The 122897-nt window shown below is 47.6% G+C and overlaps 2 protein-coding genes and 1 pseudogene across 8 annotated transcripts; 2 read left to right on the top strand and 1 right to left on the bottom strand.

The window, feature by feature from the left end:
- Positions 1-37155: 37155 nt before the first annotated feature.
- Positions 37156-47831, top strand: SNN (stannin). 3 transcript variants are annotated; one of them, XM_033236515.1, is made up of 2 exons: positions 37156-37296; positions 44646-47831. In XM_033236515.1, exon 2 carries the CDS (start codon positions 44731-44733, stop codon positions 44995-44997), a length of 267 nt encoding a protein of 88 aa, XP_033092406.1. In that variant the 5' UTR covers positions 37156-37296; positions 44646-44730; the 3' UTR covers positions 44998-47831. The 3 variants fall into 3 exon arrangements, with proteins under 3 accessions (XP_033092406.1, XP_033092407.1, XP_033092408.1); XM_033236516.1 differs by lacking the exon at positions 37156-37296 and adding an exon at positions 42914-43012; XM_033236517.1 differs by lacking the exon at positions 37156-37296 and adding an exon at positions 44141-44555.
- Positions 47754-117475, bottom strand: TXNDC11 (thioredoxin domain containing 11). Of its 5 annotated transcripts, none has more exons than XM_033236477.1 (12): positions 117457-117475; positions 107012-107228; positions 104396-104493; positions 100625-100754; positions 91332-91425; positions 69932-70044; positions 67606-67806; positions 60863-61655; positions 58159-58301; positions 57425-57534; positions 52773-52853; positions 47754-48512 (listed from the first exon to the last, which is right to left on the bottom strand). In XM_033236477.1, exons 4-12 carry the CDS (start codon positions 100724-100726, stop codon positions 47870-47872), a joined length of 2280 nt encoding a protein of 759 aa, XP_033092368.1. In that variant the 5' UTR covers positions 100727-100754; positions 104396-104493; positions 107012-107228; positions 117457-117475; the 3' UTR covers positions 47754-47869. The 5 variants fall into 5 exon arrangements, with proteins under 5 accessions (XP_033092368.1, XP_033092367.1, XP_033092372.1 ...); XM_033236476.1 differs by lacking the exon at positions 117457-117475 and adding an exon at positions 115565-115970; XM_033236481.1 differs by lacking the exon at positions 117457-117475 and adding an exon at positions 111371-111392.
- On the top strand, positions 117158-117985 carry LOC117097944 (annotated as a pseudogene).
- The last annotated feature ends 4912 nt before the right edge of the window (positions 117986-122897 follow it).

The following is a 122897-nucleotide window of genomic DNA, read 5'->3' as shown; positions in this document are numbered from 1 at the left end:
GTAGCATGTGGTGGACTTGGGATTTGGACTCAGGGCTGCAGAAAATAAATAACCAGGTTGCTATGGGGTAAGTGCACTGCAGGAGAAGTTGCTTACAGGTGAGGTATCAATGTCCTGTGGCTGCAGTTATCACATTGCCACAAACTGAGGCGCTTAAAACGACAGCAATATATTCTCTGTTCTAGAGTCTAAAAGCTTGAAATCAAAATGTCATCAGGACCACCTCCCCCTGGAGGATCTGAGGAGGGTCCTTTCTTGCTTCTTTCTGCTTCTAATGGCTCCAGGCATCCTGGGGCAGGGGGCTGCATCACTCTGCACATGGCCTTTTTTTTTTTTTTTTTTTTTTTGAGACAGGCTCTCACTCTGTTGCCCAGGCTGGAGTGCAGTGGCGTGAACATAGCTCACTACAGCCACAACCGCCTGAGCTTAGGTGATCCTCAGCCTTCTAAGTAGCCAGGACTACAGGCACACGCAACCACAGCTGGCTAATTTTTTTGTATTTTTGGTAGAGAGGGGGTTTCACTACATTGCCCAGTCTGGTCGCAAATTCTTGGACTCAAAGGATTCACCCTCCTCAGCCTCCCAAAGTGCTGGGATTACAGGTGTGAGCCATGGTGCCCGGTCACCACATGGCCGCCTTCTCTCCCGTGTGTCTGTGGCTTAAAGCTCCTTCTGCATTTTTCTTAGGCGGACACCTGTCATTGGGTTTAGAGCCCACCCTAAATCCAGGATGATCTCATCTCGAGATTCTTAACTTGATGACATCTGCAAAGATCATTTTCTCTTTCTTTTCTTTTTGTTTTTTTGAGACAGAGTCTCGCTCTGTCGCCAGGCTGGAGTGCAGTGGCATAGTCTCGGCTCACTGCAACCTTCACCTCCTGGGTTCAAGCTATTCTCCTGCCTCAGCCTCCTGAGTAGCTGGGATTACAGGTGCGCGCCACAATGCCCGGCTAATTTTTTTGTATTTTTAGTGGAGACAGGGTTTCACCATGTTAACCAGGATGGTCTCGATCTCCTGACCTCGTGATCCGCCCGCCTCGGCCTCCCAAAGTGCTGGGATTACAGGCGTGAGCCACTGCGCCCGGCCTGGCAAAGACCCTATTTCCAAATAAGATCAGCTTCACAAGTGCTGGGCGCTAGGACGCGGATGTGTCTTTCGGAGGAAGCGTCATTATCAAGTCACTACAGCTGTGGTGGGGAACAGGCTTAGGCAATCTGCTGCCCCCACCCCCCCCACCGCCCGCCCATGCACTGAGAAAGGTGAGGACGATTGGCTCAATCCTGGAGAGAAGGTGAAGGAGGCACCGAGATGATAGGGACACAGAGAGCTACTGTACTCCACTCTCTGCTGGAAACCCTGTTGACAAAGGAGGAGGCAGCCCAGGGAAGCTCTCGCAGGTCCCAGCTCAGAACAAAACAGCTACGCTTGACTCTGTGGGCCCAGAGCAGATCACTGCCTGCTGGCCCCTGCAGGCTCTCTGGCCTGGGCTTCCTGACACGTGGGATCCCTTGGCCCCATGTGGAGGAAGCCCCACCAAGCCAGAGCCAGGGGAAGAGCTGCTGGCTGGACCCCAGGCCCAAGGCAGACACCACCCAGGCCCTTCTTTCAATTCTGCAAACGCCACTGGCTCTACTGGCTCTGAGAACAAAGAGTCCAGTCCCCGTGCACATGACTATGCAGTGCCCTCAGCCCTCGCATGGGTCAGAGTTTTCCGTGTGCCGCCTCCTCGTCCTTCTTCTGCCGAATGCCTGGAATTCCACAGGAATTTCCACAGAGGCCCACCCCGCTCTGAGCCCCCTAGTGAAGGAAACAAAGGCCAGCTCTGAGGCCCGGGGCTGGGAGGGCTGTGCTGGCGGCCACTCCAGAGATTCGCTGTCTTAGATAGGAAAGGACGGCCTGGGATCCTGCACCCAAGAGACCCTCTTGGAGGTCCTGCTTTGGGGCCTGGAAAAGGAGGTCTCTCCAGCCCCATCACCCCTGCATACACATGAGTGCATCCCCCAACACACGTGCACACAGGAACCAGAGACATGCCTGGCCACACAGGCACACATCACGCTGGAGGCAAGATGGGTAGGCATGTTCTCAGGTGTGCACCCATCCACATGGACCTGGGGCAGCCCAGGGCCACCTGAACAGGGAAGTTGCACAGCCTGAGTATTGCCTTGGAGTAAGCCAGCCAGGGCTCTAAACTCAGCTCTGCAACCTCAGGCAAGTTACTCAACCTCTCTGTGCCTCCCTCACCTCATTTGCAAATAGTAATGTCAGAGGGGTTTGAACCAGAGCAACTCCATCTTGAATAGGGGCTGGGTAAAATGACGCTGAAACCTACTGGGCTGCATTCCCAGACTTAAGTATTCTAAGTCACAGGATGAGATAGGAGGTCGGCACAAGATACAGATCTAAAGACCTTGCTGATAAAACAGGTTGCAGTAAAGAAGCTGGCTAAATCCCACCAAAACCAAGATGGCGACGAGGGTGAGCTCTGGTCTTCCTCACTGCTACACTCCCACCAGTGCCATGACAGTTTACAGATGCCATGGCAACGTCAGGAAGTTACCCTATATGGTCTAAAAAGGGGAGGCATGAATAATGCACCCCTCGTGCAGCATATAGTCAAGAAATAACCTTAAAAATGGGCAACCAGCAACCCATGCATGGGGCTTCTCTGTCTATGGAATGGCCATTCTTTATTCCTTTTCTTTCCTAATAAACTTGCTTTCACTTTACAGACTTGCCCTGAATTCTTTCTTGCACGAGACCCAAGAACCCTCTCTTGGAGTCTGGATTGGGACCCCTTTCTGGTAACAGTAGGACCCACCTGAAAGGGTTGTTGTGAGGATTAACTGAGTTGATGCATGGATAGCACCGAAACCCTGGAACACAGGAAGTGCCACATATGTGTTTGCTGTGATTAGCGGCACCACACACACAGACATGTGTAAGGCCACTTAGCGGTACACAGACACATGCAGAGGGACATGCGGAACCTCAACAACTCACACACAAATAGACACACAGACATGTGGGACATACGGAGCATTTCTGAGCCATGCTCCCAGTACCTGCGTGCAGAGACACAGGCACTTATATGCACATGCACACAGATGAGACCATCTTTGCAAAAATTATAACAGTGGGAAAATTGTGACAGTGAAGGGGATCTGATCTAACCGATCCCCATCTTGCCTTTCACCCCCAAACTGCTCTTCATCATTCCTGGGCTTGGGCCACACTAACTCTGGGAAACAGCTTATAGTTTAAGTGATAACTTTTGTTTTTGGTGCATAGTTTAATGATAATGATTCCCTTCCTCCAAACACAACCGCCTTTGTGAAGCTAACAAAAGGTCACCGGGTTGTGAAGCAAAGGAATAAGAGAAAGCTAAATTCTGCTAAGGTGTAGACATACATGATTACCAGCAATTATTCCAGAGGCCACAAGATTTGCAACTTTCCCTATTGCCCCTGCAGATAACATCACTATTGTAGAATCTAAGGTCAGCCTTTTGAAACGTCTTCTCAGGTTTTTGCATTTCTGACGATCCGCTGAGGACTCAGTGCACATGAGGACCGTTTTCCACAACCCTATGATTGCATCCCCTGCCAATCAGCAGCACCCATTCCCTGGCCAGCCAAACCATCCTTGAAAAACCCTAGCCTCTGAATTTTCAGGGAGACTAACTCGAGTCATAAAACTCCAGTCTCAGTCAGGCACAGTGGCTCATGCCTGTAATCCCAGCAATTTGGGAGGCCAAGGTGGTGGATCACTTGAGGTCAGGAGTTCAGGACCAGCTTGGCCAACATGATGAAACCCCATCTCTACTAAAAATGCCAAAATTAGCCAGGCATGGTGGTGGGTGCCTATAATCCCAGCTACAGCTACTCGGGTGGCTGAGGCAGGAGAATTGCTTGAACCTGGGAAGCAGAGGTTGCAAAGAGCTGAGATCACACCATTGCACTCCAGCCTGGGTGTCACAGTGAGACACCATCTCAAAATAATAAAATAAAATAAAATAAAACAAGACAAAACTCCAGTCTCCCATTCAGCCAGCTCTGTGTGAATTAAACTCTTTCTCCCTTGCAAATTCCCATGATGATAAATTGGCTCTATTTGGGCAGTGGGCAAAATGAATCCATTAGGTGGTTACACAGATACACAAATGCATACTGAGCCTAAAAACAGATGCACCCACAGTGATTGCGCAAACACTTGCATAGACACACACGCATGCATGCATGCAGACACCAATCAACGCTGGGGCGATGTCTGCAACCAGCCCTCCAGCCAGAGCCAACTCCTGCAGTGGTTCATGATGGTTTCCATGCTTCCTCTCCCTCTCCCCTCCCTTATGCTCTCCACCCTAGCTCACCTTTGTCCAGGACACACCTGGGAGTGGCCATGGGGACAAGAAGACTTCCATGTCCCTCAACAGGATCCTTTGTCACCTCTCGGGTTATAATACACCGGCTCACACACAGGCCAGTTTCTGTCTGCCTGACTGCAGATACCCCCAAAGTGCCTACTTCAAGGAGGAAATGGGCTCCAGTAGCCTCTAACCCTATATCTGTCTCTCTGACCAAGGGGAATAAAAACGCCCAAACTGCAACAGCTCCCACCTGTCTCCCCTCCTCTGGGCCAGCGTCCCCAGAGGGACCCTTTTTGTCAACAGCACCTCAACCCAGACCACGTGGATTAAAAGCTTTCTTCTGTGGGACATACGGAGCATGTCTGAGCCATGCTCCCAGTACCTTTTTGACTCGTCCCAGACCTGTGTCGCAGGCGGCAGGGTTCCACACCCACACAGGCACATGGGGCCAGACTTGGGCTCTGGGTAGCACAAAGACACCAGGCATTTACAGGGGAGGTGGCTGGAGGGTTTGGAAGAACAAGACACTAAGGCCATCACAGGCTGGGTTATTTTTCCTCCCCAAGGCTCACTCTGCTCATCTGTAAAAGGGGGTGAGAAGAACTGCCACCTGCATTGGGCATGAACATTGTGTGGGGCTACCCAGGCAGGCTCTGAGCTCCATCCCAAGCATGGAGAAATTTCCCTCCTTAGAAGGCTTGCAATTCTCCAGCCTCCTTAGAGCCAGGCTGAGGCAATCAGGTGTGCCTGCTCCAGATGGAATGGGTGCTAGTGAAGCAGCGTCGTTGTCTGACGTAAATACACGAGATTTGTTGTCTCACAGCCATGGAAAACTAGGACGCGGACACACCAGAGTGAGGTTAAGAGCAGAGATTTAACAGGCGAAAGAAAGAGCTCTCCGCTCAGACACACGTCCCAGAGAAAATGGGTTGCTGCTTTCGCAGTGGAATGCAGAAGGTTTTATAGATGAGCTTGAGAAGGCAGAGTCTGATTTACATAGGGCACGAAGATTGGTCGAACCAGGTGTGCTATTTGCATAGCACGTGAAGAACTGGTTGGGACTAGGTGTGCCGTTTGCATAGTGCATGAAGAAGCTGGCTGTCCCACCCTAATATTTTATTATGCAGATGAGCTCTCTACCTGGCCAATGCCAATGTTGCCTGTTCCTTTACTGTACACACGGTGACGGTGACGAAGAAAAGGAAAGATAGAGCCCCCGTTTTGAACGTACCTGGCCTTCAGGTAGCCCTTCCCTATTGGCACAGCTGCCGGCACTCACCTGTGCAAGCTTCCAGCTTGCTTAACTATGTCTGCAGCTCGGTTTTCCAGCCTGCTCTTTGTTAGAAAAGAAATGATTTGGGGGCTACTTTTTATTAAAAGGGAAATTCCACCGAGGACTCTGTTGCCCTTACTATCTGCCTAAATATATATTTTTTCTTTTTTGTTTTTTTTTGAGATGGAGTCTAGCTTTGTTGCCCAGACTGGAGTGCAGTAGCACAATCTCAGCTCACTGCAGCCTCTGCCTCCCGGGTTCCAGTGATTCTCCTGCCTCAGCCTCCTGGGTAGCTGGGATTACAGGCACGCATTACCAGTGTGCTCATCTGGGCCTCAGTTTTCTCAGCTGTAAGATGGGAACAGTAATAGTCCACTTCCCCATGCGTTCGGGGTGATGATTAAATGAGATAATGCACATAACAAGTGCTCAGTATTTCCCATTGATGATGGTGCTTTTCCCTTAACATGGTAACAGCATGATTTATTTGAGTTTTATGAAATAAGAACTGAGTAGCTGTCCTCAAATTCAGAGGAAAAAAATACATTGGGGCTGGGTGTGGTGGCTCACGCCTGTAATCCCAGCACTTTGGGAGGCAGAGGCAGGCGGATCACAAGGTCAGGAGTTCAAGACCAGCCTGACCAATATGATGAAACCCAGTCTCTACTAAAAATACAAAAATTAGCCGGGCATGGTGATGCATCTCTGTAATTCCAGCTACTCAGGAGGCTGAGGCAGGAGAATCACTTGAACCTGGGAGGTGGAGGTTGCAGTGAGCCGAGATTGCGCCACTGCACTCCAGCCTTGGCCAACACGGCGAGACTCTGTCTCAAAAAAAAAAAAAAATACATTCTATATTTTCACTAACCTGCAATTACAACTTAGCATCTAACTGTAATTTCTACTTTTTTTTTTTTTTTTGAGTCGGAGTCTCACTCTGTTGCCCAGGTTGGAGTGCAATGGCGCAATCTCTGGCTTAATACAACTGCCGCCTCTCAGGTTCAAGCAATTCTCCTGCCTCAGCCTCCTGAGTAGCTGGGATTACAGACACCCGCCACCACGTCCGGCTATTTTTGTGTTTTTAGTAGAGAGAAGCTTTCACCATATTGGCCGGGCTGGTCTCAAACTCCTGACCTCGTGATCCGCCCTCCCCGGCCTCCCAAAGTGCTGGGATTACAGGCTTGAGCCACCGCGCCCGGCCTCTAGCAGTAATTCCTAATGGAGCAATTCTCGTGTTAGTATTAGCAGGATTCCAACAGGAATCACAGGTAATTTTAATCCCACAATCTCATTTTAGGTATAAATACCTGGCTACCTTTGTAACCTGTGTATTTTTTATTTTTTGCATTGAAAAAATATTCTGGATAGTAAACTTTAGTTATTTAAATGCACAACAAAGCTGGGTGTGGTGGTTCACATTGTAATCCCAGCACTTTGGGAGACCGAGGTGGGCGGATCATGAGGTCAGGAGATCGAGACCATCCTGGCCAACATGGTGAAACCCCGTCTCTACTAAAAATACAAAAATTAGCCGGGCATGGTGATGCATCTCTGTAATTCCAGCTACTCAGGAGGCTGAGGCAGGAGAATCACTTGAACCTGGGAGGTGGAGGTTGCAGTGAGCCGAGATTGCGCCACTGCACTCCAGCCTTGGCCAACACGGCGAGACTCTGTCTCAAAAAAAAAAAAAAATACATTCTATATTTTCACTAACCTGCAATTACAACTTAGCATCTAACTGTAATTTCTACTTTTTTTTTTTTTTTTTTGAGTCAGAGTCTCACTCTGTTGCCCAGGTTGGAGTGCAATGGCGCAATCTCTGGCTTAATACAACTGCCGCCTCTCAGGTTCAAGCAATTCTCCTGCCTCAGCCTCCTGAGTAGCTGGGATTACAGACACCCGCCACCACGTCCGGCTATTTTTGTGTTTTTAGTAGAGAGAAGCTTTCACCATATTGGCCGGGCTGGTCTCAAACTCCTGACCTCGTGATCCGCCCTCCCCGGCCTCCCAAAGTGCTGGGATTACAGGCTTGAGCCACCGCGCCCGGCCTCTAGCAGTAATTCCTAATGGAGCAATTCTCGTGTTAGTATTAGCAGGATTCCAACAGGAATCACAGGTAATTTTAATCCCACAATCTCATTTTAGGTATAAATACCTGGCTACCTTTGTAACCTGTGTATTTTTTATTTTTTGCATTGAAAAAATATTCTGGATAGTAAACTTTAGTTATTTAAATGCACAACAAAGCTGGGTGTGGTGGTTCACATTGTAATCCCAGCACTTTGGGAGACCGAGGTGGGCGGATCATGAGGTCAGGAGATCGAGACCATCCTGGCCAACATGGTGAAACCCCGTCTCTACTAAAAATACAAAAATTAGCTGGGCGTGGGGGTGGGAGACTGAGCCAGGAGAATGGCTTGAACCCAGGAGGCGGAGGTTGCAGTGAGCCAAGATCGCGCCACTGCACTCCAGCCTGGTGACAGAGCAAGACTCTATCTCAAAATAGAAAAAAAAAAAAAAAAAAAACATAACAAAGTATTCAAGGAAATGGGTACTGACGTCAACAACTTATTGTGAAATGCATCCAAAAAGTAAGATGTGTAGACTAATGGATGGATAGATCGCTGAATGATTACGTAGAGAGAGGGATGGATGGATGGATGGACGGACGGACGGACAGACGGACGGACGGATGGATGAATAAACAAATGGGTAGAGTTTAGAGGGATGGTTAGAGGGAGACAGGAATGGATGCTTGGATGGTCAGAGGTAGGGATAGATGGATGAATAAATGGATGGGTAAATGGATGAATGTTTAGAGGGAGAGAAGGATGGATGGGTAAATGGTTAGAGGGAGGAATGGATGGATAGATGATTAGAGGAAGGGATGGATGGATGGATAAATTGATGGATGGATGGGTGGTTAGAGGGAGGGAGGGATAGATGGGGCGTGGATAGATGGGTAGATGGATGAATGATTAGAAGGAGGGAAGGATAAATGGGTGAGTGGTGGATGCATGGGTAGATAGATGGATGGATGGTTAGAAGGAGTGAGGGATGGATGGGTGGGTGGGATGCATGGATGGATGAATGGATGGACAAATAGGACAAAATATTATCTGGGTGATGTGTACATAGATATTCACCATGCAGTTCTTTCAACTTTTCTTTATATTTGGACATTTTCACAACAAAACTTTGGAAGAAAGATTTAAAAAAGAAAAAAGAATGAAACAGAGAGAAAAGGACATTCAAAGTCTGGGCAAAGAAAAAAGATTCATCTTTAAAATAATCTTTATAGGCCAGGTGTGGTGGCTCATGCCTGTAATCCCAGCACTTTGGGAGGCAGAGGAGGGTGGATTACTTGATATCAGGAGTTCAAGACCCGCCTGGCCAACATGGTGAAACCCCGTCTCCACTAAAAACACAAAAATTAGCCGGAGCCTCTGTCTCCTGGGCTCAAGAGATCCTCCCCCCTGAGCCCCCCAAATAGCTGGGAGTACAGGCGAGAGCCACCATGCCTGGCTAATTTTTGTATTTTTCGCAGAGATGTGGTTTCACCATGTTGCCCAGGCTAGTCTTGAACTCCTGAGCTCAAGCGATCCACCCACGTTAGCCTCCCAAAGTACTGAGATTACAGGCGTAAGCCACCGCACCTGGCAAACAATGTGTCGATGTAGATAACCTTGTTTGTTGACTGTGCTCTCACTAGAAAGGGAGGTCCACTCTGCCAGGGCTGGGTCCTTATTAGGCACTCATGGCTGGATCCGCAGGGCTGAGCACAGCATCCAGCACATAATAGCTGCTCAACACATGTGGGTGGCGTGATTGAGTGTGTAAGTCAGTGAATGGATAAATGAATGAAGGGGTTCTCGCCCTGATACTCGTTCTGCAGCCTGGGAAACTGAAGCTGAGAGACGAAGCGACTTCACCGAGGTCACATGGACAGTGGGCGGCAAAGCTGGAGCTACCTACGCGATTGGGATTACGAAATATTTCACAAGTGCCAAGAAGTGCACATGATGCAGGGCTCCAGAAAGCTTCCTCTTCGATTTGCCGCAGTCCCTGCAGCAGAGAGGCAGCCCAAGGCTCTGCAGATCACTGCCCCTTCACCAAAGGTGCAGCCACCCTTGTGCAGGCCCCAGCTCGAGGTCTTCCCACGCGATGCTGGTATGGGGGTGATGATCATCCATCTGGCAGGTCACAAGGACAACCCTCGGGATGGGAAATCTGATCCTAACTGCTGAGTCACAGCTAACCGGCAGAATGACGTCATCTGTAACCGTGGCATGCATTCCAAACTCAGCCCCAGCTTGTCTTGTCCTCAAGTCCGAGTGAGACCCTCTCAATCTACACCACCTCTCCTCATGTTCAACTGTTTTCAAGCCCACGCACTGGCAAAGATGCTGCCAGGAAGGAAGGAAGCCAAGCCCAGGAAGAGGAGAGAGCTGGTTTGCTGTGGGTGGCCAGGAACAAGGTCCCAGGTGTGGAGGAGACAGAACACAGTCACAATACCAGGCCAGGAGCAGTGGTTGACTCCCGTAATCTCAGCATTTGGGGAGGTTGAGGCAGGAGACTCGCTTGAGCCCAGGAGTTCAAGACCAGCCTGGCAAACATAAGGAAACCCATGTCCATTTTAAAAAACATTAGCCAGGCATGGTGGTGCATACCTGTAGTACCTGCCACATGGGAGGCTGGGGCAGGAGGGTCGCTTGAGCCCAGGAGGTCAAGGCTGCTGTGAGCCGTGATTATGCCATTGCACTCCAGCCTGGGCGATGGAGGGAGACCCTATCTCAGAGAAACAAAGCAAAAGAGGAGGGGAGGGGGGAAGGGTAAAGGCCCCATACTGGCATGTACAGCCTCCTGCCTGACCCCCATTTCCAGGAGCCCCTTTCAGAGTAAAGAGAGCTGGAACAAAGGCGCAATGCTGACGGAAGGACAGACGGACAGATGGACAGACTGCGTGGAGGGCAGAAGGGCCCGCAGCCTCCAGAGGAACACGATAAGCAGGAGAAAGCAGGCCATGCACAGGTGATGTGGGTGCCAGAAGCAAGCTAGCAGATGGAGAAATTCCGATAACCGCACAGCACTCAAGTGAGATTACAAACACCCTGACTTCCCAGCAGGCCAGCATGGCCCCCTAGAGGCCAAGGGCAGAATTTTATTTTTATCTATCTCTCTATCTCTCTCTTTATTTTTGAGACAGAATCTTGCTTTGTCGCCCAGGATGGAGCGCAGTGATATGATCTTGGCTCACTGCAACCTCCATCTCCAGAGTTCAAGTGATTCCTCTGCCTCAGCCTCCCAGGTAGCTGTAATTATAGGTGTGAGACATCACCTATAATTTTTGTATTTTTAGTAGAGACGGGGTTTTACCATGTTGGCCAGGCTGGTCTCTAACTCCTGGCCTCAAGTGATTCACCCGCCTTGTCCTCCCAAAGTGCTGGGATTACAGGCATGAGCCACTGCGCTGAGCCTGTTGAGGCAAAGCATAACCCCAGATCTTCCTAGGCAATGGACCCCTCGCTTCTGAAACAGTTCCGGTGGTCAAGTTCTGGGCATGGCCTGGACTTCTTGGTTTTGTGGGGAGGAATCACTAGTTCTGGGTGTTGATAGGCACCAAAGCGTTTCCAGCTGTGCATGTCCGGGATACGTGACTTGCTGCGTTGGCTCAGTTATATCTGCCAGGTAACATGACCTTCTGTTATCAACAGAGTAGGTCCAGTTTGGGCTGGTCTTGCAGTTATGTTTTCTCGAGGAACAGTTTGGGCTCACCCTCTCTTTCCAATCAGCTGAAACTGGAGCATCCCTCAGCCTCAGTTTCCCCAATATCCTGAACTCTGCTCCCTTCATCGTGCACAAAGGCCAGATTTCCTGTGAAACCATGTGGTGCAGGGTTAGGAAGAGACAGCCCTGGCCGGGCACGGTGGATCATACCTGTAACCCCTGCACTTTGGGAGGCTGAAGCAGGCAGAGCACCTGAGGTCAGGAGTTTGAGACCAGCCTGGCCAACACAGTGAAAGTCTGTCTCTACTAAAAATACCAAAACAATTAGCCAGGCATGGTGGCCCATGCCTGTGATCCCAGCTGCTCTGGAGGCTGAGGCAGGAGAATCTCTTGAACCCAGGAGGTGGAGGCTGCAGTGAGCCAAGATCTCAGCACTGTACTCCAGCCTGGGCGATATAGGGAGACTCGGTCTCAAAAAAAAAAAAAAAAATGACAAAAAAGAAAGAGATAGCCCTTCCATGCCCCCTGACTGAGCAAATGATACCTCCACCCACACAGGCTCAAAGCTGGGGAGCAAGATATCCTCCTTACCACTGCCCTCTCCCACCCCTACCTTTCCCAAACCCTCACAGGGCACAACACAGACTACTCTGTGCCCCAATATCCACTCTCCCCTTCTTCCAAAGCAGTAGGACTTCCAGTACATAGCTGGGCATAGCCACCCAGAAATAAGACCACATTTCCCAGCCTCTCTTGTATATAGGTGTGACCAAGGGGTTAAATTCTGGCCAATAGGATGTGCGAAAAAGTGACCTGTGCAGCTCCCCGGATGTATCATTAAGGGAAAGGGCAGGTCTACCTCCATCATTACCTTCCCTTCTCCTTTCCCCTTCCTGGTAGTTGGAGTGCAGGACAGGGTGATCATCTGATTTGGACAAGAAGAGCAAAGACAATAGTTTAGGGATAATGGAGCAACAAGGTAGGAGGAACCTGGGTCCCTGATGTCTTGGAAGAGCCAAACCAGAGCTGGGACACTTACTTACACCAGGACTGACTCTATGTTAAAGGGAAACAGAGGCCAGGTGTGGTGGCTCATGCCTGTAATCCCAGCACTTTGGGAGGCCTAGGAGGGCAGATCACTTGAGGCCAGGATTTCGAGACCACCCTGGCCAACATGGTGAAACCCCATCTCTACAAAAAATACAAAAATTAGCCAGGTGTGGTGGTGGGTGCCTGCAGTCTCAGCTACTCAGGAGGCTGAGGCAGGAGGATCATTTGAGCCCAGGAGACTGAGGCTGCAGTGAGCTGTGATTGTGCCACTGCACTCCAGCCTGGGCAACAGAGCAAGAACCTGTCTAAAAAAAAAAAAGAAAAAGAAAAGAAAAGAAAGAAACAATCCTTTCATGTTTAAACCAGTTATTTTAAGTCTTCAAAATGGCAGCTGAACCAATATCCCAACTAATAAAGTCACCAAGTTCTGTGCATTTTGCCTCGTGCTGGTCACCTAAATTCATCTACTTCTTTTCTCCTTCTTTTTTTTTTTTGAGACAGAGTTTCGCTCTTGTTGCCCAGGCTGGAGTGCAATGGCGTGATCGGCTCACTGCAAACTCCGCCTCCTGGGTTCAAGCGCAATTCTCCTGCCTCAGCCTTCGGAGTAGCTGGGATTACAGGCCTGTGCCACCACACCTGGCTAATTTTGTATTTTTAGTAGAGACGGGGTTTCTCCATGTTGATCAGGTTGGTCTCAAACTCCCGACCTCAGGTGATCCACCCGCCTCGGCCTCCCAAAGTACTGGGATTACAGGCATGAGCCACTGCACCTGGCCATCTACTTCTTTTCATCTCCACTGACCCCAACCCAGGCAAAGACATGGTCTCCTCCATCCCTTCCCCCACTTCCTGAGCTGCAGCCTCACCAGCTTTCTGTCAAATGTATCAGGCTCACTCGGGCAGCAGAGCCTTCACACATGTTACTGCCTGCTTCTTCCCCTCTTCATCTAATCACCTCCTATTTTTCCTTCAGATCTCAGCGTGACCACCAGCTCGTCTTCAAGAACAGCCTTCAGGCCGGGTGCGGTGGCTCAAGCTTGTAATCCCAGCACTTTGGGAGGCCGAGATGGGCGGATCACGAGGTCAGCAGATCGAGACCATCCTGGCTAACACAGTGAAACCCCATCTCTACTAAAAAATACAAAAAACTAGCCGGGCGTGGTGGCAGGCACCTGTAGTCCCAGCTACTCGGGAGGCTGAGGCGGGAGAATGGCGTAAACCCGGGAGGCGGAGCTTGCAGTGAGCTGAGATCTGGCCACTGCACTCCAGCCTGGGCGACAGAGCGAGATTCCGTCTCAAAAAAAAAAAAAAAAAAAAAGAACAGCCTTCAGTGACTACCCTGATAGGGCAGAGCCCATGAAATCTCTGTTATGAAATCCCAGAGCACCATGAACCTCTCCTGCATAATATATATCATAGTTAGGATTTTAAATCCCCTGAGGGCAACTAGGAATCCATTCCCCAAATCACAGACACACAAGGTTTTTATTGTGGCACTACTAGTGACAGCAAAACACCAGAAACTCAAACATCCACCAAGAAGGAACTGGTTGAATAATCTATGGCACAGCCACACAAAAGAGTACTATGCAGCAATATAAAGAAATTGAGGCTGGGTGTGGTGGCTCACACCTGTAATCCCAGCACTTTGGGAGGCCGAGGCAGGCAGATCACGAGGTCAGGAGATCCAGACCATCCTGGCCAACACAGTGAAACCCTATCTGTACTAAAAATACAAAAAATTAGCCGGACGTGGTGGCACACACCTGTAGTCCCAGCTACTCAGGAGGCTGAGGCAGGAGACTCCTTTGAACACGTGAGGCAGAGCTTGCAGTGAGCCAAGATCGTGCCATTGCACTCCGGCCCGGGTGACAGTGACAGAGTGAGACTCTGTCTCACAAAAAACAAAGGAAGAAAGGAAGAAAGGAAAGGAGGAGAGGAGAGGAGAGGAGAGGAAGCCAGACAGGTGGCTCACGCCTGTAATCCTAACACCTTGGGAGGCTGAGGCAGGCAGATAGATCACCTGAGGTTAGGAGTTCCAGACCAGCCTGGCCATCATGGCAAAACCCTGTCTTTACTAAAAATACAAACATTAGCCAGGCGTGGATGCCTGTAATCCCAGCTGCTCAAGAGGCTGAGGCAGGAGAATCGCTTAAACCCAGGAAGCAGAGGTTGCTGTGAGCCAAGATCGCACCATTGCACTCAAGCCTGGGCAACACAGCAAGATTCCGTCTCAAAAAAAAAAAAAAAAGTTTCCTTATCCTACAATGCAGTGGTCTCCAGGATATATGGTTAAGCAAAAATAAATAACTGGTCAGGTGTGGTGACTCATGCCTGTAATCCCAGAACTTTGGGAGGCCGAAGCAGGTGGATCACCCGAGGTCAGGAGTTTGAGACCAGCCTGACCAACATGACAAAACCTCATCACTACTAAAAATACAAAAATTAGCTGAGCATGGTCGTGGGCGCCTGTAATTCCAGCTACACAGGAGGCTGAGGCAGGAGAATTACTTGAACCCTGGAGGCAGGGGTTGCAGTGAGCCGAGGTTGCACCACTGCACTCTAGCCTGGGTGGCGGAGTGAGACTCTGTCTCAAAAAAATTTTTAAATAAAATAAATAAATAAATAACAGTATCCAAGGATCAGAACTATGAATGCAAAGCATGCTACCTACCTTCTGAATATGCCTGTGGTTTGTATATGTTTGTTCATATTTCTTTTTTTTTTTTTTTTTTTTGAGACAGAGTCTCACTCTGTCGTCCAAGCTGGAGTGCAGTGGCCGGATCTCAGCTCACTGCAAGCTGTGCCTCCCGGATTCACGCCATTCTCCTGCCTCAGTCTCCCAGGTAGCTGGGACTACAGGCGCCCGCCACCTCGCCCGGCTAATTTTTTGTATTTTTGGTAGAGACGGGGTTTCACTGAGTTAGCCAGGATGGTCTCGATCTCCTGATCTTGTTATCGCCCGCCCCAGCCTCCCAAAGTGCTGGGATTGCAGGCGTGAGCCACTGCGCCCGGCCTGTTCATATTTTCAAAGAAAAACAATGAAATAATAAAGGCAACATGGGCATTTGGGGGTAAGAGGAGGAGACCGGGGATGGGGGTGGAAGCCCAGCTTCTCTGAGTGTGTCGTGTTCCAGAGTTTCTATTTGGTAAATGTAAATATTTTACAAAATTACAAAGTAAAATCAAAGACTAAAAGACCAATCCCTTAAAATAAAAAAAATTAAAAGTAAAAAACCCAGAGTATATGCCAACTTGGCATAACCACACCAAGAAGCATTATTGGAAGTGACTTTTTTCCCTTTTTTTTTTTTTTCAGAGTCTCACTCTGTCGCCCAGGCTGGAGTGCAGTGGCACAATCTTGGCCCACTGCAATCTCTGCCTGCTGGGTTCAAGCAATTCTCATGCCTCAGCCTCCTGACATAGCTGGGATCACGGGCATGCATCGCCATGCCCGGCAGATTTTTTCGTAATTTTAGTAGGGACGAGGTTTCACCCTGTTGGGCAGGCTGGTCTCGAACTCCTGACCTCAGGTGATCTGCCCGCCTTGGCCTCCCAAAGTGCTGGGAGTGCAGGTGTGAACCACCGCACCCAGCCTCTTCTTTTTTTTTTTTTTTTTTTTAACTTTTACTTGAAGTTCAGGGGTACAAGTGCAGGTTTGTTACATAGGTGAACCTGTGTCATCGGGCTTTGCTGTGTGGATTATTTCACCACCCAAGTATTAAGCCTAGTACCCAGTAGTCATTTTTCCTCATCCTCTCCCTCCTCCCACCCTCCACCCTCCAAAAGGCCCCAGTGTGTGTTGTTCTCCTCTGTGTGTCCATGTGTTCTGTCATTGAGCTCCCAGGAAGTGACTTTAAAATAGCATTTTGAGGCTGTGCACGGTGGCTCATGCCTGTAATCCCAGCACTTTGGGAAGCCAAAGCGGGCAGATCATGAGGTCATGAGTTTGAGACCAGCCTGGCCAATATGCTGACACCCTGTCTCTACTAAAAATACAAAAATTAGCCAGGTGTGGTGGCGCGTGCCTGTAGTCCCAGCTATTCGGGAGGCTGAGGCAGAATAATTGCTTGAATCCGGGAGGTGGAGGTTGCAGTGAGCAGAGATCGCACCACTGCACTCCAACCTGGGCGACAGAGCGAGACTCTGTCTCAAAAAACAAAAATAGCATTTTGAGCCAGGCACAGTGGCTCATGCCTATAATCCCAGCACTTTGGGAGGCCAGGAGTTCGAGACCAGCCTGGCCAACATGGTGAAACCCCATCTCTATCTACTAATAATAAAAATAAGCTGGGAGTGGTGGCACACAAATGTAATCCTAGCTATCCAGGAAGCTGACGCAGGAGAATTGCTTGAACTCAGGAGGCAGAGTATGCAGTGAGCCGAGATTATGCCACTATACTCCAGCCTGAGTAACAGAGCGAAACTCTGTCTAAAAAAAAAAAAAAAAAGCACTTTGATTGTATTATATCAGATATTATATATCTCTAGTGGGTTTTACCCTAAGGACAAGAGAACCACCATGAAAGAGAACCACAATGAAATCCTCACCTGTACTCAGTTATCTTATAGGTAGTGATTATATTAGTATTGTGACATTGAAGCTGTCAGGTGTTTGCCATCTCTTGCTTCCTGTCTCATCACATGATCTCTGCACATGCCTGTTCTCTCTTTGCTATCCACCATGAGTGGACACAGCCCAAGGCTCTCACCAAATCCAGCTGCCCAATCTTGAACTAATTTTTTCCTTTTTTGAGATGGAGTCTTGTTCTTTCACCCAGGCTGGAGTGCAGTGGCACGATCTTGGCTCACTGCAACTTCTGCCTCCTGGGTTCAAGCAATTCTCCTGCCTCAGCGTCCCAGGTAGCTGGGATTACAGGTGCCCACCACCACACTCAGCTAATTTTTTGTATTTTTAATAGAGATGGGATTTCACCATGTTGGCCAGGCTGGTTTCGAACTCCTGACCTCAAATGATCCACCTGCCTCGGCCTCCCAGAGCGCTAGGATTACAGGCATGAGCCACCACGCCTGGTCCCAATCTTGAAGTTTTAAGCCTCTTTTCTTTGGAAATTTTAAGAAAGAAATGATCTTTGTAATATAGGATAAAGAAAATAAGAAATTGGGGGAGCACTGTGGCTCACACCTGTAATCTCAGAACTTTGGGAGGCCAAGGCGGGTGGATCATTTGAGCTCCCAAGTCTGAGATCTTGTCAAACTGGTGAAACCTTGTCTCTATAAAAAAATACAAAAACTAGCCAGGTTTGGTGGTGCATGCCTGTAGTCCCAGCTACTTAGGAGGCTGAGGTCTAAGGATGGCTTGAGCCCAGGAGATAGAGGTTGCATGAGCCAAGATTATGCCACTGCACTCCAGCCTGGGTGATACAACCAGATCTTGACTCAAAAGGAAAGAAAGACAGAAAGAAGGAAGAAGGAAGGAAGGAAGGAAGGAAGGAAGGAAGGCAGGCAGGCAAGAAGGAAAGAAAGAGAAATTGTGTTAATGCTGATAGAAACCCAGATTTTCTATGTTAGAAAAAAGGAGATATATGCCAGGCATGGTGGCTCACACCTGTAATTCCAGCACTTTGGGAGGCCAAGGTAGGCAGATCACCTGATGTTAGGAGTCTGAGACCAGCCTGCCCAATTTGGTGAAACCTCATCTCTACTAAAACATACAAAAATTAACTGAGCGTGGTGGTGTGCACCTGTAGTCTCAGCTACTCCGGAGGCTGAGACAAGAGAATCGCTTGAACCTGGGAGACAGAGGTTGCAGTGAGCTGAAATCATGTCATTGCACTCCAGCCTGGGCAACAAAGCAAGACTGTGTCTCAAAAAAAAAAAAAAAAAAAAGGCCAGGCACAGTGGCTCATGCCTGTAATCCCAATGCTTTGGGAGGCTGAGGTGGGCGGATCACAAGGTCACAAGTTCAAGACCAGCCTGACCAACATGGTGAAACCCCGTCTCTACTGAAATTACCAAAATTAGCTGGGCGTGGTGATGCATGCCTGAAATCCCAGCTACTTGGGAGGCTGAGGCAGGAGAATCACTTAAACCCAGGAGGTGGAGGTTGCAGTGAGCCGAGATCATGCCACTGCACTCCAGCCTGGGCAACTGAACGAGACTCAGTCTCGAAAGGAAAGAAGGAAGGAAGGAAGGAAGGAAGGAAGGAAGGAAGGAAGGAAGGAAGGGAGGGAGGGAGGGAGGGAGGGAGGGAGGGAGGGAGGGAGGAAGGGGGGGAGGGGAGGGGTTAGGCGAGGAGAAGGAAGGGAAAGAAGAAAGAAGAAAAGGAAAGAAAACAAAACAAACTCTCAGAGACTACTGAGGTCCCATCAAAAGTGAAGGACATCATGCAAAGACGCTCCTGCACTGACTATGATTCTGAGTGCTTTACAGGTTTTTATTTATTTATTTATTTTATTTTTTCAGATAGAGTCTCATTCTGTTTCCTAGGCTGGAATGCAGTGGCATGATCTCGGCTCACTGCAACCTCTGCCCCCCAGGTTCAAGTAATTCTCCTACCTCAACCTCTGAGTAGCCAGGATTACAGGTGCGCCACCACACCCAGCTAATTTTTGTATTTTTCATAGAGATAGGGTTTCACTGTGTTGCCCAGGCTGGTCTTGAACTCCTGGCCTCAAGTGATCCATCCACCTCAGCCTCCCAAAGTCCTGGGATTACAGGCATGAGTCATTGCACCTGGCCCTTTACAAGTATTAACTCACCCCAGGAACATTATGCTTAACCTCATTTAATTCTCGTAATGTGCCTTCTAGGAGGGCGCGTGATTATGCTTCTTTTATACATGAGGAAACGGAGTCACAGGGAGATTACTAAAAAAACTGCCCGGGACCATGAAGCCGGTGGGTGGCTGAGCCAGTATTTACATTCGGGAAGTCTGACCCTAGAGCCCAAGGCCTTAACCATTTTCTGAGCTAATGTATGTGATTTCACATTAAAGTAGAAAAGGAAAACAAAGGAGGCCAACTGTAGTAGCTCATGCTGGCCATGCAAGTGCTTTGGGAGGCCGAGGTAGGAGGATCACTTAAGGACAGGAGCTTGTGACCAGCCTGGGCAACATAGCAAGATCCTGTCTCTATGAAAAAAAAAAAAATTAACTTAGCCAGGTGTAGTGGGGCACACCTGTAGTCCCAGCTATTTGGGAGGCTGATGCGGGGAGGATTGCTCGAGCCCACGAAGCTGAGGCTGCAGTGACCTGTGATCTCACTACTGCACTCTAGCCTGGGCAACAGAATAAGACACTGTCTCAAAAAAAATTTACAAATAAAAATTTAAAAGAAAAGGAAAATAAGCTGGGCACAGTGGCTTCATGCCTATAATCCCAGCACTTTGGGAGGCTGAATTGGGCGGATTGCACGAGCTCAGGAGTTTAAGACCACCCTGGGCAACATGGCAAAACCCCACCTCCACTAAAAATACAAAGATCATCCAGATGTGGTATGTGGTGGTGCATGCCTGTAGTCCTAGGCACTCGAGGGGCTGAGGTACTAGAATCACTTGAAGCTGCGAAGTGGAGGCCTTAGTGAGTCAAGACAGCCCCACTTTACTCCAGCCTGGGCAACAGAGTGAGACTCTGTCTCCAAAAAGAAAAAGAAAAAGAAAAGCAAAGAAAGGAAAGGTCCAGAGACTTGACAGAAACTGGGGAATGGGGGTGGTAAAGGGGTGGGGCTCAGAACCATGGACAGCACCCTCCCCCCCCAACCCCGCCCCTATCTTACGCACTTGGTAGCACACAGTGCCTATAATCAAAGCTTTCAGAGCCTGACACCAATGGGATCAGAGACCAGCTGGCCCCATATCTTTTTTTTTCCCCCGGAGACGGAATCCGGCCCTGTCGCCCAAGCTGGAGTGCAGTGGTGCGATCTTGGCTCACTGCAACCTCCACCAGGTTCAAAGAATTCACCTGCCTCAGCCTCCCGAGTAGTTGGGATTACAGGCGCCCACCACCACACCTGGCTAGTTTTTGTATTTTTAGTGGAGACTGGGTTTCACCATGCTGGCCAGGCTGGTCTGGAACTCCTGACCTTGGGTGATCCGCCCACCTCGACCTCCCAAAGTGCTGGGATTACAGGCGTGAGCCACCGCGCCCAGCCTCGGTCCTGTATCTTGGTTAGTTGCTGACCAAGCTTCCATGACACCCAGCCTCTCTGCCAGTCACATCTCACCTCCTCCTGACCTGCCTGGGGCCACCTAGGCTCTCTTCCTCAAAGCCACCCCTTAATAATAGGGATCACCATTTAATTTCTGAAAATGCTCAGCCAGGTGAGAATGAGTATTCCCACTTCCCAGATGGGGAAACTGAGGCTCAGAGATGTACCCAACTGCTGAGTTCATGCACCTGCGAAGCGGTTGCTTCTGGTATTGGGCCCCTGTGGCTCCCCATTGCCTCCCTCTTGTTGGCTCATGCTCCCCAGGAGGGTGAGCATGGTGTGCTGGTGGCCCTTGCTGAGAAGTGAGTCATCCTCATTTTGTGTGTGTGTCATCCCCACAGCTGCAGCTGGGAGCTGGGAGGATGCATCTGAGCCGATAAACTAGGGGTAAGAAGGCTGCTTCTCCCAGCAAGAAAGGACTCAGCTCTCAACGCACCTGACAATTCTACCTCCGGAAGATTCCTGGCACCTGTCCCCATTCCTGACTCCCCGAAGCCCTAGGCCATCATCAGCTCTTGCCCACACTGTAAGGAGCCTCCTCCCCGGTCTTCCTGCCTCCTCCCTCGCCTCCCCAAATCTGCTTTCTGCAAGAGAGATGCAGACAGATTCCAGATACACTTTGAAAGTGGAATTGACAGGGCTTGTGACGAAATGGACAAATGAGTATATTTAGCTGCCACCAACAACAGTGTGACTCCCTTCTCTAACCAGGCCTAATTTTGTTCCTTTCAAGATAGTTACCCAATAAGGCGGGATCCTCAGGCTCACCACAAGTCCCAGGCTGGAGGCCTTTCTGCTGGAGGCCATGTCAGAGGCAGCAAATCAATGATTATGAGTGAGGATTCCGTACTTTCTCTAACAATGAACGGGCCAGGAAATACAAAGGAGGGAATCAGTACAGACCAAAGGGGCTCTAAGAGATGTAGCAACCAAATGTGACATTTGGACTTTGTCTCTTGATTTGACCCAATGAACCATAAAAATATATTTAGGGAACAACGGAGGAGACATGGCATTTTTAGACGATATTGGTGAGTCATATCAAATGATCCAATGCTGGAGACCTGAAATAGAATGATTCAGCAAGGGGCAGGTGAGGAAGTGGGTGAGGTAGAGCTGAAAAAAGGTTGTCCAGAGAAGGTTACACATTCCTCAAAAGACATACTTCAGGCCAGGCTCAGTGGCTCACGCCTATAATCCCAGCACTGTGGGAGGCCAATGTGGGAGGATCACATATTCATTCCAGTGGTTCATGCCTGTAATCCCAATCCTTTGGGAGGCTGAAGCAGGAGTATCTCTTGAGGCCAAGTTCAAGAACATCCTGGGCAACATAGTCTCTACAAAAAATAAAAAAATAAATTAACAAAAAGAAAAGATCGCTCTCAAACCAGGTGTGGCGGTGTACACCCGTCATCCTATCTACTTGGGAGGCTGAGGCAGGAGGATCACTGGAGCCCAGGAATTTAAGGCTGCAGTGAGCCGTGATCTCACCACCGCATTCCAGCCTGGGCAACAGAGTAAGACTCTGTCACTATAAGAAAAGAAAGAAAAATAGGCCGGGCGCGGTGGCTCAAGCCTGTAATCCCAGCACTTTGGGAGGCCAAGACGGGCGGATCACGAGGTCAGGAGATCGAGACCATCCTGGCTAACATGGTGAAACCCTTTCTCTACTAAAAAAAAATACAAAAAACTAGCCGGGCGACGTGGCAGGCGCCTGTAGTCCCAGCTACTCGGGAGGCTGAGGCAGGAGAATGGCGTAAACCCGGGAGGCGGAGCTTGCAGTGAGCTGAGACCCGGCCACTGCACTCCAGCCTGGGCGGCAGAGCGAGACTCCGTCTCAAAAAAAAAAAAAAAAAACGTTGTATTCATCTGAACAGATTCAGACCCCCTCCCTTTCTGGGGGAACATACAGGGAACCTGGGGGGCTTGCTTATTTTTAACAGATTTATTTAGTTATAATTCGCATAGAATTCACCTATGTAAAGCGTATACAGCAGTGGTTTTTAGTGTATCTGCGGAGTTGTGTAAACTGTGATTTTATTTTATTTTTGAGACAAGGTTTCTCTTTGTCACCCAGGCTGGAGTGCAGTGGAGTGATGATAGCTCATTGCAACCTCCATCTCCTTGGCTCAAGTGAGCCTCTGGCCTCAGCCTCCCACATAGCTGGGGCTACGGGCATATGCCACCACACCCAGCTAATTTCTGTGGGGTTTTTTTTTGTTTTGTTTTGTTTTGTTTGTATTTTTTGTAGAGACAAAGTCTCACTGTGTTGCTCAGGCTGGTCTTGAACTCCTGAGCTCAAGCAATCCTCCCACCTTGGCCTCCCAGGCATGAGCCACCGTGCCTGGCCCATCACTGCAATTTTAGAATATTACCCCAAAGTAGGGTATGGCTTCAATGTGGGTAGGTGGATGGTGATTCTGATCTCTCTCTCTCTTTTTTTTTTTTTTTTTGCCTCGACCTCTTGGGCTAAAGCAATCCTCCAGTCTCAGCCTCTCCAAGAGCTGGCACTAAAGGTACCACCATGGCTGGATAATTTTCTTATTATTTTTTGGTAGAGACAGGGTCTGGCTATGTTGCCCAGGCTGGTTCCAAACTCCTGACCTCAAGATATCCTCCTGCCTTAGCCTCCCAGAGGGCTAGGATTACAGGGGTGAGCCATTGCAGGCAGCCCCCTCAGCCTTCTTATGATTTCTCTTATGGCCAAAAGTATGGGCCATGGGGGCACCATCTGCCCACTGCTCCCCTGGGGTGGGACCAACAGGCAGTTCCCACAGTATTCTTTAAGGCACCCATGGGCTGCCAGCTGGCCCGGTTTCCAGGTGCATTTCGTTACTGCAACCACGTGAAGAATGTCTTTAGAGAAAGGTGCCCACAGACCTCAGTGTGGCTTTCTCTAGATCAATGATAACCTGCCACAGTTTAATTTCCTTCTTTTCTGTCTCAAGGGAGGGAAAAATGATTACAGACTACATGGCCAGTGTTCAAGTTGCTGGAAGGCCCATCCAGGGCCACTGAGTGATTGGCAAGCCATTGACTGCCCTGGAATAGAGGGCAGCAGAAGAGAGGAATCAAGAATGGGTCTGCGGTCGGCTGGGCACTGTAGCTCACACCTGTAATACCAGCACTTTGGGAGGCCAAGTTGGGTGGATCGGTTGAGGTCAGGAGTTCGAGACCAGCCTGGCCAACATGGTGAAACCCCCGTCTCTACTAATAATAGAAAAATAGCCAGGTATAGTGGCCACACCTGTAGCCCCAGCTACTCAGGAGGCAGGAGGCTGAAGTGGGCGGATCTCTGGAGCCCAGGAGGCAGAGGTTTCAGTCAGCTGAGATCTCACCACTGCACTCCAGCCTGGGCAACAAAGTGAGACTCTGTCTCAAAAAAAAAAAAAAAAAACGCCAGGCACGGTGGCTCATGCCTATAATCCCAGCACTTTGGGAGGCCAAGGCAGGTGAATCACGAGGTCAAGAGATCAAGACCTTCCTAGTCAACATGGTGAAACCCCGTCTCTACTAAAAATACAAAAGTTAGCTGGGCATGGTAGCACGCACCTGTGGTCCCAGCTACTCGGGAGGCTCAGGCAGGAGAATCACTTGAGCCTGGGAGGCGGAGGTTGCAGTGAGCTGAGATGGCGCCACTATACTCCAGCCTGGCGACAGAGCAAGACTCTGCCTCAAAAAAAAAAAAAAAAAAACTGAGAACGGCTCTGGGGTGTCTGGCTCAGCAGCCAAGGGGCTGACAGTGCCATTTCCCAAAGGGGGAAGGTAGGAAAGGGGCAAGTGAATCCACAGCCCCAATTTTCACAGAATTGCTGTGAGGCTCAAATGAGATCTCACAGGCCTTTGGGGTCAGATGGAGCTGGGTTCAAATCCTGCCTCCCGCCTTCTGAGCCATGTGGTCCTGAGCGAGTCACTCTGAGTCTGGGTCTCCCAGTCTGTGAAATGGACCGTGAATCCTGCCTCCGACAGTTGGGGTGTGAGGGCCGGAGGGGTCCAGGCCTGTGGTGCCCCCAGCACAAGACCTGGTGCGTGGTAGGTAGTCCATGCCTGGCGCAGAGTAGGAGGTCCGTGGCCTTAAGCGAGATGAGTATTCGTATCCCACACTGGCCGCAGATCCTGCTCACACCCTTGGGGGAAATTCCAGCTCAAAGAGTACCCGTCTTGGGGCTGGGAGAGGCAGAGACCATGGAAAGACCCCGAGAGACAGGGAACTGCCCGTTAGGGGTTTTCCAGGCTGCGGGGAGAAGAGTCTGATGGGCCAGGGGAGGTGAACACACCACCCCTGCTTGAAACCCTCCATGCCTCCCCACCCAGGGTCACACTCCCCAATGTCACTCACCTTCCAGGCCTGGTCCACACCCTCCAACCCCATCTCCTCGCCCTCCCAGCCACTCTAGCCCTCTATGTTCCACCTCCTCCTTTGCACTGGCCCTCCCTCCTCTTTTTTTCTTTTATTTATTTATTTATTTTGAGACGGGGTCTTACTCTGTTACCCAGGCTGAAGTACAGTGGTGCGATCTCGGCTCACGACAACCTCCACTTCCCAGGTTCAAGCGATTCTCCTGCTTCAGCTGCCCAAGTAGCTGGGACTACAGGTGCAAGCCACCACGCCCAGCTAATTTTTGTACTTTTAGTAGAGACGGGGTTTCACTATGTTGGCCAGGCTGGTCTCTAACTCCTGACCTCAGGTGATCCACTCGCCTCAGCCTCCCAAAGTGCTGGGATTACAAGCGTGGGCCACCACACCTGGCTTTTTTTTTTTTTTTTTTTGTCCTTTTAATGAGATGGGATTTCACTCTGTTGCCCAGGATGGAGTGCAGTGGTGCAATTATAGCTCACTATAGCCTTGACCTCTTGGGCTCAAGAGATCCTCCCACCTCAGCCTCCCAAGGACTCGTAGTGCTGGGACTGTGTGCTGGGACTACAGGCACACGCTGTCATGCTTGGCTTGTATTTTCTTTTTTTGTCTTTTCTTTTTTTTTTTTTTGTAGGGATAAGGTGTGGTGGGGTCTCCCTACATTGCCCAGGCTGATCTCAAACTCCTGGCCTCAAGTAATACTCATGTCTCCGCCTCCTAAAGTGCTGGGTTTACAGGTGTGAGCCTCTTGCTCTGGGCCCCAGGAATGCTCTTTCCATGAGTGGCTTCTTGGTGCACTTTAGGCTTTACGTCCTCAGGGGGTCCTACCCTGGCCCCTTCGCTGTTGAAGTCCCAGCCCCACATACCAGTTGTCCCTCTCTGAAACTACATTACACAACGTGTTAATTAACTTACATGTTCCTATGCTGACGGCCTCCCCTGCCAGAAGGTCAGCGCCATGGGGGCTGGAATCTCACTCTGTCACCCAGGCTGGAGTGCAGGCACCATCTCTGCTCGCTGCAACCTCCGCCTCCCAGGTTCAAGCAATTCTCCTGCCTCAGCCTCCCGAGTAGCTCAGATTACAAGCGCCTGCCACCACACCTGGCTAATTTTTGTATTTTCAGTAGAGATGGGGGTTTCACCATATTGGCCAGGCTGGTCTCGAATTCCTGAACTCAAGTGATCTGCCTGCCTTGGCCTCCCAAAGTGCTGGGATTACAGGAGGGAGCCACCACGGTGGGGAAGGGGGTTTGGAATCTTGTCTTGTGCATGGCTCCATCTGTAGGCCTTTTCTTGTGCTTCCCCAGTGGCTGAGCCTGGGCTGGGGCTGCCTGGAAAGAATCCTCCAGGAGTCCCAGGTCCCCAGCAAGGCCTTGGGAGGGCACCCAGGCTCTGAGCTCCCAAAGATGGTCACTCCACAGCTCCAGGGCAGGGCGGGGCTCAAACCTCTCCTCTGAAAGACTTCCCTGGGCCTATTTCCTGACTGTTTCCGGGAGGCAGAATGGTCTTCGTTCCTGGAATATGTTTTCACGTCGTCACCTCCAGTGTTCCCAAGTCCATGGCTCTGCCCATGGCTTCACTGACTGCTGGCCACTGGATAGGACTTGGAGGCTCTTCAGACCCTGTTCTTGGGATCGTCTGCAGCTGGCCTCACCCTGATCCCCTGCTCTTCTCCGCACAGTGACTCCACCACTCGTTCTGTGGGCTCTTTGCTACAAATCCTCCTGTATCTATCAGCACCTCTTCATCTCTGCCTCAGTCCAAGGAATCAGCCTTTCTCACTCAGAGACTACAGGGGCCTCCACCCTGCTCTCCTGGCCTTGCTGTACTATTTTCTATAAAGCAATCTCAGCCAACTCTTTCAAATGTAATGTGGGACTGGCCACAGTGGCTCACGCCCGTAATCCCAGCACTCTGGGAGGCTGAGACAGGGGTATTACTTGAGTCCAAGAGTTTGAGACTAGCCTGGACAACACAGCAATACCCCATCTCAATTAAAAATAAAAAAGGGGCCAGGCACAGTGGCTCACACCTCCCAGCACTTTGGGAGGCCCAGGTGAGCAGGTCATTTGAAGTCAGGAGTTCCAGACCAGCCTGACCAACACGGTAAAACCCCATCTCTGCTAAAAACACAAAAATTAGCCGGGCTTGGTGGCCCACACCTGTAATCCCAGCTACTTGGGAGGCTGAGGCAAGAGAATCGCTTGAACCCAGAAGGCAGAGGCTGCAGTGAGCTGAGTTCTTGCCACTGCACTCCAGCCTGGGTGTCAGAATGAGACTCTGTCTCAAAATAAAATAAAATAGAGAGAGAGGATGGGTAGAAGGCCACATCACTGGGGAGGGACCGACTCCCCACACCTACTAAACATGAACCTGCATTTATTGAGCGCCAATTACAGGCATCACCCTGTGTTAGAGACAGATATGGTCCTTGCCTTCAGAGACAAAGTTTGGGGCTGGGGGGCACCTTCCTTGTTTGTTTCCTCTCTGCCTGCCTACATCCATTCATTCGTTTCCTTTCAATAAGCATTTACCAAACAGGCATGATGGCTCACACCTGTAACCCCAGCACTCTAGGAGGCTGAGACGGGCGGATCACTTGAGGTCAGGAGTTTGAGACTAGCCTGGCCAACACAGTGAAACTCCATCTCTACTAAAACTACAAAACTTAGCTGGATGTGGTGGCATGAGAGTGCAATCCCAGCTACTCAGGAGGCTGAGGCAGGAGAATCGCTTGAATCTGGGAAGTGGAGGTTGCAGCGAGCTATGATTGCACCACTGCACTCCAGCTTAGGTAATAGGGTGAGACCTCGTCGCAAAAGATAAATAAATAAATAAAAGCCTTCACTGAGAATCCACAGTCCCTGGGTTACAGAGCTGGCACAGACTAGCAGACTTTTTCCCAGCCCTCAGGGGTCTCACAGCCTATTGGGGTCCACAGGTGAGATCTGGGCTGGGCTTTGGGAACACAGAGTGGGGTTGTGGGGCTGGCTTTTCCAGGCAGACTCTTGACTGGTGAGAAGGAGTATGCAAGGAGGGGGCAGGAAATCCCAGGCCTCGGGAGCAGCTTGTGCAAAGGCTGGCAGCCCAAAGGAGACACAAGGAACAGGGGATCGCGTGGCTGGCATGGAGTGAGGAGGCAGGAGGAAGAAGACAGGGTACGAGGGCAGTTGGAAATGCTGTGGGAGCCTCAGTGGCCCCACGGATCTCAGAGGGAACCAGGGACCTGGAGCTGCTGTCCTGGTCCTACCCAACCTCCCAGCCAGGACAGGCCAGGGCCTGCCTGAGACAGCTCACCACGCTCCAACCCTTCCCTCAGGGGCTGGAGCAGAAGGGACAGGGCTTGGCAGGGCGCCCCAAGCAGGGCGGGCCATTTTTCCTGAGTCAAGAATTGCCCTCCCGGGGAGGCCTTGGCTCTGCTTGGAAGGGGTTCTCATTTCCTCCCACGCTCCTCCCCGCCAGAGTTCTAAGCAGGCGCTCAGTCTGCCGATGCACCAAGCCCATGCTACAGATGGAGAAACAGACTCAGCGGAGTTGAGTTCAGAGCCAGATGCGGCAGAGCCAGATACGGCAGAGCCAGGCTTGAACCCAGAGCCTGTGTGGCTCAGAGTCCAGAAAAATGTTCCCTGGAGAGCTCGTCCCAGGCAGGGCAGTCTGGTTCTAGAGCAAAGATCCCTCCCTGAGCCTTGCAGGGCCTGGCAGGCTCGTCAGGGCTCAGGAAGATCACAAAAGCATCAACATCAGCTCCCTTGCTTTTTCCCTTTCTTTTTGTTGTTGTTGTTGCTGTTGTTGAGACAGGGTCTTGCGCTGTCATCCGGCTGGAGAGCAGTGGTGTGGTCTCAGCTCACTGCAGCCCTGATCTCCCAGGCTCAGGTAATCCTCCCACCTCAGCCTCCCGAACAGCTGGGACTACAGGCGCTCAACCACGCCCAGCTAATTTTTTGATTTTTTTTGTAGAGATGGGGGTCTCGCTATGTTGCCCAGGCTAGTCTCAAACTCCTGACCTCAAGGAATCCTCCTGCCTTAGCCCCAAAGTCCTGGGATTATAGGCGTGAGCCACACACCTGACCTATGTCAGTATTTTAGTATAAAATGCTAATTATTTAGTATCAACCATCAACAAGAGGTCGCCTACCATTTGGAACTGCCAAATTCCAGGGCTTGACATTTCCTTCAAGCTAGTAGTTTTGATTTGTAACTTTTTGAGACAGGGTCTCTTACTCTGTCACCCGGGCTGGAGTCCAGCGGCACAATTATGACTCACTGCAGCCTCAGCTTCCCAGGCTTAAGTGATCCTCCTGCTTCAGCCTCCCAAGCAGCTGGGACCATGCCCTGCTAATTTTTTAATTTTTTTGTAGAGACGGGGGGGGGGGGTCTCACCATGTTTCCCAGACTGGTCTCGAACTCTTGGCCTCAAGCATTCCTCCCACCTTGGCCTCCCAAAGTGCTGAGATCACAGGCATGAGCCACCACACCTGGCCCTCAAGCTAGTCATTTTGATTATCCACCTGTTTACAAATGCTGTGTGTGAACCTGAACCGTTTTTTGGAAATGGCCCTACATCACAGGGTTGTGGTGAGGATCAGATGTTGGAGTAAACTCCAGCTTCTGTTATTCCAGCTCAGCAGTACCGAGTCTTTATATGTTTCCAATTATTTGTTAAAATCTGAAATCTATGTGTGCCGATGGGGAGTCAGTTTCAAGATATATTTTCAAGTGAGAAACGGAAGGAACAGAACAGCATGTATGGAACATGGCCATCTGTGTTTTTAAAATGGGAATATATATATATATATATATATATATGCCTGTGTTTGCGCAGATCTCTGGAAGGCTGCACAGAGGAAATGGATTGTGCACCCCCCTACCCCCACGCCTACCCCTTCCTCTCCTTCGCTCTTCTCCCTGGAATGTATGCAGCATACCGTGCATTTTCCTCTTTCTTTATTGTCTATCTCCTCCAGGAAAATGGACGCTCCATCAGGGCCGGGGGGTTTTGGGGTATGTTTGCTGCTGACTCTAGCACCTAAACTTGCGCAGCCCAACCCAGCAACCCCAGTCGCGTGTGGTGACCAAGCGCTGGAAACATGGCTGGTCTGAATTGAGAAAGACATGAGAGTAAAATACATGTGAGTTTGTTTTTGGTTTTTGTTTTGTTTTGTTTTTTGAGATGGAGTCTCACTCTGTTGCCCAGGCTGCAGTGCGGTGGCACGATCTCAGCTCACTGCAACCTCTGCCTCCCAGCTTCAAGCGATTCTTCTGCCTCAGCCTCCCAAGTAGCTGGGATTACAGGCGTGCATGTGCCACCACACCCGGCTAATTTCTGTAGTTTTAGTGGAGATGGGGTTTTGCCACGTTGGCTAGGCTGGTCTTGAACTCCTGACCTTGTGATCTGCCCGCCTCAGCCCTCCAAAGTGCTGGGATTACTGGCGAGCCACTGTGCCCAGTCTATACCTGTATCTATGTACTTATACATGAATACATAATGTGTGTGTGTGTGTCTGTGTATGTGTGTATATATATATATGGGGAGAGAGAGAGAGAGAGAGAGAGAGAGAGAGAGGAAGAGAGAAAGTCTAAATACCATATCTGTAAATGTGACCTTATTTGAAAATAGGGGGCCATGCATGGTGGCTTGTGTCTATAATCCCAGCACTCTGGGAGGCTGAGGTGGGAGGATCACTTGAGTCCAGGAGGAGTTAAGACAAGCCTGGGCAATACAGTGAGATCCACCTCTACGAAAATAAAATAAAATTAGCCGTGCATGGTGGCATGCACCTGTACTCCTAGCAACTTGGGAGACTGAGGTGGGAGGATCGCTTGAGCCCAGGAGTTGGAGGCTACACTGAGCTATGATGGTTCCATGGTGAGAGAGAGAGAGAGAAAGAAGTTATGTAAAAAAAAAAAATAAAAAGATTCCAGTCCAGTCAGGCACAGTGGCTCATGCCTGTAATCACAGCACTTGGGGAGGCCAAGGCAGGGGGATCACCTGAGGTCAGGAGTTCGAGACCAGCCTCCCCAACATGGTGAAACCCCATCTCTACTAAAATACAAAAATTAGTCAGGCATGGTGAAGCACAGCTGTAATCCCAGCTACTCGGGAGGCTCAGGCAGGAGAATCACTTGAGCCCGGGAGGCGGAGGTTGCAGTGAGCCGAGATCGTGCCACTGTACTCCAGCCTGGGTGACAGAGTGAGACTCTGTCTCCAAAAAAAAAAAAAAAGTTCCCTTCCCAGGGCCAGCTCATTGTCCATCCACCTCCACACCTGTGAGCTTCTCTGGTTCCAGCACTAGGCTGTATCCATCTGGCGCCTGGCATCTTCTCAGAGAGGCCCTACCTACCTCTGTTCTGCAAGGGCCCCCTCACCTCTTACCTTACTCTTTCCTTTTCTCCATAACATCTACACCTGTTTCTGCATTTATCGTCTGTCTTCCCTCGGGAGAATGTAAACCCCATAAGGGCTGGGTTTTGCCTGCCTGGCTCATGGCTAGTTCCCCAGCACCTAGCACAGTGCTTAGAACATAGTAGTTGCTCAGTTAAAACTGACAGAAAAGGCTGGGTGCAGTGGCTCACGCCTGTAATTCCCATACTTTGGGAGGCCGAGGTGGGAGGACTGCTTGAGCCTAGAAGGTCAAGACCAGTGTGGGCAACATAGCAAAACCCTGTCTCTACAAAAAACATACAGAAGTTACGTAGGCGTGGTGGCACGCACCTGTGGTCCTAGTTACTCGGGAGGCAGAGGCAGGAAGATTGCTTGAGCCAGGAAGTGGAGGTTGCAATAAGCCAAGATCGCACCACTGCACTCCAGTCTGGGAGACAGAGTGAGACCCTGTCTCAAAAAAAAAAAAAAAAAAAAAAGATTGACAGAAAGGATGAATAACTGAGTGAGTGAATAAATGAATGATCCAGTAGGTAGACGATGAGCAGACACCACGGTTCAGTGAGTTTGGGGGAGGGTACGGCAGAAGGAATCACAGGGCAGGCTGGGGGCAGGGAGCACCCTGGGGGGGGCATGGTGTTCCCCCTCCCTCGGTCCTCTCCTTATCCCATGGACCCCAAAGACCCCAGAGATGAAGGCCAGAACCAGCCTAGGCCCCGCTCAGACACGACAACCCAGATGGACTTTTCCAGGGGATGCAGAGACCTGTGGGATGGCCCCATCTCCTGACTGAGGCTCTGCTGTGCCCATCAGGAAGAGGACCCTGAGGTGCCCGGGCTGTGATCACTCAGCTGGTTCATCTCACTTCAGTCACTCACCTGCCACTGTCCCCGTTTTTCCATCTCTCGCACCATCTCTTCAGTTACTGCCTTCATAATTTGCTTTAACTTATTTGTTCTTTCCCAAACACACTGATTTAAAAAGCAGTGGGGGCAGGGTGCAGTGGTTCACACCTGTAATCTCAGCACGTTGGGAGGCCGAGGCAGGCAGATCACCTGGGGTCAGGAGTTCGAGACTAGCCTGCCCAACATGTTGAAACTCCGTCTCTACTAAAATTACAAAAAGTATCTGGACGTGGTGGCAGGGACCTCTATTCTCTGCTACTTAAAAGGCTTAGGCAGGAGAATCAATTGAACCCAGGAGGCGGAGGTTGTAGTGAACCGAGATCGCGCCACTGCATTCCAGCCTGGGCAACAAAGTGAGACTATGTCTCAAAAATAAACAGCAGTGAGGGCTGGACGCCGTAGCTCATGCCTGTAATCCCAGCACTTTGGGAGGCTGAGGCGGGCAGATCGCTGAGCCCAGGAGTTCGAAACCAGCCTGGGTAACATAGAGAGATTCCATCTCTGCAGAAAAAAATAATAGGCTGGGTGTGGTGGCTCATGCCTGTAATCCCAGCACCTTGGGAGGCCGAAAAGGATGGATCACTGAGGTCAGGAGTTCGAGACCAGGGTGACCAACATGGAGAAACCCCGTCTCTACTAAAAATACCAAAAAAAATTAGCCAGCGGTGGTGGCGGGCATCTGTAATCCCAGCTACTTGGGAGGCTGAGGCAGGAGAATCGCTTGAACCTGGGAGGCAGAGGTTGCAGTGAGCCAAGATTGCACCATTGCACTCCAGCCTGGGCGACAAGAGCAAGACTCTATCTCAAAAAAAAGAAAGAAAGAAAGAAAAAGAAAATAATAATACTAAAATTAGCCCAGTGTGGAGGCACATCTGTAGTCCCAACTACTCAGGAGGCTGAGACGGTAGGATTGCTTTAGCCTGGATGGCAGAGGATGCAGTGAGCCAAGATCACGCCACTGCACTCCAGTCTGAATGACAGAGTGAGATCCTGTCTCAAACAAAAACAAAACAAAACAAAAAGCTGAGTGGGGTCACACACACCTGTGGTCCTAGCTACTCAGGAGGCTGAAGTGGGAGCATACGGGGAGGTCAAGGCTGCAGTAAGCAGTGATTGTGCCACTGGACTCCAGCCTGAGTGAAAAAAATCAAGACCCTGCCTCAAAAACAAAGAAAATAAGAAAGCAATGGGTATGTCATTACCATATACAGAAACACAATACCCACATCATACACAGAAGGTAACTGAAACATACACACACAGAAACCCACACATTGTTCAATTCTAGCTGCAGTGTCAACTGCCCGGGATTCTGAGTCTGAGGTCTGCGCTCTCTGGAGGACGTAAGGGGGCTGAGCCAGCCTTACAGAGATGCTCAGGCCACACTAGCAGCAAGGGAGGCCTTGCCCCTAGAATGGGAGCTGCTACGGGTTTCCAAGCTGGGTGATGCCCTCTCTGCCTTCCACCTAACCTCACCCTGCAGACCTCACCAGTGGTTCACATCTCACCGTTCATGAAAAATCCGCTCTGGCTACGCAGTTTTCATTTTGTTCTCAGGCCTGGATACCCTATAGCGATGCCCCAGGAGCAGAGGCCCGCCCACGCGAGCAGGGAGTCCCAGCTGCAGAGTCTCCCTTGAGGCTGAGGCCTCTCCACCCCCGAGCAACATCCTTCCTTGTCCCAGCCCTTATAGCGGATGGGGGAGTGGGGAGAGGGCCAGGCTGGCACAGGGCACACCAGCGGGACCCCAGCAAGCCCAGGGAGCTGGGGTGAGCTCATCCCAAGTCCTTAATCATCTTCCTGGCTAATGAGCATCTGAGAATCTCCATCCCATTCTATAAGGACGAAACCCCCGGGATGTGAGGCCAGATGTCACCACGGAGGGAGATAGAGGAAATGGCCTTGGGGGAAGGGCACGATACTTCCTGCCTCCTCTTTGTTGGGGAGAGAAAGGTGGGACTGCAGCAAGCAGTTAGCGTCGTGGTTAAGTGTAGAATCCTGTAGCCTATCTCATGGGCTCCAGTGCAGGCTTGGAGCCCACTACCTTGTGACTTTCAGCAAGTGACTTCCCCATTGCTACTCAAAGTGCATTCCCGAATCATCACCACCACTTGGGAACTTTTGAAAAATGCAGGATTTCGGGCTCAGATCTACTGGGTCAGAAGCTGGATATTTTATTTTATTTTATTTATTTTATTTTGAGACCAGGCTCAGCTCACTCTGTCACCCAAGCTGGAGTGCAATGGTGTGATCACAGCTTACTGCAGCCTCAACCTCCCAGGCTCAAGCAATCCTCCTACTTCAGCCTCCCCAGTACCTGGGACTACAGGCACGCAATGCCACGGCCAGCTAACTTTTCTTTTTTAGAGATGAGGGTCTCACTACATTTCCAAGGCTGTCCTCAAACTCCTGGGCTCAAGCCATCCCCCTGCCTTGGCATCCCCCAAAGTGCTGAGATTGTAAGTGCGAGCCACCGCACCCGGCCTCATCTCCATTTTTCAGATGAAAAAACTGAGGCACAGAAATGTTCGGCTGTTTTTCCAAAACCACCCAGCAGGAAAGGCTGGAATCTGGCAATCTGACTCTCAGCTTCTATGCCATGCTGAATCTCCCTCACCATTTTCCCCCCAGAAACTTTCCCCTCTAAGTGTCCTTGCCTCCTCTGTCATCGTGTTGCCCGTCCTGGCCCTGGGTCACCTCCCAGGTCCTCACCACTAATGAGGTCTCTGCCAACTTGAGGCAGGACCACAGAAGCTGCTGGAACTGGCTTTGTAGGAAGAACCTATTTCCTTCCACTCTGGGCTCCCAGGTGTAGCTGATGGGGCAGGAGCTGGGCAGACATGGGGGCGGAGTTGTCCTGAGACGCCTGGCTCTGGACTGTGGGGCAGCTGGCTGAAGCTGGGCTCTCCTCTGCCTTTCTGTCCTACCTTCCTGCACAACTCCCAGCTCACCTCCTGGGCCTGGCTTCCTGGCTAGGCTGCCGCTGGACCAGCCCTGGAGTTCTGCAGTCTGATCATTCATTCATTCAGCATCCATGTATTCAGCACACACTGTGTGTCAGGCACTGTTCTGTAGACACAGCAGTGAGTGCAATACACCTAGTACTGGGAGAGAAGACCAAAAGTTCATCACACATTGTCAAAAATATACAATTTCACAATGGGCAGGCTGGGCATGGTGGCTCATGCCTATAATCCCAGCATTTTGAGAGGCCGGGGCAGGAGGATCACCCAGGAGTTTGAGACCAGCTTAGGCAACAAAGAGAGAGCCCATCTCTACAAATAATTAAAAAACTAGCCGGGCATGGTGGCATGCACCTGTAGTCTCAGCTACCTGGGAGGCTGAGGTAGGAGGATTGCTTGAACCCAGGAGTTCAAGGTTACAATTAGCTATGATTGCACCACTGTACTCCAGTCTGAGTGACAGAGCAAGACCAAGACCTTGTCTCTAAAAAGGAAAAAAATTGCTTTGTCAAATCTGCCCACATTCATAGATATAGGCTGAGTGGGAGGATGGCTTGAGCCCAGGAAGGAGTTGGATGGAGCCTGTAGTGAGCTGTGATTGCACCACTGCCCTCCAGCCTGAGTGACAGACCAAGACCCCGTCTCAAAAACAAAACGAAAAACCCCAAGGGAGCTACTCTTGGCTAGGCAATCAGGGAGGGCCCTCCTGAGGAAGGGGCATTTAAGCTGAGATCGGGAAGATGAAGTAGAAGAGTTCCAGCTGCAGGGAACCACATAGGCCAAGGCCTGGCGGTGGAAAAGCCTTGGTGCACCGGGTGCAGGAAAGAAAACCCAGCGAGGCTGAGTGGAGGGAGTGAGGGCCTGGCTACCTTGGCCTCGTGAGCCCAACCCTCCGTGCTCTTCCAGAGGCTTCTGCTTGAGAATGGGAAAGACTTTTCCAGCAAATAACGCCCACGCTCCCAGAAGGAGGTCCCACCTCGACCTTACCCCCTCCTGTCTTCTCAAGAACCCTGGGACACAGAGGCCTAGAAGGACCCACCCTCACACCTTCTGTGGGTCCCGGGGCGGGGGTGTCCTCTCGCTGATGGCCTTTTTGGGGTGGATGAGTGGAGATTACTCCAGTAACTGGCGCCCCTGTCTTCCCAGGCAGACAGGCCTGGCTTCAAACCCCCTCTTCATCAGGAGCAGACTGTGGGACTTCAGCTCTTTGGAGCCTCGGGTTCCTCATCTGTAAAATGGGAGGATTCTTTCTTCCGGAGTCATCTTAATAAAATGTGTTGGGCTGTTTATACAGGGCAGGCATTTGGTGGGGGCCAAACCACCGGGTTATCATGCTAAAAATAACCATGATTATAGATGGCCGAGGGGTGCAAATGCCTCACAGCCCCACTCCGCAGAGGAATGAGAGCTTCGTCAGGGCCTGGGCCTTGTCTAGCTCGTGGCTGCTCCCACGACGACCGGCGTGGCAGGCACGTGGTCAGTGTTCCGCCATCGATTGACTGGGCGGATGAATGATAGATACATAAATGAATTCGCGAACAAATGAATTCCCAGCTTTTTCTGGAAGCAAGGTCATTCACCTCAGCGGTCGCGCCTCTCCCCTGCCCCGGATTCCCCACCACTCTCAGCTCCCGGGGAGTATGCAGCATTCTTCGGTGCGGCGTGCCTCAGTTTCCTCTGCTGTAAGCGGGCGGGACCAGGGCAGCCTGCGGGGGTCAGGAGGAGGCTGGCGGAGGAAGTGCGCCTGTAGAGTGGCCCGGTACCCACGGGCGCCCAATCCGCGCTCTCCAGGGCCGAGCCCGCTCCCCGCCCCCGTCCCGCCCCCCGCCCCGCCCCGCCCCGCCTGCCGCGCGCAGCCCCCCCCGCACCGTCCGTCGGCCCAGAGCGCACGTGACTCCGCCCCGGCCCGCCCCGCCCCGCCGTCCCAGCGCGGACTCCCATTGGCCTCTCTGGGAGGCTCCGCCCCAGCCGGGGAGGTGCCGGGGCCCGCCCGCCGCAGCGCGGGGCTCCTGCGTCCGGAGTGCGCTGCTGCCGGACCGGGCGGGCGGAGCCGGGCCCGCGGGGCTGCTGCGGGGCGATCGGGCCGGGCCGCGGCCGCGCCATGGTAAGCCGGGCGGGGCAGGCCGTGCGCTCGGGCCGGGCGGGGTCGCGGGGGCCCGGGAGCGGGAAGGGGGCGGCCAGGACGGGGAGGGGCGCGCGCAGCGGCGGGGCCGGGCCGGGGTCTGCGGGCGGGGGAGGGGCGGCCCGGCAGGCGCGGCTCGGGGGAGGGTCCGTTCCAGGGGCCGCGCCCGCGGGCCGGGGTTCTTTGTCAGCGGCGCTGCGGTGAGATCGGGACAAAGGAGGCGGCGGGGGGCGGAGGCCGCTTTGCGGGGATCGCGGTCCGCTCGCCCCCGCCCGTGCAGCCCCCGCCCGTCCGCAGCTACGCGCCCGCCCGCCTTCCCCCGGCACTTCGGGGTTCTTCAAAATTCTGGGAGCTCCGGGAAGGGCTCCGGGGAATAGGGGTCCAGGTGACGTCCGGCGCCCGTCTCGCGGGTAGGGAAACTGAGGCCGGGCCGCAGCGTTGGGCGCCCAGTTCCATGGGCACTGGCTGCGCGGCGTGGGCATGCCTGGGTCCCGTGGTCCCCGTCCCACACCCCGCCCCCGTCGGACCGACTCGAGCTACCTCCTCAGCTGCCGTCCCCCGTCCAGCTGTCGCCCCCTGGGCCGAGCCCCCTCCTCCCTGGAGCCTCGCTTTGCTCCTCTGTAGAGTGGGGGAGACGCCGGCGGCGCCGGGCTGGGCTGAACGGGAGGGTGCGTGGAGCGCGCCTGGCACCGCGCCTGCCTAGCCGCCCGCGCTAAGCACTTGGGAGCCGCCGGGGCGCTGTCACCCCTAAGTCCCCAGCCAGCCCAGGTCGCCCAGCCCGCCCCAGCGAGGGCCACATTGGGGGTCACCTGTCCCCGGCCCCTCAGGCATGCGGGAGAGGAGGTGGGGAGAATGTGGCATTTTAGAGTCAGGGTCGAAATGCGGGATTTGGGATGCAGGTTGCCTGGGTTTGAATCCCTACGCGTCTACTTTTGAGCTGTGTGACCTTGGACAATGGACTGAACAACTCTGAGCCACCGATTTCTGTATCTGCCAAGAGGGAACAGTAACAGCTCAACTGCCCGGTTGTCTTGAGGCAGAAAGGAGACGTCTGTGTGAGCTGTTTATCTCAGTGTCTGGCACATATACTTGCCACCAACTTTCTCCGGCATCTACCAGCAAAGTTGTTTGGCCAAACAGGCCAACCCTGGGGCCAGCCTGTGAAAATGACCAGCGGGTGATTCACAGGGTGGGGGCATGAGCCTCTGGCCTGGGCCAAGGAAGACGCCGACTGACCTTGGGGCAGTCCCGGATCAGAGCTCTGCCGGCTCCCGCTTCCTCTTTTGCCACTGGGGAACCTAGGGGGTTCTGGAGCGAGTTTCCTCTTCTGAGAATGGGGGTGTCATGGGTCGGGGTGGAGGATGAGATGACACTGGCCAGAGAGCTGGACACAGCCCCATCAGTGTCAGTCCCATTGGCATCCGACTGTTCTCGGTCCTGGCTTCTGGGGGGCCAGGGCCTTGTGTGATGCGTCCTTGTGTCCCACTGGCTGCCCAGGGCCCAGGGCAGAGCGGACATCCCACCTTGTCCTGGCTGTGTCCAGCAGTGCCCTCTTCTCCCTACAACCCTGTTTTCCCAGTCAGAACCTGGGGCAGGAAATGTTTCTGGTTTGTGAACTGGGCTTCGCTGAAGAGTTTGTTGGCACCCTTGGCAGGTGGGTTTATGGGGGCAGTGTTGAAAGCTCCGGGGGGACGGCTGACCCCCTGTAAGCAGGGCAGCCCTCCTGGCATCTCTCGAGGAGCCTCAGGAAGTGGCGACTGCCAGGCGGGGGTGTTTTGCTGGTGGTGAGCCCGGTAATGCTCGTGATGTGCCCAGTTGAGTTAGGAGGAGGCAGCGTGTCCCTGGGGAAGGGGTGTTTGTGGCACTGGGCCTGGGCCAGGCTCTGTGCCCTCCTGGTCCTGGCGGTGGGCTTGGGGGTCCCTCGGACTCAGTGTTCTCCCTTTGTCCCTCCTGTAGCACACAGGAAGGTGTGGCTGGTGACATGCAAACCTAGGTGACTTCATGGCCCTTTTGTTTTCACTTTTCTTACCACTTCTTATCCTCCCCGTGATCTGGTAGATGAGGTCAGGGACTCATACCCACTTTGCACATTGAGAAACTGAGGCCAAGAGGAGCAGCTTGCTTGGCTGGGAGGAAGCACGCCACAAAAGTGAGTGCTGGGCTGGGAGGATGGAGGGGACTTCAGCCTGCTCTGCCGCAGGCTGTGGTCCCCCCGGGCCTAGAGCAAGTGGAGTGGCCTCTGGAGTGGGATCAGGCTCAGACAAGCCGGGGCCCTAGGAGGGAGAGCAGGACAGGAGGATACCCCTCCCCTCACTGGTAGCTGGGGCAGGGACTGTCCATTTGAATGGCTCTGACGGAGTGGGGTTCACCCCTGGCTCTGCCCCCATGCTCCTTGGGTCCCAGTTACTGATCTCTGTGGGCCTTGGCAAACCAGGTAGGGCAGTGTCAGTAACACCTGCAAGCTTGGGCAGCTGTGGGGAGTGGCTGAGGGCAGTGCGGGCCCCCACTCACATGGCATGGCTCAGGCTTGTCTTGCTGTTGTTATTCCATGGGACGCGTGTGGGCTCTGTTGGAAGACAGAGCGTGTCCTGTGCTGCAGTTGAACCCCGTTGGGGTTGTTTGAGGGGCAGGGGGTTCTGGAGAGCCTGGGCCTTGGAGCTTGCTTTTATGGTGGGTGGGTGGGATCTGAGAGTCAGGACCCCCTTGGCAGAGGATAGCAGGACTGAAGGCACATGGAGCAAGAGGGTGTGTGTTTGGGGGATCCAGATGGCCTTGGGCTTCAAATGCCAAGCAGAGGGGACACTCCAGCCTGCCCAGAGATCGAAGGCCCAGGCTGTGCTCTGGCCCCTAGCCCCTGGCCCCTCTGCACTTGGAAGACACCCCCTTGGCTCTGCCAGGTTCCCCTCTGGGCTCCCATCCTGCCTTCTGGCTTTTTGCTTCACCTCCCTGCGTGCACCTCAGTTTCCTCACCTGCCAGATGGAGATGCTAGGGTGAGCAGAGGCGGCCGCAGCCTTGCTGGATCAGATGCTGGTGGGAATGATGGTTGCTGGGTGGGCCAGGATTCCCATGTGCCAGCCTGGGCATCCCCCCAACCCAAACTGTGGCCCGTCCCTGTCTCCTGCATCCTGTGGGGATTACTGGATCAGGGCGAGGGGTTACCCAGCTTGCAAGACACAGCTTTGCTCAGAGGGGCTAGAAGGGAAGAGCAGACAGGTGGGGTCCAGCCAGGCACAGGGGCTTGTGGAGATCTGCTGCCCTCCACGCTTTGAGTTTCCCTGGGCTCTGCTTCTTGGCCACCTTCTTCCCTCCCTGCCTGCCAGCAAGCATGGAGCCAGCTGCCCCTCCATGGACTCAGGCCTGCCCGAATCCACTGGCACTCACCGCTCTACCCCCACACTTGGCCTGCGGCCTTCTCCCACTCAATCTGCGGCTTTTCTGAGTCTGTTGGGACAGAACATGGGGACCTGTGCTCAGGGTCCTGGGAGTGCCAGGGTGTCAGGGACCCCCCACCTATTATCCCTGTGAGAACAGGGTCTCCTCTAACTCATCACTGTATCTGCAGGGTGGGAACACGCAACAGACATTTACTGAGCACCTACCGTGTACCCATGCAGGGCAGGGGTACAGCTGTGGGCAGGACAGACGGTGCCCTCCTTGGACAGCCTTGGAGTCCAGTGCAGGGAGTGAGACAGCAGCCAGGCGACAGACCTGAGCCTAGAGAAGGGCAGATAGCAAGGAGAGCAAATGAAGTAGGGCAAGGCTGTAGTGGTGGGGTGCGGGAGGAGGGGCGTCTGGGGCCAGTGGTATGGGAGGGCAGCCTGCAAGAGGCGCCTTCTGAGAAAGTCCCGAATAGGAAGGTGCCAGCCATGGGGCAGTCAGGGCAGAGCTGGGAGCGTGGGCTCACAGCGGAGGGTGTGGGGACGCCTGGGGAGGCAGGGAGCTTGGATTCTCTTGTGCTGGGGAGGGTTCTGAGTGGGGATAACGCCATCTCATTTTTGCAAAGATAGTTTCTCAGGAAACATTTACTGAGAGAATGAAGGAACAGATATGCACTTGGGAGGGCCAGACCACAGGCCAGGTGTGACTGTGGCTCGGTCACTAGGCTCTGTGCTCACAGTGGGGGCAGAGCCCCACATCTGGCCCTGTCCATGCCTCCTGGCCTGGGGTCAGGGCGGCAGACAGGGTTTTGAGGTCACCACTCCTCTTAAAGAATCCCTTTCAGCTGGGGCTGCCTGTGCCTCAGTTTCCTCACTAGTCCTGGGGCCACTGAACTCACATGCCTCCTGGCCTGCCCACCTGGCTTTGCCCTGCCTATCCCAGGTCATGGTGCCATTGTTTGATTTTCTACTTCCTGTCCCTGAACCACCCCCACCCCCAAACACACACACTTCCCCTTCGAATTGATACTGACTTGCCTTCCTGTCCAGAAGCCCCAGGGGAGGGCAGGCACCCCAGCAGGCCCTGTGGACCAGAGGTGCAGGGGAGAGGGAAGCGGGAGGTGGGAGGCACAGGGCAGGTTGATGTTCTCCCTGCAGGGAGAGAACACAGAGGTTGGTTGGGACAAGTGTAGACAGGCTCACCCAGCCATGGTGGGCAGGCTGTCTGTGGGGTCAGAGGGGTCCCCTGTCCAGTCTGGAGGCGTGAGAGAACAGCTAAGTGGGGTTGTGGGACAGAACGGTGGCAGGGGAGAGGCCAGGGTGGTCTGTGCATGCAGGGGACAGAGCAGGGCCACCGGGGAGCTCATGGCCCGCTAGAGGGGGAGGTGGGCGCTAATCAGGTGGCCATGCTCCAGAAGCAGGGCTACACGCCAAGGCCACCGCTCCGGAGGGAAGGAGCCCGACCTGGACTTCCGGGTTGGGAAGGCTTCCCTGCCAGAGCTGATGTTAACCGGGTCAGGGTTTCTTTCTCCAGCCAGGCCATCTGTGTGGTGGGGGCTGCCCTGTGCACGGTAGGTGCCAGCAGCATCCATGGTCTCCCTCCTAGATGCCAGGATTGCCACCTGCCCCCAGTTGTGACAACCAGAATTGGCTCCAGACATGGCCAGATGTCTCCAGGGTGGGGGCAGAGTGGCCCGCACTTGAGAACCACTGAACAAGGATAAGCCGCCAGAACATTCTGGGCAGGGGCAACTACCTGGGCAGGGCCTGGTGGGAGGGTCCGTGGGGGGTCAGCATGGCTGGCGAGCGGGGCATACTGGGGATGTGTTGTGTTCGGTCCTGCAGGTCATTGTGAGGACTTGGAAGGTGTCCTGGCTGCAGTGGCCCCTGAGGGTAGACAGGGAGATCCTTAGTGCCTGTAGCAGCCTGGCTCCTGGAGTCAGGGGGAAGGCAGTGGGATGGAGGGAGGGCGCCTCCTCTGCCTTGGGCCTCTGCAGAAGCTGCCCGTTTCCCGGGGCCTGGTCGCTGGACAGACGCTGGGGGCATTGACTTAGCTGCCTTTGACCTTCAGGCAAACCTGGCTTCTGGGGAAACTCCTGGTTGGGTAAGAATCATTTCTCCTTAAGGCTGCTGTTCGTCAAGGACACAGCAGGTTTGACCCTGTTTGGAGGGAAAATCTTCCAGTGCCGTCTGCCTGTGCTGCTGTCAATCTTATCCAAAGGGAACAAAAAGAAGCCAGACGTGGCATTGCCGACCGCACGCCCAGTCCTGTGCTGAACGCGTCCCCAGCCTGTCCTCATCCTCACTGACCCTGGGCGCAGTGAGTGTTTGCTCTGTTTGTGGCGAGTGAGGCAGGAGAGGGAAGAAAGTGCGGGCCAGAGAACCTGCCAGTATCAGCACTGCGGGGCAGCAGAGGCAAAGCTCTGGCCTCAGCAGTCTCACTGGCTGTGCCTTGGGTGTCACCTAGAGGGCTGACAGGGCGCCTGGAGCCGGGGACTCTTAGACCTTATGTGCATTCCACAGCCACACTGTCCTCAGCCACTCAGCAGGACCACCCACGGGTGAACTCCGTGGCTTGGTCAGGTGGAGATGGTGGTCCCAGCCCTCCAACTTCTTGCATTATTCCTTCAATATGCGGAGCACAGGCTTGGCCTGGCCTGGGGGGGGCCTCGTCCCCGCCCCCACCCAAATCAGCTGGTGCCCCGACTCCTGGCACTTGCGGGGAGACCCTCTCCGCCTTCAGAGCCTTAGCCCTCACTCTGCTCCCTGCCAGGAACACTCTTCCCCATCAGCACCACCTCCCTGCCTCTCACCTGCCCACCCAGGTTAGCATCTTGGCCATCTGGTCACTGTGTTCCTGACAATGGCACCCTGCATTGCGAGTGACAGGTATTTGGGGTACTAACCAGTTGCAGTCTGGCTCCTGCACTAGATGCTAAGCACCATCAGGGAGGGAGCCTCTGTCCCACCCTCCCTGCCTCCCCAAAACTCTCCCAAGTGCCTGTCTTCATCTCCCAGGACACTCTCCCCTGTTGCTTGCTTGGTTGGCCTCCGTCCAAACCACACAAGGGACTCTGCTGCCCAGCTTCTTTCTCAGATAGTGTGCCGCGTTCCAGGGGTCTTCCCAGGCCAGCTGCAGTGTCTGGTGACAAAGGCTGTTGTCCACGATACCCTCTCACAGGTGTCCCCAAAGGACCTGCCTGTTCCATATATGATGCCTGTTTTTGGGAGAGGACTCATGTCATTTCTTGTCTTTTTTTGGAGAGACTCTTGCTCTTGTCGCCCAGGCTGGAGGGCTGGAGTGTAGTGGCACGATCTCGGCTCACTGCAACCTCTGCCTCCCAGCTTCAAGCAATTCTCATGCCTCAGCCTCCCAAGTAACTGGGATTACAGGCATGTGCCACCATGCCCAGCTAATTTTTGTATTTTAATAGATACGCGGTTTCACTATGTTGGCCAGGCTGGTCTCAAACTCCTGGGCTCAAGTGATCTGCCCGCCTCAGCCTCCTAAAGTGCTGGAATTACAGGCATGAGCCACTGCGCCTGGCCATTTCTCTGCTTTCAAACCCCCATCTTTGGCCATTACGAGGCCCTGGCTCCCCTCAGTCCCTGAGTGGTCATGAACACTGAGTGGGGGGCTGGGCTTCCCAAAGGCGTACCTTCAGCAGAAGAACCTGAACCGTGCCTGGCCCTCTGGCATTCTTTGCTGCAGCTGTCACTGTCACAGTGTTCTGCAGCCAGCGAGGGTGACTCGCCTGCCTGGTACAGCAGCACTCTTGAGGTTTCAAAGGTCATGAGTAGGAGCTGGGTGAGGACGGGCAAGCAGACACCTTCGAACGCCGGCCAACATGCTTTTTGGCAGGGTGAGGGTGGGACGGGAAGGTCTGAGAACAATTAAAAATAGACCACGTGTTAGTGCCAACCGCAGCTCGTCAACCTGCTTTGTCTTTCAGGACTCCCGTGTCCAGCCTGAGTTCCAGCCTCACTGAGTGGCCACCCCCAAAGCGCTTCCATCCGAGGAAGCCCCCAGCACTGACCATGTCTATTATGGACCACAGCCCCACCACGGGCGTGGTCACAGTCATCGTCATCCTCATTGCCATCGCGGCCCTGGGGGCCTTGATCCTGGGCTGCTGGTGCTACCTGCGGCTGCAGCGCATCAGCCAGTCAGAGGACGAGGAGAGCATCGTGGGGGATGGGGAGACCAAGGAACCCTTCCTGCTGGTGCAGTATTCGGCCAAGGGACCGTGCGTGGAGAGAAAGGCCAAGCTGATGACTCCCAACGGCCCGGAAGTCCACGGCTGAGCCAGGATGCGAGGGCTCCTGGTCCTGTTTGCAGCTGGCCGAGAGGCGCTGGGAGGGGCAAAACCACACGGACGCGCTGCTGTCTGAGAGGAAGGGCTGACACTTGCTGGCATGGCCTCTGCGGGCTTCGTCATCGCATGCACTGACGCCCGGGGACCTGGCTGTCCTGGGCTTCCCCTCGGCCTCCAGGTGAGGCTGCCCATTGCAGGCACTGGGCAGGCCTGACCTTGCTGGGGCTCATGGCCCTGTAGCGCTTTTGTTACTTGAATGTCTAGCTGAGCCTGTTTTTGATGGAGCTACTACTGTAATGCGTGAACTAACAAACCTGTGAACTGTAAATAGGCCCCTGGAAGCACGTGCTTAAGCCCTTTTGCTGATTTTTAAAAATATCATCTAGCGCACACGGGACTGGTTTGATTCTGGCTGTACTAATGACAAGCTGAGTCAAGACCCCGGAGGGTCATAGGCTTGTAAAGGCCCACGCTGCACTCGGCAAGGGTCTCTCATGTGTGTCCGTCTGTGTGTATATCAAGGAAATGAGATGCCAGTTTGGGGTCTCGTGGCTGACCAGTTGGGGTGCTTGGGTGATCTCTGCTTGGTTAGTCATGGGTGGAAGAAGAACCACACCCCCCACACCCCTCTGTTCTTTCTCCAGATAGACTCACTTGTTAAATAGCAGTTTTGTTGAGTGGAGTTACTGCAGGGAAGCTACCGGACCTGTCTGGGAGCCAGTGAAGGGCAAGTCAGGGCACGTGTCCCAGAGACTGCCAGCGTCCTTGTAGCAGAGCAGTTTCTTGCCGCTTTGGTCTTCAGCATGCCGAGCCCCCCACCCCGAGTGCAGGCTTCGCTGAAATTGCTGTGGTCCTCGTAGAACCTGTGGTGGCTACTTTTGGTCTGAAACCCAGCTGGCCCAGCAAAGAGAAAAGGTTGTTACGTTTTGTATTGGTGTTTCCTATTTTCTGCACTGGAGGGGAGGGGACTGTTGAGGTTCTGTCTTTTTTCTGTTTTTCCTCTTACCTTTTTACATCACTTGGCTTCCTTTCCTCTCTGATGACTGCCCGCCTATGGGGTCCTGACTTCACTTTCCTCAGCGGGTCTCCAGTCCCCCGGACCAGCTCTGAAGGCACTTAGGACCCAGGGAACGTTTCTCGTGTGCACATTCCCACAAGAGCCACCAGACTGCTTCCTGCCAGCCTGTGCTTGCGGCAGGGAGCCGGGGCAGGGCAGAGGTGAACTTTAAGTTCAGGACTTGTCTGCCCCACAGGTGGCTCTCAGGTGAGCTAGCATCTCCACAGCCTGTCTTCAAGGCCTCCCTTGTGTACACTTCAGTGAGTGAGCTCACTTTGATTTTTAATCCCACCACCATAAGCACATACTAATTTTATTTATGATTCAAACATGACTCGTGCCGGCCATCCCCGTAATAGATGGAAGGTCAGCCCGGGCTTAACCACAGAGCACTGGCCCTTAATGCCTGAGCCCAGAGCTCTGGCCTCCTGCTCAGACTAAAGGCACCTCCTCTGGCCTCACCTAAGCCTCTTCTAAAATACGTGTTGAATGAATCCATGTTCTGGAACCCCGAGGGCGGGAGAAGTAGGGAGGCCTTTGTTTAAGCAGCATACACCTAAATTGGGGGTTTAAACATTTAAGTAGGAGCTTGGGGTGGGAAGAGGGACGGCTGGCTGGGCCATCTGAGCAGAAGGTCGTAATGGAACACCTCAGTTGGGCTCTTGAGAGCTCTCAGGAAGCAGGAGAGGCAACACCTCTGGCTCCTCATGGTGTGGCCAAGTTCAGAAGAGGTGGTGGTGGGGCAGGTGTGATGTCAGCAGAAGCCCCGCAGGCTGGGTGGGCAGGACATGTGGTGGGGGCCCCTGAAACCAGGTTTAGGAGGGAGAACAGAAGTTCCAATGGTGCCGACTGGAAGATGGGGGAAAAGGTTTGCTTTGGTGAGTGAAAAAAGGCTAGGTGTATGATCCATCCCCTCACGTTTCAGAACTTCCAGGCTTTCTACCTCGACTCTCACCGCAGCCAGCACATACACCTAGGCTGTTTTTCTTTCCTCCACACCCGAGGGACATAGGAGCAGCTAGGATCTGCATTTTCAGGTTCCGAGCCTGACCCCTGGAACTGACCAGTGCTCGATTGTCAGACTTGGCCTGTGGTTTTGACCTTGCCAGTGAAGTTTCGGTTTTGAAGTGATTAAATGTCACTTTCTCGTCAGTTTCACTTCTGGAGGTTTTCTGATCCCACTCCCTGGTGGCAGGGATGTACCTGGGAGTTTGAATGAGGCCCATTTGAGCGTGGTAGCCGTGTTGGGTGAAGGTCAGGGGTTCAGTGAGGCACTGGGGGGATTTTCGGGAGGAAAAATGAAAATGGCTGTACAACTAGTGAACCACATCATAGCTCTCACTGTTCTTATTTCTCAATAGCTTTTTTTTTAGCATAGACACCAGAGCCACATTCAAATGGCTTAGTAGGTTATGACCTCTCTTTGAATTATTTCTGAATGCCCAACTGTTGTATTCAAGTTTTCTGACTAATCAAGAAATTAAGCGTTCATCCTTCGTATCACTGCAGAAGCAACAGTGGGGGGATAGGGAGGGAACTCTTGACACTGAGCCACTAAAATATGGACTAATTTTTTGGACACATCTACAAACGGACTGTGCTACTGTTTTTGTTTCAAAGCTACCAAGTTTGTGCAATAAGTGGAAGGGATGTCATCTCTCTTCAATAAATGCTGAATGACATTCAAGTTGATTTTCTAGACCACTGAGAAAATCTTTATTTACAATAAATTTCAATAAAATTTGCATAAATATATTCCCAATGTACAATTTTCACCTCTGATTTCTTCACGTCATTTAAAAAGTTAGTCTGTCCTATTCTCGTTATTCCTTTCAGACACCAGTGTGGCACTGACGTTGGCAGGTGGAGGGGAACTGCCAGGGAGCTGGGGGGTGCCTGAGGGCTCCGGCTGCTTGGGGCGGACCTCTCTCCGGGCCGCCAGGCTTTCAGCTCCATCCCTGCCTTCCAGTTTCCTCTCCATGGTCGCCACCAGGATCTTGAGCCATGTGTTCTCGGTGAGGAGGTTTTCCGAGGCATCTGCCAGCTCCTGTAGCTTGCGGGCCAACTCCTGCAGCTCGTGTGTCTTCTGCTCGTAGAGGGCCTGCAGCTGCTCACTGTGGGCGCGGAGCAGGCTGTGCTGCTCCTCCAGGGCCCGCTGCTGCCGCCGCAGCCGGTGCTCATCTCTGCGGGCGCTGGAGAGCTGGGACTCCACCTGCACTTGTGCTCGCTGGAGGCTGCTTATTTCTGCTCTCAGTTTCTGGATGTCTCTCTCCAAGTGGGAGATGTGCCCCTGCTGTAAGACTGCCTCGCTCTGAAGACACTCCTTGGTAGGAGAGTTAGCCATGTTCTGGGGACTGGAAGCAGGGTCTGAGTGATGCAAAATGAACCTCAATAGGTTTGGAAGGGTGATGGGGAGGTCTTCAGGGTATTTCACACTTAGGTCCTTTCTGGAGAGAAAGGGAAAGGAAGCAAAGATGGGAGTCATACCAACACAATTAGTCCAAAAGCAGACTGTACCTGAGGCCAGGCCATCTACTTCTCACCAAGAAAAGACATTCTATGGATTTTACTTACTGAAAGTGAGGAAAATGTTGCCTGGGCAAGAAATTCTCTACAAAGCTGAGGCTGTCCCATATGCTCGTTCTGCAATTAAGATGGCTTATCTGTTCCTGAAGCCAGAGCTCAGCTTCACCCACACCTTCCAAGAAAGACAAGAGCTCCTAGGCCCAGGCCTAAAGCCAGTGATACAGGGCCCCAGGAGTGTGTGGGCATGGGGCCTCTGTGTGCTCTGAGATGCCCAGCGGCTGTGTCAGGAAGAGCGTCCAGGGGAGGCAGGATTGTCCCACCTATGTCCCTCTTGTGCCCACTGACAGTGCCCGGAGAAATAGGAAGAACTTAAAAGATAGTCTGTTTCTTCAGCAAGCATTTATTACACATTATCTAAGGCAGGGGTTCTCAACTGGGGGTGATTGTACCCCCACTCCCCGGGTACATCTGGCTCATACCTGGCAACCTGATACCTGGCAAACAGCCCAACCAAGGGACTATGAATTCAGGCTGCCCGGCCCTGAGAGCACAGAATAAGGAAAGGGTTTTCCGTACAGCTTTGTTCGAGGTCCTGATCTAGAGATCTAGAAAATTCCTCTTCAGAACTTGTCATTTAATCGTCTGATGATGTTTCTCTCACATATCTATTTACCTGTGCCTGTACAGTCTTGCTGCAGTCGATCAAAACTACCAGCTTTATGCACTTAGGTATGAGGTGAGTCGGCAGCAGCCGGGTTTGTCTCCCTCAGGTGTTAATAGAATGGAAGTCAACAGCAGGGACTCCAGAGCCTGGCTGCCCAGGGCCACTGCACCTGGCCGTAAATTGTTTTATAATTTTGGGGTAAGCATTTAACCATCCCCTCCTTTAAAGCTTAGTTTTCTTAACATACAAGCTTTCTTCAAGTGGGGCATCCCAGCCAATCAAATGACAAAGCTGGGTGTGCTGCTGTGTGCCTGTAATCCCAGTGCTTTGGGAGGCTGAGGCGGGAGGATCACTTGAGGCCAGGAGTTTGAGACCAGCCTGGACAATATATTGTATAAACAATAAAATAAAAAAACCAGCCAGGCAAGGTGGCGCATGCCTGTAGATCCAGCTACTTGGGAGCCTGAGGTGGTGGGATCACTTGAGCCCAGGAGTTCAACGCTGCAGTGAGCCGTAATTGCACCACTGCACTCCAGCCTGGGCAACAGAGTCAGACCTTGTCTCAAACATAGAAAATAAAAAAACCCTATAACAAGTGAAAACACATCGTGGCCCTGTGAAGTGGGCCCACGGAAAAATACCAGATGCTGGACCTGCCCCCCACGTTCTGCGGCACAAGCCTGGTCTTATAAGGCAGAGTAAAGGTGAATTACTCCCCAGAAAAAGCTGCCAAGGTCCCTCAGGATGTCTACCTCCAGGCATATACAGGACAGTGACATCTGTGAGCATGCTCTCTGCTAACTGAGAGGTCTTGGTGCACTCTCCATGAATGTCCCTACTGGGCATGCTAAAATGCTGCCACACTTTGGGAAAGTAGCAGGGACACAGAATGCCAACAGTCTACCACCAGGAAAGCAGTCAGTGAAAGTTTGGTGGGAAGAGGTCCCCATGTCTATGCAACTCTCCTCTAACCCTGAGGGAGTGGCAGGGTACACCTCTAAAAAAGTGTGATTCTTCCCCTGGGACACATCAGAGTCTCTGGTGGACAGGGGCACCCAGTTCCCTTTCATCGCCTGGCCCAGGGCCAGGTCAGAGCACCTATATTTTGAAATGTCACACAGAGTCTGATGCAAGTGCTGGCTGGAAGAGCACCTGCTTCGTGGAGCAAGTGGCTCTGAGACGCCTCTGCACAGGAAGGCTATGTCTCCCTCAAGGCCCCACCCCTTCCTCTTCCTCCCAAGGACAGGCTCTTGCATTTTTTTCCTTCATGATTTTTATAAATCAAGACATGCTCTTTGTAGACAATTTGCAAGGGATGTAGAAACATATAAGCAGCACCTTCAAATCATTTGCAATCTCACTCCTCTGAAGTCATCAATGTTAACACCTCAACACTTTCCCTTCTGTGAACATCTCTACCCAGCACATGTACAAGTTTCTATTTTATCACAGTAAATATACAATTTCATGTTCTTTTCACTAAAAATAGCATAAGCAGGTGGACAGTGAAAAGGGTCTTATTACATGTTATCAAACAGCCTTTTTCATTTCCTCTTTTGCAAGCTGTCAGCTCACGCTGTTTGCCCATTTACCTTCTGGCTAAACTAAACACTCACTTGGGACCAGCTCATGATGAGCATACTTTACTTCTACCATTTCTTTTTAGGAAATGAGAAAAATTCCATTCCAAAGCCATAAAGCTTTGGTTTACCAACCTCCTTACATTAAAAGAGAAGTGGACCGCCTTCTTATGTTCGAGATTTAGAAACGACAAGGGTGAGGGCTGCAGCAAGTGCCCAGCCTGGGGCCGGAGAAATGCGCTCATCTTCACGTTTCCCACAGCAGGCAGCCTAAGAACGAAGGTCACTCAGCCCAGACGCAGGTCTCCAGATGATGCCTCGTCCTGCCACCTGTTCTGCCAGTGTCTCTCTACACAGATGCGTTTCTGCCAGCTGCTGAGAACTTCTTCATTAAAAGGCATGAAGTACTAAGATTTTAATATTTTTTCAAACTATGCTTGGAATTCAAAAATTTTATGTCATTAAACTACATGCTCAACTCCTGTCCCACACAGATGAAACTGTTAGTGTTAATATCCATGATTCCTGGACTATGTGGTAATTTAAACACTTCTTAGAAAGAAAAAGCCTCATCACAACTCAGTCGGCAGTAGAAAGGGTGAGTCACATTCTGTTTTTAGTGCATGACAAGACCCTACTACCACAGAAGTATTCCAGCAAAAATTCTTTGAGATACAAAGCAAAAACCAAGGGAATGATTCAATAGATATGAAGGAAACACTCTCCTAGAGAAACATGACAAGCTGAATCACAAAAGGAAGGCAGGAAATTAAAACAGCAAACGTCATAAATGCGAGCCAGGGAACCCCCTAAATGATGCCACAGACACATTCCCTGGGGAGAAGATATTGTCAAAGCCATGTGAGTGGGTCCCCAAAAGGACTAAACTTTCTAAAAACCAAAGGGAACCTATAAAAAGGGAGCAAACATCCAGTGTATTAGGCTCTAAAGGACCAAGAGTTAATTTCTTTTTCCACTAAAGCATCTGCATCTACGTTCACTAACTGGAAGTCCGCTCCCCCTCGTTAATGTCCTGCTTGCCGGGGCTTTCGGGGTAGTTGCTGTTAAGAACTGTGCCTGGAATACTGATTAGGCAAGCGTGAAAAAATCAAGCGACAACCCCATGGCAGACGTTCACAGCAGTCTGCATGCACGGGAGAAAGCCCCTTTGCAGGGCTCCTGGAATCCGAGGCAAGGATGTGCCATGAGTAAGAAAGCCACCCTATCCTCTGTACGAGAAGGATGAGGAGCTGCTGGGAGGCCAACTGAGAGACAAGCATGTGGAAGGCTCGGGGCAGGCAGAGCTCCACAGATTCTCTGCTGTTTTACCCCACACAAACACGGGGCCTTTTCCTGTCAGTCTCTGCGTCCTCCATATGTTCACATAGGCCATGAAAAGCTAAGAATTCTCACGGCCACATTCAAGCTTGGTAAGAGATAGGCCGTGAGAAGAACAACCTTTAAAAGATCCATACCACACATAACATCCTGACACTATAACCCTTTTACTCTATGCCCCTAAGGACACTTTTTTTTTTTTTTGGAGACGGAGCCTCGTTCCGTCACCCAGGCTGGAGTGCAGTGATGTGATCTTGGCTCACTGCAACCTCTGCATCCCAGGTTCAAGAGATTCTCGTGCCTCAGCCTCAGAGTAGCTGTGATTACAAGCATAAGTCACCATGCCTGGCTAATTTTTGTATTTTTTGTAGTGACGGGTTTCACCATGTTGGCCAGGCTGGTCTCAACTTCTTGAGCTCAAGCAATCTGCCTGCCTCAACCTCCCAAAGTGCTGGGATTACAGGCGTGAGCCACTGCGCCTGGTTCCTAAGGGAACATTTTTTGAACATAATGAATGATTTACATCTTAAACCCATTTCAATTTCAGACCTCCACAAAAGAATCCCAACTGCCCACTAGTGAAAAAAATTTGGCATTACCTGTTGCAGGGAAAAAACAAGACAGTAGGAAGACGATCAACCATAAATTCCCAAGGAAGGTCATTCTGAGACACGTCAATCCTGGCAAAGGAAAAGAAGAGAAATGGCAGAAGATCAGCCCAAGAAACGCCAACTTGAAAGAACCTTCTCAGATAACTTCAAGAACCTGGTGCATTTTTTACACCCCACACTGGGTTAGCCCCTTCTCGATGAGTATACTACCAGGTGTGAGCTGGGCGCCAGTACTCCCAAGACATGCAACATTCCACTATGTGGACGCTTTCCACTGAGTGGCAATGCAATGTCCTGAAAGTAAAAATGAACTTGCAGAAAATGCCACAGTGACACCTAGGGAGTCGTTCACTCCTCACCTGACAGGATCTAACCAAGTATTTTAATCCCTGAATAGCTCTGGGAAAAGAAAGGAAATAATTTGAGCAAAATACACCAAGCCTCTCTCAAGATGGAAAATTATACCCTCTTTATGTTGTAAATCTGGATAGAGGCCAAAAAGAGCCTATTTTCTTAGCAGATTTGACATTAATTTTCTAACACAGAAAGTGACAGATGTACTAACTCACCCAGCCTGTGCTCAATCACTGTGGGAGCTAACTGCAACTGCTCTAGAGGCCTGCCCCGGGCAGCTGGCACAGAGCTGGGCACACAGCTGAGCGCCCACACTCAGGCCGAGCAGACATGGGGCCACAACAGCATCCTTGATGGAAGGGGCTGCATCCTCCTTGGAGAGGGGCTACTATTCATAAACAGTGCATACAAAAGATGAATATGTTTTCAATCATTACTTTGACAGAAGTTTTTAGAAAGCATAACTGGGGGGAATGAGGGTGGGGTAAGTGCCATGTAGTTGTCCAAAACGATGAAATTTCCTTTTTCAAAAATGGCACAACCAGGCTGGGCACAGTGGCTCACGCCTGTAAACCCAGCACTTTGGGGGGCCGAGGTGGGTGGATTATTTGAGCCCAGGAGTTGGACACCAGCCTGGGCAACATGGCGAAACCCTGTCTCCACAAAACATTGGCCGGGTATCCTGGCACATGCCTGCAGTTCAGCTGCTTGGGAAGGTGGGAGAATCACCTGAGCCTGGGAGGTTGGGGCTGCAGTGAGCCGTGATTGCACCACTGCACTGCGGCCTAGGCAACAGAGTGAGACCCTGTCTCAAAATAACAACAACAAAAGGCATAACCAAATGAAAACCATTTACCAAAAGTTTACTAACAAAACAGCACTCCTGTCTCACCTGTGCCAGCCTACCTAAAACATTAGTGTTCCTTTCTAAACAAGTGGTATAGAACACTATATTCCATAATTAAATGCTTTTTCTCACCTGATTTTTACTTCGAAGAAAGCACAAACTATAAAATTAAAACATTGTAAAAATCCACTCAGAATTCCACTGGGCTAATCAGGCCCTCCTTTCTTATGCAGGCTTGGTCTACATGCTTACTTTTTTAAATTTTTTCTGAGACAGAGTCTTGTTCTGTCACCCAGGCTAGAATGCAGTGGTATGATCTTGGCTCACTGCAGCCTCTGCCTGGTGGATTCAAGTGATTCTCCTGCCTCAGCCTCCTGAGTAGCTAGGACTACAGGCACGTGCTGCCACACCTGGCTAATTTTTGTATTTTTAGTAGAGACAGGGTTTTCACTATGTTGGCCAGGCTGGTCTCGAACTCCTGACCTCATGTGATCCACCTACCTCGGCCTCCCAAAGTGCTGGGATTAGAGGCATGAGCCACCATGCCCGCCTATATGCTTACATATTTTTAAGAACAGTTGTCATATATTGCTTACTCTGTTCTTTTCCATTAATTGTGTGTATGAAAAACATTGTTAAAGGATACAAACTCCATTAAATGCCCAGCCATAATTTACTTAAACATTCATCTCCTGGTGGATATAAACGATGCTATAATGATGAGCTCATGCTTCTTTGGAATTCCTATTCCATTACTTCTCCAAAGTAAAATTAACTGGGTCAAAAATGTGTTAACTGTTTTTGCTGATTTCTTGCAATGTTGCCAAATGCTTTCCAAAAGAGTTATGGCAACGTACTCATTCCATTAGATACATTTGACCGCAGTTTCCAATTTATTTTATCAACACAACATTCTGTCACTTAGAATCACTGATTACTTTAATATGTTAAATGACACTTTGTTACTGTTTTAATTTACATTATTAGGTTGTAATTTCCCCACTTGTTTACTTACTCTCTCCTCTTAAAAGAAAAACCTGTTCACATCCTTTGTTCACAATGGCATCTGTCTCAGCTTCCATGGTTTCCTAAACCATTTTAATTTTGGGGGAGGCTGGAGTATGAATGCCTGATTCAATCCTGACGCCTCATTTGCAGGTTGAAACTCTGGGCAACTTGTCTAATCTTTCCAAGCCTCAGTTTCCTCCTCAATACAAACAGCACTTTCTTTTTTTTTTTTTTTTTGAGGCGTAGTCTCGCTCTGTCGCCCGGACTGGAGTGCAGTGGCCGGATCTCAGCTCACTGCAAGCTCCGCCTCCCAGGCTTACGCCATTCTCCTGCCTCAGCCTCCCGAGTAGCTGGGACTACAGGCGCCCGCCACCTCGCCCGGCTAGTTTTTGTATTTTTAGTAGAGACAGGGTTTTCACTATGTTGGCCAGGCTGGTCTCGAACTCCTGACCTCATGTGATCCACCCACCTCGGCCTCCCAAAGTGCTGGGATTAGAGGCATGAGCCACCATGCCCGGCCTATATGCTTACATATTTTTAAGAACAGTTGTCATATATTGCTTACTCTGTTCTTTTCCATTAATTGTGTGTATGAAAAACATTGTTAAAGGATACAAACTCCATTAAATGCCCAGCCATAATTTACTTAAACATTCATCTCCTGGTGGATATAAACGATGCTATAATGATGAGCTCATGCTTCTTTGGAATTCCTATTCCATTACTTCTCCAAAGTAAAATTAACTGGGTCAAAAATGTGTTAACTGTTTTTGCTGATTTCTTGCAAATGTTGCCAAATGCTTTCCAAAAGAGTTATGGCAACGTACTCATTCCATTAGATACATTTGACCGCAGTTTCCAATTTATTTTATCAACACAACATTCTGTCACTTAGAATCACTGATTACTTTAATATGTTAAATGACACTTTGTTACTGTTTTAATTTACATTTATTAGGTTGTAATTTCCCCACTTGTTTACTTACTCTCTCCTCTTAAAAGAAAAACCTGTTCACATCCTTTGTTCACAATGGCATCTGTCTCAGCTTCCATGGTTTCCTAAACCATTTTAATTTTGGGGGAGGCTGGAGTATGAATGCCTGATTCAATCCTGGCGCCTCATTTGCAGGTTGAAACTCTGGGCAACTTGTCTAATCTTTCCAAGCCTCAGTTTCCTCCTCAATACAAACAGCACTTTCTTTTTTTTTTTTTTGAGGCGTAGTCTCGCTCTGTCGCCCGGACTGGAGTGCAGTGGCCGGATCTCAGCTCACTGCAAGCTCCGCCTCCCAGGCTTACGCCATTCTCCTGCCTCAGCCTCCCGAGTAGCTGGGACTACAGGCGCCCGCCACCTCGCCCGGCTAGTTTTTGTATTTTTAGTAGAGATGGGGTTTCACCGTGTTAGCCAGGATGGTCTCGATCTCCTGACCTCGTGATCCGCCCGTCTCGGCCTCCCAAAGTGCTGGGATTACAGACTTGAGCCACCGCGCCTGGCCAGCACTTTCTTTTTTTAACCAGAGTGCCTTCACTAAGCGTCGCGAGGACTCACTCAGGTAATATGTATATTGAAAACTCTCCCAGCATAGTAACTCCTCAGATCTGGCTCTGATTGTTACTCACAGTGCATGTAACAGGTGACACAGAGACACTGTGAAATTTTTTAATGGTCCCCCTTTTCGTCTGCTTTCCCTGTTTTCTTTCACTGCACGTATTTCTAGTGGAATCTGACAATTTTTCTTTCTTTACTTTTCCAACTGCTTCCACTTTCGAAAGTTTCCATCTCTCAGAGGAACCAGCAAATCCTATTTTTTGTTTTGATTTTTCATATTTAACTCTTATCTATCTGTAGGGTTTTGGGGGAGGCGGGGGGTTAAATCTGAACAGTTTTCCCCACCCAAAACTGCTTACCACCCCATCTAAAAACTCTGTATTTGAGCCTTTTTTCCAAAAAATATTTTTAAAAATTTTACTTTTTCAAAAGCCCACATACAGTACCCATGGAATCACAATATTAGAATGTGGATATCTACCGACCTTTCCTTTTAATTTCACAAATGAGGTAAACCAGTGCTAGTGGAGAGATCTGCTTGGGATCCCAGGACCCACTGGCATTGCCTGGGGCAACTGTCCCATGGAATTCCAAGGGGCCATCCTGGCAACCAGGTCAGTGCTCTCCCCACAGAACTGCACTCAGCCACCTACGAATCTAGTCAGGGCTAAACATCAACATCATGGAAGGAACACTCTGAATTCATGAGGAAAAGTCCAGTTTCAAAGAGGCTTTGCTCATGGCTTCAACCTGACAATTAAATCCAGCCAAGTCCTACCAAAGGTTAATGGAAAATGGGCAGACCCTCGCACACCATATGGCTAAGCTGAAAGAAGAGTGAAAATGGGCATACAGCCCAAAGCACTGCAGAAAAGGCCTGCTTACCTTGCCACAGTGAATGTGTCCATAGGCAGGTTCCGAGCTAGCTGGATGAAGACGTGATTGAGGGATGGACAGAAGCCACACCACGGAGCGTAATAGAGCAGGAGAACATCCTGTGGGAAGGGGAAGACAGCTGTTACTTGCACCGGGAAATGGGCTCTTCTTCATTTCTTTCCTTACTCCTTAGAATCCAGCAAGCACTTGATAAATGCAAATATTACAGTGAAAATTTTCATCTTTAGGTCTTTCCAGTTCTGTGCTTTCTGAAGCACTTTTTTTTTTTTTTTTTTTTTTTGAGATGGAGTCTCGCTCTGTCCCCCTGGCTGGAGGGCAGTGGTGCAATCTCGGCTCACCGCAAGCTCTGCCTCCCGGGTTTACGCCATTCTCCTGCCTCAGCCTCCAGAGTAGCTGGGACTACAGGCGCCCGCCACCGCGCCCGGCTAATTTTTTGTATTTTTAGTAGAGACGGGGTTTCACCGTGGTCTCAATCTCCTGACCTTGTGATCCGCCCGCCTCGGCCTCCCAAAGTGCTGAGATTAGAGGCGTGAGCCACCGCGCCCAGCCAGCACTTTTTTGAAATTTAAAAACCACATGTAATTCATTCACAGTCCACAATTGGACCATCACGTGGTTCCTCTTTTGTACATCAAAAACAGCTGCTCACCCCAACAACTGCTGTTTGGAAATTATTTTAAGAGGGATAGATGGCTTAACTTTTGCCTCTCATGACTCCATACCTGTTTCTGAAGGACTACTTCCCAAAAGGTATCAGTTGTCACTTCAGTGATTAAATGCTGAGACGGGAACTGGGCAGAGTCACTTCCAATGAGATGCCTTTTCAAGGGACTATAGAGAACGCTGAAGTTTTGAATAAAAGACTCTAAAAATAAAGAGAAAATGAGATCAACTCTTCTCTAGATACAAGGAGAATAGCTGGCCTACTTTTAAACTCCACATTTTAAAAACTCGAATGACTTCACAGGCTCACATTTTTAACATTTCACCTATCAGCAAAACCCCAAACAAAGCTGCCTGGGTGGCATCAGGTTTAGCTCTGGAGTATTAACTCAGCAGACAGTAATGCAGATATCAAAACAATATGCAGTGTTAGATGCTCTAACATTCATAGACCATTCCCTTTTTAAAAGGACTGGTCCACAAATAGACACCAAGTGAGACTGTATAAATTGTAAAGAAGCCACAATCTTTTCAAGAAATTTCACCCTATAATACTAAGACCTTTAGGCTTAACTACAAACGTAGCGATTGCACAAGCTACAGTAATGTGGAATGTGTTTAAATGCTCATTAGTTTGAGGACAAGGAGCTACAGTTTTTTGTTTCCTTTATTAAGGTTAAGTTTCTTTTTTTAAAGGTTAAGAAAAAATTATATGTAGTGGAAAAATGCATAAAACCCATAATAATAAAAACCCTGGCTTGAACCAACAGTTTTACCACAAATTCTGCCATCTTCAGAGTCCTTTGCTTCATCTGAAACAACAGTAATTTGAATTTCACTTCTTTCTTTTTTTTTTTTTTTTTAACAGTCGCACAGGCTGGAGTGCAGTGCTGCAATCACAGCTGTGTCGCCCAGGCTGGAGTGCAGTGCTGCAATCACAGCTCACTGTAGCCTTGAACTCCTGGGCTCAAGTGATCCTCCTACTTCGGCCTCCAGAGTAGCTGGGACTACAGGCTTACACTATTGCACTTAGCTAAAGTTTCAGTTCTTTTTCTTTCTTCTAACTCCCTCCATTTTGAGGTGCAACAGGCAATGCACTGTGCAGAATGGAGGAGGAAGTGAAGAATGTCATGTGAATACGAAAGAGAATTCATGATCAGCATCTGAATAACACTTAGCTGGCTATGTTTTTGAAACATGAAACCAAGAATTATTTCCTAATCTGAATAAAGCCTCAATTCTGAAACTGCCTTAGAGACAGCTGACTTATGAATTAACTCTCTAAACCAACAATGACACACAGTAGGTGTTTTTTACAAGCTCCCTAAAAATTCTGTCACCAACTACAGGACAAAGAACAGCTAGGCTAAACATATCAGAGAAGATACAGAAGATGGAAAGAAATCTAAAGAAGGCTTTTTTCAATTACCCTTAAATTCAAAGTGAACACATTATGAGGTCATTAAACACTTGAGCATTACTGAACGGAATTCAGGAAAATCTAATACAGACTACATCAAAAATACACGCTTGTGGGAGCACTGACCCCATTTCTCTGGAGTCTGTTTCCCATTTTTTAAAAAATGCTTGTTTCATTTTAAGAAAGCTCAACACATCAAAATGACTTTAGAAAACATGAACTGGGAGTAATCTGTAATATCAACAGATTATCCCCTTCAAAAAGTGACTGGTCACAAGGTTCTTTTAAACACTGAAGAACTCTTGGATTTATAATAAGCAATTGAGATAGAAAAATCAGTACTTACATAAAGCCTTTTCACAAATGTGTCTAACGTAAGAAACAAGCTTCACCAAGATTTGAAAGAGGATGGCTAAAAGGCCTCATATGTAGAAGCTCTGAGTCTACTGTTGATTTCATACTTTGTAAAACTTGAAATGAAAGGTTTCCTTCCCTACCAAATTCCTCCTTTCTCCATTCGGCATACACTGACCCTCCCTCACGTTTCCAATGAGGCTGAACTAACGTGGCTTTTGAATTCTCACTTCATTGTGTGCAGTCAGGGGCGTCAGCAAAGCTCTGGGGAACAGGCCAGTGTGGGTCAGCCCAATGTTGCTGCCAAGCCCCGGGGGCAAGCCCTGGATGCTTTCTCATCACGGAGTCTTACTCCTCAAAAAGTGGGGTTTGCTGGTTTGCAACTGACACTTATTTATTTGCATTTTACACCTGTTACAATCTAAGTACCCCAGGTCCCAACAATATTACTCAGTACATTATGAAACAGCAGCAGAACAAATTAGGTCTCGTGGTCTTGATCCTTAGACATTTAAGCCTGTGAGACAAAAAGGGAGGCAAGATAGCTCTACTTCCTTCTTCACTGCTTCTCTTTAAGCTCCTTTAGAACAAAGCTGCTGTCAAGGCTCCCTTTCATCAGCCCCTAGGACATCCTACCGGAATGGCTCTCCACCTCCCTGCTGGTTCTACTCCCCAAGTCCCCATTGCCTGCAGCTGGTTCTACCTTAGACATGTGACAGAAATCGCCAATTTATAAAGTGGGACTCTTACCCCCACCATGGGCTAAATGACAAACTTATCCAAAATTTAGAGTGAGGAAGTTTCTGCTCCATTTAACAGACAAAATTAGCTTCTTTGAAAATTACGACTGATGGTGGTCTAAAGACTTAAAATGAGGTACGAAGCTGACATTACCCCCAACTAAATGTAATGACAGCCATCAGTAAAATGTACCCATATGAAGTCAAGCAAAATGTACAATGCTTGGGAAAATAAACTGCCTACAGTACCTAGGGTGAGCTTCATCAGCGCTTGCTTTGGATCCAAGATGTAGTGAGACTCTTCTTTCACGTCAACAATTGCCGCAAATTCTTTCACCTGCGTGGAGCTCGGAGCACCCAGTCTCTCTGCGTATAACCAAAACAAATTTGAATCCAAAAGGTAGATGTTGAGAGTCTTGTTGGTTCTGCAGCTCAGGCCTGTGAAGTTTGTGCTAGTCATGTCCACTCCTGGAAAGAAATACCTGTTCTCCTCAATGTGAGGAACGGAGCTTGGGGCATCAACCTCACATTTCTTCTCAAGGGAAGAAAATGCAATGGTAGGGGCTTCAAAGACACCTTGTTCAGAATCGATGAAGCCTGCCACACCCCTGCTTATGGTCCTGCAACATGCAGTGTAGTAGCTGAAGGGGCTATAGGAAGTTAAAAAATTGCTGCATTCTATGCTGTCTGATGCCATGTGATAAAAGGTCTGCTCCTTGAGGTAGAAAGAATCCAGAGCTGCTGCCATTTCAAAAAAGCTGCACTGTGGCATGCTGACCGAGCTCGGCTTCACGCCCCCGGCACTCTGGTTGACACAGAGTTCACAGACATTGTGGGTCCTGGAGAAGGAGTGCCACTGCGGCAGCACCACAGTGTTGCAGCAGGGGGATGCTGTGATCAGCGGCGGGTCTGGCAGCTGTGCCGGGGCTTCCAGGGCCAGGGACTCCAGCACTGGAGCATCCACCCGCCGCAGGTGCTGAAGGAGACGCTCCACCACCTGGTCCCCATGACAGTTGTTGTACTCCAAGGCCACTTCGGTGATCTGAAATACAGGGCAGAGTTGGTGAGGGGCCTGGGGATGACTGAGGGACTAGCACCCCCTTAGCCACGTTTCACTTTCTGCAATTTCAGTTATCCATGGTCAACTCTGGTTCAAAAATATTAAATGGAAAATTCCTGAAATAAACAAGTCGTAAGTTTTTAAACCACAAGTCGCTCTGAGTAGTGGGATGAAATTTTTGTCATTACAAAAATTGCGAGCCATCCCTTTGTCTAGCGTGTCAGTGCTGTGGATGCTACCAGCCTGTTACTTAGTAGCCAACTCAGTTATCAGATCAACTGTCTCAGTATCACAGTGCTTGTCTTCAAGTAACCCTTTATTACAAGGGCCCCAAAGTGCAAGGGTAGTGATGCTGGCAATTCAGATATGCCAAAGAGAAGCCAAAAATGCTTCCTTTAAGTGAAATGGCAAAAGTCTCAATAAGAAAAACAAACAAACGGTAAAGTTGCTAAGATCTTCGGTAAGAACGAATCTTCTACCCATGAAATTGTGAAGAAAAGTGAAATTTGTGTGTAGTATATACAGGGTTCAGTACCATCTGTGGTTTCAGGCATTCATTGGGGGTCTTGGAACATATCACCAAGAATCCGCAGAGGGGTAGATGAGAGTGCAGGGGGAGATGGTTACTGTATTTTTAAAAATACAACCCCAGGCATGGCACTCCTGGGCCAAATGATATGCTGCCCATGAGGTAAAACCTGCATACAATCTGGCCCGTTTGGCTTTCCAGTCTCACCCTATCCTCTTCAGAACAGACCAGGCCCTCCTGCAATGCCACGCTGTTACGGAGGCCTGGCTGGGGACACCGCCTCCTCCATCTGTTCCTAAGGCCCAGCACCAGGGCAGCTACTTCAGGGAAGCTAGCCCTGCTCTCACTCCAGGAAGAGCTGGTTTCTGCACCTCCAATGTCCCTGAGGCCCCTTCTAGAGTCTCACAAGCTTCTGCTGAGACAGACCTCTTCCCCACAAGCTTATGGAACCTCACGGGCAGAAGCCACATTGGATTTATCCTGCCATCCCCGGGGCCCAGTACAGGGCCAGGCACATAACAAATGCTCAGTAAACCCCTGATGAATAAGTGGCAGCTCAGAGTAATGCACACAATCCCCTTTCTTGGTAAGATTTGCCACTTTAGCGTCAGGCCAGTATTGGCAATTTGGATTTACATTTTATTCTAAGATTCTTCCATTTCCAAAAAGAATATTTCATTACCCACCACCCATTCTGGTTTTCTGAGAAAGACAAGTAAGTTATAATCCAAAGGCATTTATTCTCTAAAACAGAAGAGTGTGTCAACTTGAATCAAATCTCACCACAGTTAGTTACAGGGTGCTGTCAATCAGGATTTTGTTTCGCTGTGTGTGTGTGTGTAAAACAATTTAATGAGTGTAATTTCCAATTTAAAGAAAACAAGTTTTACAAAAATAAAAATGTTTTATAACATGTAATATTTATAGTTAATTCAAAACATACATATTTGTACAGAAGAATAAATTGTTTCAATAGTTCTTGGCATATAAAAAGTCACTTTATAACCCACCAGAAAACTACTGGGTAAAGAAAAGAAGTCACTTTAGATGATAGGCCAGTGCTTGAAATTTTATTTCCCCTGCACAAAAACATCTCAGTGGTTTTTGGATGAGGCTCTGACAGTATGCAGTACTAACAAGGTCAAGGGTATATAATCCATGAACAGCCCAGATGCCCTCTGGCCCCATCCTGGTACTGCTTTATATTCAAAGACGCAGTAATAGACAACTACTCCCACCCACTCCCCCAAAAACCTCTATAAGACTTCAAGATTTACTGTAATCTTTTACAGAAGTCCAAGTAGGAGATCATTAACTATATTATAGAGAAGAAAATTCCTTGAAAAGTCTTTCTTCATTTCTTTTATCTTCAGTATCTCATAAACAAAGCAGCCACGTAAATAATATTTTTAATTGAAGAAAGTATTCGGTCTACAGCAATGCTTTTTTTTTCTTTTTTTGAGATGGAGTTTCACTCTTGTCGCCCAAGCCGGACTGCAATGGCATGATCTCAGCTCACTGCAACCTCCGCCTTCCAGGTTCAAGCAATTCTCCTGCCTTAGCCTCCCAAGTAGCTGGGATTACAGGCATGCATCGCCATGCCCAGTTAATTCTTTCTATTTTTATTTCGCCTGGCTAATTTTTTTGTATTTTTAGGAGAGACGGGATTTCACCATGTTGGCCAGGCTGGTCTTGAACTCCTCATCTCAGGGGATCCACCTGCTTCGGCCTCCCAGGGCTTGTAATCCTGCTGGGATTATAAGCATGAGCCACCACACCCAACCAGCGATGCTTTTTTTGAGACGGAGTTTTGCTCCTGTTGCACGGGCTAGAGGGCAGTGGCACGATCTTGACTCACTGCAACCTCTGCATCCCAGGTTCAAGCGAGTCTCCTGCCTCAGCTTCCCAAATAGCTGAGACTACAGGCGCACACCACCACGTCCGGCTAATTTTTGTATTTTCAGTAGAGACGAGGGTTCACTATGCTGGCCAGGCTGGTCTTGATCTCCTGGTATCAGGTGATGTGATCTGCCCGCCTCAGCCTTCCAAAGTGCCGGAATTACAGGCATGAGCCACTGTGCCTGGCCAGCAATGCTCTTAAAGAGTTAGGCGTTATCATTTTTCTCCTATGAAGGGGTATTTATGTTTCTATTCCTTTTTACATAACAGGCAGTTTTGAAAACACAGCTCAAGTTATGTCACATTATGTGTATCACTTGATGTCATTTAATTTCATGTGAATAATTAAGGAAATCTTGGCAAATACTTTAACTGTTCACAGAGTAGATGGTTCCTTCCATTTTCTTTAATCAGGGAAATCTGTGAGTCTGAACATGATAACCACGCCTTTGCTTACAAGATTCAGATGATGTGAATGCCTCAAATAAATGCTTTTAAAATAGAAAACAAGTCACGAAGACTCTTTGCTGGCTGAGGTAAGCATTTCCTTTGATTAACAAGTTGTGTAATACACACTGCAACGTCTTATAACTTCTCTAGAACTCTGTAGAGACACCGGGGTGTCAGTGGCCTTACACCGGTGTCAGGATCTGTGCTTTTGCGTGTGTGTGTACACACAGGCATGTGTCTGGGTATGTATGCAGGTATGCATGTGTGTAGAAGCAGCTACCCAGTATGGGCTTGGTGCAGCCACCATATGGTCACTCCTGACTGGCATCCCACACACACCACAGCACAACTGTCCAGAATGTCGGTGCTTAGTATGCCCACAACTTTATTCCACTCACTCTAAGATGACCTCTCTCTTCTCAACAATGCAAGCATCCTCAACTTTCTGCCCAATGTAAGGCCTAAGGTGGTAATGGAAAAATAAAGCCACCTAACTCTTTCACGGTCAGCAAGCTAATGAATTTACAGCTCATCTTGCGTTAAGTACAGCGTTCATCCTTCCTGAATGCCCAAAGGCTTCTTCATCTCTAGTCACTGTGTCACAATTTCCCGGATCATAGACCCTACTTTCCATCCTCCACCTCTACCACCCAAGTTCAGGTTCTTACTGCTTCGTAGTTTTCTGGAACCCTGCTGCCAGAAAAGCTTTCATAATGATAACGCACAGCTCTGGCTGCATCTCTTCATTGTCAGTAAGACTTGTATGGGCCGAGGGCAGTGGCTCATGCCTATAATCCCAACACTTTAGGAGGCCAAGGAAGATTGCTTGAGCCCAGGGCTTTTGAAACCTGCCTCGGTAACATGGCAAAACCCCATTTCTAGAAAAAAATACAAAAATTAGCCAGGCATAGAGGCGTGCACCTGTAGTCCCAGCTACTTGGGAGGCTGAGGTGTGAGGATCACTTGAGCTCAGGAGGCAGTGAGCTGAGATCGTGCCACTGTACTCCAACCTGGGCAACAAAGGCAGACCCTAACTCAAAAAAAAAAAAAAAGGAGAAGACAAAGACTTGGATGACTATGATTAATCTTGAAATCCTCAGAGAAGTCTGCAAGGCCCTCTCCTCCAAAGGCTTTTTCAAGATCTCTCCCCAATTAGCCCTTCCTGCAGACCACAAACTCCAGCCTCCTTCCTAACACCCAAACCTGCGGCAACTCCCGTCCCTCATGCTGCTGCTCAGGGTCTTCCTTCCCATAAGTTTTTCTCAACCCATGAAGATCCTGGCTGCCCCTACAAGTCTGTCTAGAAAATTTCACCCATCCAAAGCCTCTGCTAACCCCTCCTCTGTCCAGGACCCCACTTTCTGAGATGGCACCCTCCCTCCTTCGGTTCCTCCTGACCCTGGGCCTGATCATCCTCTACTTTGAATTATAGGCAGGCTTTCACTCCCTGTACTGGACAAGCCTCTAAGACCACAGGACAAGATGGTGTTGCATCCATCCTTTCTTCCCTGGAGCTTCCCAGCGCAGTGCTCAGTAAACATTTGCCAAACTGACGTGAAACAAAAAGGGAAATGTGCTGGACAGGCACTTTGCTTGTCTAGTAGTTCATAATATGGTGAGATGCTGCCTGGTGTTCAGTCATCTCACCCACGCGCTGAGGTTAAGGGAATGCACTTACCTCACAGAGACAATGGAAGCCCCAAAGAAAGGAGTCACAGGCAAAACCATGATAAAAAGGAGGCCTGTTGGTAGGTAGAGCATTTGTGGACTGCTGGAGGGGACACTCATTCAGAAACAACAGGCTAGAAAGAGTCTTCCCACCAGGTGCCTAAATCCAATCACAACCCTCTGGGTAGACAACCCCGCCAGGACCACTACACACCCAAACCAGACAGGAGAGAACTCTCCAAATCCACAACCACAGCCACACCAAAACCTTCCTTTCCTACAACGAGCTTTAAGGCTATTAATATTAGATACAGTAAAGCCCTAGTCATTTGAAATGGTGTCTCAGTTCACAAAAGATCCATGTAGTGGAAATTTTCTAAAGAAATAGTTTTATTACTTTGAGTCCTCCCTAATTAGAGGGGAAGAAACAAAGCTATTTCATTTCTTTCTTCTTTCTTCCTCTAAGCCAAAGAGCAGCATTCATTCAGAATACTCCCTGGGGGAATCCTAACTTGAACAAAAAGACTCCAGCACAGCAAAGGGAGGGATCCAGCTGGGCGAGAAGTCCTGCCTCCCTGTCCCTCCAGGCAGGGGGCCAGGCCAGCACTGAGGGCCTCAGGGACAGGCAGCATCTGCTTAGCTGGCCAGTGGTACGCTGGCTGTCTGAAATTGGTTTTGGCCAATTAAGGGATCCTTGAGGGAGAGAAAAAATAAAACCCTCAGTAAATGCAATTTTGCCACCCCAGGCTCGCTCTGCGTACTATGCCTGCTGTCTCTAAGTGCCTCCAAATGCTCCGTGTAGAAAATAAACTCATGCCCAGAGAAGGCGCACCAGATGAAGCCGAAGACAGGCAGGAACAGCAGGCTCCAATGGCGCTGCCTCTGAAAACCACTCTGGCTTCTGCACGACAAGGAAGGTTCAGAGAAACAAGGTGTCCCAACATCACTGCTGCTGCTTGCTCTCCTCTGCTGTCCTGACGATGGCCAGGGCTGGCAGCCTGGCCAAACCCCCAAGACAATGGCATCTCCTAGGCCTCATTAAGCTCGGCCTGTGTTCCTACCACTCCCTGTTTCACCTCCCAAACAGGAGGCTCAACAGCAGTCACATCAGAAGAGGGCATTTGGTCCTTCTCTAGAGGGGCACAGTGTGGCTTCCCTGCCTCTTCCCACTCACTCCAGATGCTAACAGCTGTCAATAAACATGGCCAGAGAGGCTGCGGCAATCCCTGTCCTAGACACGGGCTCTCTCCTGCCCATATGGAGGGGCAAAGAGCAATGCTCAGAGCCATAGCTGCCAGAGTAAATGACTGAGTGCGGGATGAGAGGGGCCAGGTAGATGAGGCTTCCCGACCCCTCATGAGGTGCTTTTCGCATCACAGCTCTTACCTCGTCTATTAAAGGATGACTTTCGGCCAGGGGATTAAAAGGTATGAACAGAAACAGCGCTGGTCCTTTCTTCAGCTCGTTATTCAGCAAGAGACTCTTGCCTCCGTGTGGCTGCAGCCACCGAAAGAGCGTCTCCTGGTTTTCTAAGGCCCACTTACAGATGTTCTCAGCTGTGTAGTTCAGGACCTCCCTAGGGAAGACCTGTGAAGGACAAAGGCACAGAGGAAAAACGAGAGCTCAGCGAGGTAGGGCAAGCTCAAGGCACATCAGTGCTGTCCCATCCCACCACTGCAGGTGAGAAAACCCAGGCTCGGAGCGGGGCCTGGCCCCGCTGTGCAGCCAACACCTGCTTCTCTAGAGACAGCATTTCCTCACGAGTGGTTGAAAAAACAAAAGTGGTTGCAGGAGGTGACTTCCATATCGTGTGATTCATCTTTCTGCCTTGAGACAGATCCACCTATCAACAAATAATTCTCCCTGGCAGCTGGTGGCGGTAACAACCTCTACCACCCTGTCCAAGGACAGGTATTAAACGTCACTGGGTATTTATAAAAGGACCAAGACATACTTAAGGGAATAGAAATTATGGAGTCAAGGTTCACTTCGATTTTGACCATGGTCCTTCAAATGCTGCCCCCCAAGGGCAGAATGGCGCCTCTGTGCGGCACAGCCTGTCTGTTCTGTTCACTTGTATCCTCTGGGACTAGACCAACACCAGGCACAGAGCAGGAACTCAATACATGTCTTCATCAATCAAAGATGACCTAAACTTGCACAAGGCCACGGATCGTATTTTATGTGCACAAATAAACGAAAGAGACACTTAGATTTTTTGCTTTGTTTTGCTATAAACAACCAATGTATGTGAACATAAAATTATTTTTGAAATTCCAACAATATAAATCACTGGCTTCAAACAGAACTACCAAAGGGGTACTTCAGAGGGTTTTACAAAATGAGATATTTAAAACTCCTCAAAACGAAGATTTAAATTGACTCATAATGAAGATAACCACTGCTTGTGTTTCTAAAAATAATGGTATCCCAGTATTCTTGCATTCGGTAAAAGGAATTCTACTGCTACACAAACCAACGAACCTTAAACACTACCAAATCGAAGCAGTAAACCTGATATATTTTTCCATCTCATAGTCCTCCCTTTTTTTCCCCATCTACTTTTAATTTCTTTCTCAGTACCCTTTACTATAAATAAATATATGGAGGCTGTGTAACATGCTAAAAATGAAGGATGTAGGAAAATGACAGATAGCAAAAGCAGATGACATCAAAGCAGCTTAGGCAGAGGCACAAGGAGCGTAGGTGGGCAGCAGAGAAACAGCTACAGCAGTGATTGTCAAGGTGGAACGGTGGGAGTTTGAAAAACCATACTCAAACTACACTCAAACATTTCTATTTGGAAAACACAAAAATACATTTGACTTTTGGAATACAAACTGCAAGAAGTAAAGCACAACATCTGGGCTATGAAGATATGCAGAAGCCAGGGCGACTGGCAAGCAAGGGGGCACCCCTGGAGTGGGCCCAATAGTCCCTTCGAAGGCACAAGACTCAGACATTGTGCCAAGGGGGGCACAGGTTTTAAAAGCTGGGTACACTGGGTGCAGGGAAATTGATCTGTATATGACCTGTAAGTTACAGACAATGATGCGAGAGAGAGAGAATACTTCAGGAAAGTCAGCTCACTGATGTGACTGAGGAAGCAGCAATAGAGTAGAAGCACAGGACTGAGCAGGACACAGGTCAATGCTCAGAAGCAGCTGAGTTCAGGCTGCTCCACAGAAAGCAAATGAAATTGGGGAAAAAGGCGACAATGGAAAACCGAGGCTCTCTGGGATGAGAAGCCATCAACTTCTCACTGTGACTTGACAAGAACTTCAAAAACCCATTACATCAGCTAAGGAGAAAAGCATGTCACATTGCTACTCATCATAAAAGAAACAGATAAACAGAGAACATCACTCAGTGGAAGCCTAGCTTCTGAAAACACAGGCTCAGAGTAACAATTCTCCAAGAGAGTAACTCCGTAATTTTATCCAGGAAGAAAAACTTTCAAGTCTGTATCAAAATCTAAGAATACAAATAAAGAATTTCGGCACATTAATTTCAAGAGCCCTCTAATGCATGGGTTCTTAATCTGGGGCCTGGGCTCTAGGGTGGGGCTGGAAGAACTCTCCATTCATATATAAAATCATGCGCGCTTTTCTAGAGAGTGTCCATAGATTTTATCCAATTCTCAAAGCAGTCCGTGACCTAAACAAAGTTAAGAACCACTGCGCTAATATAAACGTGATTTCAAAATACTTACAAGTGATGTGTTGAAATGTCTATGTAAATACACACTTCCAGAGTGTACTAAGGATACCAGTTTCGCAAGATGTTTATTTGTGATAACCCCAAATCGTACTGTTCCTAGGTAATCTGAAACAGAAAATTTTCCTTTATTAAAGAAAAGGCCTGTGCCTTAAAACAACCACAAAACCCAACGATCAAGTCTTGAAGCACAAACCCCAGGAGCAAAGCTCCTTCTGGTAACCTAGCCTAGAGAGGGAAGGAAGACGAGTTGAGGAACCTCTCCCCTTGAAACCGACCTCGGCCTCTCAGATGTCAAGCCTGCTCCTGAGAGGCTGTCTCTAACGCCTCTGACAATCACTTGTGTTGAGGAGTCCCCTGTGTCCACCTACGATGGTCTGACCTGTCACCCTTGATCACAGGCTGAGGCACACTATGTTCTCCGTCTGGACACTTCTTGTGGCTGGTTCCTTCTTATTACTCATCTCAGCTCCTACTTTCTCTAAGAAGCCTTCCCTGACCACTCCACCTAACACCTAATACACAGGGGACAGAGTTTACAAAGGGAAACTGGGCTCCCGACCCATTCAGGTACTCTCTTTACCGTTACCCTATTTTTGATAGCACTTATTAACATTTGCATAATCTCATTCATTTATTTAGATTTCTTTTGGTCCAATGTCCTCTTTTTTTTTTGAGATGGAGTCTTGCTCTGTGGCCCAGGTTGGAGTGCAGTGGTGCGATCTCGGCTCACTACAACCACTGTCTCGTGGGCTCAAGCAATTCTCCTGCCTCAGCCTCCTGAGTAGCTGCAATTACAGGTGTGCACCACCACACTCAGCTAATTTTTGTATTTTTAGTAGAGACAGGGTTTCACCATGTTGGCCAGGCTGGTCTCGAACTCCTGACCGCAAGTGATCTGCCCACCTCTGCCTCCCAAAGTGCCAGAATTACAAGTGTGAGCCACCACGCTTGGCCCAATTTCCTCTTCTGACGGTAATTTCTGTGAAATTAGAGACTTTGTTTCATGCTAGTATCCCAGCACCTACAGAAGTGCCGGGATGTATAGTTAAGAGATCAAAAAATATTTATTAAACGAACAAATCTAGCATATATAAAGTCTTATACACATCAACAAGAAAAGAAAAATTGTTAAAATGGGCAAATCACAGAAAAGGAAATGTGTATACATGGCTAATAATTACTGGAAACTCAACCTCACTATCCTGAAAGAAAGCAAATTAAAACAAAAGACTACTTTTGACCCTCAAACTGCCCAGAATTTAAGACACAGGAAACATCAGGTATTGATGAACAGTAGAGAAATGAGTATTTGATGTGATGCTGGTGGAAAATGGCAAAACGGCACAGCCACTCAGGAGAGCAGCTGCTGTACTGACTAGAAGAAGAATGGACACAGCTGGAATTTCCACTGCTGAGCATCCACATGTGTGTTGGAGCCACACGCAACAACATTCACCAAGAAACACTCTGCAAATGTTAAAAACAATGAGGCAGGACTATACACCAGAAACAGAAGCTGAAAGTTACAGTAGACCTTTGATGTTAATCAAAAAGAAAAAAAAGAACTCACACTTATAAAATAGTTTTATATATATATACCCTCCTACAGGCACATATGTTTAGAAATGTACAAAGAATCTAAAAGGATAATAAAGTAGTCTGATGTTGGAGAACAAACATCAACAGGGACCTTATCCTTATGTGTGAAGCTTTCATTTTGTTTCATGGAGTATAATATTTGCGTGATTATAAAGTATTTAGTGTTAAAGGACGGTGAATAAGATACTGCAGAAAAAGGTACATTCTTTCCTATCCCCTTTTGCTTTATTAGCACATGCTAAATAAAACATCAGTTAAACTTTAGGCCAGGTGCAGTGGCTCATGCCCTTAATCCTAGCACTTTGGGAGGCCGAGGTAGGTGGACTGCCTGAGCTCAGAAGTTTAAGACCAGCCTGGCCAACGTGGTGAAACCCTGTCTCTACTAAAAATATAAAAATTAGCTGGGTGTGTTGTGGTGGACACCTGTAATCCCAGCTACTTGGGAGGCTGAGGCATGAGAATCATGTGAACCCAGGAGGCAGAGGTTGCTGTGAGCTGAGATCCCAAGATCGTGCCACTACACTCCAGCCTGGGTGACAGAGTGAGACTCTGTCTCCAAAATAAATACATAAGTAAACTTTTTAAAAAAATCAGTTAAACATCAAATGTTACCAAATTATATACAGGTAGCTAAGATATAAAAATATTGAGGTGCTAAACCCATAAAGTTTCTAGTTTTATCCCATGACCCCCATCTTTCAGTGGTGTGGTTCTCTCTCCCTCAGGTAAGGAGTGGCTGACAAGGATGAGGTGGGAGTGAATATGTCCCTACTGCCAGAGTCAATAATTTTTCATACAAACCTGATGAGTTTAAAATGGCACAAAACAAAAGAAATACAGGACAAATAAGCCAGAAATTAAACAGACTGATTACTTATGGGGTGGCTGGGGAAAAGGGGAATGGGAACGGGAAAGCAGGGCTGAGGAGGCCTGGCACTGAGTAGGCCTTTTTGTATCTGATTCCTAGGGCCACAGTGATGTATCACACACCCTTCACACACTCCAAAATTAAACAATTAGTTAAAACCAAGCGAGATATGGCAAACCCAAAGTGGAATACAGCATGTACAAATAACCCTAACTATTGCAAATGGGTAACACCATGGTGAATGGGATAGGAAGAAAGAACTAACCTAAGTAACTGGAAAACAGTATCTTGACTGGATGCTGTAAAATTAAAGGCAAAAAGAATTGTACATAAAGGCTGTAAATCCGGTAGTAAATGTGTTTCTTAAGGAGGTATAAGTTAGCAATTCTGAAACTACAAACTTATTTACTTCTTTGTAGTAAATACATTATAGATAATTATAGCCAGGACTCTCACTGTCGCAGTAAGAAGTTATATATCAATAAGAGAAGGTTAAAATAAACTCTGTAATGTTAAATTGAAATGAGAGAGAATGAGTATAAACTTATAGTTTTTGATACATACACACACACACACACACACACACACAGAGGGAGAGAGAGAGGATGGATAGAGAAATACAGATATATGCATATGTGTGGATATAATACACTTCCTAGTTCTATCTACTGAGAAGACCTAGAAGTAATGACATCCTGATACCAAAGAGTATACCTAGCATGTAGACTTTGGTTTCTAAATGCTATTCTCCAGCAAAAGAAACCAGGGCCCTCGGAGAAGAGGTTGATTCCAGAGCTGGGGCGAAGAAGTACAAGATAAGCCTGAAATACCTTGTATCAGAAGTAAAGAAGTGGGCCAGGCATGGTGGCTCACACCTGTAATCCCAGCACTTTGGGAGGCCAAGGCGGGCGAATCACCTGAGGTCACAAGCTCGAGATCAGCCTGGCCAACATAGTGAAACCCCATCTCTACTAAAAATACAAAAATTAGCTGGGCATGGTGACATGTGCCTGTAATTCCAGCTATCTGCGAGGCTGAGGCAGCAGAATCGCTTGAACCCAGGAGGTGCAGGTTGCAGTGAGCCGAGATTTCGCCATTGCACTCCAGCCTGGGCAACAAGAGTGAAACTCCATCTCAAAAAAAATAAATAAATGAAGCAAAGAAGTGCTCATAAAAGGATGGGGGTTTGTCCAAAGGACCCAGGAGCCAAGCTGAAGCCCTCCTAGTAGCCAAAGCTGGAACAATTTGAGCAACAAAATAAACAACGACAGTACACAGAATAAGATAAATACCCATGACTCCATAATAATATTAATGAGAATAGTCAGCTCTTCTTTATGGGAGAATTCCACTAATAATGAAAAACGAATGACGGAAACAGAAAATAACCATTTGAACACCAGAGTAATTGTTGCAGGCAAGATCCACCAATGGCGGCTAAAATTCCTGAGCAAAAGTTTGAGGATATATTTACATAGTAACAAATGATCTTCCCCCAAGGTATTTATTTACTAATTACAAAGGAAGAGATAGTAACTTCTCAGTGGAGAAACACAGCAGACACTACTTTAACCAAATGATCACAGTTAATGTGACCAGTAGGAGACACACTGATATCCTATGAACCCCCTGATAAGAAGTGCTGAGAAGGACCTATTTCTATGGTATTGTTGTCAAAAGACATGACCTATTCCAATAACAAGAAAACAGACTTTTAAAATTGAGTGATTTTCTACAAAATGCCTGAGAGGTATTCTTCAGAAGTGTCAAGGTTATAAAGGACAAGGAAAGACAGAGGGTTTGTCATAGGCTGAAGGAAACAAAAAACCAACTCGTTGCGATATGGGATCCCAGACTGCATCCTGAAACAAAAACAGGCACTAGTGGAAACACTCAGACAATTCAAATGAGGTCTGCAGTTTAGTGAATAGGACTGTACCAATGTTAATTTTTTTTCTTTTCTCTTTCTTTTCTTTTTTCTTTTTTTTTTTTTTTTTTGAGAGACAGATTCTTGCTCTGTCACCCAGGCTGGAGTGCAGTGGTGCATCTCGGCTCACTGCAACCTTAAGTGATTCTCCTGCCTCAGCCTTCCGAATAGCTGGGATTAGAGCCATGCACCCCCATGTCTGGCTAATTTTTCTGTATTTTTAGTAGAGACAAGGTTTCACCATGTTGGCCAGGATGGTCTCGAACTCCTGACCTCAAGCGGTCCACCTGGCCTCAGCCTCCTAAAGTGCTGGGATTACAGGTGTGAGCCACCACGCCCAACACTAATATTAATTTCTTATTTTGTACAAAATCACCTAACAATTGGTTATGTAAGATGTTAACAATGGGGGAAACTGGCTAAAGGCAGGTAATTATGGAACTCCCTGTTCTATTTTTGCATCTTTTCTCTAAGTATAGAATTAGTTGAAGATTTTTAAGAACTTTGTTTAAAGGGCATGGCATATAAGTCCAGATCCCAAAGCTGTCAGAAGAAACAGACCAAAGAGAGGATGTGAATTAGCAGGACCAAAACACCACTCTCTCAGAGGCAACTGATCTTGGCGGACAGTCACAGTTAAAAGAAGAGAAGGAAAAGCAGCCAGTAAGGAAATTCATTTTATAGCCTGCCAAAGTCACCATCGCAATTTATTAGAGCAGAGAAACAAGAAGTGACAGCCTGACCCCAAAGTTAAAAGGGAACATTCAAAAACCTGTTTAACTGCATTAATAAGAATGGACAGTCTGCCCACAAAGAACAAATTCTAACATGCTCAAACATATTACAATTTCAAAACTGCATTTTTCACACATAGAGAAATTTACAAAAATCACATTTCTATTTAAGTTCTAGCATATGGTGGAAAACTTGCTGGAAGAAGCAGCTTAAATTTGCAGTCTCACGTGAACGAAGAATACTTGGATTAGCAGAGGAAGTTTATAGCGTAAAGATGACACAAAAAACAGCATGTCACATCTCCTTATCCAGAGTGTTCTCTGATAAGCAGAGCTCCAGGGCTTTCTACGATAGAAGTCTTGGTCATTTATAAAATGAATTATTTTGTCCTAAAAGTCATGAAGTTTCAATATTTTAATTAAGAACTTGGAATTTGTTCGACAATTAAAAATAAACTAAGACTCATACTCTCCCCTCCTCTACCCAAAAAGGTCTAACAACGGCAGTATCCCATTCGATTAAAAAAAAAAAATTCTCCATTAGCCTGGTAATTGGCCATTTCAAGATCTCTGTTAACCACACAGTGACAACTTGTGTCAATGATCACTGCAAGATGTAATGAGATCCTGAAGAAACATCTGGGTAAAAGAATTAGTTACTAAGCAGTTTCTACAGCTGCTCAAGCAGGTGGCTAAGAAGGTCAAGGTGACCAGGGCATGTCTCTTGGCACCACTAACTTCTCAGGGAGGGAGGGTGCTCCTTTGCTGCTTGCTACAGAGAGTACTGAGCCCTGGGCCCCGTGATCATCGGCTACACGGCCGTGCACACAGGCACCATCTACACCTATCACAGCACATCTCCCATGGGCATGGGCTGAGGAACCAGCACTATTATGTTGATGCTAATACTGTTTGCTGTGCTTTGAGAAAAAATGGTCTTGTGCTTTGACCCATCAAATCTTGCCTACTTTTGGCAGGCAGGCAGGTTTACTCTTGGTCATCTCTTGTGAGTGGGATTCTTCTCTGCCCCTAACAGAATGCTCCCCTCTTACTTCCCACACCCTTCCCAGGTATAGCTTTGGCTGCCCTTCTTGTGCCTCCCGTGCACTGCTGTCACCATTCACCTCATGGCAGCTACCAAGGGTGCCCTGAAAGACCTGAAACTCCATCTGGTTTCCACTCACATTCATCTGGCTCACTCTCCTCTAGTTTGGATAAAAGCTTTTTTGGTTTTGGACAATGTTTTAATACACAACTACAGCTGACCCTTGAACAACATGGGTTTGAACCGCATCGGTCCACTTACATGCAGATTTTTTTTTAATCAAACACAGATCCAAAATACAGTATTTGCAGAATTTAAAACCCACCTATATGGAGAGCCACTTCTCATACATGCAGGTTCTGAAGGGCCAACTGTGGGACTTGAGTATGCAAATTCTGGCATATTTGGGGATCTTAGAACTAATCCCCAATCTATAACAAGGGACAACTGTATTTTAGTTTAGTATCATAAGACTTAAATTTAATTTTAAATATTAAAATGTCAGTTTAGGGCTGGACATGGTAGCTCACACCTGTAATCCCAGCACTTTGGGAGGCCGAGGTGGGTGGATCAACTGAGGTCAGGAGTTCGAGACCAGCCTGGCCAACCTGGTGAAATCCCATCTCTACTCAAAATTGGCCAGGCTTAGTGGCAGGCGCCTGTAGTCCCAGCTATTCAGGAGGCTGAGGCAGGAGAATCACTTTAATGTGGGAGGTGGAAAAAAAATATATTCATTTTCATACTGATTATATGTTGAAATAATTTGGATACACTGGGTTAAATATTTCACCTGTTTCTTTTATTTGTGCCCCCCCCCCACTTTGATTTATTTTTTTCTAAAGACGGTCTCACTTTGTCACCCAGCCTGGAGGATCTTGGCTCACTGCAACCTCTGCCTCCCAGGTTCCAGCGATTCTCCTGCCTCAGCCTCCCGAGTAGCTGAGATTGCAGGTGTGCGCCACCATGCCCGGCTAATTTCTGTATTTTTAGTAGAGACAGAGTTTCACCATGTTGGCCAGGCTGGTCTCAAACTCCTGACCTCAAGTGATCTGCCTGCCTCAGCCTCCCAAAGTGCTGGGATTATAGACCTGAGCCACTGCACCCAGACTCACCTATTTCTTTTTCTAGTGAAGCTACTAGAAAATTTTAAATTAGGCTGGGAATGGTAGCTCACATCTATGATCTCAACAGTTTTGAGAGGTTGAGGCAGGAGGATCACTTGAGGCCAGAAGTCCAAGACCAGCCTGGGCAAGAGAGTGAGACCCTAGCTCTAAAAAAATTTTTAAAAATTAGCTGAGCGTGATTATGTAAGCCTATAGTCCTAGCTACTCAGGAGGCTGATGCAGGAGGACTGCTTGAGCCCAGGAGGTCAATGCTGCAGTGAGTTATAATTGCACCACCGCACTCCAGCCTGGACAACAATGTGATACCCTGTCTCAAAAAACAAAATTAAGGCCGGGCGCGGTGGCTCAAGCCTGTAATCCCAGCACTTGGGGAGGCCGAGACGGGCGGATCACGAGGTCAGGAGATCGAGACCATCCTGGCTAACACGGTGAAACCCCGTCTCTACTAAAAAATACAAAACCTAGTCGGGCGTGGTGGCCGGCGCCTGTAGTCCCAGCTACTTGGGAGGCTGAGGCAGGAGAATGGCGTGAACCCGGGAGGCGGAGCTTGCAGTGAGCTGAGATCCGGCCACTGTACTCCAGCCTGGGTGACAGCGAGACTCCGTCTCAAAAAAAAAAAAAAAAACAAAATTAAAAAAAGAAAATTTTAAATTAGCTATGTGGTTCATATTGTATTTCCACTGATTTATGCCAGAGTGGTAATGATGAAAAAGCAAGATTCATGTATCTCAGGAAGAAAATGAGGCTGAGATGATAAATCCAGCAGCCACCAAGTCTTAATAATTGGCACTTATCTGGTAAGATCACATGAGACAATGTTTCTTGAATTTTTTTCATGAAAATCCCTCCAACAGCAAATAATAATTATCTTTAAGAACGTGTCCCCTCTTCTTCAAAAAGGAAAAAGTGGGGCTCTAGACCTATGACTCTAGCCTGAGCTTCTGAAGTTAATTCTCTCTCAAGAGGCCTACAGTTAACAGCACTTGGTGTACTACAAAGTACCCAAGGATACACTGAAAGAACAGACAGAAACTACAGGTCTGAACAATGTGGAATTCCTTATATTAGGGAATGTCATCTGCTATCATGGAGACTTCTGTGTGAGCTCACCTCTAAGGCATCATGGAACAAAATGGAGTATCAGGTCAAGAAAAATGCTCATAAAGGTAACTGCTAACAAACCAACATACACTTCAAAACAAAATACCACTGGATTAAGTCACATGGCATTTAATCAGCATGGCTAAGAAGTCATTTACTCCATGGGGAAATTCTTCTCATTTCTTTAAACTGGAAAACAGTGATATCCCAAAAGGCAAACCTGTATCATGCTACCTTCCATCTGTTGGGAAACAACTCTCATTTTAGTCTGTTAATTTTAACTTCTACTTTCTCACTCTTCTTTCCAAAGTCAGAATAAGGAGAACAATAGGATTATTTTAAAAGGGATTAAAATAACCCCTCTAATTTTAATCTTTACAGAGTGATTCACTTTTCAAGTTCTTCATAACCATTTACTAGACAGTGATGTCATACATTTCCAATAAAGAGTCCATTAAAACGAAAAAACCTTCGAAGAAATGTAACATTACAGAAATGCTTGTTTTCAATGTATAAACTATCATAACTTGGATTTTCCCCCTAGAAATAAGACACTGAAATGTGCATAGTTTCAAACTTCTTAATATAAAGCACAAAGCAATTATCTAGAAAAAAAAAAATCTGGCATTTGGACATCACAGACACACCGTGGTGTTTGCCAAGATATTACTAAACTAACATGTAACTTATAAGCTGTGATTCTTTTTTTTTTCCTTTTTTTTTTTGAGATGGAGTCTCACACTGTCCCCCAGGCTGGAGTACAATGGTGTGATCTCGGCTCACTGCAACCTCTGCCTCCTAGGTTCAAGTAATTCTCCTGCTTCAGCCTCCCGAGTAGCTGGGATTACAGGTGTCCACCACCACGCCCAGCTAATTTTTTGTATTTTTAGTAGAGACGAGGTTTCACTATATTGGTCAGGCTGGTCTCGAACTCCTGACCTTGTGATTTGCCCGCTTCAGCCTCCTAAAGTGCTGGGATTACAGGAGTGAGCCACTGCACCCGACAGTTGTGATTCTTTTTGTGTGTGAGCTAGGCAGGAAGGAAAGAGAAATGCAGTTCCAAATACATGATTTTAGGAGAAAATAAACTATAGTACTAAATATGCATTGTTACATATACTTAACCTGACAGTAAAATAAACACCCTCACACCAGCTGTCCTCATTTAGTAAGTCTAAAGCACCATATTAAAATGATCAATTCAGGCTGGGCACAGTGGCTCACACCACCACGGTGAAACCCCGACTCCACCGAAAGTACAAACATTAGACAGACGTGGTGGTGCATGCCTGTAATCCCAGCTACTCAGGAGGCTGAGGCAGGAGAATCGCTTGAACCTGGGAGGTGGAGATTGCAGTGAGCCATGATCACACCACTGCACTCTAGACTCAGTGACAGAGCGAGACTCCATCTCAAAAGACAAAAATAAAATAAAATAAAAAATAAAATGATCAATTGAAAAACTTCCCTTGTATGCACTTCAATAAAATTTTTTTTTTTTTTGGTAGCCCTCAGGGGAAGGAAGGACTCTGCAAACTAAATACATCCACTGAGAAACCTCCTCCACCCCATTTTAGGCTGTTCTTAAGGTCTAACACAGGAGTCAGGTAGATGAGGTCTCTGTCACATGTTCTCTTTTTCCCCTCCAAACAATGCTTTAAAAATGTAAAAAACATTCTTAGCTCCCAGGCCTACAAAAATAGGCCAAAGGCCATTGCTTTTTCAAGATGACGTGTCCCTCACAGATAACTAGGGCAAAGCTCCCTTGTTTTACAGATGGGGAACCTGAAATCTGAAGGCCAGTGAGAAAAGGCCGCTGGGCCGTGATTACAGCAGGATACTTGCTATTAAAATGACTACAGGGCCAGGCGCAGTGGCTCATGCCTGTAATCCCAGCACTTTGGGAGGCCAAGGTGGGTGGACTGCTTGAGCCCAGGAGTTCAAGAGCAGCCAAGGCAACACGGCAAAACCTCATCTCTACAAAAATTAGCTGAGTGTGATGCCGTGAGCCTGCAGGAAGATCGCCTGGGCCTGGGAAGTTGGAAGCTATAATGAGTCATGACTGTGCCACTGCACTCTAGCTTGGGCAACAGAGTGAGACCCTGTCGAATAAATAAATGAACATTAAATAAAATAAAACGACTTCAGGACTCATTGGCCCCTGCCTATCTATGCTTATTGTTAGGAAGATACCACTAAATCCCAGGGAAAACTAGAAACCAAGACAGGGTCCTAAGCAGAAGACACAGCCTATTTGTCTATTAGTGCAACAGGAGCTCCAAGAAAGAAGCTGGGGTAATGAGAATCACAGGATGTCCAGTGTGCCGGACGTCATGCTAGGTAGTCAAGAGTTATCAATCCACAGAACTTCCCCTAGGCCTTGAAAAATTAGGAAGGCAGACATTAGCCAGGGAAACACATTACATTTAAAGCAGTATCACAGGCAAAGCCGAGAGGGAAGCACCATATCATACCACCTGCTGCAGCTCAGTAAAGCAGAGGAGCTGCAGAGAAAACAGAGTAAGGGTGGAGTAAGTGAGCTCTGCACCAGGGTTCTCATCTCAGCTCCTGTATTTACCGGCATGTGACAGTATTGGCTTCTTGTTGCTGCTATAACAACGGCAGACACAAATGTATTTTAAAGTTCTGGATGTCAAAAGTCCAAAATGAGTCTCACTGGGCTAAAATCAACCCTGGCCTGTTAGCAAGTCATGTTCCTTTGGGAGGCTCTAGGAGAGAATCCATTTCCTTGACTTTTCCAGCTCCAGAGGTCACCCACATCCCTTGGTTTGTGGCCCTTTCCTCCTCCAAAGCCAGTGACAACTGGACTGTCAGTTTCACATTATACTCTGTTGTTCTGCCTCCAATTTTCATTCTTAAGAATCCTTCTGATTACACTGAGCCCACCCCAGTAACACAGGATAACCTCAGTGCCAGCTGATGAGCAATCTAATTCTCTTTGCTACCTTAATTCCTCCTTGCCATGTATCTAACCTAGTCACAGGTTCTAGTGAGTAAGAAGTGGAGCTTTTTAAGGAGCCCTTACACGAGCCCTGCCTACTACACTAACCCTGAGCAAGTTAACAACCTTCTCGGAGCTTCAGTTTCTTCATCTGTGAAACTGGAATAATAAACAGTTCCTACCTCAAAGGGTGACAGTGAAGACTGTCTTTCAGGTAAAGTGCCTGGCTCATGGAAGTGCTCAGTCAAGTATCAGCTTATCTGGTTCAACTGTATATAAAAGGTGGCCAAGGACAGACCAGAACTGGGCCTGTCTGCATGGAGTTGTGTGACTGTAAGTTTATGACTCTATTATGTGATCCCTAAGATTCTTTTCTAAGATTGTAATGCTTCTGGTTCTTTATCTAGGAGTCTTATCAACTTCCAAATATGAAAAAAACAAAACTTGGAGAAATAGGATCAACACCCACACCCATACTCTTTTAAAAGAGGACAAGTTTAAAAGGGTAGAAAATATCACTAAATAATTAGAAAGTTAAGGTGCAATTTTTCAAATACCTGGGATCGAAGAATCAAAATCTCTCTAAATGAACATGAAATTTGGCTCTGAGCTTCCTGAAGCCAAAGCACAAGTGAACACACCTGTTGCTTTCCCCAGCCCCATCAATCTTCCACTCTGCATGTGGTTTCTTCCATCCTTACCTGCAGGCTGACCCTCCCACCTCCAAGCACCCATCTCCACTGAGTCATCTTCCCATCTCCACTGAGTAAGGAAGGCTGTCACAGACCCATCACCAAATTCTCATTGTGAGCAACCCTACTTCTTGGCCACACTGGCTGGTGGCTCCTGGTGATGGCAGGAAATGAGGTGCATTCATCATTACGGCTATATCACATACCAGATCCTCAAATGGTTGTTGAATTATTTAATAAGAAATCATACTTCTGATTCTAACCTCAAGTGCTGGAAGGACCTTTTTTGGCTTTAGTTCTTATTTACAAGACTTAAGAAATAAGTCATGGCGGGGCACGGTGGCTCACCCCTTTAACCACAGCACTTTTGGAGGCTGAGGTGGCTAGACTGCTTCAGCCCAGGAGTTCAAGATCAGCCAGGGCAACATGATGAAACCACGTCTCCACAAAAAAATAGAAAAATTTGGCCAGGCGGGGTGGACACCGCCTGTAATGCCAGCACTTTGGGAGGCTGAGGTGGTCAGATCACCTGAGGTTGGGAGTTCAAAACCAGCCTGACCAACATGGAGAAACCCCATTTCCACTAAAAAAAAAAAAATTAGGCGTGGTGGCACATGCCTGTAAATCCCAGCTACTCGGGAGGCAGGAAAATCGCTTGAACCCAGGAGGCGGAGGTTGCGGTAAGCCAAGATTGTGCCATTGCACTCTAGCCTGGGCAAAAAGAGTGAAACTGTGTCTCAGGGGAAAAAAAAATTGCCAGGCGTGGTGGTGCATGCCTATTGTCCCAGCTCCCTGGGGGCCTGATTGGCACTCCAGCCTGGGCAACAGAGCAAGACTCTGTCTCAAAAAAAAAAAAAAAAGAAAAGAAATCATAACGGAAATAAAAGCATCTCCCATAAAATACACAAGGATTCTTTTGCTAAAATAATGGCAACTGAGTTAAAAAGTCAGGGTTTTTTTTGTTTTTGTTTTTGACAGAGTTTTGCTCTTGTTGCCCAGGCTGGAGTGCAATGGCATGACTTCAGCTCACCGCAACCTACGCCTCCCGGGTTCAAGCGATTCTCCTGTCTCAGCCTCCCGAGCAGCTAGGATTACAGGCATGTGCCACCATGCCCAGATATTTTTGTATTTTTAGTAAAGACCAGGTTTCTCCATGTTGGTCAGACTGGTCTCGAACTTCTGACCTCAGGTGATCCGCCCGCCTTGGTCTCCCAAAGTGCTGGGATTACAGGCACAAGCCACAGCGCCCGGCCCAAAGTATGAAATGTTTAATATGTTTATTCTAATCTGATTTAGTCAGTACCTAGAAGGGTCTCAATGCAGGCAGATAGTTAGAAAAAGATTCCCCCCATGAGCGGGTATAGTGACAACAAATGAAATTACCCAAGAAAACAAAACGATCCTAGAACCCATTCCACTTGCTGAGAACTGTTAGACTCAATGTCTGGTCCAAAGACCCAAGAGTTAGGCCCAAAAACCTGAGAAAATAAAGCAATCTCCAAGCCAGCCTTGCTTGTCAGTCCCTTGTTTTCCCAATGCCTTTTAAAATGTCACATACAGAGTGAGAAAACCCTAGCCTTCAGATCTCTCTTTTTTTTTTTTTTTTTTTCAGACAGGGTCTCACTTTTTTCATCCGGGCCAGAAAGCAGTGGCATGATCTCAGCTCACTGCAGCCCCGACCTCCTAGGTTCAAGCGATCCTCCCACCTCAGCCCCTACGTACCTGCAACTACAGGCTACTTTTTGTATTTTTTGTAGTGATGGGGTTTCACAACATTGTGAAAGGCTAGTCTCAAACTCCTGAGCTCAAGGGATCCACCTGCCTCAGTCTCACAAAGTGCTAGGATTACAGGTGTAAGCCACCACGCCCCACCAAGATCTCTTGATGCTGTATAAAATCTCACAATCTGACAGAACAGCGCTCCAGAAAAGCTTTCTTCATGCATAAGGTCTTGGAGGAGGGCACTTTTTATGTGTACTGACTCAGTTCTACAAGCAAATCTCAGCAGCATCAGACGCCACCTGGTGGAGCACAGGGACACTACGCTGGAATCAAAGTTCTTCCTCCATTTAATACATGTCCTCTAAAACACTTTTCACAGAGGCAGTTCCTCAGAAAACCAATGCTACAAGGTTTCCTCATCAACTGAGTTTAGGAATTCCCAAAGGTGAAAGAAAGGAGTGGAAATAGTATCTTTAGTTAATAAGTGTAGTGTGGCCGGGTGCAGTGGCTCACGCCTGTAATCCCAGCTCTTTGGGAGGACAGCCTGAGATCAGGAGCTTGAGATCAGCCCGGGCAACACAGTGAAACCCCCATGTCTACTAAAATACAAAAAATTAGCCAGGCGTAGTAGCTTGTGCCTGTAGTACCAGCTACTCGGGAAGCTGAGGCAGGAGAATTGCTTGAACCCGGGAGGCAGAGGTTGCAGGGAGCAGAGAATGTGCATCTCAAAAACAAAACAAAAAAATTTAGTGCATTTCCAAGATGACATTTAGGTACCATGTGAATTCAATTTGATCTCTATAAAAAATGTTTTAACTTGCTGATGTAGTTAGTGGTGCACACCTGTAGTTGTAGCTACTCAGAAGGCTGAGGCAGAAGGATTGCTTGAGCCCAGGAGTTCAAGGTTACAGAGAGCACCACTGCATTCCAGCCTGGGCAACAAAGTGAGACCCTGTCTTGGCAAAAAAAAAAAAAAGAACCAGGCAGGCAAATTCCTACGCTATGGTCTATGGAGCCTGAAGAGCCAGGCACAAGAAGTGGAGAAAGTGGTGAGAGGGGATCCAAAGTGATGTTTAAAATCCCATAGCTAAAATCTTTCTCACGTGTCCTTTACCAGTCATTCATTCATCCTCTTAGCTACAACTATGCTCAGGCAGGGTGTGGAGTTGTAGGAGCAATAAAACAAAACTCTGCCATCAAGGTCCTCAGTAAATATTATCTGAACAAATTAGATCCTATTCTGGTGGAAGATAGATTCAGTCCACTGGACAGGGAGAAAACCATGTGTTACAAACAGAAGCAGGTAGGAGGTGCACAGGAAAGGGGAAGAGAGAGACTGTGCCTGCTGCTCAGTCAATGACATCATTTCTTGTGTGGATGTTTTTACTAGAATAGGTAAAATACTTATCTGAGGTGCTTTCAGCCAGATGGCTTCGTTTCTAATTAAGGTATAAAGACTATTATTTTACTCACACACAAAGTATTTCTTTACTTACTTTATTACTTTACTCACACACAAAGTATTTCACATGATTTGACCTTATAAAATAAGGATTTATATACTTACCTCTACCCTCCCCAAATTTACAGATAAACAAACTCAAACACAGAAAGGTTAAATATTTTGTTCCGGCCGGGCGCGGTGGCTCAAGCCTGTAATCCCAGCACTTTGGGAGGCCGAGACGGGCGGATCACGAGGTCAGGAGATCGAGACCATCCTGGCTAACATGGTGAAACCCCGTCTCTACTAAAAATACAAAAAACTAGCCGGGCGAGGTGGCGGGCGCCTGTAGTCCCAGCCACTTGGGAGGCTGAGGCAGGAGAATGGCGTGAACCCGGGAGGCGGAGCTTGCAGTGAGCCGAGATTGCGCCACTGCACTCCAGCCTGGGCGACAGAGCGAGACTCCGCCTCAAAAAAAAAAAAAAAAAAATATTTTGTTCCAAGTTTACAGACCCCACCAGTAGCAGACAAAGGGTAAGGACCAGGCACTGCTGGCTCCCAGCCCACTGTTTTTCTCCCGAAACTGCACTGCAAGCCCCTTGTAGATCGGATGAAAAACAGGGTCAGAATTTGCTGCAAATCTTCCTTTTAAAAAAGCCACTGAATTATAGTAGAATATGACAACATTTTACCAGAACACATTTTTACAGCAAATAATGAAATAATCATCAGATTTTTAAAAATCAAGCAACTTCGGAATATGACCTCTCTACCAAATTTCCTTTTGGCAATAAAGTAGCCTCTCTGCCAAGATCAAATGTAAAAATGTTCCAAGAGGAACAGTCTTTGCAGTCCCGGAAGAATAAAGAGGTACAAGAGAGCTGATTTCCTCCAGGCTTTTGAAACATACACAAAGATTGCCAGCCCACAATTAATCATCTAGCACTGTGAAATGATTAAACATTAATGAGAGATATGTAAAACCTACTATAAAAAATTAAAAGGAAGTTTTGAATAAATGAATAATCATGCTGTGAACCTAAAAAGGAAAGCTAAATGTTATGAACATGTCAATTATCTTCAAGTCAATTTATATATTTAACATAATTTCAACAAAATTCCAGCCAAAGGCAAGGATGGATATAAAAGAATATTCCACAAAACACAAGAACTAGAAGAAGTCCAGTCTTGAGCAAGTAATAGCAATTTGCAAAGCAAGAACTTAGATTAAGTTTACTCAGAGAAAAATGGGTATCTAGACCAAAATAAATCACAGAAATAGACCCAAATGCATGGAAAAATATGTTCTGTAGTAAAGTAGAAATCATCAAGATTAGAGAGAAAGGAAACATCAATTTATAAATGAGAGGGGGGAAAAAATCAACTGGGCTCTATATTTTAAGCCAAAGTAAAGTCAGGCAGCATAAAGTGCTAAATAATTTTTAAATTTAAAAAAGAAGAAAATAAACTAATATAGTCATCAGATTTTCAGGAAAAAAGAAAAAAGAAAAACTCCATCCTGGCTAACACAGTGAAACCCCGTCTCTACTAAAAATACAAAAACTAGCCGGGCGAGGCGGCGGGCGCCTGTAGTCCCAGCTACTCGGGAGGCTGAGGCAGGAGAATGGCGTAAACCCGGGAGGCGGAGCTTGCAGTGAGCTGAGATCCGGCCACTGCACTCCAGTCCGGGCAACAGAGCGAGACTCCGCCTCAAAAAAAAAAAAAAAAAAGAAAAACTAACCAGAAGGCCGGGTGCAGTGGCTCATGCTTGTAATCCCAGCACTTTGGGAAACTGAGGTGGGTGGATCACTTGAGGTCAGGAGTTTGAGACCAGCCTGGCCAACATGGCAAAAAACTGTCTCAACTAAAAATACAAAAATTAGGCGGGATGGTGGTGGGTGCCTGTAGTCCTAGCTAGTTAGGAGGCTGGGGCATGAGAATCCCTCGAACTTGAGCCGAGGTTGCAGTGAGCTGAGATCACGCCACTGCACTCCAGCCCGGGCAAAAGAGAGAGACTCCAAATCAAAAAAAAAAAAAAAGGCTAACACAATAATGGACAGAAATATGCGCAAGAGTTCCTGTCCACAACACCTAACAGCTGGGCCAAGGTAAACTGACAGATCAGCACTAAGGCCGAGCCCCAGAGAAAAAAGGAAACAGTTAAAACAACAAGAGAAGGCAGTTACTGTTACAGTGCTGAGGTGGAAAGTGAATTTCCTTTCTTTTACTGTGTGAAAATAGCCAATGTTAGACAAGTTTCGTTAAGTGGGGGGTAAAGGACCACAGAACCTGATCTTACAACCCAAGCCTCGCATGCTGGGGGGCAGGAATAAGCTCTCCTCACAGCACACCCTACAGCCCTGTGATGCTTCAGACGTGGTACACTCGCAAATTATTTATGCACTGATGACCAGCTACCTTCAGAAAACAAATGTAGAACTTTCAAGTGGCCTGGCTATTTCTAAGACAATTAAAAAAAAATCATTAAGGCAGGGCAAAGGCATGTGCATTGTATAAATGCTTGTGGCCTGCTGAACCAAGGTATCTGCTTTCTACTACAACAGTCTAAACACTTCTTCAGTTCAGCTCTCTATAACTAAATGTTAGATGTATCAAATGTTTCTCCAGCCTCGATCTGTATATACAATCTAAACATGACATTGACCTAGAATTTAATTCGAAACTGTATCTTTTTTTTTTTAAGTGTGCATGTGTGTTTCTCCTACCTCCTACTGCACATCTGCTGTTAATAATAAGGAAAATACCATTTGACTTCGGAGTACAAGAAAGGCAGAAAAACCCCAGATGCCCAAGGCAAGATTTACTTTAAGGAATCCTTCATAGTGCACATATTTACATTTCCAAATGTGTGAATTTAGCCACAAAAAAATGGGGTGAAAAGGATTAATCAGAATTAATCTCGGCTCCTGCAAACTTCCATATGCAACAGAATTTTACAAGATGCAACTAGAATCACAAGATAGGGAAGAGATGTAGAGAAGGTAAATCAGACCACATTTATTATGAAAACAACTTGCATATAAATTTGTCCAAAAAAAATTTTTTTTTTTTGAGATGGAGTCTGTTGCTCTTGTTGCCCAGGTTGGAGTGCAATGGCATGATTTTGGCTCACCGCAACCTCTGACTCCTGGGTTCAAGCGATTCTTCTGCCTCATCCTCCCAAATAGCTGGGATTACAGGCATGTACCAACACGCCTGGTTAATTTTGTATTTTTAGTAGAGACAGGGTTTCTCCATGTTGGTTAGGCTGGTCTCGAACTCCCGACCTCAGGTGATCCGCCCATCTTGGCCTCCCAAAGTGCTGGGATTACAGGCGTGAGCCACCGTGCCCGGCCAGGTATAAATTTGTCAAAATTAGTGATCTGACCAAGGAGGTTCATTTTGTACCTTTGAGTAATTTGTAACCATTTATCTCTTTCAACCTTATTTTATTTATCACTATTTACCCTTTTGCTTAAAGAAAGGAGAAAAAAGCTACTGTCTCGTATTAGAAGGGTATTCCTAAAAGGAGTACCATTTTAGGAACCTCTGAATGAAAAAATAATTTAAAATGAGTAATGTATTTCTAATATGGCATAGCAGCACATAATATAAGCCAATCAAATAACAAAACATGCTTCTACGACCTTGAAATGGCCTCTTCAGCTCACAAACTTGAATGCTACCATCACTTTAGTGACTGACTCTAGGTTACCCTTTTATATAATCTTCATTAAGGTCTGTCTTCTTCTGTGAAGGGCTTTATTTAATTTCCCATGAAGAGCTTTGAATGGATGCTTCTTAAGCTTATTTAAGTTGGCAGTATTTTGTTTTCAAAGTTCAAACTTTTATTTGCTAAGTCTTCTTAGTCACTTGAAACAGTGCAGCTCAAAGTCTTTCAATTAGACAGACATACTTATATGACAGCTTGATTTTCTCCCCCTATGTCTCCCAAACAATGTGAATATAGTAGATTCTCTGTGCTTTTAAATAAAACCTTCAAGGTATATATTTTAATGGCCAGTCATATAATTGTTTCATATATACTGTTTTAATATTCCAAAAATAAAAATAAAAAAAATTATATATTTTTGGTTGATCTCCTGGGGGAAGACGATAGGGCCATTAATGTGATCACTTGCTTGGCAAAGGCTGACTGAGCCCCTGCTTTATGCCAGGCTATACAGAAAGAACTCTAACATGAGGAACATGGTCCCTACCCTCAGAAATCTTACATTAAATAAATCATCTTGGAAGGGAAAAAGACATTAAATAAATCATCTTGTAACCACACACATAAATGCCATCTGTGTTAAGTGCTACAAAAGAAATAACAGGGTACCCAGGTTAGACTGGGGTAGAGATTTCAGTTATTTAATTGTGGAAGTGATATTCGAGCTGGGCCCTGACAGGTGGAGAACTGGGCCCTAGGGGTGGAGGCACATTCCAGGAAGAAGGACTAGCATGTGCAAAGGCCACAGTCCAAGGAAGGAGGAGTGAGTGGATACCAGTTACGTGTCCACTGGTCTGGTCTAGGTGTGGGTGAAGGGGTGCAGACTAGAGTGGTAACAAAGGGGATGGCGACAAGAGAGCAGATGAGAATGGATCTGACACAGAACTGACAGGCTGTAGAGTTAGGCCTGAGAGAGAGCACAGAACAACATAAAACAATTGCGAGAATATGACTTTTCACTTAAAAACCAGGACACCAAACAATATACAATTCAACTAAGTCCAAAGAAAAATACAGATATGAGAAGCTGGCAGTATCCCATGCTGTAAAGTGACATGAGTTTTATACCTGGAAAAATACTTCTCAAAAGAAATGCATTGCTAAATTACAACCTAACTGACAGACAAAATAACCACTAAAAATGCTGACAAAAACCTTTAACTATAAACACAGAAAAAGATTATGATACAACAAATTTTAAAGTACAAAATATATAATTACAGATATAACGTGAAGTTCTCTCTCTATATATATGTATATATTTTTTTGTTTTAGTTTTTTTTTTTTTTTTTTTTTTGAGACAGAGTCTTGCTCTGTCACTCAGACTGGAGTGCAATGGTGTGATCTCAGCTCACTGCAACCTCCACCTCCTGGGTTCAAGGGATTCTCCTGCCTCAGCCTCCTAAGTAGCTGGGACTACAGGCGTGTGCCACTACGCCTGGCTAATTTTTGTATTTTTAGTAGAGACAGGGTTTTGTCATGTTGGCCAGGCTGTTCTCGAACCCCTGACCTCAGGTGATCCGCCTGCCTTGGCCTTCCAAAGTGCTGGGATTACAGGTGTGAGCCACTGCACCCAGCACATAGAAATATAAATAAAAATAAATAAATATATATATATATGTATTTTTTTTTTTTGAGACAGGATCTTACTCTGTTCCCCAGGTTGCAATGCAGTGGCATGATCTCGGCTCACTGCAACCTCTGCCTCCTGGGTTCAAGTGATTCTCCTACCTCATCCTTCTGAGTAGCTGGGATTACAGGTGTGCACCACCACACCTGCCTAATTTTTGTATTCTTTGTAGAGACGGGGTTTTGTCATGTTGGCCAGGCTGGTCTCAAACTCCTGGACTCAAGCAATCCACCTACCTCAGCCTTCCAAAGTGCTGGGACTACAGACATGAGCCACTGTGCCTAGCCTCAAGCTATATTTTTAGAAAGCTAAACATTTGAGAGACTATATGTGAAATCGAACAGTATTTCCTGTTTGCTAAGGAAGGAACATTAAACAATGTAATTAATAAAAATACAGTGACGACCAAGTGCAGTGGCTCATGCCTGTAATCCCAGCACTTTGGGAACCGAGGCAGGTGATCACCTGAGGTCAGGAGTTCGAGACCAGCCTGGCCAACACGGTAAAACCCCATACCTACTGAAAATACAAAAATTAGCCAGGTATGGTGGCAGGTGCCTGTAGTTCCAGCTACTCAGGAGTCTGAGGCAGGAGAATCACTTGAACCTGGGACACAGATTCCAGTGAGCCAAGATCATGCCACTGCACTCCAGCCTGGGCGACAGAGTAAGACTCCATCTAAAAATAAATTTAAAAAAATACACTGAGAAAAGGAATCAAGCAAAGTAGAATATATAATAATAATAATACATGAAAAAGATGTAAATATCAATTCTACTGAAGTACCAATGTCTTAATATGAATCATTTTTTACCTTTCTTTAATGAATGTAATGCTGAGGTGAAGAAGGTCAAATAACCAGGAGGCTGGGGTGAGCCACTGAACTCAAAGTACCCAAGTACTCCAGGCTGCAGGAAAAAGAGCAGAATTAGGTAAGTGAGGCACTGTCAGCCACAGTGTAATGGAGGATATTTTAAAGCAAGAAAGACGTATTATAATTTGACAATCAATGCATCTTGTTGCATTTCCTTTTTTCAAAAAGCCTAAGCACATGAGAAAAATTCCAGGTTGGGGTTGAACATCCCCTCCATTTAAACAACAAACAGGGTAAGGGATGGAGTTGCAGCAGCTTTGACAGGATTGCACAGTGGTCATTCAGGGGCATTCAAAGCTGAAACTTCCTTCTGTCCCCACGAGTAGGTCTTTCCACACCCTGTTGACAGTACAATTCTCCCAGACTCAAAACTTCATCAGTAAGTTATGTCCTCAATCGCTTTTAACAACTCCAGACAAGCAGTGGCAATAATTTTCTTTTAACCTTTCTTAAGTTTCTTCTTGAATTGCTTTCTCTCATTGACTCCAAACATACCTTCACACTTTGCTGGAAATCAGGGTTAATCTTCACCTGTAATCAAGCCCTTTCAATGGGAAACAAACCATAGAACCCCCCTTCAAAACCCAGCATTCCACAGTGGCAACTCTCCTTTCCCTCAGGTCTGCAGAGGACCCGCCTCCAGCCCTCTGGGCTCCTCCACCCTACATACTCATTTCCACCTGCTCATTCCACTTCTCTAAGCTGGACGTAGAACTCCCCCTCATTCTCCCAAACCAATTAACTGTCCCCTACCAGATACGTTCTGCCTTCCTGTTTACAATCACTTCTTCCTTCTTTGAAGGCCCTATGGCACTCATTCAGTCAGGTTTTGTTCTGTAATAATAGTATCTGCCTTAAAAGTCAAACTGTGAGATCCCTGAGGAAAGAGTGCTGGACTTGGAATCAGAAGACCTAAGCTCAAGACTGAGATCTAGTGGCTGAAAGAACAGCCTTGGGAGAACCCTTCAATATGAACTCTCAGTTGCCTGATGTGGAAATAGGAACAGTTCTTCACAGGGTTAGGCAAAGAGCAAGCCTGATGAACCGTAAAGCACTAGGCAAATGAAAAGAATCCTTTTAAGCCCAAAAGCACTTGGCAAGTTCGATATTAGCAAGTCATTACGGAAGTGAACTTGATCACTGAAACAAAATTGTATCCAAAACTTAGGGTAGAAATTTAATCTGTTGGTAAAATGTAAAATCAGTATGTTATATAAAAGAGGAAACTTCTGGCCGGGAGCGGTGGCTCATGCCTATAATCCCAGCACTCTAGGAGGCCGAGGCAGGGGGATCACCTGAGGTCGGGAGTTCGAGACCAGCCTGACCAACATGGAGAAACCCTGTCTCTATTAAAAATACAAAATTAGCTGTGCGTGGTGGCACATGCCTATAATCCCAGCTACTAGGGAGGCTGAGGCAGGAAAATCTCTTGAACCTGGGAGGTGGAGGTTGCGGCGGTGAGCCAAGATCTCACCATTGCACTCCAGCCTGGGCAGCAAGAGTGAAACTCTGTCTCAAAAAAAAAAAAAAAAAAAGAGGAAACTTCTGATCTGTAGTGGAATATACTATCTTTCCAATCTAAACCACTTGCTTGTTCTAAGATTCAACTGTAAATGAATCAACTGGTTTTCATTCTGACAGAAACTTAACACCTAGGCTGGGTGCAGTGGCTCACACTTGTAATCCCAGCACTTTGGGAGACCTACGCGGGAGGATCATTTGAGGTAAGGAGTTCGAGACCAGCCTGGTCAACATGGTGAAACCCCATATCTATTAAAAAATACAAAAATTAGCCAGGTGTGGTGGTACATGCCTGTAGTCCCAAATACTCGGGAAGCTGAGGCAAGAGAATCCCTTGAACCCTGGGGGCGGAAGCTGCAGTGAGCTGAGATCATGCCCCTGCACTCCGGCCAGTGGGGGACAGAGCAAGACTCCATCTCAAAAAAAAAAAAAAGAAACAGAGTCTCACTCTGTTGCCCAGGCTCACACCTGTAATCCCAGCACTTTGGGAGGCTGAGGCGGGAGGATCACTTGAGGTCAGTTCAAGACCAGCCTGGCCGACATGGTGGAACCCCATCTCTATTGAAAATACAAAAATTAGCCAGCCGTGGTGGTGCATGCCTGTAATCCCAGCTACTCGAGAGGGTGAGGCACGAGAATTGCTTGAATCAGGGAGGTGGAGGTTGCAGTGAGCCAAGATCGTGCAACTGCATTCCAGCCTGGGCAACAAAGAAAGACTCTGTCTCAAACAACCAAATACAAAACTATGAACTAACAGAAACAGTGCACAACATTCACAGTAGAATTTTACAAACAATATGACAATGTCGGGTACCAGCATTCTACAATTCTGTCAAAATGCTCAAGTTTTCTGTCATCTGGCAATTTTACTTAACTCTCTTCTTCCCCCTAAAAGATTCCCGAGTCTTTCCCCATCCCATTAAAATTTAAAACAATTTTGTTACCAAGCTGTTACGAATAAATGAATGAATGTATGCTAAATAAGTGTTCTTAAATGGATACAGAAATTCACAAAAAGATTTTTAAAATATTTGCCTGCAGATAGAAGATAAGAGTTTGAAATAATAATACTGTTAACATTTGGTGAGTAAATTATAAGGTACAAGTCAAACAAACCTGTCAAGTGCTTTAAAAAATAAAAAAGGCCAGCAGCGCTGGCTCACGCCTGTAATCCCTTCAGATTACTTGAGGCCAGGAGTTTGAGGCCACCCTGGCCAGCCTGGTGAAACCCCGCTCTACTAAAAATACAAAAATTAGCCGAGCATCATGATGGGTGCCTGTAGTCGCAGCTACTTGGGAGGCTGAGGCAGAAGAATTGCTTGAACCTGGGAGGTGGAGGTTGCAGTGAGCAGAGATCACACCACTGCACTCCAGACTGTGGAACAGAGCGAGACTCTGTCTCAAAAAACCAAATAAATAAGAAAGCAAGCACTACTGATGTAGAAGCTACCAATACCTAACACAATGATGTCCAAACAATACTGAAATTAGAGGAGCCAGAAAACTAGTCACTGAAAATTAAATTACCATTGCTCAGTCCTATTCTCTTTCCAATCAACTTAATGTCCACTGAAATAAAAATGACACTGGCCAGGTGTGGTGGTTTATGTCTGTAATCCCAGCACTTTTGGGGGCTGAGATGGGAGGATCACCTGAGCTCAGCAGTTCAAGACCATCCTGGGCAACATGGCAAGATCTCATCTCTACAAAGTAAAAATAAAAATGACACTGGTTCTGTTAGAATATGTTGTTCACAGTAATTGACTTCATTTTCCTCCCTGTATTTAAATTGGCAGGAAGAACATTCGAGTAAGAGGGATTCCACAACTGGAGTAATTGAAGTAAGTAGCGTTTCTTTTTTCTTTTTTTGAGACAGAGTCTTTCTCTGTTGCCAAGGCTGGAGTGCAGTGGCACGATCTTGGCTCACTGCAATCTCTGCCTCCCAGGTTAAAGAAATTCTCCTGCCTCAGCCTCCGAAGTAGCTGGGATTACAGGCGCCAGCCACCATGCCCAGCTAATTTTTTGTATTTTTAGTAGAGATGGGGTTTCACCATGTTGGCCAGGCTGGTCGTGAACTCTGACCTCATGATCTGCCTGCCTCGGCTTCCCAAAGTGCTGGGATTACAGGCGTGAGCCATGGAGCCCGGGAGAATTTCTTAACATGGTTTGCAAGGAAACGACATAGAGCTCTTAATCTCCCTTTATGGGATCTCCTGGCAAGTTCATTTCAGTTTTTAGCTACATTCATCATTTATGAGGTAAGTATCATTGTAGTGCTTACCTGGATAGAAAATTCTAGACCCTATCCTGCCTCAATATTGTGACTATCATGCACAGAATAATCCCAGTTCTGCAGAATAAATGTGAATGACCCAATAAATAACAGGAAATGGCAAAACTCTGCTGCTTAAGAGCCATGGCATCATCCTTTATCCATATTTATTCTTTTAAGTATTCATTTAAAAAAAAAGCTACAGCCAAATTAAGGAGCCAACATCTTTAAAATGTTCTATCATGAAAGAAAAAAGGTTCAAAAAATGACATTAAATAGTTAAACATTTGAAGTTTTAAGCCCTAGGTAGATACTGAAGTTTCAACTCAGGAACCTTAAATATTTCTTTGAGGAAGGAACATGATAGACAAGAATTTAGGGAGCCACGAGGCTGGGCTATCATCCAGTCTCCACGGAGGTAAATCACAGCCTCCCTGTACCTTAGCTTCTTAATCTGTTCGAAGGATCTACAATTTCCATCTACCTCACACGGCTGTTTGGAACATTAGAAATAAGCACTTGAAAACTAAAGAGCACTTGAAAATGCATAGTTTATGCATTACTTCTTTGCTAATAACAACTAAAGTATTTCAGGGTTTACAAAGTTAAGAATTTTTAGTATTCACCCTTTAATGTTTTTCTGCGATGTTTAAGTAAATTAAAGGCAAAACTGTTGTCCTAGAAATTGTTTCTGGGCTCAGAATCTTGTCTTTGTTTTGTTTTGAGATGGGGTCTCACTCTGTCACCCAGGCTGGAGTGCAGTGGTGCCATCACAGCTCACTGTAACCCCAAACTCCTGGGCTCAAGCAATTCTCCAGCCTCAGCCTCCCAAGTAGCTGGGACTACAGGCATGTGCCACCATGTCTGGCTAATTTTTAACATTTTGTTACAGAGACAGGGTCTTATTTTGTTGCCCAGGTTGGTCTTGAATTCCTGTTTTGAAGCAATCCTCCCACCTTGGCCTCCCAAAGTGCTGGGATTACAGGCCTGAGGCACCTCGCCGGGCCTCTTTAAGAGTCGTATTTTACAAACATAAAACCGTGATAGATGATTAGCAATCTGATATTGGTAGGTTTGAGATATCTAAGCCAAATAAAATATTTTCCACTGGTTAAAAACTTCCACTCTTCGGCCAGGTGCGGTGACTCACGCCTGTAATCTCAGCATTTTGGGAGGCCGAGGCAGGCGGATCACGAGGTCAGGAGATCAAGACCATCCTAGCTAACACAATGAAACTCCGTCTCTACTAAAAATACAAAAAATTAGCCAGGCATGGTGGCACATGCCTGTAGTCCCAGCTACTCAGGAGGTTGAGACAGGAGAATCGCTTGAACCTGGGAGGTGGAGGTTCCAGTGAGCCGAGATCACGCCACTACACTCCAGCCTGGACAACAGAGACTCCATCTCAAAAAAAAAAAAAAAATTCCACTCTAAGTAATTCAGTATCAAATCATCTGAATAGGCCTTTGAAACAATTCAACTATAGGACTTCTAAAAAAAAACAAAAACCAAGATACAATTAGAACATTTCTTTTTCTAACAATAGAATAAGCATATATGAATAGAGTTCCATATACATATAACAAAAGTTTACGTCAGCCGGGCACAGTGGCTTACACCTGTAATCCTAGCATTTTGGGAGGCTGAGGTGGGTGGATCGCTTGAGGCTAGGAGTTCAAGACCAGCCTGGTCAAATGGTGAAACCCCGTCTCTACCAAAAATACAAAAATAACTGGGCACGGTGTCACATGCCTGTAATCCCAGCTACTCAGGAGGCTGAGGCACAAGAATTGTTTGAACCCAGGAAGTGGAGGCTGCAGTGAGATGAGATTGTGCCACCACACTGGGAGACAGAGCGAGACTCTGTCTCAAAAACAAGTTTATGTCAGTAGAGAATATTATTTATTTCAGGCCATCGTTGCTTCCCAAATAATGAATGCTAATTATATTATTTTATAATGGTCCAAAATGCTCACAAATGTCTGGATTAGATACAAATTTATAACTAATCAATATTTTTTTTCCTTCCTTAAAATCCAGATCCTACACAAGAAATTTTTTTTTAAACAAGCAGGAAATTATCACACACACTCCTACAAGATGTTACAAACACATCTAACAGACATTAAGTCAAGCAAAAAAACACAATCCTTCATTATGTCAAACCTTAGAAGTGCCATGAAAACATTAATTATTTTGACCCAATTTTGATATACTTAAATTTAAACACACTTGATACTGAAATCCATATTGATAAAAAATATAAACTGAGATAAGGCTCTTGACCAAAACAAGTATCTTTCTTAGTAAGATGTCTTTAAATTAGCAAGCTCCTTCACATATTTAAACTGTATAGGGTTTTTTGTTTGTTTTTTGGAAAAAATAAGGAATTTGAGTAAAAAGTTGAGTATCAGAGATAGCTCTAGTGATGACAATCTAACTCACCCCTAGCTATAATTCCCCCCCGATAACTTTCCAGCATTCTCTAGTCAAGGCACTGTTTAGTTTTCATCTTCTCTCTACTGCCACCATTATAAGCAGATAAACTTTTAATTATTAAATTAAGGCCTTCTGAGAGCCACATGAAAAAAGATGTGTTTTCTTTCTCTTAAGGCCTTAATTGGGAAAACTCAATTATTCAGAGCAGTAGTTCTTAACTGGGGGAATTTTGCCCCCTAAGGGGTATTTGGCAAGGTCTGCAGACATTTTTGGTTGTCACAACTGAGGGGAGAAAAGGGTGCTACCAACATGCAGTGGGTGGAGGCCAGGGATACTGCTAAACACCCTGCAAAGCACAGGACAGTCCCCCAAACCACAGAATTATCTGACCTCCAATGTCAACTGTGCCAAGGTTGAGAAACCCAAACTTAGCAGAATATTCAAAAGCTTATTGTGCTCTACTCCAGGGACTCCAAAAATTCCTTAACTTTCCTAATCATTCAACCGTCAAAACCATGACAGTGGTTTCATTTCCGGATCGAGAATTCTGTGTCTATGTTATAGGCAATGTGTGTGAAACTGACACATTTTCTAGGCTGTGCTATTTGGTATATTTTGCAAGACAAATGGTTTCACAAGCGTCATGCTGGGCTTGACTAGTGAGTTATTTCACAATTAATCAAGTACTATCTATGTCTTGCTAATGAGACAATCTCATCTCAGTGAGAAGCCCAGCAAAAGATGACACAAACCCGATAAAAGCCACAGCTTTTGGGAGGAAGTAATTTTAAAGGCTGACAGAAGTGATCGAGGGACCCCATCTTGGTAGCACTCTTGTGGTTCCCATTTTAAAGGCAGTCCAGCTTAATCACTGTTGTACATCACTCTAATTCAGTGGGCTGCCAAAAAACTTTAATGTAATGTTTTAAATGTCATCAGCAGTAATATCATCAGATTAGTGAGTCTAACATGAACTCCACATCAATACTTGGAGCACAGTCTTTTAAAGTACTGCTGGGCTGGGCATGGTGGCTCACGCCTATAATCCCAGCACTTTGGGAGGCTGAGGCAGAAGGATCGCTTGAGCCAAGACTGCACCACCGCACTCCAGCCTAGGTGACAGAGTGAAACCCTATCTCAAAAACATAAAATAATCCACCCTGGCCAACAATGTGAAACCCCATCTCTACTAAAAACACACAATTAGCCGGGTGTGATGGTGCATGCCTGTAATCCCAGCTACTTAGGAGACTTAGGCAGAAGAATCACTTGAACCCAAGAGATGGAGGTTGCAGTGAGCCAAGATCACACCACTGTACTCCAGCCTGGGTCACAGAGTGAGACCATCTCTAAATAAATAAATAAATAAAATAGAGTACTGCTAAAAGCAGGTCTGTCTGACTCTTGATTCTTCACCATTTTGGTGTGCCATCTCGAGTCGCTCTGGCTGTAACCCACTGCAGATCCATGTCAAAATCCACTTATCACAACTTTACTGTTAGAAGGAATCTCAAGGACACCCTGTCCCAGGCCCCTGATGCCCAGGAAGTGAGTAACCCGCCCCAAGTCACAGACCCAGTGAGTGTGCCAAAGGGATCAGGCCCCAGTACCCTGTCTCTTAATATAGTCCTCACCCACCAGCCTGCCCAGGGAAAATGAGAGGCAGGCCTCTGAGGTGCACAGACATTCATCTGCTATCTGTGTAATTAAGGAATATTTACTCTGATGCATAGCTAAGAACTATAAGCAGAATAACTAGATATTCATACTGCTGCTTGGGGAATCTCTGCTAACAGTTAACACATATGTAGAGTTTCTAACACAATTGAAAACAGCTATACTGATGTTCTGGTGAAAAAATTTGTATCCAATCTATACAGAATATAAATAGTGCGAACAGTAAAATTCAACTAGCCACAATTCTAAACTGTCAGGAAGGTCTGGATTTAGATGTTTTTTTATCTCTGTCAGATATTTATGGTCTTGATTTTGTCGTACCTGAGTATCATTTTACTTGTACTCAAGTATGATTTTACACTTGCTCCAGTGAATTTTTTGCAGAACTACTTTTACAATTTTTGAGGTTACATATTTTAATAATCCCAATACTGGCCTCACAATAATAAGCCATTCTTAACATGCATTAAAGATCCTATAGGGCTGGGCATGGTGTCTCATATCTGTAATCCCAACACTTTGGGAGGCCAACATGGGAGGATCACTTGAGGCCCAGAGTTCAAGACCAGCCTGGCCAACATGGCGAAACCCTCTTTAGTAAAAATACAAAAATTAGCTGGGCGTGGTGGCACATGCCTGTAATCCCAACTACTTGGGTGGCTGAGGCACAAGAAGCACTTGAACCCGGGAGGTAGAGGTTGCAGTCAGCTGAGATCACACTCCAGCCTGGGTGTCAGAGCAAGACTCTGTCTCAAAAAACAAACAAACAAAAAATACTATAAAAATAATTTACCAGGGGTTGAAGTTGGCAATGGGGAAGCAGGAAAGAAGCTACATTAGTAAAGTTAGAAAACTTTCTGTAAACAAGACCTTGAAATAGTTACATACTTCGTAACATGGAAGGAAACATATTTCCAGTTTTCAAAAAAACCAAACTACAACTAACAAGAAAAACCAGGTATCTCATAGTACAATGCTACGAGAAGTGTCAAATAATATTCTTAGAAATTTGCAGCTGCACATAAATTGTAAGTTAATTCTCATCTACTCTAAGTTAACTGTGAGGCAAGATGAAAATCTGTTGAAAATTCCCTAGCAAAAAAAGAAAGATTTTGCTAGTACTCTATTCTCTTACAACTCTCTTGGACAAACCATCCTTACAGTCAGTATCTCAGAAAGCATTTAACTGGGGCTGATGCATCACATGACCTTTGACTTGCTGCAATTCAGGAGGTTTTTTTTTAAAACCCCTTTAATACAAACAATCCAATACAACCCAGTGAAAGGCCTTGAGTATGGAGGAGGAGATATGAAAGACAAGTACCTCGTAGTCTGAGAGAAAATCTAGTAATTCTGATTGAGATGGGATGTAGAGAAGTGGTTTCATCACCCGCCGGACAAACTTCTCAATGTAAACAGCACTCATGGGGCCTTTGTATTCGATTGGTCCAAAACTAGTACCAAAAAATAAAAATAAAAATAAAAATAATAAAAATAATACACCATGCATTAAGCCTGTAATGTAGAACTAAAATCATCACCACCACAAAATGAAAGTGTCTTGCTTTGGGATCCAACCAAGTCACAGATCAGTAGCCTGCTTTGCTCAGGAGGTAACCAGAGAATTAAGAATAAGCATTTTAGGTGAGGAGAGGCGGAAGCAGCCCCTATCCTTCTATGATCTTGAATTCAACTGCAAACTGAATTGCCAAACAAAAAACATTTATTCTTGTCTCTGAAAAAAAAATTAATTCCCACAATATTTCTTTTAAAAACAAAACAGAAAGACAACCCTGGAAATTGACCTCACGCTAAGGGATTCCAGGATTTAACTATACAATTCAATGTAGGCGGGCAGACTTTCCTTCGACTAGTCACTGTAAGGTAACGGACAGGTTGAACAGTTGGCCCTTACCCTACTAAAAAGAAATAGGCGGACAAAGGATCACTGAATTAACCTTAAACTTATTTGAAGCTTTATTACAACAACAACAAATTATGTGAAGGTCTGAAGTCAGTGACCAGTATAAATGATCTTTCTTCCTTTCCCCTCCAGTTGTGCCTGGGAACACACACAATTTGATTCAGTGCCACTAAGTAATACACCACCATTCAGTTATCCTTCTAAGCTAATCAGAATTCTCACATGCCTCTCTTCAATTTCACGCAATACAGACACTGCCCATATATAATTGGATGGTAGGTGGCAAGGGTGGGGGTTATGGTGAAATTCAACAACTGCATAATCATTCTTTTCTCTAAACAGAAATTGACATTAAGCTTACTGTTAACAGTAACAATAGAGCCCAGTGAAGAATGTTATAAAGGCTGTGATTATAATACCAGAATACATGGTTACAGAAATTCACACAGACACACACACACACACACACACATACACAGACACACACAAACACACACACAGTGATGAAATAAACACAATTCTTCAAAGTGCACTGCAGAATGATGTCAAAGGAATCTTAGCATGAAAAAAAAGTGAAAACAGCATTCTCTACGTGTACAGCTGGGAGACAGTTAAGAATTCGACCAAATCAAGACTTACTACAAATTAGTTCAGTCTAAAAATTACCACCAACACCAACCCCATCAACCACCAATAATTTTTAATTTAAAGGAAGAAATCAAAAAAGCATCTAACTTATTTTGTTCCAGAAAAAGGAGCTACCAATCTGGAAACCTCAACTACTCAGGCCAAGAGGCTTTGCTGAGTTTTCCTGGTGTGATGTTACAAGGGTCCTAGTGACTTGTAAAACCTAACAACGCAAAGACAGGGGTGTGGAGGCAGGCATTTCAAGGTGCATACCACCTCAAATTCCTCATCTGTAAAATAAGAAGGTTGGACATATTTCTAAAGTTCCTTCGAGGTCCCTTCAATCTTTCTGCAAAAGCTAAGCAAACAAATATACATACATATATGACAATACTGTATACCCACATATCCCAAAATGACATTTGTACTTGATTCCATGGAACTCTTCTGATTTTAACGTCACATCACATTAAATCCACCTCTGAGCAGCCTGAAAGGACTATACCGCCCCACTAGGCTTCCATGCCCTTTTTCAAAGCCAAAAAGAAATGCAAGGACTTCAGCAGGGCAAGCTCATCATCCCATTACAGAACACAGAGTTAAGTACACCACCTTACACTTACCTTTAAAACCAAAAGAGTAACTCTGAGAAAGTATTCCTGGCCGGGCGTGGTGGCTCAAGCCTGTAATCCCAGCACTTTGGGAGGCCGAGACGGGTGGATCACGAGGTCAGGAGATCGAGACCATCCTGGCTAACACGGTGAAACCCCGTCTCTACTAAAAAATACAAAAAACTAGCCGGGCGAGGTGGCGGGCGCCTGTAGTCCCAGCTACTCGGGAGGCTGAGGCAGGAGAATGGTGTAGACCCGGGAGGCGGAGCTTGCAGTGAGCTGAGATCCGGCCACTGCACTCCAGCCTGGGCGACAGAGCGAGACTCCGTCTCAAAAAAAAAAAAAAAAAGAAAGTATTCCTGTATCCGAAAAAGCCTGTACTTGAACCTTCCACGTAAAGGCAGAACCTCTAAGTTACTGGCCAAAAAGTGGGGAAGAAATCTGAAAATCATCTTAGTGGTCCCTAAGCAAACACTGGCTTGTTACTACAAATATTAAAATATAAATTTCTAATATCCAGAGGAAAACGTGGGGGTAGAGATGGAGTAAGAAAGTGTGTTTTTGCCCAAATACTACCTAATAGTTCCTGGGAGTCAATACTATGTGCCAGACAACAGTTTATGTTACAGACACAGAAATGGGATGGAATGTAACAGAGAACCCACAAATCATTGTTTGTTGATGTCTGCTATAAATCTCCAGTGATTAAGGCCCAAGAAGTTTAGAAGGTAAAAGGAAAGCTCTCTATTAATCAAAGCTCATTTACCCATTTTACCTTCAACAAACTCCAAGCCAATCACCCTGAACAAAGTCCAAAGTCCAAAGTCCTATCTCCTATCTCCAAAACCCTTCAAGTCAGATTTTTAGACATTACTTATCATTCACAGCAGGGTCTGGGCTGTACTCTAGTATAGCCCAGGTTGAGACCAGCCTGGCCAACACGGTAAAACCCTGTCTCTACTAAAAATACAAAAATAAGCCAGGCATGGTGGCAGGCGCCTGTAATCCCAGCTACTCGGGAGGCTGGGGCAGCAAAACTGCTTGAACCCGGAAGTGGAGGCTGCAGTGAGATTGCACCACTGCACTCCAGCCTGGGCAACAAAAAGTAAACTCTGTCTCAAAAAAAAATTAAATAAGATAAAATAAAACTCCATTTTTCAGCCCTCTTTGTGACTTCAGAATTGTGGACATGGGACTGTGTACCTGTAGTAATTTTCTTCCCAATAGAAAAGATGGTAAGATACACTCTGGACTCTGCTACGCCTTCAGGTGAAAGGATGAGACATCTGGCGGATTTTTACATTACAAAACACTCTTAAAATATCTGAAATACATTGGAGTAATTGGTACTTTGAAAAACAATGCTGCCGGAAGCAATGGCTCAAGCCTGTAATCCCAGCACTTTGGGAGGCCGAGATGGGTGGATCACAAGGTCAGGAGATCGAGACCATCCCAGCTAACGCGGTGAAACCCCGTTACTACTAAAAAATACAAAAAACTAGCCGGGTGAGGTGGCGGGCGCCTGTAGTCCCAGCTACTCGGGAGGCTGAGGCAGGAGAATGGCGTAAGCCCGGAAGGCGGAGCTTGCAGTGAGCTGAGATCCGGCCACTGCACTCCAGCCTGGGCGACAGAGCCAGACTCCGTCTCAAAAAAAAAAAAAAAGAAAAGAAAAACAATGCTGTAAAATGTGTAATGACATGAAAAGATGCTCAAAAAAGTGAGAAAAGCAGTTTAGGAAATAGTATTACTGCCTGATCCCATGTTTAGCTTTAAAAAGGGGGGTGGATTATCCAGATCTTTTATTTTTGCTTATCTGTATTATCTAAATTTTCTATAGTGAGTATTTAATATTTTAATATAGAAAAAATGCAAAATTCATTTATAAACTGGCAAACCAAACTGGAATGAGAAACACTATTTAAAAAGTTCTTACCTCCGATGATACAGATATATTACAGGAAAATAAAAGAAGTGTTTCTGTTTTCTGCATTTCCCCTGGTTCCACCAACAGTTAATTGCCACAAACAACACCTGCAGAGCCAAAAAAGGGTTTCAAATGACTATGAATAACAACTGAAAAGTTACCAAGATTTAAAAGATGAAATTAAAAATGGAACTATTCCTCTCTCACTGAAACAGAAAGTACGAAAAAAACTATTTTGAGTTTTCAAAGGTCATCATTTATCACTAAAATAAAAAAGAAAGACATACTCTTATCTATGATGTCCAGCCAGGACTTGGACCACGTCTACCAATCTTACCATGCACTACAGTTCAAGATTTTTGTGTGTTTCCAAAAATAAACCCACTTTTTTCCCTCCTGAGTACATGGAATAGTAAGCTCTCAATTTGGAAGAAGCTGAACTCTTTTTTAAAAAAAGCAGCAGCAGTCGGTGGATTGCACTATAGCCCCACAACCTGTCACTACGTGATCGCAAACAAACTGCTTCACCCCTTACGCCTGCGGTCCTGCTGCAGAAAAACAAGGTTAACAGCATCGGCTTGCAAGTGGTTGAGAATTAGCACAGGGCCTGGCGCACCAGAATATCATTATTATTATACTAATGCCATCACTCAGAAGGACATACTGCTTAGGTTGACAGTAAGGTAGCCAATTCACACTTATTAATAAAACACAATAGATTTCCCTCTTGTGCCCAACATGGGCAACATGAACTTTGTTCTCTAAATTTGGAAGGCTCCACAGTTTCTAAGAAAAACCAACTGAGAGTTCCAAATGAACTTCTGGCACCCGGCTGCCTACTCACGTTACTTCAGATCAGTGGTTCTGAGCAGGAGAGTCTCAGAAATTTGTGGGATGCTTTTTGCTTGCCGCAATGACTGGGGGAAGCTACAGTGCATATGTAGGGCAGGGGCATTGGTAGATGTCCTGCTACACTCAAACCTGCTTTGCACACAGAAGAATCACCCATAGCATTCCAAAGGAGTTCAAAATGCCTGCCAAACACTGATGTTGGGGAAACACTGTTATTATCCAAGCCCAGAACCTAACTCCATTTTACATGTGAATCTAAAGCATGCTTTTTGTGTTCACTGGATTTTTCAGGAAAGCAACTTCGAAGTAAACTGAGAGCAGAAAGGGCTTTGTGTGGTTCAGGATTTTACCAAGATTGTTCACCACTTAGGATAATCAACTACTAAGAGCACTGTCCCTATGGCAGGTAAGTCACCAACATATCACCTTTATCAGTCTACATTCGTAACTATCCCACTCACAGCGGTTCTACATAAAGGTATATGGGCCCGTTCTGACTGTGCACTTATATACTAAAATATATATAATTTAGTTACAAATTACTTTCCCCCCCTTACTTTATGTTCCAGTCAGTGCATTAGATTATTTTGAAATTACATGTATAGGAAAAATGTATCATCTATGAATTCCTTTTCAGGAAGAAAAGGGGACATCAAAAAATACTTATTTTCTAAAGTGCAACTGGGGTCCACTGGGCTGAAAACCACTGCCGTAACAGGTGACTTATTTGCCTATATATCTTTCTCACCTAGCCCAAAGGTGGCATTCCTTATCTGCTGAATATAGTTCTGGTCCAAATACTAAAAAGGTCAGCCTTGTTACAATGCAGTCACATCATACACAAATTTTCTTACCTGAAATACCTAACTAGCGGCCGAGCGTGGTGGCTCAAGCCTGTAATCCCAGCACTCCGGGAGGCCGAGGCGGGTGGATCACAAGGTCAGGAGATCGAGACCTCCTGGCTAACACAGTGAAACCCCGTCTCTACTAAAAATACAAAAAATTAGCTGGGTGTGGTGGTGGGTGCCTGTAGTCCCAGCTACTCAGGACGCTGAGTCAGGAGAATGGTGTGAACTCGGCAGGCGGAGCTTGCAGTGAGCTGAGATTGAGCCACTGCACTCCAGTGACAGAACGACACTCCGTCTCAAAAAAAAATAAAATAAACAAATAAATAAACCTAATTAGCAAGTATCAAATGCATACGCAAAAACCAGGATTTTCAGTCCCTCTACCTTTTTCAATGCTGAAACCAAACAGTATGGCACCCCAGGATGAGCACTGGCCTGTGTTATGAGATTCAGAATCTGCTCCCACACTTGCCTCGGACTACAATCACCACATTTGGAAATCCTTTCTGTTGCTTTACAGAAGGCTCTGTAACTTAGAAAGGACTCCCAGAGTTCACCTTGGCAAAGTCTGCCCATTGGGCAAGGTGTCTCTGTAGGGACATCCTGCCATACATACAGGACTGAAAGTCATTTGATTCTTTTTTTTTTTTTTTTTTTTTTGAGACGGAGTCTCGCTCTGTTGCCCAGGCTGGAGTGCAGTGACCGGATCTTGGCTCACTGCAAGCTCTGCCTCCCGGGTTTACACCATTCTCCTGCCTCAGCCTCCCTAGTAGCTGGGATTACAGGCGCCCACCACCTCGCCCGGCTAGTTTTTTTTGTATTTTTTAGTAGAGACGGGGTTTCACCGGGTTAGCCAGGATGGTCTCGATCTCCTGACCTCGTGATCCGCCCGTCATTTGATTCTTAAGCCGAATGTGAGCATTACCTGGTCTGAAAGCCGACTTGCTGCTTGCTGAATTTCTGCCCTGGCAGCGATGGACTGTCCACACCAAGGGGCATAGAAGAACAGCAGTACCACCTCTGAGTCCCGGCGAATGTACTCTGCATAGTCCAGCTGTCCCTGGAAGAGGTCAAGCACTGGAGACCTCGGGGAGAAAAAGCTGACAGGTGGCTTTGCTGGTATTATCACATCTTTTGCTCGACTAAAAAAGAGCAAACACAGAAAAGATTGCTTAGTTTATCTTCTTCTAAAAATAGCTCTGTGGAAATAGAACGATAAAAGAAAAATCCTCTTTTGAATAAGAAAATGGAGTCCCAAAATCACTGCCCTAGAAAGGCAACATCTGGCTGAACAACTGCAAGACATGAATAATATGTTGGAAACAATTCTCTGAGATTCTGTCCCCTAGGTATAGGCTGGAAGGACAGTGGAGAGCAGAGGAGAATGTCTTTGAATAATCCATATTCCTGCCCCCCACACCTCAAAGACTTCATCCTCCTTTTTCTGCAGCCTGGCTCTCCAAAGAAGCCACTTATCTCCAAGGGTTTAGAACCAGCAGCATGCGAGCTCAGAATTACGGTGAGGGAGCATGTACACTCCCACTAATGATTTCCATGGGAGATGCTCACAGTCAACTCAACTTTGAGAAAACATGAAGCTTATTAGCTGGAGTTGCCTTGTACTGATCCAGGGCATTCAGCTAACAGTAACAATTAAACAATAATATACATTCCTCCAGATATATATCATAATCCTAAGACTAATGAAAATGAGTAACAAAGCAACAGCCTATTTAACTGGAAAATGGGTTTTTTGAACACTTGAGCTTCTCACAAGAAAGAGATCAGGAGGAAAAAGAAAATAACACTGGACAAACAAGTGGTCAGAAGTAACTTTCCTCATCAAGACCTATAGATCTAGGCCCAGGCTGCATCCCACCAAGTAGAAGGACCCTAGTAAACACCCTGAGCTGTCCATGTATCTGCACTCACATACCATAAAACCATTATAGCAGGTTTGCTAAGAAACAATGGAGACCCAATTATGCACTATCTAAACGAGATAAATAGATAATATAAACATGGAAACCTAAAAAACGATTAGATTAACCCCAAAGAAAGTAAAGGAGGCCAGACGCGGTGACTCACACCTGTAATCCCAGCACTTTGGGAGGCCGAGGCAGGCAGATCTCCTGACGTCAGGAGTTCAAGACCAGCCTGGCCAACATGGTGAAACCCCATCTCTACTCAAAATAAAAAAGTAGCTGGGTGTGGTGATAGGCGCCTGTAATCGCTTGAACCCAGGAGGCAGAGGTTGCAGTGAGCCGAGATTGCACCATTGGACTCCAGCCTAGGTGACAAGAGCAAATTCCATCTAAAAAAAAAAAGAAAGAAAGGAACAAGAAAAGAAGCCAGAAGGTACAAATGGAAAACGAGGAGCACAAAGGTACACTTAAACCCAACTACATCAACAATTACGTTATATATAAAAGGAGGGGCCAGGTGCGGTGGCTCACACCTGTAATCACAGCACTTCGGGAAGCCAAGCTGGGCAGATCACAAGGTCAGAAGATGGAGACCATCCTAGCTAACACGGTAAAGCCCGGTCTCTGCTAAAAAAATACAAAAATTAGCTGGGCGTGGTGGCTGGGGCCTGTAGTCCCAGCTACTTGGAAGGCTGAGGCAGGAGAATCGTGTACGTTGCAGTAAACTGAGATCACGCCACTGCACTCAGCCTGGGCAACAGAGCAAGACTACGCCTCTCAAAAAAAAAAAAAAAAAAAAAGGAAGCAACCTAATTGGGAGGAACAGACTCCCAGACAGGATAAAGTAAGACCCAATTATGCACTATCTAAACGAGATATAGTTTAAATATAAAGATGTAGGATAAAGGCATAAGGATAGGAAAAGAAAAACTATGTAAACAGTGAGCATAAGAAAGCTGGCATGACTCATGAGGTAAAATGATAAACTGGGGTATATTCTTACCCCAGTTTACTTGTTACTCCACAATAAAAACGAAAAACAAAACCTACTCATATATGTTATAACTGGGATGAGTCTCAAAATGATTATGCTGAGTGAAAAAGGTGCTAACGAGTACATGCACTATGACTGCATTTATATGAATTCCAGAACAGGCAGAAGTATTCAACGGAGCAAGTCACCTTTTTATTCACTCAAACTAATATTTTAACTTTCAATCAGAGAGCTTTCAGTCTACGTAGAATGCCTTCATAACCCAAAAAACTCAATCACTTACACAACTATTCAAAAATTCTTTACTGAGCAGCTATAACTATGCTTTGGGAACAAGCACTGAGGCTGCAGCAGCTAGCACTGTGTGTTGTCGAGGAGATCACTTTCTAGGGGAGGAAGACAAGAAAAACATCAAATGTGTAAAAAATAAAAATATACAACACGCTCGCTGCTATGTGAAAAATTTAACAAAGTGATGTACAGAAAGACATGGCAGCTACTCTGATGGAGTTGTGGTTTGGGAGGTGCTATAATTTAAGCTCTGAGACCTCAATGACAAGAAGATAGCCATGTAAGAGGTGGGGAAGGCACTATAGTAAAAAAAAAGGGACATGTTTTCAAGAGATCCAAAATTCTTCTTTTTGGAGAAATTATTTTTCTACCATTCAAACCGCATATGGCCAAACGTGGTGGCTCAGGCCTGTAATCCCAGCACTTTGGGAGGCCGAGGCAGGCAGATCTCCTGACGTCAGGAGTTCAAGACCAGCCTGGCCAACATGGTGAAACCCCATCTCTACTCAAAATAAAAAAGTAGCTGGGTGTGGTGATAGGCGCCTGTAATCGCTTGAACCCAGGAGGCAGAGGTTGCAGTGAGCCGAGATTGCACCATTGGACTCCAGCCTAGGTGACAAGAGCAAATTCCATCTAAAAAAAAAAAGAAAGAAAGGAACAAGAAAAGAAGCCAGAAGGTACAAATGGAAAACGAGGAGCACAAAGGTACACTTAAACCCAACTACATCAACAATTACGTTATATATAAAAGGAGGGGCCAGGTGCGGTGGCTCACACCTGTAATCACAGCACTTCGGGAAGCCAAGCTGGGCAGATCACAAGGTCAGAAGATGGAGACCATCCTAGCTAACACGGTAAAGCCCGGTCTCTGCTAAAAAAATACAAAAAATTAGCTGGGCGTGGTGGCTGGGGCCTGTAGTCCCAGCTACTTGGAAGGCTGAGGCAGGAGAATCGTGTACGTTGCAGTAAACTGAGATCACGCCACTGCACTCAGCCTGGGCAACAGAGCAAGACTACGCCTCTCAAAAAAAAAAAAAAAAAAAAAGGAAGCAACCTAATTGGGAGGAACAGACTCCCAGACAGGATAAAGTAAGACCCAATTATGCACTATCTAAACGAGATATAGTTTAAATATAAAGATGTAGGATAAAGGCATAAGGATAGGAAAAGAAAAACTATGTAAACAGTGAGCATAAGAAAGCTGGCATGACTCATGAGGTAAAATGATAAACTGGGGTATATTCTTACCCCAGTTTACTTGTTACTCCACAATAAAAACGAAAAACAAAACCTACTCATATATGTTATAACTGGGATGAGTCTCAAAATGATTATGCTGAGTGAAAAAGGTGCTAACGAGTACATGCACTATGACTGCATTTATATGAAATTCCAGAACAGGCAGAAGTATTCAACGGAGCAAGTCACCTTTTTATTCACTCAAACTAATATTTTAACTTTCAATCAGAGAGCTTTCAGTCTACGTAGAATGCCTTCATAACCCAAAAAACTCAATCACTTACACAACTATTCAAAAATTCTTTACTGAGCAGCTATAACTATGCTTTGGGAACAAGCACTGAGGCTGCAGCAGCTAGCACTGTGTGTTGTCGAGGAGATCACTTTCTAGGGGAGGAAGACAAGAAAAACATCAAATGTGTAAAAAATAAAAATATACAACATGCTCGCTGCTATGTGAAAAATTTAACAAAGTGATGTACAGAAAGACATGGCAGCTACTCTGATGGAGTTGTGGTTTGGGAGGTGCTATAATTTAAGCTCTGAGACCTCAATGACAAGAAGATAGCCATGTAAGAGGTGGGGAAGGCACTATAGTAAAAAAAAAGGGACATGTTTTCAAGAGATCCAAAATTCTTCTTTTTGGAGAAATTATTTTTCTACCATTCAAACCGCATATGGCCAAACGTGGTGGCTCAGGCCTGTAATCCCAGCACTTTGGGAGGCCAAGGCGGGTGGATCACATGAGGTCAGGAGTTTAAGACCAGCCTGACCAACACAGTGAAACCCCATTTCTACTAAAAATACAAAATTAGCCGGGCATGGTGGTGCACACCTGTAATCCCAGCCACTTGGGAGGCTGAGGCAGAAGAATCGCTTGAACACGGGAGGCGGAGGTTACCGTGAGCCAAGATCGCTCCATTACACTCCAGACTGGGAAACAAGAGCAAAACTCCATCTCAAAAGAAAAAAACAATGCGATGTAAGCATCAAATAATGCAATCTGAGGAAAAATGTAGGTCTGACAGCAGAAGGAAGGATAAAGAGCAACTCAGTAATTTTGCTCTGCATATTCAGAAGCATTCCCAAATGGGCCAGAGAAAGTACAAGGCCAATCAAAAATCAAATATTAGCCAGGGAGAAGAAACACTAGCCTTTACTCCATCAGAAACATTGGTGAGTTTCTATTTAACTCACCAATCTGCTTCACATTTTAGAGAAACTATACCTAGAGTAAAGATTTCCTAGGGCCGGGCACGGTGGCTCAAGCCTGTAATCCCAGCACTTTGGGAGGCCGAGACAGGCGGATCACGAGGTCAGGAGATCGAGACCATCCTGGCGAACACGGTGAAACCCCAACTCTACTAAAAAAAAAAAAATACGAGGCCGGGCGCGGTGGCTCAAGCCTGTCATCCCAGCACTTTGGGAGGCCAAGACGGGTGGATCACGAGGTCAGGAGATCGAGACCATCCTGGCTAACACGGTGAAACCCCGTCTCTACTAAAAATACAAAATCTAGCCGGGCGAGGTGGCGGGCGCCTGTAGTCCCAGCTACTCGGGAGGCTGAGGCAGGAGAATGGTGTGAACCCGGGAGGCGGAGCTTGCAGTGAGCTGAGATCCGGCCACTGCACTCCAGTCCCGGCGACAGAGCGAGACTCCGCCCCAAAAAAAAAAAAGAAAAACTAGCCGGGCGAGGTGGCGGGCATCTGTAGTCCCAGCTACTCGGGAGGCTGAGGCAGGAGAATGGTGTAAACCCGGGAGGCGGAGCTTGCAGTGAGCTGAGATTCGGCCACTGCACTCCAGCCTGGGCGACAGAGCAAGACTCCGTCTCCAAAAAAAAAAAAAAAAAAAAGATTTCCTGCAGCGATGAGGGCTATGTCTCGTGTACAAAAAACTCAAGAGTTGGTTGCAAATAAGGCGGCCTGTTGTGCTGAGCCAGTGGCATGTGCCCATAGTCCCAGCTACTACTATAGTCTGGAGACTGAGGCGGGAGAATTACTTGAGCCCTGCAGTCTGAGGCTGTAGCATGCCATAATTGCATCTATGAAGAGCCACTGCATTCCAGCCTGGGCAACATAAAAAAAAAAAAAAAAAAAAGCCTGTTGAAACCCCAATTTTCATATGAAATTCATACCTTACATCACTTCCTTGCAAAGACCATTTGAGGCAGCTTTGAAATTACAAAATGGAATAAAGCAAAATAAATACATGTATACATACATATGTATCTACACACAGACAATTTTTTTCGCCTCTAAATCAAGGTAAAAGAAAGGTGAGCAGGACGATGAGACAGAGGTAAGTAAAGATTAGATGCCCAGAAATGCACAATTATTCACTGTGGCTCAACCTCAAATCAACCTTTTCCATATTATCTGGTTTGAACTCAGCTGAGCCACAGACACTGAAGAGAGCAGTGATTTATTTCAAGCCTGGAGCTGTTCGTAAAAATTAAATTAAAAAAAAAAAATCCTAGGCCAGGAGCGGTGGCTCATGCCTGTAATCCCAGCACTTTGGGAGGCTGAGGTAGGAGGATTACCGAGGTCAGGAGTTCGAGACCAGCCTGGTCAACATGGTGAAACCTCATCTCTACTAAAAATATAAAAATTACTTGGGTGTGGTGCTGCGCACCTGTAATCCCAGCTACCCGGGAGGCTGAGGCAGGAGAATCACTTGATCCCAGGAGGTGGAGGTTGCAGTGAGCTGAGATTTTAAAAAATCCTATTCTCCCTTAAGCCTTATTAAAGCAAAGATCTTAAAAGTGAAAGAGGAAAAGGGAGGTAGAAATGTTAGCCAGTTGTACATCAATAAATAGTATCATCACATCATTCAAAGATGACCCTAAAAAAATTAATCTGAGTCTATTCAAAGACGGTCAAATTTGCCAGTGACACAGAAAGAAGATGAAGCAGCTGCCATTTACCGCTTCACGCTCCTTGCCTGAAGCAAGAAAGGATTTCATTTTGCCTACTCTAGTAACTGGATTTACTCTCTTTCTTCTGAACGTCAAAGGACTTCCATATCAATTAAGTCATGCCGTCTCAGAACAAACATTAACCATTATTTCCATACTTTAACAAACCGATGTAAACTCCACACCCCTGGAGTGGGGAACCTCTTTTCCTAATTTGAACCTAAATGTCACCTCGCAACACTCTAACTTCTAAAATACTTTGTACGTTGTCCTTGTGGGAGACAATAATAAAGTACAAGGTTAAGAATCTAGGTCCTGACAATAAATGATTCAAATTCCAGCTCAGTCACTTAACATGTGGTATGATTTGGGGCAGGTTCTGAAACACCACCAAGGCTGGACTCCTTCATCTGTGCATTGGGAAAGGTAACAGTATATTCAAACTTTAATGGGGACTGTGAGATTTAAATGACACCCGTACTAGGCTCTCAATTATGTATTAAATGTATAAATGCATTCATGGAAACAGTGGTTCCCAAGCAGGCAGTTATGCTCCCAGGGGACATCTAACAATGTCTGAAACCATTGTGGGTGGTTACATCTTGTGGGGTGTGCTACTGGTATCTAGTGGGTAGAGGCCAGGGATGCTGGTAAACATCCTACAGTGCACAGGGCAGCCCCCACAACACAGAACTATCTGACCCAAAATATCAACAGTGCCAAGACTGAGAAACCCTGCTGACAGTACAGTACCTGGCCCATGGAAAATGCTCACTGAGAGTTATTATAATTTATGTTTCCACTAAAATCCCCAATCTTTTGACACCTGTTTGACAACCAGTCACATATCGTGCTAAATAAACTAAAAAATGTTCCAACGTGAAATCACAGATTATGATCATAGCAGCAATACAGATCTTACAAATTGGGATCCCAAAAGACCCACTGTTGATTTGGGAGACCAGAAGTACACCTGAAATATAAAGCTAATTTTGTATGTGTGTACATTCCTGAAAAGACACACATGAGCTTTCACTTACCTACTCCCTACACCCCAGGCTACTGTCAGGTCTTTTTATCAATTCCAGGGAAATACCAAGCTTGTCCAGCCTCAGAACTTCCACATTTGCTGTTTGCTCTACCTTGGACACGCTCCCCACAGATCTTCCCAGCGCTGGACCCTTCTCCTTTTTATATAAGCTTCAAATGTCACTTCCTTAGGAAGTCTTTCCTCACCGCCATCGTTTCTATGCCCTGCATAGCACTGAAGCTTTAAAAAATTGTATTATGTTACTTGCTCACTGTACCATTCACTCAAGGGAGCAAAGAGTTCGCCTGGACGAGCGTCCGGCACATAGTAGGTGCAGATAAATAATCGTTACATCAGGCCGAGTGCGGGGGCTCTAGGCTGTAAATCTCAGCATTTTGGGAGGCCAAGGCGGGTGGATCACGTGACGTTAGGAGTTCGAGACCAGCCTGGCCAATATGGTGAAACCCCGTCTCTACTAAAAATACAAAAATCAGCCAGGCGTGGTGGCGCAATCCTGTAATCCGAGCTACTCGGGAGGCTGAGGCAGGAGAACCCCTTGAACCCGGGAGGCGGAGGTTGCAGTGAGCCGAGATCGCACCACTGCAGTCCTGCCTGGGCGACAGAGCGTGACTCCATCTCAAAATAATAATGATTGTTAGATCAATGAAAGCGGGAATTCTAAGAGCGGTCTGGAACTCTCAGACGGTTGTGGATCACTTCCACCGGAAGCTTAAGGGGAATGAAATCGGTGAGAAATGCGGGTCCTACAGCCTGGGCCGAAGTGACAGGTCCACCCCTAGAGACTACAACAGGTGAGAAGCACCCCTGACCCTCCTCTCTCGGCACTAAAGCGGGACGATGGGGCGCGGGGCTGCACCCGGAAGCCTCGCCATAATGTCCGCGGGCGGGCCGGGGCAAGGGGAAGGTGGGAGGCCGACGCCGCAGGCTCCAGGAGGGGTCAGATGTCCTGGGCAAGGTCAGGCCCGACCTCCCCGGGGGAGGCCGCTGCGACCCGGCCCTGCAGGCTCCAGGCGGCAGAGCAGGGGGAGCGCCGCACCGGGGCCCCGGGGTCCGGGCCGCCTCACCTGCAGGTGAACTTGAGGGCGAGGAGCAGCGCGCAGCCGAGCGCCACGGCTCCGCAGAGCAGCTCGGGCCGCTGGCGCGCCATGAGGGAGGCGCCACGCAGCCCGCGACGGAGTCGCCCCGCCGAGGACGCTGTGGCCGGGGCCGGGCTCGGGCTGAGGCAGTCGGAGCCCGCGGGGCCGCCACCACCCCCTCCCTCGTCCTCGGCGTCCTCGCTGCTGCTGGTGCCGCCGCCGCGGCCTCCGCATTCCGACATTACATGCTCCCCGTCGCCGGCTTTATACCGCCGCCGCCGCCACCGCCTCGGGCCCGAAGGCCCGGCCCGACCCGTGGCTCCCCAATCCCGCAGCTCTCCGCACCGGCTAACCCGACACTCCACGTCAGCCGCGCCGCCGCCTCAGGTCCGCCCCTGCTCACACCCGAGCATACGGCTCCTCCCACCGCTCACAGAGTCCGCGCGGGCGCCGACACCGCCCAAATCCCCGCCCCCAACGGGCCACGCCCTGCACACTACGTAAATGCGCGAAAGCCTGCCCCGCCCGCAGCCCCGCCTTCGTCTCACCGGCAGCTATCCCACTAGCGGAGTCTGCGCAGGCGCCGTCGCGGGGCGTGGAGAAACTGTTGCCTTGGGATCAGGCCCGCGGGGGACCCTTCGAACGTTGACAACACTGTAGTCTCGTCTCGCCGCGTTAGGTTTTAGGAGCCGTAAGGACAGCAGCAATCGAGTCCACCATTCTCACTACAGGCCCCGAAGCACGTAGGTGCCGTTTTTTATCCCCACTTAACTGAAGGAAAAAAAGCGGCCGAGCGCAGTGGCTCAAGCCTCTAACCCCAGCACTTTGGGAGGCCAAGGCGGGCAGATTACATGGGAGCAGGAGTTCGAGACCAGCCTGGCCAATATGGTGAAACCCCGTCTCTACTAAAAATACAAAAATCAGCCAGGCGTGGTGGCGCAATCCTGTAATCCGAGCTACTCGGGAGGCTGAGGCAGGAGAACCCCTTGAACCCGGGAGGCGGAGGTTGCAGTGAGCCGAGATCGCACCACTGCAGTCCTGCCTGGGCGACAGAGCGTGACTCCATCTCAAAATAATAATGATTGTTAGATCAATGAAAGCGGGAATTCTAAGAGCGGTCTGGAACTCTCAGACGGTTGTGGATCACTTCCACCGGAAGCTTAAGGGGAATGAAATCGGTGAGAAATGCGGGTCCTACAGCCTGGGCCGAAGTGACAGGTCCACCCCTAGAGACTACAACAGGTGAGAAGCACCCCTGACCCTCCTCTCTCGGCACTAAAGCGGGACGATGGGGCGCGGGGCTGCACCCGGAAGCCTCGCCATAATGTCCGCGGGCGGGCCGGGGCAAGGGGAAGGTGGGAGGCCGACGCCGCAGGCTCCAGGAGGGGTCAGATGTCCTGGGCAAGGTCAGGCCCGACCTCCCCGGGGGAGGCCGCTGCGACCCGGCCCTGCAGGCTCCAGGCGGCAGAGCAGGGGGAGCGCCGCACCGGGGCCCCGGGGTCCGGGCCGCCTCACCTGCAGGTGAACTTGAGGGCGAGGAGCAGCGCGCAGCCGAGCGCCACGGCTCCGCAGAGCAGCTCGGGCCGCTGGCGCGCCATGAGGGAGGCGCCACGCAGCCCGCGACGGAGTCGCCCCGCCGAGGACGCTGTGGCCGGGGCCGGGCTCGGGCTGAGGCAGTCGGAGCCCGCGGGGCCGCCACCACCCCCTCCCTCGTCCTCGGCGTCCTCGCTGCTGCTGGTGCCGCCGCCGCGGCCTCCGCATTCCGACATTACATGCTCCCCGTCGCCGGCTTTATACCGCCGCCGCCGCCACCGCCTCGGGCCCGAAGGCCCGGCCCGACCCGTGGCTCCCCAATCCCGCAGCTCTCCGCACCGGCTAACCCGGACACTCCACGTCAGCCGCGCCGCCGCCTCAGGGTCCGCCCCTGCTCACACCCGAGCATACGGCTCCTCCCACCGCTCACAGAGTCCGCGCGGGCGCCGACACCGCCCAAATCCCCGCCCCCAACGGGCCACGCCCTGCACACTACGTAAATGCGCGAAAGCCTGCCCCGCCCGCAGCCCCGCCTTCGTCTCACCGGCAGCTATCCCACTAGCGGAGTCTGCGCAGGCGCCGTCGCGGGGCGTGGAGAAACTGCTGCCTTGGGATCAGGCCCGCGGGGGACCCTTCGAACGTTGACAACACTGTAGTCTCGTCTCGCCGCGTTAGGTTTTAGGAGCCGTAAGGACAGCAGCAATCGAGTCCACCATTCTCACTACAGGCCCCGAAGCACGTAGGTGCCGTTTTTTATCCCCACTTAACTGAAGGAAAAAAAGCGGCCGAGCGCAGTGGCTCAAGCCTCTAACCCCAGCACTTTGGGAGGCCAAGGCGGGCAGATTACATGGGAGCAGGAGTTCGAGACCAGCCTGGCCAACATGGTGAAACCTCGTCTCTGCTAAAAATACAAAACTATTAGCCAGGCGTGCAAACTAGACAAACTTTCGAGGGCATTAAGACAATATGGTGTGTGCCACAAACAAAAGGCAAACAGCCAGTAGTTGAGACTCCACCTCTGCCACAGGTCAGCTATGTGACCCAGGTGCAAACTCACCACTTCCTGTGTGGTTCTGCTTCTGTGGATGTAGGAAGAATGGGGCAATCAATGGCTGTCTTGCTCGGTTGGCCAGACATTTAATGTGTCAACCACCCAGGCCCAACATGTTGGGAGTTCATGTACACCAACCGTTTTCCTACTTGTTTTCTGTATCTCCCTTTTTTTCTTTTTTTTTTTTTTTGGTTGTTTTTTGATACAGGCTCTGGTGTCACCCAGGGTGGAGTGGAATGGCGCGATCATAGTTCACTGCAGCCTTGACACCCCAGCTTAAGCTATCCACCCCCCTCAGACTCCCAAGTAGTAGGCAACACAGATGTGTGCGGCTACGCCCAGCTTTTTTTTTTTTTTTTTTTAACTTTTTGTAGAGACAAGGTCTCTCCATGTTGCCTAGGCTGGTCTTTTTTTTTTTTTTTTTTTTTTTTTTTGTGAGACGGAGTCTCGCTCTGTCGCCCAGGCTAGAGTGCAGTGGCCGGATCTCAGCTCACCGCAAGCTCCGCCTCCCGGGTTTACACCATTCTCCTGCCTCAGCCTCCGAGTAGCTGGGACTATAGGCGCCGCCACCTCGCCCGGCTAGTTTTTGTATTTTTTAGTAGAGACGGGGTTTCACCATGTTAGCCAGGATGGTCTCGATCTCCTGACCTCATGATCCGCCCGTCTCGGCCTCCCAAAGTGCTGGGATTACAGGCTTGAGCCACCGCGCCCGGCAACCTAGGCTGGTCTTGAACTCCTGGGCTCAAGCGATCCTCCCATCTCGGCCTCCCAAAGCATTAGGATTATGTAAAAGGATGAACCACTTCACCCACCTGTGGCATCTTTTTGTTCCTTCTTTACTGCCTTATTTTGTAGAAAGTAGCTATTTTCTAGTATAACATTAATTCCTTTAATTATTTTTAACTTGTCTCTCATCCCCCTTTGTTATTATTACCCTTATTATCTATGTTACAAACCCAACCATAGTGTTAATCTTGTTTTAAAAAGCTAAGAGAAAAAATATATAGTTACAGAGTTTTTTTAACCTTCTAATTTGCCATTTATACTTCTGTTGATTCCTTTGTGTAGATTAGAGTTACACACTTTATTGCTAAAGAAAATAAATATGGTCAAAAGTCACCAGTGTCCTCCTTCACTGTAGGTTGCTGGAACAGAATTTACCCTACACTTCCATAAAACATCTGACATTTGCACAGGGCTTCATAAGGTCCAAAGTACTTTTGTTGTTTGTGGTTTGTCTCACGAAACCCACAGTCCTTTGTGAGCAAATGCGAGGCAGTGTCTTGCTGGCCAGAAAACCACCCTGGATGAATAAAAGAATGCCTCTTTTCCTCTTCACTTTCTGAGCAACTGGGGCGCTGCTCTGGCAGCAGAATGTTCTCTTTTTCATTTTTTGTAGAGATGGGATCTCGCTGTGTTGCCCAGGCTGGTCTTGAACTCCTGGCCTCAAGTGATCCTCCTGCTCTGGACTCCCAGAGTTCTGGGATCTCAAGTCTGAGCCACTGCAGCTGGCCCAGAACGTTCTTCTGAAACAATTATAAATTTGTTTCAAAATACGCTAGGCCTTTGGGGTCAGGCTGTACTGCTCTTCAAAGGTTAGGTTAGCCCTAACTTGTCCACACCAACTTGTATCTGAGCTGTTCCTGGCCACTTTTTTTTTTTTTAATTAATTAATTTATTTTTCTGAGATGGAGTCTCACTCTATCGCCCAGGCTGGAGTGCAGTAGCACCATGTCGGCTTACTGCAACCTCCGTCTCCTGGGTTCAAGCAATTCTGCTGCCTCAGCGTCCCAAATAGCTGGGATTACAGGTGCCCACCACCATGCCTGGGTAATTTTTATATTTTTAGTAGAGACAGGGTTTCACTGTGTTGGCCAGACTGGTCTCAAACTCCTGACGTCAGGTGATCCACCCGCCTTGGCTTCCCAAAGTGCTGAGATTACAGGCATGAGCCACTGCTCCCAGCCTCTTGGCTACTTTTTATACCAAGATCAAGTTGCTGGGGGTTTGAGGAGGGAATGGGGCAGAGGAATATACGTGTCATGTGCTATAACAGTGGTCCCAGAAAATTATGATACTGTTTTTATTGTCCCTTTTCTTTGACAGAGTCTTGCTCTGTCAACCAGGCTGGAGTGCAGTGGCACCATCTTGCTTCACTACAACCTTCACCTCCTGGGTTCAAACAATTCTCATGCCTCTGCCTCCCAAGTAGTTGGGATTACAGGCGTGTGCCACCATGTCTGGCTAATTTTTGTATGTTTTGTAGTGATGGGGTTTTGCCATGGTGGCCAGTCTGGTCTTGAACTCCTGACCTCAAGTGATCTGCCTGCCTTGGCCTCCCAAAGTGCTGAGATTAAAGGCGTGAGCCACCAGGCCCGGCCCACTACACCTTTTCTATGTTTGGGTAAATTTAGATACACAAATACCACTGTGTTACGATTGTCTAAGATATTTAGTATAGTAACATGCTGTAGCCGGGCGCGGTGGCTCAAGCCTGTAATCCCAGCACTTTGGGAGGCCGAGACGGGCGGATCACGAGGTCAGGAGATCGAGACCATCCTGGCTAACACGGTGAAACCCCGTCTCTACTAAAAAATACAAAAACTAGCCGGGCGAGGTGGCGAGCGCCTGTAGTCCCAGCTACTCCGGAGGCTGAGGCAGGAGAATGGCGTAAACCCGGAGGCGGAGCTTGCAGTGAGCTGAGATCCGGCCACTGCACTCCAGCCCGGCTAGAGCAAGACTCCGTCTCAAAAAAAAAAAAAAACATGCTGTACTGGTTTGTAGCCTAGAGCATATAGTATATAGCAATAGCGTAGGCATGTAGTAGGCTATACTGTCTAGGTTTGTGTGCGTGTACTCTATGGATATTGACACACCACTGATATCCCCTAACAATATGTTTCTCAGAACATGTGCCTGTGATGCATGGCCATGTATTTCCTCTGTATTAATCCTTCCTTGCAGCCAGAGAGAACGAATGCTTATTAATTCTGATTTTGTCTTTTTCAAGACAGTCTCGCTGTGTCGCCCAGGCTGGAGTGCAGTGGTGCAACCTCAGCTCACTGCAACCTCTGCCTCCCAGGTTCAAAAGATTTTCCTGCCTCAGTCTCCCGAGTAGCTGGGACTACAGGCATATACCACCATGCCCAGCTAATTTTTGTTTTTTTGTTTTTTTTTCTTGAGATGGAGTTTCACTCTTGTTGCCCAGGCTGGAGTGCAATGGCACAATCTCGACTCACCGCCACCTCCGCTTCCTAGGTCCAGGCGATTCTCCTGCCTCAGCCTCCCGAGTAGGTGAGATTACAGGCACATGCCACCACTAATTTTGTATTTTTAGTAGAGAAAGGGTTTCTCCATGTTGGTCAGGCTGGTCTCAAACTCCTGACCTCAGGTGATCTGCCCACCTCAGCCTCCCAAAGTGCTGGGATTACAGGCATGAGCCACCGCTCCTGGCCTAATTTTTGTATTTTGAGTAGAGATGGGGTTTCACCATGTTGGCAGTGCTTATTAATTTTGAAAGCTTCCAAGCCTTTACTTGGAATGCCTAACAACACAAGACAGCAGATTATGCAGAGGAAAAGGGCAGGCCCTTGGCCTGGGTACTCTGGACAATGGTGTTTATGTTCTTGGAGACTTTGTATCATCACCACAGAATGGGTTTTCTAGAAATGGGCATTCATCCCTTGCATCAAATAAAGCAGTGCGAATTCTCATCTCCCCAGGCCAACTAAGGTGTCTGAGGCATCAGGCACGGTGGTTCTCACCTGTAATCCCAGTACTTTGGGAGGCCAAGGTGAGAGGATTGCTTAAGCCCAGGAGCTGGAGATCAGCCTGGGCAACACAGTGAGACGCCAACTCTACAAAAATAAAATACAAAAAACATTAGCTGGGCACGGTGGTGCATGCCTGTAGTCCTAGCTACTCGGGGAGCTGAGGCAGGAGATCACTTGGGCCCAGAAGGTTGAGGCTACAGTGATACAGTGAGCTAAGGTTGTGCCACTGCACTCCAGCCTGGGGAGCAAGACTCTGTCTCAAAAAAAACCAAAAGAGTATTTGAAACCTGCCCTAACTGCTCTCCTTCAATTTCCCAATTGGTGCAGGTCCCTGGAGCTAAATCAAAACAAAGGTTGGGGGCTCTGTGCAAACAGTCCTCACAGGATAGGAAGCTCCAGGAAGGGTGAGTGATGGAGAGGGGTGGGCACCTCTGGGCCACGGCCCCCCTGCCCAGGACGCCTCAGTCACAGGGTGGGAGCACTGTGCAGAGAAGGGGTCCCTGAGGGTAGGAAAGATTTACCTGCAGCCTCCACACCTTCAGGGCAGATGGGATAGCTCACTACAGCCAAACAAAACTGAGGTCACAACTCTTGCACAGCACTGTTGATATTCGCAATAGCCAAAAAGCAGAAACAACCCAAATGTCCATCAACCGACAAATAGATTTTTAAAAAAATGTGGCCCATCCAAATAGTGGAGTATTATGTGGCTATAAAAAGTAATGACGTACCACTGGACACGGTGGCTCATGCCTATAATCCCAGCACTTTGGGAGGCCGAGGCTGGTGGATCACCTGAGGTCAGGAGTTCAAGACCAACGTGACCAACATGGTGAAACCCCCATCTCTACAAAAAATACAAAAAAAAATTAGCTGGGTGTGGTGGTGTAGGCCTCAGCTACTCAGGAGGCTGAGGCAGGAGAATTGCTTGAACCCAGGAGATAGAGGTTGCAGTGAGCCCAGA

This window comes from Trachypithecus francoisi, unplaced genomic scaffold, assembly GCF_009764315.1.
Source record: "Trachypithecus francoisi isolate TF-2019V2 unplaced genomic scaffold, Tfra_2.0 Lachesis_group15, whole genome shotgun sequence".
Taxonomy (NCBI): domain Eukaryota; kingdom Metazoa; phylum Chordata; class Mammalia; order Primates; family Cercopithecidae; genus Trachypithecus; species Trachypithecus francoisi.
This window is presented reverse-complemented; position numbering and strand designations above follow the sequence as displayed.

Excerpts from the sequence above, each read along its gene's own strand:
- SNN (XM_033236515.1), top strand. The coding sequence starts at position 44,731 with ATGTCTATTATGGACCACAGCCCCACCACGGGCGTGGTCACAGTCATC.
- TXNDC11 (XM_033236476.1), bottom strand. The coding sequence starts at position 115,818 with ATGTCGGAATGCGGAGGCCGCGGCGGCGGCACCAGCAGCAGCGAGGAC. Across the intron at positions 100,755-104,395 it reads ATATATCTGTATCATCGGAG|TTTTGGACCAATCGAATACA; the intron begins GTAAGAACTTTT and ends TTTTGGTACTAG. Across the intron at positions 57,535-58,158 it reads AAGTAGTCCTTCAGAAACAG|GATGTTCTCCTGCTCTATTA; the intron begins GTATGGAGTCAT and ends CCCTTCCCACAG.